At 55.0% G+C, this 110,500-nt stretch overlaps 2 protein-coding genes, 1 long non-coding RNA gene and 2 pseudogenes across 6 annotated transcripts; 3 read left to right on the top strand and 2 right to left on the bottom strand.

The window, feature by feature from the left end:
- Window positions 1–28,887: 28,887 nt before the first annotated feature.
- On the bottom strand, window positions 28,888–30,285 carry LOC125364487 (annotated as a pseudogene). Its single transcript, XR_007213533.1, has 2 exons — window positions 29,577–30,285; window positions 28,888–29,374 (listed from the first exon to the last, which is right to left on the bottom strand). The product of XR_007213533.1 is annotated as a Y-box-binding protein 1-like (transcript).
- A 3,045-nt stretch (window positions 30,286–33,330) lies between these two features.
- LOC125364692 lies at window positions 33,331–35,187 on the top strand (annotated as a pseudogene).
- Window positions 35,188–50,187: 15,000 nt separating this feature from the next.
- Window positions 50,188–76,184, top strand: Cfap99 (cilia and flagella associated protein 99). The gene is made up of 15 exons (XM_048364161.1): window positions 50,188–50,298; window positions 57,887–58,031; window positions 59,102–59,196; window positions 59,443–59,555; window positions 60,576–60,753; window positions 64,017–64,097; window positions 64,290–64,382; window positions 64,746–64,817; window positions 64,927–65,015; window positions 67,655–67,859; window positions 73,289–73,430; window positions 73,658–73,809; window positions 73,923–74,128; window positions 75,740–75,902; window positions 76,071–76,184. The coding sequence occupies exons 1-15, from the start codon at window positions 50,188–50,190 to the stop codon at window positions 76,182–76,184; spliced, it is 1,959 nt and encodes a 652-aa protein (XP_048220118.1).
- A 4,405-nt stretch (window positions 76,185–80,589) lies between these two features.
- On the top strand, window positions 80,590–100,236 carry Rnf4 (ring finger protein 4). 3 transcript variants are annotated; one of them, XM_048364000.1, is made up of 8 exons: window positions 80,590–80,674; window positions 87,827–87,984; window positions 91,194–91,308; window positions 93,254–93,333; window positions 96,386–96,395; window positions 96,979–97,138; window positions 97,560–97,608; window positions 98,125–100,236. In XM_048364000.1, exons 2-8 carry the CDS (start codon window positions 87,976–87,978, stop codon window positions 98,272–98,274), a joined length of 573 nt encoding a protein of 190 aa, XP_048219957.1. In that variant the 5' UTR covers window positions 80,590–80,674; window positions 87,827–87,975; the 3' UTR covers window positions 98,275–100,236. The 3 variants fall into 3 exon arrangements, with proteins under 3 accessions (XP_048219957.1, XP_048219959.1, XP_048219958.1); XM_048364002.1 differs by lacking the exon at window positions 80,590–80,674 and adding an exon at window positions 81,380–81,783; XM_048364001.1 differs by lacking the exon at window positions 80,590–80,674 and adding an exon at window positions 81,804–81,828.
- A 2,234-nt stretch (window positions 100,237–102,470) lies between these two features.
- On the bottom strand, window positions 102,471–105,023 carry LOC125364438. Its single transcript, XR_007213522.1, has 2 exons — window positions 104,639–105,023; window positions 102,471–104,200 (listed from the first exon to the last, which is right to left on the bottom strand). It is a non-coding gene; the product is annotated as an uncharacterized LOC125364438 (long non-coding RNA).
- Window positions 105,024–110,500: the final 5,477 nt, after the last annotated feature.

Here is a 110,500-nt window from a genome sequence, read left to right as displayed (position 1 = left end):
GTTCCTATAGGAAAGATGTTTGTATTCACAACTGCCGAAGGCATGGTAAAGGCAGTCACTAACAGCTGTGAGCGGGAGATTTGCCTCTGTTGGAATGATCGACCGTGACACTCTCTGCTCTGGAGAACATCCTCACCCCCCTCAGACCGGTTCTCACCACGCCAGGAAGCGCAGTGCTCGGGGTGGCCACACGGGGGTTCCTCCCACCAAACGCACTGCTCCCAGCCAAATCCAGGCTCCCCGCCCTGCCACCTGCAACCCCACCCCCCACCCCCTCCCGGGCCTCTGCATACATTCAGCCAGGCCACCTGCCACACGCCCGTGGGTGCCTCTAACCTGGGGGTGGGGGGGGGCGGATCTTAGGTCTGAGATTCCGAAAGCCGAGCTGCACACGCGTCCTCCCTGCGTGCACACAGCACACAAGCAGCTGCAGACTCCCCGCTCAGGCTTAGCCTGGGGTCCTGTTTGTGGCCCTAAGTAGAAGAGTTTCCCTGTCTCCCCGCCCCTCCCCCCCCCCGCAGGCATGCCCTGCACTCCGCTCTCACCCCAGCTCTCTTCTCTGCTCCCTTCTATGTGGCCCTGTCCCAGAGATGATGCAAAGCCATCGTCACCTCCTCAGCCAGAGAGAACCCCAAATGCAGCGGAGCAGACCTGCATGGGGTGGGGCGCTCTGGGAGCCCCAAGCCTGCAGCCAGCTATGCGGGTGTGTGCAGAACCCCGCAGCGTTGTGCCTGCTGGCCAGGGTGGACACCACGCCTTCCCACGCCTCCCCAGGCGGCCCAGGGGCCACTCAGCCTGGCCCATGCGTCCTGGGTGCAGTCCGGGCTTCGCCCCAGCACAAGGCCCCTGGGCGCGTCGGGCTGGCTCAGGACCACAGTGTGGCCCTCGGGGACTTGGCCACACTCATGAGGGCCTTGCGCCTCCGTCGTCAAAGCTGGGAGCCACAGACGCGTGTCTGCCTCTCCTGTCCGGAGTGAGGCCCAGTCCCCGCTCTCCCGCTCTGAGGCCTGAGCTCAGCTGTAGACTCACTGATGAACATGGAGCCCAGCTCTTTGCTTTTCAGATGGAGCCCCAAAATCCAGTCCAGCCTCCCCGCCCCCTGCTGTGTCCTCCCAGTGCTTCTGATTGGAGGCGGAGGGGCGGTCACCCCGCAGCACCTGGTCACGGGCGGAGGGGCGGTCACCCCGCAGCACCTGGTCACGGGCGGAGGGGCGGTCACCCCGCAGCACCTGGTCACGGGCGGAGGGGCGGTCACCCCCGCAGCACCTGGTCACGGGCGGAGGGGCGGTCACCCCCCAGCACCTGGTCACGGGCGGAGGGGCGGTCACCCCGCAGCACCTGGCCACGGGCAGAGGGGTAGCCGCCAGCACCTCCTTTTGCGATTTCTGGCTCCAGGAAGAACCCTGGTTCCTTTTCACAGTAAGGCTAACCTTACTGCCTGTTAACACACCCATGCTGACTATCACATGGGGGTGAGGCTCACGCCCCCCCCCCCCGTGCCTGACTCCAGGCCCACCAGGTAGGGAAAGGGCTGTGGGGGGCAGTCCCACAGCTGATGTCTGTCTGACCCAGTGCCCCCCTCAGAGCTGGGCTAAAGCTCAGCCTAAAGGCAGCACACAAGCCCTGTGCCTGCTCCACAGCCCCACTGCTGCTCACTGATGATCAGGACGCCATCTGGTCCAGCAACCAGCCCAGGTGTTGGATTGAGGGCACTGGGAAATAAAGGATGCCTCCAGGAAGTGAAATCTCTGCTTGAGAAGGAAGGCACAGCAAGGGGGTAGAGACAAACGCCGGTTTGACCTGGCTTTGATCGCAGTAAACTAAAGCCCTTAAAACCAGACCTGTAGACCTGTGGACAAACGGCAAAGAGCTACATCACAGCTCTTGGGTTCTCTTCCCCTCTCCACCCCCCACACAACAAGAAGAAGAAATGAAGAGTATTCAGGAAAAAAGTTATGAAAATACAAAAGGCCCATGCTATTTTAAACTTTCAGTTATACACCGAGCTAGCTTTCAGCCCCCGCAGAACTGGTATTTCAGACAGAATTCAACGTTCTTGTGTGTCTCTTGCAGTGCCCCGGGGTGGGAGCAGGTAGGAGCCAGAACTAGGTCTTTTCCTATGTCAGTCATAACCCCAAGACCTCCGACACTGTGTGAGAGGAAGCCTCCCGGCAGGGGTCCCTGGAAATGAATTCCTGCAGCTGACAAGAATCAATCTGTTCTGATTACAGAATCCAGAAGAGAAATTGGGGGAACCAAATTTCCATTTCTAAGTATGCAGGTAGGAAACGAGCAATTACCTTCACCATACAGAGCTAAACGGGCGAGCCAACCCAGCTCACACCATCAGCCCCCAACAGGATTGTCCCAGTAACCAACGGCTGCAGCTAACAGGTCCTGGGGCTTGAACCTGGAGGCCAGGCACTGCCCCTGGGTGTTTCTGCTCAAGGCTAGCGCTGCACCGCTTGAGCCACCGCTCACCTTCCAGCTATTGGGTGGTTAATTGGAGGTAAGTGTTTCACAGACTTTCCTGTCTGAGCTGGCTCGGAACCAGAATTCTGAACCCTCAACCTCCTGAGTAGCTGGGATTATAGGAGTGAGCCACCGGTGCCTGACCAAATTAACACTAGATTTTTTTCTTTTTTTTTTTTTTTTTTTTGGCCAGCCCTGGGGCTTGGACTCAGGGCCTGAGCACTGTCCCTGGCTTCTTTTTTGCTCAAGGCTAGCACTCTGCCACTTGAGCCACAGCGCCACTTCTGGCCGTTTTCTGTCTATGGGGTGCTGGGGAATCGAACCCAGAGCCTCATGTATATGAGGCAGGCACTCTTGCCAGTAGGCCATATCCCCAGCCCAACACTAGATTTTTAACATAAGATTTAATTTCTTTTTAATATCCCTAAGTAAAATGTCCACAACACATAGGAACCACGTGGTGCTAAGTAGGGGTAACCTTGTTAAAATGTGTACAATACACAGTGTAAAACAAGAAATTAGACTAGCCAACAGAAACACATTTTAAATCATGCTATGTCAACATCGTCTCAAGATTAATTCACATCAGCACAAGTTTTAAAAGAAGGCAAAAATGGAGCCACGAAGAAAGCATTTCTTTAGAAGACCAAACTGAACAAACAGGGTCTTTGATAAAGGTAATTCGGAAGCAGCTCTGAGCCCAGAAACACAAGGCAGATGGACGACACAGACCTGCCTGCACAGCTGCTGGACTGTCCGTTTATTCCAAGCCCTGGCGCCGGCTGCCGGCGCGGCGGGAGGCTACACGCTGTCCGCAGGCCTGGCGGGGGCCGCGGGGGGTAACACTGGTTTCCTGGCGGCAGGCCACGCTGACTCGGGACTCTGCACACACAGCGCCACCGGCCTGGACGGGTCCCGACCACCATGGGCCACCTCAGAGGGACTGGACCCCCAGGTCCAAGGCAGAGCGCTGCTCCCCACAGCCTTGTGGGGCTGTCCTGTGCTACGCACGCAGGGAAGCGTGGTCTGGGCTGCTCAATGGAGGCCCTTGGATGGCCTTTCGGGGGAAAGGGTGTCAGCGCCGGGCCTGGGCCCTCTACCCCAAGCCCTGACTGCTGCAGCTGAGGACCCTGAAGGACACCTTGCTTCTCGGGGCAGCAGCACCACCGGCCTGGCCAGGTGGGTGAGACAGGTGGGCGGCACAGGCAGTCAAATGGGTGGCACAGCAGGCCGGAGAAGACATCCTCCACCTCAGGGGTATGCCGGGGGATGGCGTGAAGCCTGGAGGCTCATGGGGAGCACACACACCCCTCAGCAGCTATCCGAAGACATGAGCTGGATTCCAAACACCCGTTCCCGAGCCAGACCACCCCACAGGGTCGGTCCTGTGGAAATCACCCCGCCACTCAGAGATGGGGGTCCTGATCTCAGCAGCTATTCAAGGACGGTGGCCAGACATGGACTTGGGCAGGACACACTGGTGAGACGGGGGGGGGGGGGGGGGGTCAGGGGCCCAAGGCCCCCACTGGGTGCCAGCCAATCCTGGGCCTGACCTCGGAAGCAGTCAAGGAAGGCCGGGTGGCATGTGACTTTGCTGCTCCCACAGCCCCGTGATCCACGGCCCCGTGACCCACAGCCCCGTGTGGCAGCTGCCGGGCCACCAAACCCAGCCACCGAGGGACAACAAACAGGGCCCAGGGGCCAAAACACCCCCCACCCTCACAGCTGGCCCAGGCCCTCCTGCGGGTCCATCTGAGGCCTGATAGCCACATCCCCAAACTGGGCCTCAGGACCCCCCAGGGCTGCCAAGACCACTGACTCAGAAGTACCTCAGCCGCCCCTCAAAGGACCTGGAGCTTCAAGCAGGCGCTCACGCCTGCAGTCACTGGGAGACAGCCCTGCTGCCCCTCTGGCCCCTTGATGGGCAGGTGGATGGTCCCTGCCCTTCCACCCTCATTCTTCATCCTGCTCCTGGGACTGGAGACCTGGAGAGGCCATGCCAGGCATCAGGCGGCCTGGCAGAGATGCGGGCTCCCTCCTGGCGGCTGCCCATCCGGGCCTTTGTGGAGGCCGCCTACCAGCCATGGCTTCTGCCGGGCCCCTCCTTGCCTACCCTGGGTATGCAGGTGCCAGCTGCCTATGGCCTCTGGGCCCGAGTGGAGAGCCGTGCACTGCACCCGCCACCATCCCCACGATCTCCTCAACTCTGCCACTCACCCCAATCGAGGAGCCACCGAGTGCCAGCTGTTTCCTCCTCGAGCACAGGAGGGCACCCAGAGCCTGGTGAGAGCCTGGCCACCACTTAGACCCAATTCACCGGTGACAGCAACGTCACCTAGCTCAGGGAAGCCCGCAGATGCCCCGCCTCAAACCCACACAGTGTCTGCCCTGTTCTTGCAGGGGCTCTCAGTAGAAACTGTAGAACTGCTGGGAACAACGGCCGTGGGTCAGGGAGAGACGGTCCGGGACAGCCTGAGCTCTGGCTGTTCCTCCCAGGAACATCCCGGACAGCCTTGACCTTGTTCCTCTGTCCCTGGAAGCTCTGCCAGCTCCGCTCGGCTACGGTATTAAATGGGGCCACATAGTAGAGACTCCATCTGCCTGGGACAGCTTTCTGGAGTCACAGAGGACCACAAGTTCAAGACCACCCCTGGGCTACATAGTGAGGCCTTGCCTCAAATAAAAGGAAGCAGAGGTCAGCAAAGCAGCCCAGAGCCGCCATCACCGGCCTGGGCTCGGCAACTCAAGGCCAAGGCTCCTCCGTGTGTGGTTTCGGACCCAAGGCCCCTCTGAGCACCACCAGGAAGTAAGGCTGGGATGCCCACAGCCCACACCCATAGCAGGTCAGCCTGCATGGACACCACACGCCAATTCTGAGCGCTCAGGGAACACTGCAGGCCAGGCAATGGGCACCGAGCCAGGCCCCACTCGCCCCGCCCCAGCACCTGAGGACAGCCAGCCACCCGGACTGCAGCTGCCGGCAGCCGGACCCGGGCCCAGCCAGTCCACCTCACTGGTGCCTGGACAGGCAGACCAGCAGGAGCCCGCCTGCCCCCAGGACGCGGCCTGCCCCTCTCAAGGCTCTTCTCAAAGCAGCACACATTGCCAGGACAGGCTGAGGACTTCATGCCGTTCCCATTACTAAGTGTGTTGCTCCTATGGCAGGACAGGAATGAGCCCTCCTCACAGTGTGGTTAAGAAACCAAGGCCCTGCAGGAAGGGTGTGCATTTAAAAAAAAAAAAAAGGTAAAAGAAGAAAGGGAGGAAAGGAGGGAGGTTGAGAGGGAAGGAGGGAAGGGAGGAAAGGAGGGAAGGAGGAAAGGAGGGAAGGAGGGAAGGGAGGGAGGGAGGGAGGGAGGGAGGGAGGGAGGGAGGGAGAAATTAGCCCTTTACGGGGTTGGAGGCGTGTCTCCGTTGGCAGAGCACTAGCTAATGAGTGAGCACCTGGTACCAAGTTCGAGTCCTGGTCTCAGACCTAAAGAAAGAGGGTCTGTGGGACCCGGGTGGGCAGAGGCCCCAGGTGCCCCCGGCTCCGCTCCCTGCTCAGTCACACACTCCACCTCGGACCATTCTCTGCGACGTGGCCTAGGAGCACTCGGGTCCTGCCACGAGCCACCAACTCCAACCCGTGTGCCCAGCAGCCGTGCGGGAGGCCGCTGGTGAGGGCCTTCCTGACCACACTGCCCTCCCCACCTGGCACGGCCAGGACCCCCGGCTCCTCCTCACCCCCTCCCCCCAGCCTTACCCGCTCCCTCCCCCACCTCCGCAGCCACCACGCCACCAGGGGACAGCGAGGGAGGCAGGGCCGAGCCCAGAGCAGCCAGCAGGTGGTGCATCAGGGCTGCCCCAGGGAGGACTCGCCCACCGCCCGAGTCCCTAGACTTCCGGCCCGAAAGAGCAGAGGAAGGGTAGGCGGCAGGCAGGGCAGGGGACACCCCGGGGCTGGGCGGGCAAGGGTGAGGAGACCCGTGGGGCACGGCACCCAGGAGTGGCTAGGAAGACAGAGGTGGAGGCAGCGCCCTGCAGGGCTGGGGCACAGACCCGCTGGCCAGGGCGCAGAGGCCAGAGCAGGAAGGAGCTGAGGAGGACGTGTGTGACCTGACCCCTCCACCCTGCTGCAGGGACCAGGGGCCCGGGCGCCGAGCGGGCCCCTCCCCGCTCCCCGTGCTGTCTGGAACCTGAGCCCTGAGCCCTGAGTCCAACCCGGACACGGGCACGCACAGAAGATGCAGCTCACATCTGAAAGCGCAACGCTTGCTTAGGATGAAACGTTAGAGTCACAAACCTTACTCACAGACTCACACATAAACCCGAGAAATCATACGTCTCACCAGTTATTTTAGGAGGACGATCATAATTTATTTTTAAAGGTTTTTTCTATTATTATAGAGGTGATTTACAGAAGGGTTACAGTTACATAAGTCAGGTGAAGCGTGCATTTCTTTCTGGACAATGTCACCCCTCCCCTCGCTCTCTCCCCTCGCTAAGTTTTCGTTGTTGCCCAAAATGATGTTTGCCAAGAACACACTGGTGCCGACCTGCAGGAGCGCTCCCTGACAGCTGCCCACAGCTCCGCGGCCTCCCCCAGGGCCTGGTGAATGAATGAGTGCTGGACAGCTGTAGGTTTTAGGGCCAGTTTAGACACTGCAATCAAAACAACCCTGCACCTGCGGTCTTGCCGAGACGCGCCTTCTTGCAGCCCCGGCGCCCGCCCCCCCCCCCCCCCCGTCGCCCTCCCCCCCGGGGTCTCTCACCGTAGAGATCTGGCTCAGCCAGCTAGAGGAGCAGCAAGGGCCCGGAAGAGCCAGCTCCCACTTGAGGTCAGCAGTGCTGGGAGAGCTGGGCGGCTCCAGAGCCAGTGCTCGGGCTGCAGAGGGTCCAGCTGCCAGCTAAGCCCCACTCCTGGGGTGCGGTAAAGAATGCCCTGGGAACCGGGACGTCACCTCTTGTGTGCAGACTCTGCCCAGGAGAGAGAAGCTGCAGAGAAGGCGGTCCCCAGCCCTGGGACCGCAAGTGTCTCCTTTTCTGCCGGGACACCCCTTAGAGGGGAGCGGTGGGGCGTGGGCCTCCGGGACACCCACATGCAACTCTACAACAAAGGGTTTCTTTTCCTTTTCCTTTTCTCTTCCTTTCCTTTTGGAGAAAGCGTGTTTCTATGTGGCCTCAGGCAGTCTTCCTGCCTCTGCCTCCAGAGGAGCCAGGACAATGGGTTTCCAAAAGGAAGATGAATTTTCAAATACAGCTCCCACTGGCAAGCCAAGAACACTGAGAATGTGTACCACGTGGTGCAGTGACATCAGGACCCCAAGGGCCTGCTGGGGGTCCGGTGACCGCAGAGAGCGCTCTGGGGCAGCGACAGGTCGAGAGGAAAGTGCTGCATCGCCAAACAGAACAAACCTGACAGCCGGGTGAGCACACTGCAGACAGTCTCACTGCTGATCTCCAACAGGCTTACAGAGCCTTTTAAAAGGCTCTGTAAGCTACTGAGCAGCAAATCTGCTAGGATAACCATCGATTCGGTCCCGGCAGTGCCAGCCGTGACCCAGGGTGCCACCCACCCTCGTGAGCCCACCCTGCCGGGCTGACAGCACCCAGCACGCAGGGAGGAGCCGAGATGACTTCCCAGGGCACAGGACGGAGCTTGCTTCTTTAATCACTGACACGTAAAAAGAGCAGCAGAGGCCCAGATCTGGCTGAGTGAACCCCACACGGGGTGACAGCAGCCAGCCCTGGCCAAGAGCTAGGGTGGGGGAGGAGATCGGTCCCATACCTGGAGGCCAGCAGAGATGGCCCAGTGTGGGTCCGGGGGATGCCTGGGGCACCGATGGAGAAGAGAGGAGGTCAGGCAATGAGATGATGGGGAGCCAGGAGAACACCAAGCAGCTCCTAAACCTAGGCCTGGCTGGCTGCCGCCTGGCCCTCCGACCGCAGGCAGAGGTGGCCCTCAGGCTGCAACCTTTCATGCCACGTACTGTTCAAATAAAGAAAGAAAATGAAATGCAGAGGCCCTTGACTTAGAATGAAGCCACCGCTCATGGCTGTCTTGGCAGAACAAGGGCACTGGCCTTGTGCCGTTCGAGGAGAGGACAGAAACCACGTACAGAAAGTGCAGGAAGAGCCTAAGAGCCTTTGTTTTCAGTATTGGGAGTTTGAAACTGGATCCTTGCATTACCAGACAAACACTTTTACCACAGATCCAGCTTCCAGACCTGGTTTCTTCTGTGTGTGCGTGTGTGTGTGTGTGTGTGTGTGTGTGTACATGTACACGCACAGGCGTATGCACAACACATACCACATCGGTACTGGGGCTTGAATTCAGGATCTGGGCACCATCCCTTTGCTTTTGTGATCAAGGCTGGCACTCTACCACTTGAGGCACAGCTCCACTTTTAGCTTTTAATGGTTAATTGGAGATAAAAGTCACAAGGACTCTCCTGTCCGGGCTGGCTTTGAACTGTGATCCCCAGATCTCAGCCTCCTGAATAGCTAGGAATATAGGCGTGAGCCACTAGCACTCATCTCTGCTGGATCTTTTCTTTTCTTTTTTCTTCTTTATTGTCAAAGTGAAGTACAGAAGGGTTATAGTTTCATATGTAAGGCAGTGAGGACATTTCTTACCCAACTTGTTACCTCCTCCCTTATCCCCCTGCCCCCCCACAATGAGTCGTACCGTTGGTTTACACCAAATGGTTTTGTAAGTATTGCTTTTGGAATGGTTTGTCTTTTGATCCTTTGTCCTTTGATTTTGGTATTCCCTTTCCCTTCCCTAGTTCTAATACACATACATACAGTATCCAGGGTACTAAGATCAGATACAGTGATAGCAGGGATAAAACCACAGGAAGGAAATACGAGAGAGAAAAAAAAGGGTACAATTTCACATGCATGTTGAAAATAATTAGAACGATGATATACCACTCTCCATAACGAGGAGTTTATTTGGCTTAGCATCATCTTGTGTGTTCATATGGACATAGTTATGGAGCTATTGTGATCTTCTGCTACGACTATCCTAGAGATGTACTAATTATTCCCTATGAGGGAAACCATAGAGTCCATGTTTCACCTCACTTAGTATAATTTTTTCCAAGTCCTTCCATTTCCATACGAATGGGGTAATGACATTCTTTCTGATAGAGGCATAAAATTCCATTGTGTATATGTACCACATTTTCCTGATCCATTCTTCTACTGAGGAGCATCTGGGTTGGTTCCATATTTATTTGGTTCCAAAAATTGTGCTGCGATGAACACAGTGGTTATGGTGGCTTTGGTGTGGTCTTGCTTATAATTTTGGGGGGAGATGCCCAAAAGTGGGGCTGCTGGGTTGCAGGGGAGCTCTATGTTTAGCCTTCTGAGGAACCTCCATACTGCTTTCCAGAGTGGTTGGACAAGTTTACATTCCCACCAACAATGTAGTAGGGTTCCCTTTTGGTCACATCCCCTCCAACATTTGTTCTAGTTTTCCTGATAATGGACATTCTTACTGGGGTGAGATGGAATCTCAATGTTGTTTTGGTTTGCATTTCTTTTATGGCCAGTGACATAGAGCACTTCTTCATGTGTCTCTTGGCGGTTCTCATTTCCTCTTCAGAGAAGTCTCTTTTTAGGTCTTTAGCCCATTTGTTGAGGGGGAAGTTGGTTTTCTGAGGATTTGTTTTGGAGGAATTTAGTTTTTGAGTTCTGCCTGTATTTTAGTTATGAGGCCTTTGTCCAATGTATGGCCAGTGAAGATCTTCTCCCAATCTGTGGGCTTTCTGTTTATCTTGCAAGCTATGTCCCTTGGTTGTGCAGAAGCTCTGCAGTTTGATGCAGTCCCATTTGTCCAACCTTTCTTTGATTTGTTGCATTTCTGGGCCTTTATTAAGGAAGTTTCATCCTGTGCCAAGGAGCCCAGGTGTTTCTCCTATTCCTCTTGTAGTGTTTTCAGGGTTTCTGACTTTACTTCTAGGTCTTTGATCCATTGGAACTGATTTTGGTGCAGGGTGATATATAAGGATCTAGTTTTAGTTTGTTACAGGTGTTAAACCAGTTTTGCCAGCACAATTTGTTGAAGAGGCTGTCTTCCATCTATTTTTTAGCTCCTTTATCAAAGATTAAGTAGCCATAGTTCTGCAGGTTCATTTTGGGGTCTTCAGTTCTGTTCCAATGGCCCTCAGGCCTGTTCTTGTGCCAAGCTGTTTTTATTACTATAGCTTTGTAATACAGCTTGAAGTTTGGTATTGAAATTCCTCCAGCACTGTTCTTTCTACTTAGGATTGTTTTTGTTCTTTGGGTCTTTTATTGTTCCATATGAATTTCTGGATTGCTTCCTCTACTTCATTAAAGAATGGTGTTGGGATATTGATGGGTAATGCATTGAGTTTGTAGATTCTGCTGGCTATTTTTAAGACAGAACAGGCGTGGACACGCTCCATTAGCGAGGGTATCAGGAACACATCACTGTGTCCGGCTCTTTACCAAGAATGCCTAGATCCCCAGCCCAACCATCTTACCTCACGGGTAGCTAGGATTACCAGTCTGAGCCCTGGCTCTGTGCTTGATTTGAATGCATTCTTAGAGGAGAAAATAGAGTAGGATATTCTGGAGGCTCAACATATGGCAGCAGAGTGAAATGGGTGTCTGCCCAGGAGGAACTGCGGGAAATGAATTCAGAGCAGATGCTCAAGTCAGGGATGGAAAAAAAGAAAAAAACAAAAACCAAGAAAACAGAAAATGGAGTAAAATGACTGCCTCACCAGCAGGGGTAAATAGTGAAACCTTCCCATGCTGCTCTGGGTGTGGACGCACACCCCTGCAATCCCAGCGCCCAGAGGGCTGTGCGTGTGAGGCCAGCCTGGGCTACACGGTGAAATATTACTAGAAGTAAACAGAGGAGGGCTGGGAACGTAGCCTAGTGGTAGAGTGCTCGCCTCGTAGACATGAAGCCCTGGGTTCGATTCCCCAGCAACACATATATAGACAATGGCCAGAGGGGCGCTGTGGCTCAAGTGGCAGAGTGCTAGCCTTGATCAGAAAGAAGCCAGGGACAGTGCTCAGGCCCTGAGTCCAAGGCCCAGGACTGGCAAAAAAAAACCAAAAGACCAAACCATGAATAACTTGACTGTGGTGCCCACCCCACCTCTCCCACCCTCTAGCTCCCGGGAGGCACCTTCCTCCTCCGCCATCTGTAGCTGGGACCACTGCTTACCCCACCCCCACCTGCAGCTGGCTGCTACCCAGCTACCTGGTGAAGGTCTAGGCATGGGCTGAGTGTGGATAGCCCAAGAGCCAGACCCTTCTACAGCCCAAAGGGCAAAGGGTCTGCGAGCAGATCCCAGCCCATGGCTACAGAGGAGCCCCGCTGGCGGACTCTGGTGAGAAGACAGCCAAGAGCAGGAGAGGAGAGGGCACAGCAAGCCCCAGCCCGGACGAGCAATGCAGAGGAAGGCTTTGCCTCCGTGCAGGATGCTCTCCACAGCCAGACTCGGGTGTGGGCAGCACTCCCTGTCTACCACGCTGCCCCGCAGGCCGGCAGGGTCACCCCGACGGTGAGGTCTGACCCCCAGCCTGGCAGGGTCACCCTGACAGCCAGACCTGACCCATGGCCAGTGGCACCCAGCGTGCTTGGGGACATAGAGACGTGACAGTAGCAGTCACAATGCCTAGAGAACGCGACAGAATAAAAGCCAGGAGGAGATTCACATGTACAGAGCCAACTGATGTTTTATAAAAGGACCAAAGAAATCAACCAAAGCAAATCCTTCTCAATGAACGGGGCTGGGGTGAGGGAGAGTCATGATTAAACTAGTAGACATCCAAGATCCTTGAACCTCGCTGCACATCATACACAGAAAAATAAGCTATAAAAATCTTACCATTCTTGAGCTTGGCAAGGATTTCTTAAATAGCTCACATACACACAATAAAACTCATGAACTAGGAAAGAGGAAATAATCTTTGCGATCTCATCTGCATTCATGTTTGTTTTTCCAAAGATACTGCTCAGAAATGGAAAGTCTAGCCACAGACCAGGTATTTGCGGAATGTGTTCAACACACAGACTGCAACAAGGAGACAAGTGAACTTTCCAGCGGGCCTGGGGATGGGGTGGAGGCGGCGCTGGGAAAGAGCTTCGCGTTTGGAAAGAGCCTCGCGTTTTCAGGCGTGTTCGGAGGCACAAAGTGGCAGCTCCCGTGGCTTGGAGAGTTTGCCCCTGCAGTTCTCACGGGAGGCCTGAAGGCGCGTACGCACACAGGCTTGCATTTCAATGCTCACCGCAGCCCACGAGAGGCAGCCCAGGCATGGTGGCACACATCTGTAATCCCAGCTACACGGGAGGTGGTAGGAGGGTGGTTGTCTGATGCTCACCCTGGACAAAATTCCCAACCCTACCTGAAAAACACAAAGCTAAAGCAAAAAGGGCTCCGGGCGGGGGGGAGGGGGGAACACCTGTGGAGTAGATGCGGAGGCCCTGAGTTCAAATCCCAGTACCTCCGAGGAAAGCAGGAGTCAGTCTCCCTACACTCAGGCAGAGGTCCACCCCAGGCCTGCTGTGTCGGCCACCCCCCCTCCCCACACCACCGGCATCCCTGGAGCACGGGAGCTCCCACAGCCCGGCCTGCCCACGGCGCCCCGTGTCTGCGCCAGCCCCGTCAGCCCCGCTCCCCAGGCCAGCCCAGCGTGTCTGCCCTCGGGCCTTCGCCCTCTAGCTCCCGTACCGCCAGCCTCACTCAGGCCCTGCCCACATGCCTGACGCAGGCCTTGGGCCCTTCCGCAGTAGGGAGGAAGGAGAGCCATCAATTCAGAGCACCCAGGGTTAAGCATGGGGGGGGTGGACCCTACCCGTGAACTGCACACTCCCCAACCCAGTCCTTGTCCCCAAGGCTTCTTCTGGAGACGCGCTCAGCAGCAGCCCAGAGCCCCTGTCCACAGCCCCCGTGTCCCAGACCTCTCTGGCCAGCCCCAAGTCAGCCGGGCACCTTCAGGAATGCTGCCCTGGGGCCCCCAGGGGTCCAGGCAGAGCCAAACCACAGCACACCTGACAGAAGACCACCGCGTCCTGGCTGGCACGGGGGGGGGGGGGGCATTCCCAGCAGGCACCTCCCTCTACAGGAACTCCCATCACACCCTCCAGCCTCCAAGAACAAATTATGCTGAAGCCTTTAGTAATGGCTATGTGCGTTAAACACAGGACTTACAATTACTTCTTGTAAAAGGTACGAAAACAGGGGCTGGGAATATGGCCTAGTGGCAAGAGTGCTTGTCTTGTATACGTGAAGCCCTAGTTCGATTCCCCAGCACCACATATATAGTAAAGGCCAGAAGGGGCGCTGTGGCTCAAGTGGCAGAGTGCTAGCCCTGAGCAAAAAGAAGCCAGGGACAGTGCTCAGGCCCTGAGTCCAAGCCCCAGGACTGGCAAAACAAAAGCTATGAAAAAGCTCGACTCAACAGTAGAGAGGAAAGTGACACCCAGTGCCGAAGCACCATAACCATGGTGCCCTTCTGCCCTGAGGCTGGGGGCCAAGCACCTCATTCTTAACCCCAGGGGGTCATGGGTAAGGGGATAAGTGAGGCCCAGCAGCCACTGCCTGAAAAAAGACTGGCAACAAGCCGTCCATTCTCTCTGGTCTTCTCAGTCTGGGTGAATCCCCCAGGACGTGGTCCATTTCTACAGAGAGCCCAAAGAAGTCAGAATGAAGGTCAAGCACGTAATCGAACCCGTGGCTTCACATGAGGGGCCTTATTGCAGCGTACGTGCTAGCATACGATGCTGGAGCCGTAGGGGTCGTTCCCGTAGCCCGGTTGCTTTCGTTTACATTCAGGCACGGAGCCAGTCCTGGACTTCATCCTCCTATCAATCCCTCAAGTGCTGGGTTTACAGGCGTGTATCAGCATGCCCAGGCTGCTCTTGTTTTTATAAATAGGGTCCCACTGACTTTTCGCCTACTCTGGCTTCAAAGCTCAATCCTCTCATCACTGCCTTCAGAGTATTACACATCCCTCTCGTGCTACAGGTATGAGCTACCACGCCCAGCCCTGCACTTACAGATCTTTAAATAGAACGCAACTGTGCATTCAGTTCCTCACCTGCTCTCTACACTGTGTGCAGTGCTTGGCTAAGCAGCCAGCCGTGTTTCAGTGACCTTTTCAACTGCACCACGAACGTGGCTGTCGAAGGTAAAGCCGCGCCAGCCGCCCAGCAATGCGAACAGACTGTGTGAAACAACCCGTCTGTGTCCCCTGACACCCGCTGAACTGTTTCCTAGTGGGGGACACTCAATCCTGTCCTTTCTGACACCCCGGTGACAAATGTGAGGCCCCAAGAGGCTGGAAGCGCCGACCCAGCGCTCCGCACCTGGCCGGCCGTTAGGATGTTGAACGTGCGGGCCTTGGGCCCGCCAGAGCAGCATCTTCCCGTCAGGGAGGAAGGAGAGCCGGCATTTCAGAGCATCCCGACTGCAAACTCCCAGGGTTAAGTAAGCATCAGGGCAAGCCCCAGGGGGTGGACGCTGCGGGCAGCCAGGGTCCTGGGAGGGGGCGGAGCCCTTACGGGGAGGAGGGGCCTGCGGAGGGGCGTGCAGGACGGCAGGGCTGTGCCCTCTTAGGGGCAGGTGGGAGGGCAACATGCTTCCTCTCCCTGCCGCCTGCGGCCTGCACGCTGAGGTGAGGTTTGCCCTCCCACGCCGGGCAGCCCCACCACAGGACAGAAGCCACTGGACCTCCAGAACCGGCAAGTTAACTTCCTCCTCATCAATCCATCACCTCAGCTGACTGGATACATTGTACACAGGCAGGGAAAGGAGACAAGCAGGCTGCCTTCTTGTCCAACTAATGTATGCTAATAACAAGAAGTAAGGGGATAATCTCAGCTACTTTGCTGCTGTGGCAGCAAACTAGCAAGATCCAAACCAGAAAACAGCAATCCTGCTAGGACCTAAACAGAGCCTCAAGGAAAGGGGCTCCAGCCCAGGCTGGAAGGAGAGAGGCAGGCATGGGCTGAAGGGGGAGCCAGCAATGAGAGCCTGCTGCGGAAGGTAAGGCCCAGAGGGGGTGGGGACCCGCACTCTGCCTCCTCCACCCCCCCCACTGGCCGAACCTGGGGAAGCGGACAGCACGGGAGCCTGAGCCACACTTGGCTTGGGCGTGCAGGGCTGGGGCACAGGACCAAGAGAGGTCAGGGCCTCACTTCCTAATCACCTGTGGCTGCTAGGGGCGAACCCTTAGCACAGTTGCTTTACTGTGTTTGCAACAGACTGTTCTGGTCTTTCCACTGCGGCTAGACTCCTAATTTTCAGTGTTTGTGTGGCTGGTATTTCCAAGCCTGCCTTGCAGCTAGATATGGCCTTGAGATTAGGTTCTAACCAGCGAGAGACATGGAGGAAGGGGTATTGTAGCATGCAGACGGGACGGCCTGCCCTCAGGACCGGCCAGGGGATGGAGGAGACAGTTAAGCAGGGTGGGGCCTGGGGGTCTGCACTTCGTTTCCTAGCACACACCACACACCCAGCCCTAATGGGCACCGTGGCCTTCAGCCATGTTTCCCTCTGCACTTCTCTTTTCTAAGTGATTTGCATTAGCTTTTATACATTTCTAAAATCGATAAATTTTCCAGTTTAGCATTACCAATATTTTCCCCTCTACGGTCGTCTCTGGCCACAGGGAACGTGTTTAGTGCCGGTATTACGGTGTCTCACGTTGTGGCCGACTTTCCTGTGCTCCACGTGGCCTCCTCACTCCAGGAAAGAGAGGTTGCCAGCACGTCTCTCCATCCATGGTACAGGAGACGCTGGACCACAGAGAATATACTTGCCTTTAAGGAGCCCTGTGGTGGCGTGATCTGCTTTCCACTTAGAAAAGCACTGAGTTAGGACAGTGCACGCACACACACGCACACACACGCACACGCACACTCGCCTCATGACAGGATCGGCCGAATGGACTCTGGCCCTGGGCCCTTGTGAGCAGAAACGGCAGGATCCAGAGACAGGACCGGGCCGTGGATGCGGGGTCCCACTGCGCCCACCGCCACTGGGCCCCAGCCTGCCAGGGTCACCCACGCCGCCCGCCTGGGAAGGACCAGGCCTGCCTGCCACCTGCCGCCGATGCTCCACGCGTGGAGCCCAGCCGAGTCGACTCCCTAGACGCCCCAGCGCCGAGTCCCCGTCCTCCTAAGAGGGGGGGCCGGCCAGTCAGCCACCCGCCGCGCCCTGGGGAGCGCGGGCGGCGGTGGCACGGGCACGGGGCCCCTCGCGGCCCTCTGGGAAGGAAGTCACGATGGGCACTGTCAGCGGTCTCAAGCTCACAAGGGGGTTTCCACAGGTCGCCTACTGTTGCTGCCGCGCTGGGGACCAAACCCAGGTCCTCGTGCGCACGAGGCAAGCGCTCCACCACTGAGCTTCACCCGCAGCCCTTTCTGCCATGTGGCCCAGGCTGGCCGCCGGCCCCGGCTCCAGCCACCTTCCTGCCCTCCTGAAGGAGGCTCCCCAGTGTCTAGCCTGCCCCAGGAACACTGCATGTGGTGTCTTTTCTTATTCCAGGGCAGAGCCAGCACCGAGTATGACTTGCCTATGGTGATTTTCCACCCCACCTAAACCCCTAACGCTTTCTTCTCCCTTCCTCTTCTCCCCAGACTCTGACTCTCAGCTCGGCAGCTGCTGGCTTTCTACCCAGGCACTGTTTTGTTAAACCAGCTTAGCCTCCATCTTGAGCTCCTCCAGCCTCAGCCTCCCCAGTGCTGGGGTTACAGGTGTGTGCCACCATGCCTGGTTCAGACACTCTGCACAGGAGCACCTATCTTCCCGCCTACTGACCTGGCCCCGACATAGCACGCTGCCTTCAGTGGAGGGTCTGAGGTGAGCAAGGACCCCCAATAGTCACACGGTGTAGGTTCCCAGAGTCCAGTCTTGTCTGGAGGAGGCCAGGTGGACCCCTGGGTTGCTGAGATAGGACAGAGTGGAGCTCCTGTCGGGCCAGCGGAGGATACTGTAAGAGGTCCACCTCCAGGAGGGCTCCGTGCAGATCCCCACCCCCTCCGCCTAGGACCTGATGCATGGCAGGAGAGAAGCGCTGAACCATGGCCAGCCAGGACATGCCTTATCTAGGGCAGGGGCGGGAGGTGTGGCCAGCTGGATTTGGATGTGACCTGAGAGAAGGGGGAGGTAACTGCCTCAAGGTGTGCCAGTTACCAGTTACCTAGGTAACGTAGGTACTGGGCTGAGACTTAAGTGGGGGAGATCCTTACAAGGACAGGAAAACAGGTAGAAAGAGGTAGAAAGGCTCTGCTAGCCACTCACTGGCCAGACCAAGTCACGTGACTGGGGAGACCCTAAAGGCCTGTGAATTCCCAGCAAGGCGGTTCCCAGCAAGGCGGCAGGCCAGCGCGGCCCATCCCATCCTGTGGGAGCACGCCGGGACTCACCTCCCGCACACAAATCCACAGTGCTGTGTCGTGGCTACCATCCAAGGCAGGATCTGCTCAGATCGGGCCTGCCGTTCCTGCCAGCACCCATGGCCTGCAGTGGGCCCCTCCACACAGCACCCAGCAGGAGGCAGGACACAGCCCATGCTCTCCGCCAGCCTCTGCACGGGTACCGTGATTCCCCGCACAGCCTGGGAATACATTTAGACATCAAGGCACATACAAAACTGGCAATTATGACTACATTAGACATGGATCCCATCAAGAGAGGCAGATTAAAAGCTTACATGACATCAATTTCTCAATTAGCTCCTCAAGATCACTCTAAATAATGTCAAACCCAAACACAACTACCTCATGGGGGAAAACAATCCTCCAGGCAAAGAGAAAGGTCACCACGTGTCAATGGGGACAGCAGAGTCCCCCAGATCTGCTTGAAAGCTTTTCCCAGAAGTTTACTCCTTCTCTTATCCCTCTATCCCACAAGAATGTAAGAGGCACCCCAGCACTCCGGGAACTCTCTTTAGTCTGGCCTTGCCAAGGCAACCACAAGCAGTGTGGAGCGCACCCACTGGCCCCGCCCGTTCGCACCCCGGAGGTGTGTGGCTGTTGCGCCGCCTCCTGGGAGTGAGGCCCTGAAGAGCCCCGCCTGCCTCAGTCCCTGGGGGGGGGTGTGTTTGCACCGCCTCCCGGAAGAGGGATCCCGGTTAGCCCCGCCTGCCTTCTGGGTCTGGAACTGGAAAGGCAGATCTAGCTGGCGGCGCCTCCCAGCCTTAAGACCGTGTGCAGCCAGGTGGCGGCCGGTGGTAACCTGGGGGCGGTCCTGCTAGTAATGATGTAGACTTAGGCCGCCCTTAGGGAGGTCCCATGGCCTTCCGCCCTTGACTGACAGCTCGGACCGCCAATCGTATCCCCTGGCTAGGTACCTTACACCCCTCCTCTTCCTGCCACCACTGCCCATATTTAAGATCAGGTTTGCGCCAATACACGGAGAGCGGTCTTGAACTTCTCCCGAGTCATCTGTCTAACCTCCGGCGAAAGGTTGGGTTGGGCTGCGTGCGGGCGACTCGTTACCTATTCTGGGCTTACCCTCGGCAGTGCGCGCTTCCTCGCCTCTCCCACTGGTCAGGAGAGCACCTGGGGTGCAGGGACCCCTGCAGCTGGCGCCCGAACGTGGGGCACAGGACACAGGACACAGGAAATAGGCAAGCACGGGACACCGGAACTATGGGTGAGCCCGGTGAAGCGAGTTTCCATAGGTAAGAGTCTCCCCGGGAAGAATGGGGCAAACTCCAAGTCAGCAAAATACCGGACAGGACATGTCAGACTCCCGGGCCTAAAGGATCTGGGACACGCGCCACCCCTGTGCGGCTGGCGGGGGCTGCTAGCTGGACAGCTCGGGGCCCCGTAGAGCAGAAAGTGAAAAGGAGGAAGTTGGACTTGGGAGGGGAGCTCCCTCAGGAGGCCTTTCCAGTCCTCTCTGCCCTTGAGGCTTGTTTTTCTCCAGGCCCCCTGAAGGAAAGCGTCTGGGCCCAGGAGGGATCTGCAGGGGGGCGAGAGCGCCCTGGAGGGGAGGGAAGCGGCCTTCCCGCTGCCCAGGAGGAGAGGGGCTCGGCACCTCACTCCGATGGGCCCATGGACGGGCCTTGGCCTGATCCCCTGGATCCTGGGCCAGGCACCTCGGTCCCAGGACACGTGGCGGACGAGCGGGGCGGGGGCGGGCGGCCTCCGCGGCCTCGTCGCCCCTCCACCAGAGGTTCCCCACCATCTTGCGTGGGCCTGGGAGAGGAAAGCCCTCTTGGGGTCTACCTGACCCTCTCCCTCATGGCCGGTTTCTCCCCGGGCCCTCCAGGTGGTAAAGGGACATCTGGGGACAGTAAAGGCGCTTTTGAGACTGGGAAGCTGAGGAATGTATTAGACGGAGGTGAGACTCCAGCCTCCTGTCTGCAGTCTGCAACTGTGACCTTGATTGCTTAAATCTTGTTTGCTGAAAAAGCTTTTTTGTTTTCTAACTGACCACGTGGTTCTAGAATATGGGCAAAATAATATTATTTTGCCACTGGAATTCCAGGAAACTTACATGGCCGATTCAAAAAAAAGAGAGAAAGGTTTTTTCTAAGTGTGCTCAAAGCTTGTGCACAACTGTCTATCTGCATGTCTGTCCGTCTGTCTGTCTGTTGGTAAAACATGTAAAAACTGGCATCATGGTTTTAAAATTATTTGCTTTCGCTCCTGCTTCACCACAGGTCTGACAAGTAGGGGGATTTCAGGGTTTTTTTAAAACAGCGACAAGGTCTTAATGCATGGTTTTTCTCCCTGCTTTCCGCCATCTGTGCTACTAACCAAATTCCTCTTTGGAGAGAATGTTTTTGTGCATTCCCCTTAAGTATCTTCTGAGGTTACTGAGCACTCGTCTCGGTTGAGAGAAAGGCTGCTCCTCCCTGGAACCACAGGAAACCTGTCTGCGAGTGTCAGCGGTGGACAACTGTTGGGCACCGGCTATAGCTTTAAGGGGGCGGTCCTGACTGGCCGCCCCTTCTCCCACCCTGGGGCTGCGTGGCTGTTAGCCACTCCTACTCCCTTCCGGGTCCGGAACCGGAAGAGGTAGCTAACCAGCCCCACCTCCCGTCTCGAAGCACGTGTGTGTCAAAATGGCGCCAGCCGGGGCTGGGGATATAGCCTAGTGGCAAGAGTGCCTGCCTCGGATACACGAGGCCCTAGGTTCGATTCCCCAGCACCACATATACAGAAAACGGCCAGAAGCGGCGCTGTGGCTCAAGTGGCAGAGTGCTAGCCTTGAGCGGGAAGAAGCCAGGGACAGTGCTCAGGCCCTGAGTCCAAGGCCCAGGACTGGCCAAAAAAAAAAAAAAAAAAAATGGCGCCAGCCGGAGCCCAGGGGGCGGTCCTGTGGGATGTGACGTTAGCCCATGGAGGAGGTCCTAGGATGCCGCCCTTGGATGGACAGCTCATTAGCCTATCGCTAGTACCTAGTTAGCCACTCCAAGTCCCTCCCCTTCCCACCGTCATTACTGCTATAAATGTAATTGTCTTTCCCTTTATTAAACGGATGTTCACCTAACGGCTCCCCGAAAGACGCCTGTGTCCTGAGTCTTGCTTTAAACTTAAGGGGGGCTCGGGGCGGGCGGTTTCGCGGCTCTACTTCATCTCCGCTCTGCCGTCCTGCGATACGCTCCCTGCTCCTCCTGCCAGCGGGAGAAGCGCTCAGAGCCAAGTGTCCCCAACAGACGACAATGGCGACAGCCAGCCTCCCTTCCTTCCAGTGCCCAGCCCTGCTTGCTGCTTGCTTTCTAGACTCTACTTTAGTGTCTTTTATGGTGCAATGTTTCGCAGTGGTGATACTGCCTACAGCTTTGCCAAAAAACTGAAATGAAGTATTGCACTGTTGTTTCCCTTTTTGCCCTTCCCCTGCTGCTGAGCTTGGGGATTCCCATTGGGGAGGCGGGGATAAACATTGAGGGTTTTTTTTGCACCTTGCTTCAATGTTTATGATAAAATGTTTGCTAACCACATGCATTAAGTCACTAGCACCTTGGCTGCCATGGACCTCCAGAACCACCAAGGCCTGGACCTGCTTCTACCTCACCGCCAGAGATGGGGGATGGCGCTGCCTGCCCACCTTGAGCAGTTTGGAGACGGACTAAACTCCAACCTTCCCTGGACTGAGCCAGATGGGTGGCTCCCTTACCCTCTCCCCCTCGTGGGAGAGACCCCCCCCATGACCCTTGTGTTCATATTTGCCTCTGTGTTTGCATGTGCCTCTGTGCTTATATTGCCTCTGTATTTACACCTGACCATGCTAGGGCAAATAGGCTTCCCCTAGTTCTTAAGCAATGAGCCAGAGCTGTCCAGTCAACGGTGGTCTGGCAGCATTATGCTGCTTTTAGCCATTTGGGAACCCTAGGAGGTTGGTCATGGCCCCTTCCAGGATGTGCAGTCTACCGGTGTACAGGCGTGAGGCAGAAATAGCAGGGCCTCCTCTTCTGCGCAGACCCCTCTCCCACCGCCCCCCGGAGTTCCTTTGCTGGTGCTGGCAAGCCTCTCAGGTAGGATGGCCCGAAGAGCAAGGATGGTCAGCCAAAGACGGGTAGGATTCCTCAAGGGGGGAACAACCTAAGACAGGCGCATTCTCCAGTAGGACATCCACCTGCTTATTAAAAACAAAAAAGGGGGAGATGTGGGGCGCACCAACTGGCCCTGCCCGTTCGCACCCCGGAGGTGTGTGGTTGTTGAGCCTCGGGAGTGAGGCCCTGAAGAGCCCCGCCTGCCTCAGTCCCTGGGGGCATGTTTGTTGGCATCACCTCCTGGAAGAGGGATCCCAGCTAGCCCCGCCTGCCTTCTGGGTCCGGAACCGGAAAGGCGGCTCTAACTGGCCGCGCCTCCCAGCCTTAAGACCACGTGCAGCCAGATGGCGGCCGGCAGTAACCTGGGGGCGGTCCTGCTGGTAGTGACGTAGACTTAGGCCGCCCTTAGGGAGGTCCCATGGCCTTCCGCCCTTGACTGACAGCTCCGACCACCAATCATAGCCCCTGGCTAGGTACCTTACACCCCTCTTCTTCCTGCCGCCATTGCCCATATTTAAGATCAGGTTTGTGCCAATACACGGAGAGCGGTCTTGAACTTCTCTCGAGTTGTCTGACTGTCTAACCTCCGGCGAAAGGTTGGGTTGGGCTGTGCGCGGGCACTCGTTACCTATTCTGGGCTTAGCCTCGGCGAGGCGCGCTTTCTCCCTTCTCCCGCTGGTCAGGAGAGCGCCTGGGGTGCAGGGACCCCTGCAAGCAGGACATGATATTCAGTAAATACAGGAGCTTTCTTCACGGCAACGTAAGTTTATATTAAGTGAGTAGTCACAATAGCATATACTTTGAGGGACAAATAATGTCTATCACAGCACAGCCAGGACAGACACACATGTTTCTCGTCAGCTCCCTGAGCCCCACCTGCCTTGTCCTGTGGTCACTCAGAGGACAATTGCTGTGGGCAGGCGGGGGGGGGAGGGGGGCACACGAGGCGCTATCAGCAATGTAATGTCAGTGGACTTGCCTCTGAAGATCAGTGACCAGAGTGTGGTCACAGACCATCACTCCAACCTTTATCCACACCGTGATCAACCGTCCTTGTAAAAAACGAATTTCAGACGGTGATGAAGCAAACGAAGTACACAGAAAAGACCTCAGGAACTGATGATGCAAATGCTGATGTGTTCCAAATTCAAAAGGCCGGATTAGAATACCCATCAGGGTGAAACAGTCACATCACTGGCAGCACACACCCCACACTGTTTGTTAAAAACCTAAGTGGTGTGACATCACACAAATGGGTACAGAGAAGAGCTGTGTTCATCTGTGAGAAATGGACAAGCAGTTGTTGGTGTGTGCGTGTGTGTGCGTGTGTGTGTGTGTGTGTGTGTGTGCATGTGCGCTCCGGTGCAGGGGGCTTGCACTTAGGACCTGAGCTCAAGGCTGGTGCTTCACCGCTTGCGCCACAGGTCTACTTCTCAGTTTGTTGGTAAGTAGTTGGGGGGGGGGGGGGGGGAGTCTCACAGACCTTCCTGCCCAGGCTGCTAGTGTCACAAGCAGCTGCTCTCTGTAGGCCTCCTTGTGACAGACAGGCTGAAGAGGCGGGGCCTCGCGCAGGAGGAGCTGGGAGAGGGCAAGGTGCCACAGCGGCCGTGGGAGACAAAGGAAAGCCCTCCCGGAGCACTGGCGTGTCTCCGATCGGATTGCTGACGTAGCGGAGCACTGGCGTGTCTCCGATCGGATTGCTGACGTAGCACGAGACACTGAAAAGGCACGGAAGGCTTTTGTGGATTTTCACCAGAAAGCAGACATCACACGCTGCCCAGTTGGGCGCTTTCGTCTGTGGGGCCCACGAGGGGGACGGTGGTGACTGGGGGGACTTGAGGCCCGTTCTTCCGATGGAAAACCTTGAGCTGACGCACCACGCATTACTGTCTCCCCCGGGTACAGGGAGAACACACGCATGCAGGTCCGTGGACACTCACCTTCAACCTTCTAAGCAGTCATGCTGAGGTTAGCACCACTAACGATGAAGCGGGGGCACTGAGGGTGGGGTACGCTCAGTCTCCAACCCATTCTTGAACCTCATCCTGCTGCACTGCACGCAGGAGTCTCTAACTTCCCAGAAAGTTTTGTTGCATTTTCTAAGTCTCCGCAAACCCAGGTATCCAGTCTTCCCTGCGACAGGATTAGGGGACCTCGAGGGCTTCTTGGTGTTCTTTGTGCTTTGCATACCCTGTAAATGATCTCCAGTGGAAGTAGACCGGCACCCATCAGCAAGCATGGACTGGATGGAGTCTGCTCGGCCCAGATCTGCGGGGCTCCTCCCTGGAGGCCCCCGGGAGCTCAGCAGACCCCAGCACATTCATGCAGCAGCTCTGGGCTCCAGAGGCGGTCATCCTTACCCCAGGAGGCTGCCACGGCAGGGCCTACGTCTGGCATGATCAGGACAGGGCTGGGATGCTGCCGGCGCCCCAGCCGGTCCGGGCTTGGGGGCCGCAGGGAGGAAGTATGGAGACAGGACTCTCGGGGCGCTTGGAGCCAGCATTTCTCAGCCTAGCAGCATTTCTTCCTGGACAGCCAGCCAGAGCAAGTGTGTCCAGCCAGCAACACGGCAGGAGCCCGAGTGACCAAGAGAGGGGCCGGGTCCCCCGCAGGGCCCCACTCCTCCCCCGCGGCCCAGTCCCGGGCGGCCCATCATCCCTCCTCGCAAACTTGATTTGGAGGAAACATCAGAGCAAAGCTCCCCACGCCCCAGGCCAGGGCCCCGCGGCGGGAGAGCAGCCTCGCGCCGCCCCAAGACCTGCGCTTGGCCCGAGGCTCCGTGGGGGCTGGTGAAGGGTCACCCACACTCCAGGCACCCCGAAGCACACCACCCCCTGCATGAGAGGACAGGAAGCTGAGGGGGAGGGGCTGCGCAGGCTCCTGGGTCCCCGCACCCAAGGCCTCAGCTCATCCACCACACCGCGCGTGAGCCCCTGCTCGGCCAGGGGTTCATGGCCCGGAGTCCAACACGGATGACGCGGCTGTGTCTGCAGAATGTGATCAGCCTCAGAAAGTTAATTATGCCTTCCCCACGGCTGAGACAAAGTCTAAAAACACCAAGACCACAGCACTCGCCAACACCTGCAGAGCAAACCACGCCCCGGTCCACGTCCTCAGGAGTCACGGTCAACGTCTCAGGCCGGGGTGCAGCATGGCTGACCTCCAAGAGCCCATCCCTTCGCACGCGCGTCCCCCCACACACGCAGACCCCCACGCGCCTCCCCCCACGCACGCAGACCCCCACGCGCCTCCCCGCACGCAGACCCCCACGTGCCTCCCCCCACGCGCCTCCCCCCACGCACGCAGACCCCCACACACGCAGACCCCCACGCGCCTCCCCTCACGGGCAGGCTTTGTGTGCACCACATCAGGCATGTGGAAGGAACGCTTTTTGCCCAGTCCACAGGGTGCCGACTGCGACACCGGCCCTCCCATGCCTCCCACCGGGCATCAGAGCAGCTCCCGCACTTTTCAAGAAGCCCCAGGGAACACGGGAGGCAGAGGGGGCAACACCGAGAAGAAGCGTCCCACAGGAGGAGACCCTAAAGGAATGTGCTTGTGCAGAGTGCACCGGGGACCAGAGGGCCCCCCACACACACACGGAGGGCGGTGCCTCCCTGTGGGCGCCTCTGTGCACGGTGCACCACCCATCCGGCCACCTGACCACCTGCAGTGCCACCCCCGTTCCTGGTCAGGCCTGCCTCGAGACCGCTAGTGGGCCTTCATCTCATGTCCAGCCCCGCCGCCCCCTCGTCTTCCAAAGCACCTTGCAGGTCAACCTCCCCTCAGACCTGGCTGCAGGGAGCTGGGACCAGGGCCGGGCACTGTCCCTGTGGGTGCAGCCCCGCCCTGGGGCCCTGCTTGGCCTGGCAGCCCGCAGCCCCACAGCCCCGGGGACATCTGCCCACAGCTCACGGCGCGAGGCCTGAGCACGGAGTCAGACTCTGGCCAGGTGAGCGGGCCCGTGTTCACGGTGATGACCACAACATGCTGTTACTTCTACGGCGCCGAACCCTTGCTTGCTGGGGTGTGGCTCCGCTCCACGCCGCTCCGCTCTCCTGGCGCCTCAAGTGGACGGAAGACACCCGCGCTGTCCGCGCCCAGGCCTCTCCTCGGTGGGAGCTACGGGTTCTCTCCTCTCCCCTCACACGTTCGGCCTGTGTTCATCCGCCATCCGCGTGCTGAATTTGCAGGCTGGAGTCAGGCACATGTTTTTTTCCTACTTAAAAATCTGCTTTTGCGGCACCTGGATTTGAACTCAAGTCCTTAGGCTTGGCCAAGGCAAATTCTCTCCTGACTTAAGGCATACCTTCCGCCCTAGTTCAGTAATTCTTTTAGCTAAGTTCTCATACTTCTACCCAGACCACCACCCTCCTCGCTCTGCATCCCACGTAGCTGGGGTTGCAGAAGTCTTCCACCCCGGCCACCATCTCTCTCCTGCCTCTCAACCTCCCAAGCAGCTGGCCTTACAGACCCGAGCCACCACGCCCCGCAAGCATCAGACGCGTCTTTAACCTCATCCCAAGCCAGCCTGCATTCGCCCAGCAGTCCAGTCCACTCTCCCACCCACCCTGTGTTTCAGGCCCCTCATTTCAGTCCAGTTCTCTTCATTCTCTTCCCTTGGCACAGCCCCCGCCCACACGCCCGTCCTCGGCTTGGCCTCCCACCATGGCCGCTTGCCTCCCACTCCTTCTGCCTGACTTTAATTTTCTTTTTGAGTACATTTCCCAGTACTTCTTTGGCGAGGACTTGGGGGCGGTTGCTTTTTTGTCTCCTAAAGCTGTCTTTCATTTCACTGCACACTGGAGCTGGGTTCAGCCCCGGGCTGCTGCCTGCAGTCCTCGAGAGCTCTTGCTCCCCAGACCCTTGGGCCTGAAGTCTTCAGCAGGCCTCGCTGTCATCCTGGAGACCTCGGCCTTTCCCCCAGCCACTTAGATGTTTGGGTGGTAGTTCAAATGCGGGTACTGACGGGGCAGAGGGTTGTTAGGACGGAAGGCTTGGTCCACGGGCAGCGCTGGTGGGAGCTTGTGGAGGCTGCCAGGGGGCTGTGCTCTCGAAGGGACTATGGGAGCCTCTGTCTGGCTTCCTCCTTGGTGACAGAAGGTCCAGCCACCATCTGCCACCCTCATCAGAGGCATCCCAGTGAGGGACCCCTGATCTTGGACCTGAACTTCTAAAACTGAGACACATAATCTCGTTTGCTTTATAAAGTTAGGTGCTTCAGGCATCTCATTATCGTGACAAAAAGTTGACTCTTCTATGCAGTGTCACTGCTTGGAATGGTGGCTCATGTCTGTCATCCCAAAGACAGTAAGTGGTAACTGTAAACAGGAGGATTGAGGTTCAAGCCCACCGGGAAAAAAGCAAGACACTATCCTGAAAATAGCACACAAGGAAGACGCTGTAGGAGTGGCTCAGTGCCTGCCTAACAAGCATGAAGCCCTGGGTTCAAACCTTAATGCAAGGAAAGGAGAGGGGAGAAAAGAAGAGAAAAAAAAGAAAGGAAAGGAAAAGAAAGGCATTTCCACTCGGTCTCCAAGAGAGGCCCCACAGTGCTGTCCAGTCAGCTTCTGTGAACCTGTGAGGCCCAGAGAGACCACCCTAACCAGCCGATGGGCAAGTGCTGACACCTGCCCCGGGGGACAGACATGCAGACCACGAGCGAATGAGCCGTCGGCATTCAGTCCTGGGTGGTTGCAGCTATATATACATTATGTGTATCACACTTTATTTATCCACTCATCTGCTGCTGGGCACCTCAGCTGATCCCACTGTTTGCCTGTTGTGAACAATTCTGCAGTAGACATAAGGATGCACGTCTTTCTGGCATATCACTTACTCTCCTTCAGATCTACATCCACTAGTGGAATGGCAAGGTCAGAAGGGAAGCCTATGAGTCTTTTGAAGTCTCTCCGTACTGATTTCTATAGGGGCTGCACTAGTTTACATTCACACCAACAGTGTTCCTTTCCGACTACCCTACTTTCCCACCAGCATGAAGGGTTGTCTCTCTTCTTGATGGCTGCCATTCTGACTGAGGTGAGATGGAATCTTAGTACTGTTCTGACTTGCACTTCCTTTGTGACTAAAGAGGTGGACAGTTTCTCCACATATCAGCCATTCATATTTCTTCTTCTGAAAACTGTATAATTGAATTTGCTTGCCCATTTATTAGTCAGATTATCTGTTCTTTTGCTATTTATAAAGTTTTTTTTTTTAGCTCTTTATATACTCTGAATACTAATCCTTTATCTGCTGAGTAACAGGAAAGATTTTCTCCCATTCTATGGGCTGCCTCTTGGTTCTAGTAATTATTTGTTTTGCTGTATAGAAACTTTCTGATTTGATATAGTCTCATTTGTCACTTCTTGCTCTTGTTTTCTGGGCAGCTAGAGTCCTATTCAGAAAATAGTTACCTGTGGTAATTACCTGTAGGTCTTGCTCTGAGTTCTTTGGTCCAAGGTGAGAGCTAGAGGCCCAGTTTCAGTCTCCTGCAGGTGGTATCCAATCTACCCAACACCATTTGTTGTGTTTTTTTTTAAGACCTTTATTAACAGGTGCTTGCAGTTTGTTGACTTTTTTGAAAAAAAATCAAGTTGTAAACCTTTATTACAAATTTAAAATGAAGTTCTTAAAAATCTCAACTTGACCAGATATGAAACAATTTAAAAACCTTTAAAGATGTATTGAGGGCTGGGGATATAGCCTAGTGGCAAGAGTGCCTGCCTCGGATACACGAGGCCCTAGGTTCGATTCCCCAGCACCACATATACAGAAAACGGCCAGAAGCGGCGCTGTGGCTCAAGTGGCAGAGTGCTAGCCTTGAGCGGGAAGAAGCCAGGGACAGTGCTCAGGCCCTGCGTCCAAGGCCCAGGACTGGCCAAAAAAAAAAAAAAAAAAAAAAAAGATGTATTGAGAAAAACCAGGCTTTTAAAAAAACAAAAACGTTTGCCATTACCAAAAAGAAACTTCTTTAGATAAAAATAATAAAAACCCCATGCTGCATAGATAATGCAGATAGTTCTAGTTATCTGGTCAACGGGCAAAAAGCAAGGTCTTAAGGTCTTCAGCTCCAATCTTTTGTTCACTTCTTATTGCTGAAATTTCATATTCATTTCTTCTTGTTGGATGACTAAACCGGATGATGGTAAAGATGGTAAGCCGGCATTTACTCAGCCCCGCCCTGCTCAGCGTCGGGAGCGGACGAATTCTCAGCTGGTGGATCGGCTGCTTTTGTCTCTTTGCCATCTTGTGGTTCAGGGTTCTCTGGGCGTCTGCGTCGGTACCGACGTTGAGGTGGCTGCTGACCTTGGGTCTCATCTCCTTGATTTTCCTTATCTTCTTCATTACCCTCCTCTCTAGGCTATCTTTGGCGAGGAGGGCCTCCGCGGAATCGTGGTCTATAACTCCGATACATATTCTTTTTTTTTTGGCCAGTCCTGGGGCTTGGACTCAGGGCCTGAGCACTGTCCCTGGCTTCTTTTTTGCTCAAGGCTAGCACTCTGCCTCTTGAGCCACAGCGCCCCTTCTGGCCATTTTCTGTATATGTGGTGCTGGGGAATCGAACCCAGGGCCTCATGTATATGAGGCAGGCACTCTTGCCACTAGGCCATATCCCCAGCCCCTCCGATATTCTGTCTCACTGGTCTACCTTGTTCTCCTGCACCCTGGTTGTCAGCACCCTCCATCACTTCTTCCTGCACAGGAGGGTTGGAATACTGTGGTCGACGCCCATAGGGTCTCCGCATGTAGTAAGGTGGGAACCTTCGTCTGCGGTAGGGCCGGCATTGTTGGGCCTGGGCTTCCGGAGCACTCTCTGATCCCTCATTCTTTTCCCCACTCTCACTGTTGTGGTAATTCTGCTGGTAATTGCGTGGAGGACCCCTACGACGTGGATAGCGTCTATAAAGGTTACGGTCTGCTGCATATTTACTGCCTTGAACTGGAACGCCACCAGGACCGGTAACATTTGCTGCCTCCGCACCTTTTTCTCCTTCAACAACATCAAACTCCACAGTCTCTCCATCTCCGACACTGCTTAGGTACTTCCTGGGGTTATTCTTCTTTATGGCAGTCTGGTGTACAAATACATCTTCCTTGGTGTCATTCCTGTTGATGAAACCATATCCGTTCCTTACATTGAACCATTTTACCGTTCCCAAAACCTTTGTTGACATGACCTTCTTGTCCCCGCCGGCAGGTGCTGCCCATGTGAGGCCGCCTGGGCGCCGCTCCCTGCGCCGCTGCCCGTGGTGCCGGGCTTGGTGTCGGCAGCGCTGGGGGGGGGGGGCAGAGGGGGGGCGGCTGCTGGGTCTCGGCCCCGCTGCTCATAGTTGCGGTGATGGTGATTGGAGCTGGCTGCGGCAGCTGCGGCTCCCCCCGGGGCGTGATGGTAACTAGGCCGGCGGCGGAGGCGGAGCTGCTCAGGGCTCTCTGCGGCCCACTCTCCGCTCCCGTACCGATCCAACTACCAACATCATTTGTTGATGAGAGACTCTCTCTTCTCCAGGGGATGTTTTCAGGTTTTTTGTTATTGTTGTTGTTTTACTCATTTGTCACAGCTTGAGTGGCTATAGCTATATTCCTGGGTCTTCTAAGCTATTGCACTGGTCTTTGGGTCTGTTTTGTGCCAGTACATTGTTACTATGGCTCTCTAGGATGATCTGAAGTCTGGTATTGTAATACCTGTTAGCATTTCCCCCGCCTTAGTTCCTCAGCTCCTCCCATTAGCCTCCAGATCCACCCACCCCTAAACTCCCTACCCTAGACCTATAATGAGCCACTCCCAATCACCATTAAGACCTACCTACTTCCCCTTTAGCCCCAGAGAAGCTGCCCCCTGGATAAGGTGCAGATGCCATGTAGCTCCCTCTCCCATGGGAACTACGGCCCCACTAATAAACCTCTATATGAACCTTCTTCTCCTGTCTGTGACTATCTCCGCATGGTCCCCCAGGATGACCGGGACATATCCTTTCATGGGTGCCAAACCCGGAATAGGTTCCCCGGTGAATTTGCTCCCCCATTTCTGGGGGGTCCAAGCTGCCTCCGGGACCTATTCTGCTGTCCTAAGCCTACCCAGAGGACCACCAAGGTAACTTCTCCTGACCGAGCGCTCTACTTCCATCCACCACGATCTACCCATGGTCCCTGGGATGGCTGGGATATCCTTTCAATACCTCCAGCCGTGTTCTTATAACTCAAGCCTGCTTTCACTATTCAGAGACCTTTATGCTTCCATATGAATTTTTGGATTGATTTTTCTATTTCTGTGAAGAATGACATTGAGACTTCAATGGGTATTACTCTGGATCTGTAGAATGCTTTTTGCAATATAGCCCTTTTCAAGATAGTAATTCTGCCAACCCATGAGTGTGGGAGGTCTTTCCATCTTCTGATAGCTTCTACAGTTTCCTTCTTGAGGTTTTATAGTTATCACTGTAAAGGTCCTTCTCTTCCTTGGTTAATTTCTAAGTATTTCATTGTTTTTGAGGCTACTGTGATCGGAATTATTTTTCCTGATTTCTTTTTTTTTTTTTTTTGGTCAGTCCTGGGGCTTGGACTCAGGGCCTGAGCACTGTCCCTGGCTTCTTCTTGCTCAGGGCTAGCACTCTGCCACTTGAGCCACAGCGCCACTTCTGGCCATTTTCTGTATATGTGGTGCTGGGGAATCGAATCCAGGGCCTCATGTATACGAGGCAGGCACTCTTGCCACTAGGCCATATCCCCAGCCCCCTGATTTCTTTCTTAACCTGTTCATTATTGGGATATAGAAAAGCTATTGAATTTTTAGTATTGATTTTATATCCTGTTAGGTTTCCAAAGATGTTTATCAGATTCTAGAAGTTTGTTGGTTGAGTCTGTAGGGCAGTCAAGTACAGAATCATATCATCCGCAAACATGGATAATTTTGACTTCTTCCTTCCTTATTTGAATCCCTTTTATTTCTTTCTCCTGCCTTATGACTCTGAGTAGAAATTCCAGTGCCGTATTGAGTACTAAGAGTAGAGAGAATGGGGGCTGGGGATATAGCCTAGTGGCAAGAGTGCCTGCCTCGGATACACGAGGCCCTAGGTTCGATTCTCCAGCACCACATATACAGAAAAAACGGCCAGAAGCGGCGCTGTGGCTCACGTGGCAGAGTGCTAGCCTTGAGTGGGAAGAAGCCAGGGACAGTGCTCAGGCCCTGAGTCCAAGGCCCAGGACTGACCAAAAAAAAAAAAAGAGAGAGATTAGCTACTCTTGTCTTATTCCTGGACTTTAAGAAAATGTTTTCATTTTCCCTCACTGAACTTTGATCAGGGTTCTGTGGTTTGTCTTGTGGTTGTTGTTAAGGTAAGGTCTCACTGTGTGTTCCAGGCTGGCCTAGAACATGTGCTCCTCCCCCGTCCCCCCCAACCTGCCTGCCCCGGGGCCAGGCTTACAAACGTGTGCCACCACCTGCAGCCCTCCTCTGTGAAGGCTGGGGATGTTCTATCCTATCGTGGGATGTTTTATTGACCCCCGCATGTGCTGGAAGACATGTGGGCTGTTTGCCCCTTCGGGCTATTAATCATAGTGCTATTGTGAACTTGGGCATACAACTTTTTAAAGCGCCTGACATTTATGTAGTGACAATAGTTTTAGGATTCCTTTTTAGTCCCAGTATCCCTAAAAAAATAATTTAAGACTTTTTCAAAAACTAAAAAGCCGGGCTGGGAATATGGCCTAGTGGCAAGAGAGCTTGCCTCGTATACATGAAGCCCTGGGTTCAATTCCCCAGCAACACATATAAAGAAAACAGCCAGAAGTGGTGCTGTGGCTCAAGTGGCAGAGTGCTAGCCTTGAGCAAAAAGAAGCCAGGGACAGTGCTCAGGCCCTGAGTCCAAGGCCCAGGACTGGCAAAATAAATAAATAAATAAATAAAAATAAATTAAAAAAAAAACAAACTAAAAAGCCCTTCTCCCCGGCGGTTAGTGCTGAGACTGAGGTGTGTGCTCTGGGCTCGGAACACACATGGGTTATTAAAAAATCCAAAAAAAAATCTAAAAAGATTCTTTAAAAAAAAAAAAAAAAAGAAATTACAAAAAATCCGCGTCTCCCCCGCCGGAGACTTTTACTTTTTCTTTCCTTCCTCCTCTTTTATAAAATAACCCGGTAAAGCAGCCAAGAGCAACCTGCCTGTGGGCCCACAGCACCTCCAAAACCCAGAGACCAAGGCCTCCCCCCCACCACCTGCCCCCGGCACCGCCAGCCTCTCTCCCAGCCGCAGTGGCCACTCCGCTGTCTCTTCCAGTCGATCTCTGTCCCTCTGCACCGGCTCTGGCCCTGCCCCCAGCACTTGCTCTCCCTCCTGGAAAGGTCGTGGCCTGTGGCCCTGCGGGCAGCCGTGCCCAGATGAACCCCAGCGCCCCCGGCTACCCCACGGCCTCGCTCTATGTGGGGGATCCACACCCCGACGTGGACGTGACCGAGGCGATGCTCTGCGAGAAGCTCAGCCGGGCCGGGCCCAACCTCTCCATCTGGGGGGCCACGCGCGTGTGACCTTCCAGCCGCCGGCGGGTGCGGAGCCTGCTTTGGACACCATGGATTTTGATGTTATAAAGGGCGAGCCAGTACGCATCATGTGGTCTCAGCGTGATCCATCACTTCGTAGAAGTGGAGTGGGCAACATATTCATTAAAAATTTGGACAAATCCATTGATGAGAAAGCCCTGTGTGACACATTTTCTGCTTTTGGCAACATCCTTTCATGTGAGGTAGTTTGTGAGGAAATGGTTCCAAGGGCTATGGATTTGTACATTTTTGAGACACAGGAAGCAGCTGAAAGAGCTATTGAAAAAATGAATGGGATGCTTCTAAATGATCACAAAGTATTTGTTGGATGATTTAAGTCTCATAAAGAACGAGAAGCAGAACTTAGAGCTAGGGCGAAAGAATTCACCAATGTTTACATCAAGAACTTTGGAGAAGACATGGATGATGAGCGCCTTAAGGAACTCTTTGGCAAGTTTGGACCTGCCTTAAGTGTGAAAGTAATGACTGATGAAAGTGGGAAATCCAAAGGCTTTGGATTTGTAAGCTTTGAAAGGCATGAAGATGCACAGAAAGCTGTGGATGAGATGAATGGAAAGGAGCTCAATGGAAAACAGATTTATGTTGGTTGAGCTCAGAAAAAAAGTGGAATGACAGGCAGAACTGAAGCGCAAATTTGAGCAGATGAAGCAAGATAGGATCACCAGATACCAGGGTGTTAACCTTTATGTGAAAAGTCCTGATGATGGTATTGATGATGAACGTCTCCGGAAAGAGTCTTCTCCATCTGGTACCATCACTAGTGCAAAGGTTATGATGGAAGGTGGTCGAAGCAAAGAGGTTGGATGTTTCTCCTCTCCAGAAGAAGCCACTAAAGCAGTTACAGAAATGAACGGTAGAATTGTGGCCACTCTATGTAGCTTCAGCTCTGTGCAAAGAAGCGTGCCAAGCTCACCTCACTAACCAGTGTATGCAGAGAACGGCTAGTGCACGAGCTGTGCCCAACCCTGTAATCAACCCCTGCCAGCCAGCACCTCCTTCAGGTTACTTCATGGCAGCTATCCCACAGACTCAGGACCGTGCTGTGTCCTATCCTCCTAGCCAAACCGCTCAACCAAGACCAAGTCCTTGCTGACTGCCTGGGGCGCCAGACCTCATCCATTCCAAAACCTGCCCGGTGCCATCCGCCCAGCCGCTCCTCGACCACCATTTAGTACTACGAGACCAGCTTCTTCACAGGTTCTGCGAGTCATGTCCACACAGCATGTTGCTAACACATCAACACAAACAATGGGTCCATGTCCTGCAGCTGCGGCTGCAGTAGCCACTCCTGCTGTCCGCACCGTTCCCCAGTATAGATACGCTGCAGGAATCGCTTAATGTGCAGCCACAAGTTACCATGCAACAGCCTGCTGTTCAGGTACAAGGTCAGGAATCTTTGACTGCTTCCATGTTGGCATCTGCCCCCCCGTCAAGAGCAAAAGCAAATGTTGGGTGAAAGGCGCTTTCCACCTATCCAAGCCATGCACCCTGTTCTTGCTGGTAAAATCACTGGCATGTTGTTGGAGATAGATAACTCAGAATTACTTCATGTGCCTGAGTCTCCGGAGCCTCTCTGTCCTAAGGCTGATGGAGCTGTACTACAAGCCCACCAAGCTAAAGAGGCTGCCCGGAAAGCAGTCAACAGTGCCACTGGTGTTCCAACTGCTTAAAAAGTGATCAGGGACCAGGACAAGAAACTCGTGCTTCACCGGAGAAAAAGATCTAAAAACATCGGGAAACTTAGATATTATGAAAAACATGGCAAAATATAAAATAAATTTAAAAAGAAAAAGTAGTGCCTGCGAGTCATTATCCCCAAATTGGGTGTTCACGCCCAGTCTCTCTGGGAAACCACTGTTCCACCCTGCCTGGCATGGGGGGGGGGCACTCTGCACAGCCGGCCCACGGCAGAGACTCAGCCAGGCAAAACTGTGAGGGTCTCAGCTTCTGGCCAGGAAGAAGCCCCCCGCCCCGGCACCCCTGCCTCTACCAGCACAGAAACAGTACCAACGGAAGAAATGCACATACCGGAGGAAGGAAAAACCACTCCATCCATCTTATCCAGTGACTTCACACCAATTACCAGAATAGAAAGCATTCTAGTCAATTCTGCCTCATCTATTCAGACCAGTCAAGGAAAAGGATCCATTCACTTTGGTCTTTCTCCTTCAGGCACTTGATTTGTCTCTAAGTTCCTGTGTGACCCAACTGTGAACAGCAGAAAAGCAATTGTTCTGCCCCATGGAGCCCACGCAAAAACTTCCTCTAAGAGACGAGGCGAAGGACTAAGTGCTGGGAGTCTAGCTCTGAAGTCTCCAGCACGTTAACACACCCTTCTCTGAGACTTCATAGATAAGACAGGCTGTATCCCATAGTCTAGATGATAACACAGAGCCCACAACATCACCTGTAGACCAATACAAACTCAGCCCCCTCCACTCCCCCCCCCCCCCCACTTCACAGCCCATGGTAGAGACGGTGCATCCAAGCTGCTGTTTTCGGGCTGGGCACGTGGCTTAGTTAGTGGTGGAGTGCTTGCCTAGCATGCATGAAGCCCTGGGTTCAATTCCTCAGCACCACATACACAGAAAAAGCCAGAAGTGGCGCTGTGGCTCAAGTGGTAGAGTGCTCCCCTTGAGCAAGAGAAGCTCAGGGAGAGTGCTCAGGCCCTGAGCTCAGCTCTCAGGACTGGCAAAAAAACAACAACAACCCACCAAGCTGCCGCTTTCACCTGGTGCCTCTGCCCCTGGCTGCTGCCAGCAGTAATGGAGGGTTGGGGGGAGGCCAACCGGCCAACAAGCAGAATGTGGGCTGTGGGCACACAGAGCTTGAGAGGTTTGGGGACCAGGCCTGACGGGGTGGACCCCACTGCTGCCCACGCTGACCCCCAGCAACGGGGAAGCGGGTGTCTGGGCAGCGCTCTAGCAGAGAGAGGGGTCGCCCCAGGGAGGGAGTGGAGGAGGGCAGCAGCGTCCCCACGGAGACTTCGCCCTTTGTAACTGGCAGGTGACCTGTGTCAGGGTCTGTTCTCAGCAACCCAGCACCTAACAGGCCTCCGAGAGCAAAAGGGCGACGAGGGCTGCGAAGGCCCCTTTCCCCCACAAGGGATCTGGGAGAAGCAGCTGGAGGCACAGTTGGACTCTGGGTCTCCATGACACCCCGATACTGAACTGAGGAACCAAACGTTGACCACACCCAGCAGCTCTGCGGCACCGGCTGCCACCAGGAGCCTCCGTTCCTAACAACTCCACTCGGAGGCTCACATCACCTCCACCTGACAGCCAGGGACCTGACGCAGGAGCCTGGGAGGAGCGCGGAAGCCAGCCCCTCCCGCCCCGGCCGCAGCCCCGGCGCTCCGCCGCAGTCTACGAGTCCACTCCCCCGCGGATGCCATCGACTATCATGCCCTCTGCGGGGCACAGCGTGGAGCCCGGGGCCGTCACTCCCACAGGCAGAACCACGGCAGCCACGGAGGGCACTGAGGGGTGCGTCCTGCACGTCCCGTAGCAAGCACAGATGCTATTCTGGGAACTTCCAGTGGCTCAGAGCAGGCACTCAAACCTCCCCGAGTCATCCATCTCTCGCCTAGAGGTAGAAAACAATGACCTAAAACCTCCCTGTGTGCCCAGCCCAGCTCCCCAGCCGGGGTGACTGCCTACTGGACACAGCTGAGTCCAAATGTCAATTACTGCAGGCTTATGACTGCCATTAACAAAACCCTTACCGCACACTTCCAGTAAGCACGCCCCGCGGGCCGGGGAACTGACCTCGTCCCACAGAAGCCCATCCCGGCCCTTCCTGTGGCGCCACCTCTCTCTGATCTTGAAGATGTGCTTGGGGGAGCTGCCTGTGCACCCCGCACTTCCCAACCACCCAGAAACCACAGCCAAGTCTGGAGAGAGAGAGAGAGAGAGAGAGAGAGAGAGAGAGAGAGAGAGAGAGAGAGAGAGAGAGAGAGAGCAGCTTCCCACTGAGCACCCTGCCCTGAGACCAGAGACAACAGCTACAAAGCCACCCTCCCGGACCGTGTCTGAAGCAAGGCTCTGGGGCGAGCCAGAAGCAGAGGCCAGGAGGAAGGGGCCCAACCCTGTGAGCTCAGGGAGCCCCGGGACACGGGTAAGAGTGTGCAGAACTGGCCAGCCTGCCTGGCGCAGCAGCCCTGTCGGGCCCTCCTGAGGCCAGCTCTGTGCCGGGCATTTGCTAGGAGGGGGAGCCGGCCCTGGTGAGGCCTGCGAGGGACCTGGACGCTGGCTTTCCCAGGGTCCTGCCCAGGAGGCCCTGCCCCGCAGCGACAGCCGGGGTCGGCTGGACACGCGGCACTGACCAGCTGAAGGACAGCCAGTTAGCTATTCGGCAAGGAAGTGACAAGACCCAAGTCCCAAACGCCACAACACGGGCCACGCGCACGGGGCACCGGCAGAGTGCTGCGGGGCAGCAGTGTGTTCCCGTGGGGGCAGCACGGGCGTCAACAGGGCGTCGAGGACGCTGGGCACTCTCCTGCTCAGACGCCAGGCAGCTGGCCCCATCTCCCCCACCTCCACTGGCCCGCCCCACGACGGCCCACGGCCAGGGCCCGCTGGCACCCAGGTTGTGCTTGTACAGGTGGCTTTCATCTGTGTTATCACCCACGTCCCTCGGTACTCTCGGAACCCTCGAAAGGGAGCACGGGGGCCGCGTAGACACAAACCTCCTAGGCCATGCCCAAGCCCTGCCCCACCTGCCACTGTAGCCCAGCGGTCAGGGACAACCACTCACGAGCAGCTCTCTGTGGCAGCTAGGGCGGGATGGGCCACGGGCCTTGAAGGGCCTCTCGGGTCTAGATCCCACTTTCCCCGGGTCGCAGCTCGCTGGCAGGAGGTCCCGTGCTTATCGTTCCCCAGACTCTCCAGAGCTCATGGACTCTCCTAGAAAGCACATGCCCAGCAAGCGTCATCTTCCCTTGCAAAGGCCATTTCCACCCTCGTCTGAACCTAGAATATTCATGTATGAGGCAAACACTCTACCACGAGGCCACATTCCCAGCCCTAGAATATTCCTATAGCATCTACACATCACTCAGAAAAATGAGGTGACAAGGAATTCCCTTGCAAAGGAAGGGACCAGAAACGTGAATAGGTTAAAGGTTTGTGAGTACAGATGAGAGGCCCCCTTTGTGGGGTGCGTGCTGAGGGTGGCCATCAGCCCAGCCACCCAGCCAGCCTCACCCCCCACAGGCCAACTCCTCCTCAATCGCAGGGCCGTCAGCGGTCTTGCTCTGGCCTAGGTCTGAGTCCAGGGTCCCCACCCCCAGGCCAGCCTTCCTTCTTCCCTCCTGGTGACCAGAGATGTCCCTTCAGAGCTACAGGTAGAGCATTAGACCAAGCAAGACACACAGTACCGAGGCATATGTCTCAAGTAAAGACTCCAATTCCAAAGGCCTTTCAAAGCATCCGCTCTCGGCAAGGCTGGTCACGAGGGAAGAGGAGAACATCAGCAGAAAGGACAGGCCCACAGGTGCCCACACGCGTCTTTCCCAGGCCAGCTGATCCCCTAGCACCGCCCTCACAGGCCAGCTGATCCCCTAGCACCGCCCTCCCAGGCCAGCATATCCCCCCCAGCACCGCCCTCCCAGGCCCGCAGATCCCCTTAGCACCGCCCTCCCAGGCCGGCAGATCCCCCTAGCACCGCCCTCCCAGGCCAGCAGATCCCCCCTAGCACCGCCCTCCCAGGCCCGCAGATCCCCTTAGCACCGCCCTCCCAGGCCGGCAGATCCCCCCAGCACCGCCCTCCCAGGCCGGCAGATCCCCCCAGCACCGCCCTCCCAGGCCGGCAGATCCCCCCAGCACCGCCCTCCCAGGCCGGCAGATCCCCCCCCAGCACCGCCCTCCCAGGCCGGCAGATCCCCCCAGCACCGCCCTCCCAGGCCGGCAGACCCCCCTAGCACCGCCCTCCCAGGCCGGCAGATCCCCCCCCAGCACCGCCCTCCCAGGCCCGCATATCCCCCCCAGCACCGCCCTCCCAGGCCGGCATATCCCCCCCAGCACCGCCCTCCCAGGCAGGCAGATCCCCCCCAGCACCGCCCTCCCAGGCCGGCAGATCCCCCTAGCACCGCCCTCCCAGGCCGGTAGATCCCCCCCCAGCACCGCCCTCCCAGGCCAGCAGATCCCCCCCCAGCACCGCCCTCCCAGGCCAGCAGATCCCCCTAGCACCGCCCTCCCAGGCCAGCAGATCCTCTAGCACCGCCCTCCCAGGCCAGCAGATCCCCCTAGCACCGCCCTCCCAGGCCCGCAGATCCCCTTAGCACCGCCCTCCCAGGCCAGCAGATCCCCTTAGCACCGCCCTCCCAGGCAGGCAGATCCCCCCCCAGCACCGCCCTCTCAGGCCAGCAGATCCCCCCCCAGCACCGCCCTCCCAGGCCAGCAGATCCCCCTAGCACCGCCCTCCCAGGCCAGCAGATCCTCTAGCACCGCCCTCCCAGGCTGGCAGATCCCCCTAGCACCGCCCTCCCAGGCCGGCAGATCCCCCTAGCACCGCCCTCCCAGGCCGGCAGATCCCCCTAGCACCGCCCTCCCAGGCCGGCAGATCCCCCTAGCACTGCCCTCCCAGGCCAGCAGATCCCCCTAGCACCGCCCTCCCAGGCCAGCAGATCCTCTAGCACCGCCCTCCCAGGCCGGCAGATCCCCCTAGCACCGCCCTCCCAGGCCGGCAGATCCCCCTAGCACCGCCCTCCCAGGCCGGCAGATCCCCCTAGCACTGCCCTCCCAGGCCGGCAGATCCCCCTAGCACTGCCCTCCCAGGAGGCCTTCAGAGCCAGCAACGCGCTCACAATCCTGAACAGCTTCATCAGGAAAAATCACATTGATGCTGAAAAGGTTGATCTTAGGGAAATGAGTGGAAATACTTTCTGCAAATGTCATTTTAGTGTTAAACTATTGTATTATTCATCGCATACACTTTTACCCAACTTTAGTAGCTATTAATGGTCACATACCAGAAATCGTGTTACATAAAAATATTTTAAGCATTTTCAATCACTTTTTAGAACTACAGGAGTAATGAATAAAATGTTTACTTCAGAATATTCTCCATTGTGCTGTAACAAACAAGGTCAGTGTTCAGAGAATAAAAGCAGTTTGGGTTGTATATCTAAAATATGAACGTTAGGAATGTGGCGTAATGGTAGAGTGCTTGCCTGGTATGCATGAAGCCCTGGGTTCGATTCCTCAGTACTACATTAACAGGAAAAGCTAAAAGTGGCAATTTGGTAGAGTGCTAGCCTTGAGAACAGAAAGGCTCAGGGACAGTGCCCAGGCCCTTAGTTCAAGACCCAGGACTGGCAAAAAAAAAATGAAATACAAATACGTGTGGAAAAGAAATACACACACACCTTTGCTCACACTTAACACTTCAACTCTTTCATGCCAGGAACCTTCCCATTATCGACTTTACCTCCCTTCTGCCCAAACACACTCCATTCCACAGGATGGAAAAGCAGAAAATTCAGTTCAGGATCTGAGGCAAACATCCGAGCCTCGGTTCAGAAAATGAAAGGCTACTGCAGTGACATAACATAGCCCAGCACTTCAAACAATCAGGGCATACTTAACTCCAGAGATGGGTTCCAAGCAAGAGCCGGCCCGAGTTTAGGCTGAGTGCTGGGCAGCTGGCTCTCTGAGATGGCCATGGCCAGAGGCAGAGATCTGAGACCAAGATGTGGCTCAAATCCAGAGGTCAGGGACAAATACCTGCTGGCTGCTGAGAAATGACAAGGAGGAAAAGGACCGGGCCTGGACGGAACTGCATTCCTCCTTTCCTTTGAAGCACCAGCTTGGGAGAGAATGGAAAGGCAGCTGACTGCTGGAAGAGAGCCTAAGGACTCTCTCCTCTCTCTCCTTCCTTCCTCTCCCCCCATCCTCCCCCCACCCTAAGCCTCAAGCTCTCCCTTGACTTTTATTGCAGAACACAACCTCAAGGGCAGTAACAACACCCAGTTTGAAAGTCTCTTCTCCATGAACAGAAACAGGCTGGTTTGCACGGAGCTACGGTGCGCACTTTCCCTCCCTGCACGGCCACTTGTCATTGAAAAGGGCTGCTGTCCACTCCCAACGCCTTTTCCTAACCGGCGACTAAAGTCACTCCAAGGAAAGCCACGCCACGGATTCTCTGCAGGGGCCCCCCAAAGCCCCCACGGGCAGGACGGGGCGCCTCGAGTGGACTGCAGCGGGGCGAAGGCAGGGCACCCAGGGCGTGGCCAAGGGCAATGTAGGCCCGCACGCCACACCCGGCGTGCGTGCATGAGTGCGGGAAGTGTCGGGGTGGTCTCAGTCCCCCCAAAACAGCAGCTGCAGCAGAGAGTGCGGGACCCCGGCGACCCGGCGCCCGCCCGCACCCACCCGCCAGCGCACGTCACCTCCGGGCGGGCCGGCCCGGGGCTGAGCGAGGGGCGGGCCCCGGCCCCGGGAGCTCCCCGCCACGTTCCGGAGCCCCGGGGAGAACGCCGGGCCCCAGGCGCTGGAAACTCCGGCCGGGCCCCGGGCCCCGGGCCCCGTGCGCGTCTCCCCGGAGCGCGCACGCCCGAGCCGCGGCGGGCTGACTGACAGCCGGCTCTGGGAACCACTCGGGCGCAGGGAGGGGAGGCGGGGGACCCTGGGCAGTGAAGTGCTCGGCCGGGCGGGCGGCCGCTCGGGTCGGCGAGCCGCGGGGACGCCTCGGGCGGGCGGGCGGACGCGGCGACCCCACCCGAGCCGTGGCCCCGGGCCGGGCCCCCGCGCGGGGCGCCCCGGATCCTCGCGGCTGCCCGCCCGGCCCTGGGTGGCCCGCTCCGGCCGTGACGGGGCGAGCCCGGGGCGGGCGGCGGGGACGCCGCGCCCGCAGTGCGACTGGCGCAGCCGCCGCGGCGCGGACCGGGACCCGCGACGCTGGGAGGCAGCCGCACCCCCGGCCCGGCCGAGCCTGGGGGCTCCGGGCGCGCCCTCCCGGCCAGCCCGCGGGCGGGGACGAGACCGGCGCCGGGAAGCGGCCCGGAGACCAGTTCGGAGGTCGGGTGGGAGCCGCGGAAGGAAGCACGGACCCGGACGGGGGCGAGGGGACCCTCTGGACCCGGGAAGGAAAGGGAAGGGAAGGGCCCGAGGGGAACCTGGGCTCCGACGCGGGGCGCCCTCGGGACCACGGGGCTGAGCGGGGAGAGGCCGGGCGTCCCTATCTGGGGGCTCGGAATCACCGGGCAGGGGGGCTGGGAGAGGAATGGGGAGGGAAAGTGGGGTCTGCCCGGGCGCCCGCGCCAGGAGCCCGCGGGGTCCGGAGCCGAATGAGAAGGGAGCGGCCGTCCAGGCGCGGGCCCCGGGCCGAAAGCCGAGCACGGCCCGGTCCGCGCCACGGCCCGGGCGGCGGGGTCGGCGGGACGGGGGGACGCCGGGGCGAGGGGAGGGGGTCGGGCCGGAGAGGGAGGGGCGCACGGGGCGACGACGCGGAGGGGAGCGGTCCTGCCGGGCGGGCGGGCGGGCGGGCGGCCGGGGGGAGAAGCCGCGCGCGCTCGGGGGCGTCCGGCGCGGCGCGGGGCGGCGCGGGGTCGCTCACCTTGGGTTTGTACAGCCACTTTCGGAACCTGTTCATCATCGCCGCGCCCGCCCGAGCCGGGCCGGGCTCCGGACGGCCCCCGCCCGCCGCAGCGCTCAGCTCGGGCCCGGCCGCGACGCGGGGAGGGCGCGGAGGCAGGGCCGGGGCCGGGCCGGGCCGGGGCCGGGGGCGGCTGGGCGCGTCGGAGCCCCGGGCGCCGAGCGCCGCGGGCCGCTGGCGGGCGGGCGCGCGGGGCAGGTGCGCAGCCCGGAGGATGCTCGGCGAGCTGCGCGCCGGGCGGGCCCGGGCGGCGGGCGGGCGGTCGGGCTCCGGGACGGACGCGGGCACGGGGGCGCGCGGCGCCTCGCCGCTCACTGGCACCCCGCGCCTGCTCCGGTCACCGCCGCCCCGCGCCGCACATGCGCCGAGGGCGCGCGAGCCCCCAGCCCGCCGCGAGCCGCGGGCGGGGCCCGCCTGGGAGGCCGCCAATCGCCGCGCCGCGCCGCGCCCCGCCCGCCCCCGCGCGCCCCCGCAGGGCCGCGCGAGCCGGACTACACATCCCGGCGCGCACCGCGGCCGCCCCCGGCGGCGCGGCGTTGCTAGGCGACGACGCCCCAACGCCGCCCCGCCGGCCGGGAGGGAGCGCTCGCCGGGACCCGGCGCGACCCCTGCGCGACCCCTCGGCGACCCCCGCCCCCGCGGACGCGGGCGGGCGTCCTCTCCGCGCCTCGTCCCCGCGGCTCGCGAGCGTCCGGCCGTCGCTGACCCCGGGCGGGCTCCTCCCCGGTCCCCTGACTGAGGTGAGCGGCGGGCTCTTTTGAAGGGCATCTTCCTAATTCCGACCCGTCGGACACAAATGGCGCTCCACCCAAATCCAGGCTCCGCGGGTGCGCCGCCCCCCGCCCCCCGGCCGCGGTGGGCCCGGGTCCGCGTCCCCGGGCTGGGCTGGGTATCCGGCCCCGAGCCTCCCTCCACCTCTGAGCGGCTAAGCCCAACACCCGCCCGGGCGAAGCTTCCTCGTGCCGTGGTCTAGCTCCACGTTCGTCTCTGCGCGCCTGGCTGGCTGATTTCCCCGCTCCCCTCCCGCCACCGCCTAGAGCAAAGCTTTCCGAAGGTGCCGCCTGTCCCCAACTCCTTCCCAGTCCTATTTCCAGCCATCCACCGCTCTGAAGGTCTTTATCGCGTCACCTGAGCCTTGATGCGGCTACCTCCAGCAGCAGGACTCTCCTCCAGTGCCAGCGGCAGGCAGGTGATTCCACCGGACTGCCTGGCTGACTTGGCTGGAAGGCACTCTCTTCTCCTCCCGCCCCCAGGCTCCTTCCCCGCCTCCTTCCCTGGGTCCCTCTGCCCACACCTTAGCAGCCCAGGGACTCGGCCATCCTCAGAAGCCATTCTTTCCCCCATCCTGAGTGATTGCCTACACCCACCTGGTTTTCTCTAGTGCATCCAGACTTAGGTCTCCAGTCTAAACCCTGGGAGTCGACACCTGCTTATCCGTTCTTCGCCAGTTGGATGTGAAATTGAATGTGTCCCAAACTACTCTCAGTCTTCCCTCATAAAATCTGCTCCTCCTAAAGCCGGCGGTCCCTTGGGGAGAGAACTAAGAGTAAGCATTTGGGGTCACTGCCCAGTGAATTTATGGCTTTTCTCTGTGGGCCTGTCCTTGTCCAGCTCCGAGGTCTGGGGCTGTTGCTGCCCACAGACTCCCTTCCTGTGCTTCTCATCGTTTGGAATTGTGCTCAGGATAAAGACTGAGGTCAAGGAAGTGGGGAAGCAGGTGGGAGTAGGTACAACTGCACACACTAAGATAAAATCCCATCATCGTAGTTTGTTCACCTCTCCATAAGAGAAGTCCTTGGAGAGGCAGTTCTGGGTACAACAGCGCCACAGTCATCAGGAATCAGCATTTGCAGCTGCCGTCATGTTTCATCTTGATCCAGGATGGCTGCCCCAGTTGGTATTTTCACCTCCTGAGCCCAGGCACCAAGTGGAAAAGAGAAAAGAGAAAAGGCTTCAGGCAGAATTTGCAGCAGTCTCACAGCCCTTGGACACAGGACCCCTTCCTGCTCCCAGGTGCATCATCTTGCGGTTGGTCAGCAGTAGGCCAACCTTTACTCTTGTGAAAGGGAAAGTGGAGGTTGAGAAGCAAACAGAAAACTCTGGCCCTTGGAGCTAGGCTTTCAGCAGAAGCCGCCAGCCACCTTTGGGCAGCAGTGCTGAAGATTAAGAGAACGGCTTTAATCTTGGAAACATCTTTTAATTAACATACAATTGGGTTCCTGTGCAAATGATGCCTCAGTAGTGGTAGAGAGTGTGGAACTGGTTTGTATCTAAGAAAATTAGGCCTCCTCACATACAGTTTCTGTCCAGAAGGCACTGATAAGAAAAGAGGTGGTCCGGCCTGTTTTCAAGTAACCTTCAATATGACACAGTCAAGTCCTGATTCTGGAGTTAAGAATCAATATGAGAAACAAAATCAGTAAGCGTAGGGAATAAATCCTACTTCCTGTGTAGATGGTTTCTCATCATCAAAATAAAGCTGAGGGGCTAGAGATGGGGCTCAGGGGGCAGAGCACTTCCCTAGCATGTGTGAGGCCCCAGGTTCCATCTCCAGCACCACAAAGTAAATAAACAAAATTTAAAAATAAAGCTGAGGACTTGGAATATGGCCTAGTGGTAGAGTCTTGCCTTACATACATGAAGTCCTGGGTTCAGTTCCTCAACACCACATACATAGAAAAAGCCAAAAGTGGTGCTGTGGCTCAAGTGGCAGAGTGCTAGCCTTGAACAAAAACAAGCCAGGGACAGTGCTCAGGCCCTGAGTTCAAGCCCCAGGATTGGCAAAATAAGTAAAATAAAACTAAAGCTGAAACAGGCACTGTTGACTTGTGCCTGTAATCCTAACTACGCAGGAGAATGAGATCTGAGGACCACAGTTCACGCCAACACAGGCAAGAAAGACCTTGAGACTCTTACCTCTCATTAACCATCAAAAAGCTAGAAATGGAGCTGTGGCTCATGTGACAGAGTGGCAGCCTTGAGATAAAAAGCCAAACAGGCATTTGAGGCACTGAGTTCAAGCCCCAGTACCAGCACAAAACATTTTAAGGGGTTTGGGAGTTTAACTTAGTGTAAGTGCCAGACCCTGAGTTCAGTCCTCAGCTCTGCAAATAATAATAATAATGTTTTTAACCTGAAGTCGTAGTGCCAAGTGGAATAAATTAGCCTCAGACAAGTATCACATATTTTCTCTGATATGTAGAAACTAGAAGAAAAAGAGAAGCCAGGCATTAGTGGCTTACACCTGTAATCCTAGCTACTCAAGAGACTGAGATCTGTAGTTCAAAGCTAGTCCAGGCGGGAAAGGCTGTTAGACTCTTATTTCCAATTAACAAGCAAAATAAAGCTAGAAATAGAGCTTATATAGCTCAAGTAGTAGAGCGATACCTTGAGAGAAGAATCTGGGAGAGTGCCCAAGCCCTGAGTTCAAGCCCTAGTACTGAGAGAGGAAGAAAAGCCGCTGTGGCGGTTTGAGTGGGTTTAGGGAACTCAGTCCTCCTGGTGCTTTTGCGCTCCGTATTCACGGGCCTTCCTGGGTCCTGGGGAGATGCCAGCTCTGCGGTGGCGGGGCCAGGATTCCCAGGTGGGAAGCTGTGTCCTGCCTCGGCGCTCGCGGTGGTGCGTGGGCCCTTCGGCCGTGCCAGGGCAGGCACACCGAAGCAACACAGGCCGAGTGTGGCTGGTGGGAGGGGCCAGGGCTGGGGGCCCTGGGGTGGCCTGAGCCAGCTCCCCCCTCCCACCCCCCCACTGAAGCAGGGAGGGGCACAGAAGGCTCGGCCCTTCTTGTCTAAGTCTACTGCAAATTTGCCTTTGCCCACGGGTAGCACTGCAATGAGGCATTGCTGGGCACAGACTGCAGACCACAGGAAGGGAGTCTGTCCAGAGCCTCCCCCAGACCTGCCCTTAGCCCCCAGGCATCCCATAGTGTCGCTGTTGGTCCTCGGGGCAGGAATAAGTAGGACTGGGGGCCGGGAGAGATTCTGCTCTCCGGAGTACAGACCCCGTCTGTAAAGCGTACAGCGCGCAGAGTACAGTGCCGTCTTTGGCCTGAAATTCCTGGAGTGTCTGGGATTGCTTCCCACTGAGGAGAGGGCTGAACCAGAACAAAGGCTCCCAGAGCAGCGCCAGCTCATGAGGACACAGGCCCGGCCTGGTCAGTGGCACTGGGGCCCGGGAAGGGGTGGGGCTGGCAGGGCAGGAGGTAGGACTAGGACTGCAAACCAGTTCCGCCCCCCTCCCCCAAGCCCACCCCAGCATGGCTCCCCTGGCCCCCCTATGGGCCCTCAGCAAGGGCTGCCTGCCACAGGCCACCTTGCACCTGCCCACCCCACAGGGCTGAGACACAGAGAGGCCGAGCCACAGGGCCTTCAGTGCCCAGCAGAGCCTGGATGAGCTGGCAGGAGGGAAGAATGGGCAACCCCCCCCCCAGCCTGCCCAGGAGCGGGGGCAAGGGTCTCTCTCGCCCATTGGGAGAGTCACGTGCGGGGTGCGCGGACACCGCCCTCAGTCACACCAACGCTGCCCACATGGCCCAAGAAGGCCAAAGGAGAGCTCAGCCGAGTCCAGGCCTGCCCACATCCCTGCCCCACCCACTCCAGGCAGAGGCTGACACCCTACCACACACACACACACATACCGTTCCCCTCAAGGCCCCAGCCAGGCAGAAGAGATGTGTGAGAGAGAGAGAGGGAGAGGGAGGGAGGGAGGCAGGGAGGGAGAGAGCACACCGGCCTCTGGTCCCCCCCTCCACAGCCCGCCCGCCCTCCTGTGACAGCCTGCGTCCCCTGGGCTGGCCGGGGCTGGAGGCTGAGCTGACCCCCAAGCTGCCTAGCCTCCCAAGGACAGGGCGCAACCTCAGAGAGAGCAGCGAGCGGCCCCTGGGCACAGCGCCTCAGGCCTGTCCAGGCCCTGCTCCAAGTCCCTCACCAGCGGGGGAGCCAAGGGTGGGCAGCGGGCCCCCGAAGGCACTCACGAGGGCTCTCCTCCCAGGAGATGGGCTAGATGTGACCCGAGTGAGGGGAGAAGGCGAGGAGCCAGGTGGACATGGGCGTGGTCTTTCTCCCACCACCCAGCCTCCTAACAACGCACAGGTGCTCAGGGCTGGGGCGGAGCCCGACGCCAGGCTCACACTGAAACCCTAGCTACCCAGGAGAATGAGATCGCAGAGTTACAGTTTGAAATCAGCCCAGGCAGGAAAGTCCATGAGACTCTCACCTCTGACCAACAAAAAGTCAGAATTGGAGCATGGTTCAAGTGGTAGAGTGCTAGCCTTGAGTACAAAAGCTCAGGGACAGCACCCAGCCCCTCAGCGCAGGCCCCAAGACTGGCACCAAAAAGTGGGGGGAAGGGGGAGCTGCTTCAGGGACAGGCCCAGAGCCAGGCTGGAGGCTGTCTATCGAGGAGGTCCATACAAACCTCCCGTCTGCCCGTGGGCTACGCCTGGCATCTGCGGATCTCTTTGATAGACTGAGTCTAGCATCATCCAAATCCGGGAGACACTGTCTCTCCCCTACCCACTCACCACCAGCCCTTCCCCAGCCAGAGGCTCCACGGTGAGGCACTCCACCCATCCCAGATGCGGCCACAGTGCTGGTCACCGTGAGCCAGGCAGGATGCTCTCCAGGCCCTGTCCTTAGCACCAGAATGCCAGGTCTTTCTCTTGGCCTCAGCCGAGGCTGGTGCTGACTACTGTCTGTGCAGCCCCGAGGGCCAGCCCAGGTCAGCCCCGGGTCACAGTGCAGGGCCCGGTGAGGGTGGGGACACTGGCCCTTGGTGGTGCGGGTGTCCTGGCCTCTTTCTGTATCTGCTGGCTGGAGTCTGCAGGAGCCAGAGGCTCCTCTTGGTGAAGACCCAGCGAGCCCTCCTCCTGCCCTTGATGTCCTTGTCCTGGGGCCCCTGCCACCCTGGGGTCACCTGCATCTCCTCCGCACCACACTCCAGCTCGCCTGCTCTGGACCTGCTTTCCAAGACATGCAGGGTCCCCAGGGCCGGAGGGGGGTCCCTAGAGCCGGAGGGGGTCCCAGGGCTGGAGGGGTCCCCAGGGCTGGAGAAGGGGTTTCCAGGGCTGGAGACAGGGGTTCCCAGAGCTGGAGGGGGTCCCCAGGGATGGAGAGGGGTCCCAGGGCTGGAAGGGAGATCCCAAGGCTAGAGAGGTGGTCCCCAGGGCTGGCAGATGTCCCTCTGGAATTTCATGCCCAGGCAGCAGCGGATGCAGGCACCCACTGAGGAACTTCGTGACCCCTTGTCATGCTAAACACTCCTGGCTCCTGGAAGACTGTCCTTAGGGCCAGGCCTTTGCTTGCTTTATTTCTCTTCCCTGCCTCTCTGGAGCTCCTGCTCATGAGACTTGGACCTTTGGGAACAGCTTTCTAATTCTGTAGAGCCACCGTGGGACCTGGTCTGGCCGAGTCACTGCTCTGGGAACCTTCAACATGGGCTCCCCAGCTTAGAGGGCCTGGGTCAGCGAGAGGTGACTGCACTGTCCACAGAGCACCAGCGCCCAGCTCTGCCAGCTCGAGGGGGGCGGGGGGAGGCCTGAGTGGCTGCTCAGGCATGGAATGAGGGAATGGGAGGGAGGGGCAGGGAGCCCAGGCTGGCCCTGGGGCCCCCTCCAGCTGCCCTGAGCAGTCTGACTGGAGCCGGTGCTCGCTTGCCGCGTGGCACACGAGGCCTTTGCCAACTCAGAGGGCAGTTGGGGGCCCCCTGTGATGGGAGTGCTAGTCCTTGGGTCCTGGCCTCCGGTCGAGTAGTTTCACCAAGGTCTCCCCCGGAGGAGTTGGGGTTAGCCCGTCTTCTCTGGCATGTTTCCAGAATTTCAGGGCCGAGACGAGGCCTGACCACTGAGCAGCGTCGGTCCTCTCACCTTAGTCCCCTCACCCCTAAAGTGGAGGTGTTGGGGGGGGATGCCATCCTCACCTGTGCTGCCTGTCAAGTGGTAGCCCCGCCCACTGGCTGGGGGACGCTGGGAGATTGCCAAGAGCCCATGCGGTGCGGGTGCAGCAGCCAGTTCTGCCAGGCCGGCAGCCCGGGTGTGGTGGAGAAGGTGACCCGCAATGATGTGTTTTTAGGGTCCTGCCCGGGACGATGACTTACTACGGGAAGTGCATCGCTGCTGTCATTGAGCAACTGGACAAGTTCGACCCAGAGAAGGACAGCCCCGAGCAGTTCCTGGCGGCGGCGCCCACCGCCCTGCAGGTAGGGCCCGGGTGGCTGCGTGGGCTCCTGACTGGCGGAGCCGAGGCCCCTCGGTGCCCCTGCTCGCCTCCGTGACAGGAGCTGCCCCTGGTCCCCGGGCTGTGTGGGCTTTGAAGGGAAGGGAAGCTGCAGGGCCTCCCCCCCCCCACCTCCACCATGGCCTGCAAGCTCCCGCCCCTTCTCACGCAGCACCCCAGCTGGGAGTCCCACAGGCTTCGCCCGTGCGACCCTGCAGAGGTGACTGAGTCCCTCAGGGCTCACGGCCACCCCTTGTGGCTGACCCCTGACCTGTCCAGAGACCCAGCTTAGCCAGCCCAGCTCTGTCTACCTCCCTTGCTTGGGGCGGTGGGGGGGGGGGGGGAGAGGGGACCCACACCTGCCTGCACCAGCTGCCTGCTGCTCTTTCCACAGTGGCCCAGGCTGCGCAGGCTGGGCCTGTTCACTGCAAAAGCTCCCTCTGGTGTGCTGCCCCTCCTCAGTTGGTCCTCTCCCCAGGACCAGAGGATGTACTAGAGTATGCCAGAAAGGCTTCTACTGCCCCCAGAGCGGGAGCTGCACCCTCCACAGTCTCTCCCCTTCTCCCCATGCTGTCTGTGTCCATCTGCTCAGGCCACACTGGTGTCTTGGTACTTCTACAACGTTCCATGTTCAAGCCCTTGACACTTGACCCCCACCTAGGACACTGGCCCTGATGCTCCCTGGACTATGCAGGTCACACCCCCGATGCCACGCCCACACCGCGCCCACACCACCCACACAGCATCCACACCCCCACACACCGTGCCCACACCACCCACTTCACGCCCACACCGCGCCCACACAGCATGGAGACAGGAAGAGGGGTCTGCACGCAGCATGAAACGGAAGTAGCCACTGCCAAACGTCATTTCAGAGTGTTTTAAATAGCCCACCGATTATTCATGGCAAAGGTTCTATTTGTTATTGGTGAATCACAACGTTGTGACCATGGAGAGTCACCCGTGCCCAGCACCCCAAAACTGCCGGGCAAACTGGACGCAATGCATCAAGTTGACATACCCAGGAGCGCTGCCCTGCGCGATTGAGATCAATGCAGAGGCGGGGCCTGCTCAGAGACGCTGGTCCTTCTGGGCTCTTCAGAAGTCCCTCTGACGCCAGCAAAGAGCCGGACACTGGCTATTGACCCAGTTTGGGTGACTCATTTATCTCTAGCTGTCAGAAACACACCGAATTTGTTAGGTCAAGGCCTGAGAGTCCACTGCTAGGAAATTACACAACATGATCTGTTGGGCAGAGCAGACAGCAGGCCCTGGGGGCCCCGGGGGACCATTAGATGGTGTGCCCCTAAAACACAGTGCAGCCCTTCCAGTGAGTATGACCTTGTTTGGACATATGCACCATACAGAGGTCAAGCCGCGGAGCTCGAGATCAGCGAATCCCAAATGTCACATAGTCCCAGACCCAGTGACGATGTCCTCACAAGAGGAGGGTCATCGGGAGAAAGTGCACAGAGATGAGAGCACACTGTGCCAGGTCCAGAACTGGAAAGAAGACCACGCTGTGACCGAGGCCGACAGGACGGAAGGCCTGTCATCTGAGGGCCAGGACAAAGGCACCGGCTAGGAGGCGGGCAGGGGCCCAGACTCCCAGGGTAGTCAGCTCAGGTCTGTGGGGCAGGGGGCAGGCGCACAGCAGGAAGGGGCTCAACTCAGCATGGCCTGGCCCCCAAGGGCGGGGGGGGGGGACGAAGGCAGGGGTTAGTGGAGCTGGAGAAATGGAAGAGGAGGGGGGCTTGTAAACGCGCTTAAGGGAGAACAGGCCAACAAGAGGGGACCACGCGTCCCAACCCTCAGAGCAGGCAGGGAGGTAGAGCTGGCCCCGTCCTATCACTTCTCCGAAGGGAAACCGAGGCTCAGGAAACAGCTTCTCTTGTCACGTTTAGTAAAATACCCGACACATCCACACACACACGTGGCATTCAGTGCCAGTCTGCTCCCCCCTGGGCTCCTCTGGACTGACCAGGCCTGGCTGGCAGCTGGACATACATGCATGTTTTAGAGGTGGAAAGGCATACCACGGGACACACGGGAAGACACAAAGTGGTGGTGGCCCGAACGCGGTGTGCCCGTCAAAACCTGGCCATGCCTTCGCTCCTTGGTGCCTGCAGCCTTGTTGGGAGAGGCTGGCGGGAGGCTGTTAGCCGAGCCTGGAGAATGGCTGTGTGGGTGCCGAGAGCATGTCCTGCTCTCCCCAGGGGCGCATTCATTATTGGCAGCCTGCTTCACTTTCCTGCCATGCGGGGGGCAGACTGAGACTCTGACCAAAATGCCCAACAGGTGCTGGCTCCAAGAACTGGGAGATAAACAGACCTCCGTCCTTTATAAACTACCCAGTCTCAGGCCTCAAACACAAAATAGACATGAAATCTGGAAGAAAACAAAAGCTTTTATAAGCAAGTAGTTCTGTACACGACTTCCTCCGCCTCCACTGACAAGGGATGATGGGGACTGGTCCTGTCCATCCGTAGATGTTCTAGGCTGTGCCATCTCCTGCGGCCCAGCTCGGCTGCACTTGCCGTGACCACCCCCCGTGCTGGTGGGCTCCCCCAAAGGGATCCTGAGACAGATCTTACTATGTGTGCCAGGCTGGCCTTGAACCTCCCACACTCCTCCCTCCACCTCCCACGTGCGGGGGTGACAGAGGTACCTCTGCAAACCGCTATGGGGCCCCGCTGCCACTGGACCAGTGCACCCAAGGCCGAGTCTCAGACAACACGGAATCTCTGTGGAGTCCCCACCGGTCCTGTGAGGCCTGCGGCTGCCACTGTCCCGGTGTTCTCACCAACCTAGGGTGCAAACGTGTGGTGGTGGTGGTGGTCACAGGGTTTGAACTCACGGTCTGGACGCCGTCAGTGAGCTCTTTTGCTCAAGGCTAGACTCTACCACTTGAGCCACAGCGCCACTTCTGGCTTCTTCTACATGGTTAGAGATGAGTCTCACTAACTTCCCTGCCCAGGTGCGCTTTGAACCATGATCCTCAGATCTCAGTCCCCTGAATAGCTTGGATTACAGGTGTGAGCCACCGGCACCTGGCTGGCCAGGCCTGGGGCTTGAACACAGGGCTTGGGCACTAGAGCTTCTCTTGCTCAAGGCTAGCACTCTACCACTTAAGCCACAGAGCCACTTCCCGCTTTTTCTACTTATGTCGTGCTGAGGAATCGAACCCAGGGCCACATGCATGCTAAGCAAGCAAGCACTCTACCATGAAGCCACATTGCCAGCCCCATACAAACATTTTTATCTTTGCCAATGAAGTAACTGGGGTGGAGTGTTCACACTTTCTTGAGTTCCAGGTCATCTGGCATCTATCAGGAAACTGGGCTCCTCTGTAACAAACTCCAGAAGTCACATGGCTTAAATGAGAGACATCTTTGTCCATATTTGAAGCAGTCTGTCCACAAAGCAGTTCAGGGCAGATTTGGTAGCTCAGTGGTGTCATTTAAAACTCATTCCTCAGTGAGCACAGGTGGCTCACGCCTGTAATCCTAGCTACTCAGGAGGCTGAGATCTGAGGGTCACGGTTCGAAGCCAGCCGGAGCAAAAAAGTCCCCATGAGACTCTTATCTCCAATGAACCACTCAAAACCCGGCACTGGCACCTGAGCAAAAGAGTTCAGGGACAGTGCCCAGGCCCGGAGTTCAAACCTCACAACTGACAAAACAAAAATCAAGGGCTGGGGATACGGCCTAGTGGTAGAGTGTTTGCCTCCTATACATGAAGCCCTGGGTTCGATTCCCCAGCACCACATATATAGAAAAGGCCAGAAGGGGCGCTGTGGCTCAAGAGTGCTAGCCTTAAGCAAAAAGAAGCCAGGGACAGTGCTCAGGCCCTGAGTCCAAGCCTCACGACTAGCAAAAAAAAGTAAATCCAACAAAAACCCTCATTCCTCTTTTCTATCCACTCAGCCATCCTTACAATGTGCCTTTGCCTCATAGCCTCAAAGTGGTTGCCTTACTTCAGGTACTGTTTTCACATACCAGATCGGGATGGTGCGGGGGGGGAGGGGGGAACGGGACAGTTTAAGGCTGTGCTACTTGACTCTGCCTTCCTTCCTTTTGAGGTGCTTTCTTAGGAACCACCCCAGCAATTTGCTATCACTTCTCAGAATGACTGTGTGGCCTTACCAGCAGGGGGCACATCCCCATCCCCCACGGGACAGCCCTGGGGGTAGGGGGTGGCCATCCAGCAGATGTGGGTCAGATGGGTTCCAGGTCCAGTGCCATGGTCAGCCAGCTCCCAGGTTCTCTACCAGCCTTGACCCTGGCTGGCTCCATCCTCATTTGCTTCATCTTCTCCGAGGAGTCTCAGGCCTGAAGCCTGAGGCGGCCTCTGGTGTAGGTGCGGGCTGGCGTTGCCAGACCCCGGCCCAGCCGCCAGGCCTGTGGGGAGGCCCTGGGAAGATGGTGGGGAGCTCAGACGCCTGAAGGCTTTCTTCACCCGAGGAAGTCAGTGAGGTGGAGCAGAAAGGGCGCGTGTCAGCGTATGCCTGTCACCTTTTCCACCCGGGACAGAGCGGGGCATAGCAGTTCTGGTGTCCTGTGGTCACCCGATGCGCCTGGCTCTGTGGGCCTAGGACACAGCTGCCAGCTGCCATCCTAATCACGCAGGTGAGCATTTTCCTTAGAGCTTAGAGCTCTGGGCAAAGGGGTGGGAAGCAAACGCAGCCCACTAAGGACGTCTCCCCAGGGGAGGCCGGGGTTCTAGATGCTTGAGCCCCAGCCTCGGCCCCAGCCAGCAGCCCCGGGATGCCACCAGCCAGCACTGCCAGCATGCGGGGGGGGGGGCCTCCTCCTGGGAACCCACGTGGCTCTCTAGCAGGGAACGAGTCGACAGACGACCAGTCATACGAGTGGGAACGGCTGCGTGACAGCAGGGGTGACCAGGCGTGCCCACCAGCACGGGAAGGGGGCGACTGTGCTAGAGAGCACCACGGGCACACATCTTACCCATGTGGGGGCTGCCGGGGGGAGGGGGGGCGCCAGTATATCCAAAAGGACGCCAGCACGTCCAGGGGGCGGCAGCACATTCAGGGGGCACTAGCACGTCCAGGAAATGGAAGGTTGCTCATGTGACTGGACCAAAGCCAGGGTTGTGGGACTCAGAGCTGGGCCAGCCCAGTCAGGACTTCACTGGTCATTGTGAGACCTCCTATTCTGGGAGGTTCTGGGAATAGCTGACATGAGATGACTTCCCACATTGAAGCCTCCCTCAGAGCCAGGTGCTGGGGGCTCAGGCCTGTCATCCTAGCTACTCAGGAGGCTGAGATCTGAGGATCGTGGTTCAAAGCTAGCCAGGGCAGAACAGCCCATGAGATTCCAGTCTCCAGTTAAACACCAGAAAACCGGGGGTGGCACTGTGGCTCAAAGTGAGAGAATGCTAGTCTTGAGCAAAAAAGCCTGGGCCCTGACTCCAAGCCCCATAAATAAAATAAAATAAAATAAAAATCCTCTGGGTGGAGTTGAAGACAGACCAAGGAGAGTGAGGAGAGCACCCAGCAGCGCTGAGTCCTCAGGCCAACTAGACGGGGGGTAGCAGAGGTGTGGCCTAAGCACAACCAGAAACGGGTTGTGTCTATGAACTGGGCAGCCAGACGAGTCTCTCAGACTCTCCTGCCTGGGCTGATTTCCAGCTGTGATCTATGATCTGTGATCTTGTGATCTCAGCCTCTTGTGTTGCTAGGATGCCAGGCCTGAGCCTCGGGCCCCCACCCCATGTCAGAGGAACAGTGAGGACGTGGCTTAGTGACAGGGCAGCCTGCCTAGTGTGCACCAGGCCCTGGCTCCGTGCACAGACTGCGAAAGGGAGTTTTTAAACAACCAGTTCTCTAAGAGGAACATCCTTCAGTGAATGCCTGAGCACGCCAATGGTCTGAGGGTTTCTGTTGCAGCCGATGGTCTGAGAGTCTCTGTTGCAGCCGATGGTCTGAGAGTCTCTGTTGCAGCCGATGCTCTGAGAGTCTCTGTTGCAGCCGTTCCTTTGGCGGAGGTGGTTTGACCCGGGCAGGATGCGTTCCAGGGGTGGCCGGCCGGGAAGCCGGCACACAGGCCACGTGCCGAGGAATGGCCAGGACGGGCAAAGGTGCCTTCCCTGCACTGTGGTCCACGCACCATCTCCTAGAAACTTCTCCAGAAGCTTCTTTCTAATGGCCGTATTGTACTCACTCACCCGTGGCACGGGGAGACCATTTGACCCACGGACGCCTGCTGCTGGGCGTTCAGGCTCTTCCAGCCCACACTGGCACTCGGAGAGCTCCAGCCTTCCATAGGCGCCCAGGCATGTAATCACGGGACTAAAAGGTCTGGAAAACAAGACTCTGAGAGCCTATTTGCAAATTGCTCTCATAGAGGCTTGGCCGCACCTGTCTCCGCCGGATTCTCATGGTTGGGCTGCCTGTGGCAGGTCTCCCATTTTCTCTCTCCTGACCGAATTAAGGCCTTGCTGCTTGTTAAAATGATTAACAGATGTCACACACGGGTCATGTAGTCCCTGGAAGATCTGTGTGTTGGAAGTGTGGTGCAGTGTTTAGAGGTGGGGCTCTGGAAGTGACTGGATCGCTCTCTCTCTCTCTGATTCCTGACCACCATAATATGAGCCCTTCTGCCATGTTTCAGGCTCTTGCTGATTCTCCTTGTTCGTGCATCATTCTTTGGATTAACTTTTTGTTCATTCATTTGATTTGAATGAATAAAAAGTTTTCATGGGCTGGAAATGTGGCCTAGTGGTAGAGTGCTTGACCTTGCCTTGCATGCATGAAGCCCTGGGTTCCATTCCTTAGTACCACATACACAGAGAAAGCCAGGAGTAGTACTGCGGCTCAGAGTGGTAGAGTGCTAGCTTGAGCAAAAGAAGCTCAGGGACTAGCAATAAAACAAAAAAAAGTGTTTTCATTTGACAACTGTTTTATATGTGTTCACTTTTTAAATTATTGTGACAAAATATGAATGACGTAAGACTTACCTTTATGCCATTTTTTTTCTTCTTCTTTGCTCTGAGCCAGTGCTGGGGCTTTAACTCAGGGCCTTGTACTCTTACTCGGCATTCTACTGATAGCTGGTGCCCTTCACTAGAACCATTCCTCTAGTTGTGGCTTTTTTACTGGCTCATTGGAGATAAGAGTCTTGAAGATTTGTCTGGCTAGGCTGATTTTGGCCTTGATCTTCAAATCTCAGCCTCATGAGTAGCTAGGTTTACAGTCAGGGGCCAGTTCAGGAATATTAAGAATATTCAGTGCTGTGTGACTATCACGGCTGTTCATCTCCACATTTCCACGTTCCCAAACTGAAGCTCTGTCACCTCTGAAGCCTGAGCCTCTGTGCCCTCCCTACTTCCAGGCTCCATACATTTGCATGTAAGCCAGAATATGTATATAATACATGTTCTTATCACCGTCCTCTCTTCATCTCCACTTACTTCACCCTCGGGCCCACCCTGCCCCCCACTAGCCCAGCTGTGGGGTCCTCTGTGGCTGTTGGCCGGGAGGGTGGGATGGCTGTGTGGGGCAGCTGGGCCTCGCCCTGGCCCTTGCTCCTCTCCTGCTGTTTCTCTTTCAGGACCTCAGTGCCCAGAAGCGGTCCTTCATCTTGGAAGTTCTATCTGGCTGCCTTGAGTACCGGAAGTTACTGACTGTTGTGGTAGATGCCTTCTATGTGCGGGATGGCCGGTTCTACCTGTGGGCTGACTACAACCTGTTCCAGGGTGGGTGTCCCTGGCGCTCACAGAGCACGACACGCAGCCAGCTGCAGACCCCGGACAGGACGGCCCGATCGGGCTGCAGATGGCAGCGCCTCTTGCCTCCCCTGGCTTTACCCTCAGTGATGGGGCTGGGAGCATTTCCTCACCCCGGGTGGGAAGCTGAGCTCCAGGCAAGCACATGTTGGTGCCCAGGAGGCCAGCTTGCTAGGGGTGGGGTGGGGTTACCTCTTCTGGAGGCTGTTTCTCCCCTGCCCCCGGCCCTGCCCCCAATGGGTAGCTCCAGACTGGACCACTTGGGGAGACCACAGAGCCACCCAGAGTGAGGCGTGGGTTATCTAGACCCAGGACCCGCCCTTGGACTTGCCGCCCGGCCCTAGGGGTAAAGGGGGCTGCAGGGGCTGCGGGGAGGTTGACCCGAGCAGCTAATGTCAGGTCCAGGCTGAGCCTCACTGCCCGGCTCAGGACCGGAGGAGTACCCACAGCCCCTCAGAGACACCCGGAGAGCTCCTGGCCGGGGCCTGTGGCCATCTAACCTCTCGGCGTTCACCAGCCAGTCAGAAATTACTTCACTTTTACCCAAGAGCCCTTGGGGTTTCTGAAAGCCGATCAAATGAGATAATGCGTGGGAGAAAACCCAGAGCTGCCCTGAGTCAGGGGTTTTTCTGTTGGTTTGTTTGTCTGTGCCAGTGCCAGGGCTTGCAGTCAGGGCCTTAAACTCTCACTTGGCCTTTTTACTCAAGCTGGCACTCTACCACTCCAACTACAGCCCCACATTGCTTGTTTTGTTGTTGTTGTTGTTTTGGGGTTTTTTTTATGGTTAACTGGAGACTGGAGTCTTTTGGGGTTTTCTTCCCCCAGCTAGCTTCGAACATTGATCCTCAGATCTCAGCTCCCGAGTAGCTGGGTGGCTAGGATTGTAGGAGTGAGCCACCAGCGCCCAGCCTCCAGGCAGGAGGTTTTGCTGGTCCGCTACACCCTAAAGGCCTTTAGCCGCGGGCAGAGTTCCCCCAAGGCTACATGGCAGAGCTCGCTCCCTGCTGGACGGAAGCCTCCACCCCTCCCTCTCCCCTCAGTGATCTGCTACCTGGCCACCTTCCAGCTGGAGGAGCTCGGCTTTCAGCTCTTCTGCAACATCATCAAATCCCAGCCCGTGAGCAAAATGTGCAAGGTGAGTCCTCCCTGCCCTCCGCCCTGTACCGCCGCCCCGACCCGGCAGCCTTCTCTGAAGCGGCAGGTGTGCCTTCCAGGCACTGGGCGTGGGGTGGGGCCACGGGGTCCTAGCGGGGAAGCAATGGCCACCTCGGCTGGCACAGGTGGGCAGGGGTGCCACGGGGGGAGGGACAGCCCTGAGTGTCATGCCCTGCCTGACGCCCCTGAGGGCGCTGGGGCCAGGCTTCCTTCCCCGTCCCCTCAGTTCCTCAGGTTCTTCTTCAACCCTTTAAACCTGTGCTCGTGGATCAAGGACGAATGGAGCCTCGTGTACGAGACCGCCCACGTGAAGGAGAACTGGATCGACCCCCTGATGAGGTGGGCCGGGCGGGGGCAGGCGACCTCATGAGCTCTGGGAGGTCAGAGCACACTCTGTGTCAGGCTGGGGGGCTCCCAGAGGCTCCCTAAGATGAGACAGCAGCATGTGCTCCAGGGTACTGCCGGGGATCCCTAGCCCCCCTCTCAGAGGACCTGGGATACCTCCTCTCCCTGGGGACAGATGGATGGACGACCTCTGACAGTCACGTGACGGCAGCTGGGGGGGTGCTTTGTGGGGTTCCCGGAGCAGCTTCTTTGTCCTCCGTCTCAGTGGGCCCCCGAGGCTGGCAAACAGGAAAGCCTCCAGCGGCCCGAGGGGACAAACAGACCCTGTCCACGCCATCTGCCACGGGCTTCTCCTGCAAGCTCTGGAACCAGACCCACCACAACCCCGCTGCCCTAAAGACGGGGCCCCGGCCCGGGCCTGCAGCGGCCTCCTGAGAGCTTCCGGCTCTGCGCGCACGCCGGCCTCCCTTCCTCCACGCGCCCTGGGCCTCCGTGCACCGCCCGAGCAGCAGGGGACACGGGGCAGGCCGGTGGCGGGGCGAGAAGATCTGCCGAGCCGCCGCCCGGGCTCCTGCTGCAGCGCCTCCCGCGGGAGGCTGTGCGGGAGGCTGTGCGGGAGGCTAACGGGGCTCTGCAGGGACGCGGCCCTTCCCCACCACCTGTCACCAACAGTGCAGCTCCAGAACATTCCTTGCCCACCACCAGCTCCCAGCTCCTTTGTTGGTGCCATCTGCTTTGCCTAGATCAGCTCCATGCCCCAGCAGCGCTTGTCCTCAGAGTGCCCCAGATTCCTGCAGTGGGGACGTCCTGGCCTTTGAGCGAGCCCTGCCAGGCCTCTGGGCTTCAGTTCACTCACCTGTGTGTGTGGGGGGGGGGGTCCTGAGGACATGCTATTAGACTGTACCCACAAGAGGTGGCTAGTGGAGAGTGGCCATCCGTCCATCCATCACCACCTGGCCCTCGGAGAGACCCCACTGAGTGACCTTCCGGGCCTTCTCCACCTTCACTTTCAAGATGGCAGCCAGAGGTGCAGGAGCTAGTCAACCAGCTGGAGGGAGAGTCAGCCACTACCTTACCTCCCTCCAAGACCAAGATCAAGGTCACAATCCCCAAGGAGTTCAACCTGACTGTGCCCAAGCCCCGTGCTATTCCAATGCCCGAGCTCATCCCTGCCATGGCCAAGACCAATCAGGTAAGCAGGGAACCGGCTCGAGCTCAGGCTTGCGGCACCAGAATGTCCTAGCGGGGAGAGTGAACCGAGGGGCTGTGCGGGGCGGACCCAGGGGACCCGGGGGGCACGTCCAGGCCAGGAGCATCTGGTGACTGACTGCCCACCTCAGAAAGGCCACCTGGTTATTCTGGGTTGTACTAGTAGGCACTGTATGAAGCTGCAGGCCACAGGCTCAGATTTGTATGGGAATGGAGCCTAGAGTCTGTGTTTAGTCCAGGTGTGACATCCCCACCCCCACCCCATTCCCATTAGATCCGGCCAATCCCAGCGCACGTGCCCTTCAGGCTGTGGACAAGAACAGTGTCTGTGTGAGCCCCAGCCATGAGTGTAGCCCTTTAAGGCCCTGCCCATCTGTCAGGAGCCTCTCCGTCTTCTTTTGCCTTGCTGCGTTGTCAGTCAAGATACTGTGCACAGCAAATGATAGAAAAATGTGCTCAAACTAACTTAGACAATGGACCATGATAGCTTCATGATTATAGCTTCTTGATTAAAGAAGGGTAGGCCCCAGGAATAGTTTGATTAGGGTTCCAGCTCTTTTTTTTCTGTGACTTTCTCTATCCTTGACTCCTCTACAAGTAGGCTTCACCTTTGGGCTAGATTCTTCATTGCGGTAAAAACTCGAAGCCCTGAGCCCTTAGTCTAGAAAAGCATGAGAGAACATATTGGGCCAAGAATTCTGGGGGAAAAAGTCTAATTGGCCCAGCCCCAGTCTGCAATGTCCTGACTGGTCCTGGCCCCAGCTCTGTCACTCAGCTTCCCAAAGCCAATCCGTGACCCCACCAGAACAAGGACTATGTCTAGGAGCAGGAGAGGATGGTGCCGGAGATCCCAGGGGGGTCCACCCTGGCACCAGCACCCTTTCAGCCCAGAAACTTCATGAACCACCACATCTATGGTGTCTCTCACTTTCCTTCTCATTGACCCCCAGCTCCTTCTCTTCATATCATTCAATAGTTAGTATTTACTACTTAGTAAATCTGCCAACTATCTATCTCCTGTACCAGACACTGTCTTTCTTATTTGTCCCATATTCCTAATGCTGCTGGAGTAGTCCTGACTCAGAACAGATCCTTAGTAAATACTTGTTGGATTGACCAATGGTAAGATAGATGGATGAATGGGTAGATGGACAGATGGGTGTGTGGGGTGGGTGGGTGCATGGGTAGGAAGGTACATGGCTGGGTGGTCGAGTAGATATGAGTGGGTAGACGGATGGATCAGTAGATGTAGATATGGGGATGGATGGATGGATGGATGGGTGGGTGGGTGGGTGACAGGTGGGTGGGTGGGTAGATTGATGGGTGGATGGATGGGAGGATGGATGGATGGATGGGTGGATAGGTGGGTGATGAGTAGATGGTTGGGTGGGTTGATGGATGGGTTGGTGGGTGGATGGATGTGAGGATGGATGAATGGATGGATAGGTGGTCATCGGTAGAGTTGGGTGGGTAGGTGGATGGAAGGGTGGGTGGATGGATGGGTGGGTGAGTGGGTGGATAGATGGATGGATAGGTGGGTGACGGGTAGGTGGTTGGGTGGGTTGGTGGATGGATGGATGGATGGGTGGGTGGGTGGGTGGGTGGGTGGATGGATGGGAGGATGGATGGAAGGATGGATGGATGATAGATGTGAGGATAGATGAATGAATAGGTAGGTGATGGGTAGGTGGTTGGGTGGGTTGGTGGATGGATGGATGGATGGATGAATAGGTAGATGATGGGTAGGTGGTTGGGTGGGTGGATGGATGGGTGGATGGATGGATGAATAGGTAGGTGACAGGTGGTTGGGTGGGTTGGTGGATGGATGGATGGGTGGAAGGATGGGTGGATGATGGATGAGAGGATGGATGGATGGATAGGTAGGTGATGGGTAGGTGGTTGGGTGGGTTGGTGAATGGATGGATGGGTGGATGGATGGGTGGGTGGGTCGGTGGATGGATGGGAGGATGGATGAATGGATGGATAGGTGGTCATCGGTAGAGTTGGGTGGGTAGGTGGATGGAAGGGTGGGTGGATGGATGGGTGGGTGAGTGGGTGGATAGATGGATGGATAGGTGGGTGACGGGTAGGTGGTTGGGTGGGTTGGTGGATGGATGGATGGATGGGTGGGTGGGTGGGTGGGTGGGTGGATGGATGGGAGGATGGATGGAAGGATGGATGGATGATAGATGTGAGGATAGATGAATGAATAGGTAGGTGATGGGTAGGTGGTTGGGTGGGTTGGTGGATGGATGGATGGATGGATGAATAGGTAGATGATGGGTAGGTGGTTGGGTGGGTGGATGGATGGGTGGATGGATGGATGAATAGGTAGGTGACAGGTGGTTGGGTGGGTTGGTGGATGGATGGATGGGTGGAAGGATGGGTGGATGATGGATGAGAGGATGGATGGATGGATAGGTAGGTGATGGGTAGGTGGTTGGGTGGGTTGGTGAATGGATGGATGGGTGGATGGATGGGTGGGTGGGTCGGTGGATGGATGGGAGGATGGATGGAAGGATGGATGGATGATGGAGGATGGATGGAAGGATGGATGGATAGGTAGGTGACGGGTAGGTGGTTGGGTGGGTTGGTGAATGGATGGATGGGTGGATGGATGGGTGGGTGGGTCGGTGGATGGATGGAAGGATGGATGGAAGGATGGATGGATGATGGATGGGAGGATGGATGGAAGGATGGATGGATAGGTAGGTGACGGGTAGGTGGTTGGGTGGGTCGGTGGATGGATGGGAGGATGGATGGAAGGATGGGTGGATGATGGAGGATGGATGGAAGGATGGATGGATGATGGAGGATGGATGGAAGGATGGATGAATAGGTAGGTGAAGGGCAGGTGGTTGGGTGGGTGGGTGGATGGGTGGATGGATGGATGGAAGGATGGATGAATAGGTAGGTGATGGGTAGGTGGTTGGGTGGGTGGGTGGATGGATGGATGGACAGATGGATGAATAGGTAAGTGACGGACAGGTGGCTGGGTGAGTGGGTGGATGGAAGTAATGCAAATAAAGGCGATTCTGTAGTGTAGCCAGGGAAAGCCTCCCGGGAAGAGTTATGACCGCGTGTGGCAGTGGAGCTGGCCATCTCATCCAGGATGCTGGCATGCCCTCCGTGGCACTGGACTCACACCTCCCTCTGCCCACCCCTCCTGTGCCCACGCTCAGCTCCCGACTGCAAGGCATCCGCAGGCCTGACTCCCGTCGTCGCTTCCTCCACCACCCCCTCCAGGTCCCTCAGAGCACCTACCAGGAGCCTAAGGAGCGGCAGCTGCTGCAGATGGTCAAGAGATACAACCGCAGGAAGGCGGAGGTGGCCGCCCCCGACCCCTGCCTCCCTAGGAGTCCCGGCGGGATCTGTGGACGGAAGGGAGGGAGGCATGAGAGAAAGATGGGGCGCATGCAGGGAGGGGTGGGGCGGGTGGGGCCAGCATGCGCTTCCCTTCCCCATGGCCCACGTTCACGGGTGGAAGCCAGTAGGACGAGCTTGGCGGTGTCCTGGCAGGAGCGGCTGCTGAGGGCAAACATGAAGGAGCTGCGGTGCGCCATGCCCAGGCCCCTCAAGGAGCTGCCAGCACAGGTGAGGCCCAGGTTCCAGGTCGAGGCCACCAGGCTGCTGGGGTCCGAGTCACGCCCCCCCCCCCCCCGGGCCTTCGCCGTCCCCTCAGCGGCCGAGCCTGCCTGGAGACTGGCCACTCCGAACACCGGTGGGGGGGGGGGTGGCGGCACCATCAGCCCGCTCTCTCCTCCCCGCCCCCCCCCCCCCCCGCGAGTCGCCCCCACGCACTGGGGAGCCCGGGGCTAGCCCTGAGGCCGGCCGCGGGAGGATGCGGAGCCCCGAGGGAGTCCGGAGGGAAAGGGCGGAGTGAGGCTTCGGGGAGTGGCTGGCTTCCCCGGGCGGAGCCGGGCGTGGGTGCCCCGGTGGGCACAGTGCGGGAGCCCCTCCGCCTGACCTCTGCAGGACCCCGAGACACAGCCGCGCTTTCCATCCGCGCCCCGCATCCGGAGGACCCCGCAGCTGACCTTGTACAGGGTGAGTGAGGCGCCCTGCCCACCGGGGCCGCAAGGCAAAGCGCCTCGGCCGGCGGGAGGGCGGGACCCTCGCTCCCCCCACCCCCTGCGAGCTTTCCCTCCTCCCGCAGCCCGAGAACACCCCCGTGAAGCTGAACACGGCCACCATCCTGCGGGAGGGCGCCTTATACCAGCGGCGGGTGGAGCAGGAGCTGCAGCGGTGAGTGCGGGCGGGAGGGCGGGCGTCCGCCCCCTCGGGCCGCCGGGTGACTGTGGGAGGGCGTCCCCCCCCCCAGGGAGAAACCCACACTCAGCTTCTCCCACGTTCCTACGCAAAGCCGCGGCTCTGACAGCAAGGCGGTGCGTGTGTGCGCGTGTGTGCACCTGTGCGCGTGTTTCTCCGATCAGTACACGGGCAGTGTACAGCCCAGGCCACCGGCCGGGTGTCCTCCGATTCACCATCCGCCTGGAGACCCCGGCAGAGCCCCCAGGTGGAGGGTGCCATTCCCGAGCCCTGTCCCCGAAGTGCCAGTAGCCATCCCAGTTGCTTCTATCTGCACAACAGATGGGCAGACCAGAAGCCATGGTTCCCGTGAGCCTGTCCCTGCCAGAGGCTCGGCGAACTCAGGGACAGACACACTGACCATAGATAAAAAGAGGCACTGGGCCAGAAGGCAGCGTCAGGAGCCACCAGCATCCTGCACCTGCCGAGCTGCCCAGACCCTCGGCCGCGTTCCCGCATCCCCGTGGCGGCTGTGAAGGCTGTGCGTGTACGCATGACCGTACTGCAGCGTGGGATTGCTGCTCAAACCTCACTTCTCCTGTTTCCTGGGGGTTGAGAGAGGGCCTAGGGCAGCAGGTGGAATGCGTAATACCATAATACCCATAATCCCAGGGTCAACTCCCAGTGTTCAAACTCTGACCCCTTACAGGAAAAGGACCTACAACTGCAACTGCCACATTCCTGAACCCCCACTCTGTAGCTAGCCAGCCGTTAGCCTGTTTTCCCATCAGACACAGATGTGACCTGCAAGCTTCCATTCTGTCTAGTCAGTTCCCAAAGCAGGAATGTCTCAGGTCTAATGTGCCTCCCCCTCCCAGACACCTGACACAAAGACACCAAGGCCATACTGGCCTTGTCACAGGCCCCTCATCTTTGAGACAAAGCCAGGGCCTGGCCTGGCAAGAGCAAGACCCTGAATTCCATCCCTTGTGCCACCAGTAGATGGATGGATGGAAGGATGGGTGGATGGATGGGTGGATGGGTAGATGGATGGATGGGTAGGTAGATGGGTGGATGGATGGGTGGGTGGATGGGCGGGTGGATGAATGGATGGATGAATGGGTGGGTGGATGGATGGATGGATGGATGGGTGGATGGATGGATGGGTGGATGGATGGATGGATGGGTTGATGGGTGGGTGGGTAGATGGATGGGTGGGTGGGTGGATGGATGGGTGGGTGGGTGGATGGATGGATGGGTGGATGGATGGGTGGGTGGGTGGGTGGATGGACAGATGGATGGGTGGATGGACAGATGGACGGATGGACAGATGGATGGACGGACAGAAAGACAGAGATTCCCATACTGTGTAACCTGTTAGTTCATTCCCTTACTCATAGCATTCCCCTCCCCTTCATTAGCACCCACACCTTCCCACCTTTGGAAAGACATTGAAGTCAGCACTGTGTGGCTTGCCACCTCCAGAGGTAATCCCAGGCTACCAGATGCCTCCCCTCAGACACCTGACATACCAGATGGAGCAGGCATCCCCCAAGAGGACCTCAGGGATGCCACATGCGAGGTTTAAAACCACGGTGGTGGCTTTCTTGCTTAGAATCATCTCTGAGTCCAGCACCTGTGGCTCACTCAGCACTGGTCCTGTGACCCTGGAGGGGAGAAAAGGGGAGCCGAGGAGGAGAAGAAAGCATACGTCTCCCTGCAAGAACTACCTAGCCCCCAGGCCCCGCCCCGCACGGGGGTCAGGGCTCGCAGGCACACCCAACTCGGATTGAGTGGTCTGCAGAACTTTCTGCCCAGAGGCTCACAGAACTCAGGAACACATGTATTCACTTAATTGTACCCCTTCATCGTAAAGATGACTGCAAAGTGCACCGCGGAAGAGATGCATGGGGCGAGGTAGGGGAGAAGGGTCCAGATGCACCGGTCCCCAGGGCGGTCCACCTGCGCAGATCCCAAAGCTCATACCAGCCCTGTGGCTTTGGGTTGCTATGGAGACCTCACCACAGAGACACAGTTATGGGAATGACTGGCATTTGATCCACTCAGCCCTCAGCTTCTGTCCCCTCCTGGAAGCGGGGGTGAGGGGGAAAGTCCCATCTGGAAGCTACCTAGCTAGGGGCGGCCACCCGGAAGCCAACCCCTCAGCGTAGAAAACAAGGCACTGATGCCGTGCATGCTCCCAGGATGGCAAGGGCAGGAGAGGAAGTCCAAGTGTGTGCTTCACCGCGGCACAGGGCCCTGTCCAGGCTGGGCCTAGGGAGGGCGGGGCGGTGGGCGCACTGCGTCAGCTCAGGGCCACACTTGACAGGACGTGGGGGAGGGGACCTGGCTTCCTGCTGTCCTCCTGGGGGGGGGAGGGGGAGGGGGGCCTGGCGCTCACCCCGCCAGCCACTTCCCCCTCCTGTGTCTGCGAGTTGGGCCGTAGGTGAATGGACATGGACGGACAGCTGGTGGGTAGATAGATGCTCAGAAGGAGTGAGTGGCTGGCGGGACGGGGAGTGAAGCCTATGTGGGTGAGCACCACGCCCCCCCCCCACCAAGGGGAGTCTGTGGCCTCCTGGTACCCCTGACCCGGAGGAGGACCCCCCAATGGTGCTTCCGCCCGCTCTCCCCAGGATTGATAAGCTGATAGACGGGTGCGGGGACTTCTCGGAGTTCCTCAAGTGGCAGAAGAAGATGCAGGCAAAGGACCAGGAGGAGCAGCGGGCTGCGGGCGAGTGCCGGCGGCTGCAGGGCAAGCTCAGCCACGAGGAGGCCATCCTGGCCAGACAGAACCTCATCCAGGAGAACAAGCAGAAGGCCAGCCAGAAGAAGGAGGAGGTGACGTCATGGCGGGAGGGGCGGGGCTGGGAGCCCGCAGAGGCGGGACTTCCACCTGGGAGGCCAGGGCCAGGGCCTGCCCCTGTGGCCATTGCTTCCTGGCCGACCCTGGCCCTTCTCCTCCCAACGCCATAGGAGGACTATGGTCTCTGTCCTCGCCTCAGCAAGTGTTGGGGTTTTGGCTAATTGGTTGGACGGTGGTATTGGGGTTTGAACTCAAGTTCTAGTCTAAGGTATGCTGTTTGGGTGCTAGTTATTTTTCGTTAGTCTTACCCCCTGAGGCAGGGTTGCTATCCACCTATTTCAGAATCTCCATCATAGCTCGGACACCAGGCTGTGGATCTCACAAACTGTTTTGCCCCTGCTAGCCTCCAACTGCCACTCTCCCAGTTTCAGCCTTTAGGTGGCTAGGACCCATCTTGACCCACTGACTCTTTGATAGGTAGGTGCTGGTTTTGATAGCACTTGTTTGAGATTGTTAGTAGCAATTTTTCCTCCTCTCATACTTTGAATCAGTCATTTCTTTTAACTGCATCTGAAACTACTTGATTATAGTTTTTCAATCAACTAATTTTATCCTTTTAAAATAATTTGGTGAGCTATGTAGATAAGCAGCGCTACAGTTCTAGTAAGTAAACCTTTTTTTTTTTTTTGGTGCCAGCTCTAGAACTTGAACTTGAGGCCTGGGCGCTGTCCCTGAGCATTTGAGCTCGAGGCTAGTGCTCTACCACGTGAGCCACAGCTCCACTTCTGGCTTTGTGCTGGTTCATTTGAGATGAGAGTCACATGGACTTTCCTGCCCAGGCTGCTTAGAAACATGATCCTCAGGCCTCAGCCTCCCGAGTAGCGAGGATTATAGGCGTGAGCGAGCGGTGCTGGCTGTAACACTCTTCTTCTGTCCACCATCACAGAGAGTTATGCAGAGTGGCTATGCCAGTATCAACACCAAGCCCACTAGCCAGTCACAACCTTTCACAGGTGGTTGTCATGGGAACCATTCCCATGAAATGAACCATTGAGTTCATTTTACCAAAATGTTTGCTCTGATTTCATTTGGCATCTCTTGCGGTACTTTTCTTCTGGCTCTAGTCACAAAAGTCATCCTACAGTATGCCGTGTGTGTGTGTGTGTGTGCGTGTGCACACGTGTTCAAACTCAAGGGCCTCACACATACACACTAAGCTTTTCATTTTTTTGTTTTTTTTTGGCCAGTCCTGGGCTTGGACTCAGGGCCTGAGCACTGTCCCTGGCTTCTTTTTGCTCAAGGCTAGCACTCTGCCACTTGAGCCACAGCGCCACTTCTGGCCATTTTCTGTATATGTAGTGCTGGGGAATTGAACCCAGGGCCTCATGTATACGAGGCAAGCACTCTTGCCCCTAGGCCATTTCCCCAGCCCCCACACTAAGCTTTTCTACTGAGCTGCACCGCAGTGCTCTTTGACTTGTGACTGTGTCCCGCAGTAGCTCTTGCCGGGCTCGGGCCCAGGAGCAGCCCCGGGCTGAGTGGCATCTTGTCCTGGGGACACGGTGGACCCCCAGAAGCTGACTCCGCCCTACGTTCGTCACCTCGGGCTCCTCAGCCACTTCGGGAGGGCCGCAGGTGCGAGGTTTCCGTCGGGAGCGAGGCCAGCTCCTGACGCTGAGCTCCGGGCGCCTGGCTGCTCTGCCGTTTGCTTCCCTGGTGATGCCAGCCTCGGGCTGGTGGCTCGTCGGACACTGTGCTTGCCCGGCACTCCTAGCCTGTGCCCCTCCTCCCGACCCCTTTCCCTGCCTCGGCTGTCTTCTGACACTGTGCTCCTACTGAGGGCAACCTCCCTTTCCCAGCCCGAGCCATCCTGGGTACAGGCCCAATGTCACAGAGGATGTGGCAAGACTGTCTTTGTTCTTCCAACCAGGAAGCTAACACCAAAAAAAAAGTAATAATAATAAAAACCAAACAAGGAAGCCAGGGTTTGCCTAGGTAACAGCTGATGAGGGTGATGGAGGCAGAGCCCACAGTCCATACGTCTTGTTCCTGGAGTTCTAGGCAGAGGGGCCTGGCTGCGTGGAGTCCTAGCAGACCCGCACAGCCACTCACCCCAAAACCCAACTGGAGAAGTAAAGGTGACAAGCAGGGCAGCACAACTATATGGGAAGCAGGAGGTTGGGGGAGAGAGCTTCCTTACGCCTACTTTGAGGAGCTGGTTTTACAGGACAAGCTCGTCCTGGTGTGCACGGGAGGTGGGGGGTCTGAGGTAGGAAGATTACAGTTCAAGGCCAGTCTGGGCAACCTAGCAAGATCATGTCTCAAAATTAAGAAAAAAGAAAAGAAAAATAAAATTAGCCAGACACTGGTGGCTGTAATCCTAGCTTCTCAGGAGGCTGAGATCTGAGAATCAGAGTTCAAAGCCAGCCTGGGCAAGAAAGGCCATGAAATTCTTATCTCCAATTAACCATCAGAAACCAGAAGGTGGCCCGGAGGGGCAGAGGACCAGCCTTGAGCACAAGAGCTCTGGAACAGTGTCCAGGCCCTGAGTTCAAGCCCCAACGACTGACATAAATAAATAAATAAATAAATAAATAAATAAATAAATAAGATTATTAAGGAAGAGCAGTTGCCTAGCTTGGACAAGGCCTCAATACTGCAAAGAAGGGAGGAGAAGCCAAGACCAGGGCTGGGGCCTTCCATAGCTGGGACTGCGCCACAATCCAGGCGACTTTTATCTTAGGGTGCGGGGGGGGGGTGTCTTGTAGGCAGGGGTGGGGGGCTTTCACAGTGTTCCTTGTCACCAGGAGCTTGCCCATTAGACTTGTAGCTTCTGGAGAGGAGAGAAAGGCAAAGCGGGATGAGTTCCTTCAGGCTGCACCACTGCAGCCGGGGGTGGGAAAAGCTGCTGCTTGTGAGGCCCCGGAAAGTCTTCTCTCTTCAGCCTCCAGGGGCAATTGCAAAGCTTAAGTGACGAACGGACCTGCAGCCATCACTGAGCAGGAGCCCGGCCCAGGTAGCCAGGCAGGACGACATGATTAGGGTGACAGAGGAGGCCGAGGCGCCAAGCTTTATCTTGACTTTAGTTACCTACCAGACCTGGTCTGTAGGCCCAAGGGAAAAGCTGAGCATTTCTGGCAAAGGCTCCCAGACTCTGCCTTGACAAAGCTCAGCTTTGCTCACTCCCAGCATGAAGTTCATGGCTCTTTCCTCGCCGCCGTGGACCCTGGCCCTCTCTCCTGGTTCCGGAGAGCATGGCCACGCTGCGATCCCTGGAGCTCAGCTCAGGAACGGGCCAAGGGTGCAAGGCCACACATCTTTCTTTCCTTGCTAGATCGTCCAGATACTTTTCTTTCTTCGCTCATTCTTCTTCGTGTGTGCTGGGGGTAGTGGGTCTCGAACTCAGAACCTTGGCACTGTCCCTTCACATTTTCATTCAAGGATGGTGCTCTGCCACTTGAATCATAGCCCTGCTTCCTCTCTGCTTACTTGAGATATGATCCATATGTATTTTGGTAGTCACTTTGTCACCTCATATTTCCTTCCATACAAGGCATTCCTTTATTTTTACTTTTTGTTTTGGTCATGGGGCTTGACCTCCAGGCCTGGGTGCTGTCCTTGAGCTCTTCAGCTCAAGGCTAGCACTCTGCTTTCCATTTTCCAGTGGTTAATCAGAGATAAGAGTCTCACAGACTTTCCTGCCCAGGCTGGCTTTGAACCATGATCCTCAGATCTCAGCCTCCTGAGTAGCAAGGCGTGAGCCACCAGTGCCCTGCTACAAGCGTTCCTTTAACTGATGAAATTTTAAAACAAGCCTGGCACTGGTGCTTCATGCCTGTCATTCCAGCTGTTCAGGAGGCTGAGATCTGAGGATCGAAGTTCAAAGCCAACTTGGGGAGGAAAGTCTATAAAATTCTTATCTCCAGTTAATGACCAAAAAGCCAGAAGTGGAGCTATGGCCCAAGTGGTAAAGAACTAGCTTTGAGTTAAAAAGCTCAGTGACAGCACCCAGGCCTGGAGTTCAAGCCCCAGAACTGGCAACAGATAAGATAAAAAGTAGGGCTGGGGTGTAGCTGAGTGGTGGAGTTTGTGCTTTACCTGAAGGAGCCCATAGGGTTTAACCCCCAGCGCTCCCCAAAGACAAAACTAACTAAACAATAGTTTCAGAAGTTTAGCTTACAGTAAGTACATGCTTGTAACCCCAACACTCAGGAGGCTGAGGCCAGCCTGCCGTGTGTGTGTGTGTGTGTGTGTGTGTGTGTGTGTGTGTGTGTAACAGAATGGAGAATGTGGCTTAGTGATAAAGTGCCTGAGTAGCTTGCATGAGGCCCTGAGTTCAATTCCTTAGTACCATATCAGCAAAAACTAAATTATTAAAAATAAAAGGAAAACAAAAACAAAGCCAGGTGTGGTGATCATGCCTCCAATCTTACTTACTCAGAGGGCAGAGATAGGAGGTTCAAGGACTTGGAGCAAAAGACCCTATAGAGAAGCAAAAATAAGGATGAGGACAAGGCTTGAGTTGTAGAGTAACTGGCCTTATAAGCTTGGGGCCCTAAGTTCAAATCCTAGTACTGCCAAAATATATAGCAATGTCTGTCTGTCTTTCTACCTATCGTTCTGGACATCAAACCATAAACCACAGCTGTACTTCTGAGCGATACTCCAGCCCCTCAAAAGTAATTTCTTTTTTTCCCCAGTCCAGGGGCTTGGACTCAGGGCCTGAGCACTGTCCCTGGCTTCTTTTTGTTTAAGGCTAGCACTCTACCACCTGAGCCACAGCGCCACTTCTGGTCTTTTCTATGTATGTGGTGCTGGGGAATTGAACCCAGGGCTTCATGTATATGAGGCAAGCACTCTTGCCACTAGGCCATATTCCCAGCCCCAAAGTAATTTCTTTCTTTTTCTTTCTTTTTTTTTTTTTTGGCCAGTCCTGGGCCTTGGACTCAGGGCCTGAGCACTGTCCCTGGCTTCTTTTTGCTCAAGGCTAGCACTCTGCCACTTGAGCCACAGCGCCGCTTCTGGCCGTTTTCTGTATATGTGGTGCTGGGGAATTGAACCCAGGGCCTCATGTATACGAGGCAAGCACTCTTGGCACTAGGCCATATCCCCAGCCCCAAAAGTAATTTCTTAAATAGTCTATTTGGGGACAGTTTTAAGATTTACAAAAAAGCTGAAAAGATGGTACAGAGTTCCTGCTTCCTCCATACCCATTCCCCCCATCTAGAACGTTTTACCTTATTGTGTACTTAGGACTCTAGGGCTCCCATAACAAATGATCACATACTGCATGGCTTGAAAGAACAAAAACCATGGTAAGAGGAAGGGAGGTGGACATGAGTTGGAACTTCCCGTGGGTCCCTGCCCGTGGGGTGACTGGAGGCAGCACTGGGCCAGGACTGGAGGGCGGAAGGCAGGTGGGACCCTGCCGGCTCTCATGAAGGCAGGTCCTCTGTCTGTGCAGATGGCGGAGCTGATGCTGCAGTGTGCTAGGAGGCGTCTGCAGGAAGACAGGAGCATGAAGGAGCTGGTGGAGCAGGTGATCGAGGCGCAGAAGAACGTCAGGGTGGCTCAGATGAAGCTGCTGAAGAGCCGGAGGCAGATAGGTACGGCAGGGGGCCTCCCGGCTGTGCCTCCCTGCTGGGGCCCTTGGCTGGCGAGCTACTGTGGTCACTGAGGGCCCATGTCCTTGGAGGGCGGCTGGTGGCCAGCAGGTCCTCCCTAGTGGCCTCCATGGGCCGAGGTCTGAGCTCGGAGCTCGTGGTGGACGTGCCCTGCCCAGTGCCTGCCAAACCACACTGTGGCCCTGTCCGCACCCTGCTTGGTCCTCAAGTCCAGGAGGTGATAGAGGAAAGCCGGGAGCTGCTGCAGCGCACCGCAGAAGAGGCCAGGGAGGAGCAGAGGCAGCGCTGCGAGCTCATCTACCAGCTGCGGGCTCTGGAGACACAGCCAGTGCGCAAGGGCAAGCTGGTGGACCTCACCCAGGTGAGGAGGCCAGGGGCGGAGCCCCGAGGGTGGGGCGGGGCCCACCGAGGCCTAAGGCTGGGGCACTCAGCGCTCATGGAGCCGGACCCCAGCCTCCCTCCGCCCCCTGCCAGATCCCGGGGTACGGCCTAGAGGGAGAGATGTCGGTCGTGGAGCTTCGGGAGCGACTAGCTCTGCTCAAAGACACCCAGAGGCGCCAGGAGGAGGAGAAGCGGGATCAGATCATAGAGAGCAAGCGTGCTAAGAGCCAGGAGCTGCAGAACACGGTGGAGCAGATCTCCCTGTGCCGAGCGGCCATGGGGAGAACAGCAGCCTTAAGGTGGGTACCTGGCCCCCCTGGGGAAGGCCGCTCTGGAGAGTGGGGAGGAGCAAGCTCCCCCTGGCTGGGGCTCCTGGCAGCACCCCACGCTGGGAGCAGGTTGATGGCTGCGACTGCGCTCTCTTCTTACATTATGAGCTGATGTTCAAGCATTCCAGAAATGGTGGGAAGCTACGTGATGGCTTTCACACCTATGACCTAGTTGCAGTCTTATCACACCTGGGTCACAGATGTGCTTCATGAGCTGCGAGCCCTCTGTCTGCAGAGCCATTTGGAAGTAGCTTCAGGCACCCGCAGCTTTACTCCTGAACACTAGCACGACTCCTCTAAAAAAAGCCTGTCCTACATAGCTACAGCACCATGACACAGCTAGGAGAGATCATGAACAGCCACAGTTCCGTCTGTACATTCTGTACATGTTCACATTTCTCCAGGCATCTCAAGACTGTGAAAACATTTTTTTTCTCCTTGCCAGTCCTGGGGATTGAACTCAGGGCCTGGACTCTGTCCCTGAGCCTCTCTGTGCTCAAAGCTAGAGCTCTGCTTGGGCCACAGCACCACTTCTGGCCTTTTCTGTTTATGTGGTACTGAGGAATCGAACCCAGGGCTTCATGTGTGTACTGCTAAGCCACATTCTCAGCCCCAACTATGAAAATTCTGTGTGTGTAAGGGCTCAGGTGCTGTCCATGAGCTTTTTATTAACTTGAGGTTAGCACTTTACCACTTGAGCCACAGCTCCACTCCCTGCTTCTTCAAGTTTACTGGAGATAAGAGTTTCACAGAGCTTCCTGCCTAGGCTGACTTTGAACCCTGATCGGCAATCTCAGCCTCCTGAGTAGCTAAGATCACAGGTGTGAGCCACCAGTGCCCAGATTGCTTGTTACACATTTTTCCTTTTTTAAACCAGGATCTAGGTCACATAAAATGCACCCACCCACACACACACGTGTATACACACTTTCTAGCTTGTTTTGGAGGTAGACATTGTGGGGACTTTTCCACCTCCGCGTGGCAACCCAGTCAGGCCCTGGTAGGTATCCTGCCATGCCACCCAGCGTCTTGCTGGGCCTTTGGACCCTGGCCTGATCACCTCAAGAGGCACAGCTGTCCCAGGACTGGTAGAGTGCCTGAGTGCAACGGGAGAGGGGCGGATGACAAGCTGGAGAGGAGGAGGACTCTAGCTCCCCGTGCTCCCCGCCGCTGTCCAGGGAGGGCCTGCTGCCACAGCCGGCCTCCACCGGGACGCACGTCTTGGGAGCTCCTCCTCTCCACAGCCGCTGCCCCGGCCCAGCAGACCTCCAGGGTTAGGTGCCTCCTAGCCCAGGACCCAGCTCCAGCTCCGGGCAGCCAGGCCCCTCCAGCACAAGCAAAACATGGTCCTCAGTGTGCCTCGACAGCCGGCCTGGGGGCAGACAGGAGAGCACTGCCACTGATACCCGGCAGTGGGCCCTGAGTTCAAGGCCCAGGACTGGCGCCAAAGCTCACTAAAGCAAAACTAGGGACGGGGCGGGGGTCCTGGCCGGCGCGGCAGCCCGCCTTGGCCCGGTGGCCCGGCCGGGGTCGCCGGGTCGGGTGGGCGCGCGGTCCTAACCCCAGGCCGTGGCGGCGCAGGTGGGAGGAGAGGAAGGCGCAGGCCTCGGCCGCGGGGCCGCCCCGCCAGGACGAGCGGGTGCTGGAGCTGCAGCGCCGGGTCGAGGAGCGGGCGGCCGAGCGCCGGAGGCTCACCGCGCAGCCGCCCGGGTCCGCGCCGCGAGCGGCCCGGCCCCATCCCCGGGTGAGCGGCGGGGCGGGCGAGGGGCCCGGAGGCCGGGCGCGCGGAGCGGGGGGGGGGGGGGGAGCCCCGGGGGACGACCGGGGAAGGCGGGGCTTGGGGGAGGCCCGGAGAGGAGCCGAGACGCGGTCCCGGAGCCGCGGGGTCCCTTCCCCGCCCGTCCGCCCGCAGGCGCAGCGGGAGGCGAAGCACTGGGACGAGGAGCTGCGGAGCCGCGAGCACCGGCTGCGGGCCCGGCTGCAGAGCGCCGCCCTCCCGGCGGCGCGGGGCCTGGGGGCCGCCTGAGCCCCCGACACCCGCCCCCCCGCCCCTCCCCGCGGGAACCCGCACCCCCCGGCCCCCCAGGGCCCCCGCCCTGACCCCGCGCTGGGCAGCCCCCGCCCCGCCGCCCCGCGGGGCTGCCTTGGAGGAGGCCCGGCCGCGACCGCTCCGGAGCAGCGACTGCGAAGCCAGTGCGCGCGCTCCCCGGCCGCCGCGGCGAGGGTGAGCGGGGCGGAGCGCTGCCAGACCTCGGCCGGCCAGGCCGCACCTGCGAGCCGCTCCCCCGCCTCCCTCCAAGGCCGGCGGCCTGGCCGCACGGCTCCCCGGTCGTGCCCGGTTCTGCCCGTGACCTGCGAGGTGGCAGGTGGCGTGCCCGCAGAGCCCAGGCGCGGAGCCAGCCCGGGGCGGGGCGGGGGGGCTGGCGGGGGCCCGCTCCGATCTGTCGTACCGGGCCGGAGGAAGTGTAGCCCGGAGGACGGCCCGGTGTCAGGAGCCCTCCTGGACGGCGAAGGAGGGGCTGGACACCCGGGGAGAGCGAAGACCCGCCCCCACGCCCTCCCACCCGCCCACTGAGGGGGTGGGTGGGTATCTGACCACAGACATCAGCCTCCCAGCCTTCAGAGTTCTATCGCAATTCCAGAACTTTCCCCACAGATCCGACTGCATTTAAGGAAATAAAAAGAATACTTCTAATAGCCTGCGTTGTGCGTGATTTAAGCCCATTTTACTTGATATGGAAGGAATATGGTTGATAATGATGGGTCCAAAGAAAGTCCCTCAAAGGGACTGGCTCCATAACTGGCCGCGTGAGCAGTATCCCCAAGCTGGGAGCAGCTCCAGAGCCTCGGGGGTGGTGTCCCGAATCACTGGCCCAGGTTGAACACCTCCTTTCCAGTCAGCTTCTGCAGTGGGTGCCCTCTGCACAGCTTTCACCGGACATCCCAATAGGCCCTCGACCCCCATAGCAGCTAACAAACTTCCCTTCCTCATCCCGTCCTCCTGGACCCAGTGGCTGTTCAGAGCCAGCTCAGGAGCCCCTGGGGTTTTCTCTGCTCTACAGAAACCTGACTGGGAGCAGGACTGGATTACGTATGCCATAAAGACACGGCCCACACTGACCACATGTATAATAGATTGGTGGTATTATTTCCCATCAATAGCTGGAGTCTTAGCTGGCACCGGTGGCTCATGCCTATAATCCTCAGGAAGCTGAGATCTGATAATCAGTGTCCAGAGCCAGCTGGGCAGACAAAATGTCAAGATTCTTATCTCCAGTTAATCAGCAAAAATGTAGAAAATGGTGGAGTGTCAGCTTGGAGCAGAAGACGCTCATCATGTGTGAGGCCGAGCTCCACCCTCAGTAACTGGAAAACAAAATAAAGGAACAAAAAGTAGCCAAGAGCTGGAGTCTTATCAGCTCTGGTAGCACACACCTGCAGTCCTAGCACTTTGGGGTTTGAGGCCAGACTGGGCCACGTAGTCCCAGTCTCAGTTTAAAAAAAAAAAAAAAGTGTAATCTATGTCCCCAGCCTCTGCCCCTGGCCTGGCATCGAGCCTTTCTTTGGTTAAGAGGGTGCAGAGAAGGGCTGGGGATATAGCCTAGTGGCAAGAGTACCTGCCTCGGATACACGAGGCCCTAGGTTCGATTCCCCAGCACCACATATACAGAAAAAACGGCCAGAAGCGGCGCTGTGGCTCAAGTGGCAGAGTGCTAGCCTTGAGCGGGAAGAAGCCAGGGACAGTGCTCAGGCCCTGAGTCCAAGGCCCAGGACTGGCCAAAAAAAAAAAAAAAGAGGGTGCAGAGAAGTGGCCTTGGGCCCATTCAGAGCATGGGCCTCACGGGACCCTGGATCTCCCACTTGTTTTCATGGAAGTTTGCCACCATGGGCGACCAGGGAGGCCCATGGGGATGACATCATGTGGAGGTGACCCAATTGTCCCCAAGAGGCCCTTCCAGACCCCCCACCAACCAGCAGGCCCCAGGAAGGGAGGCTGCTAGACCCAAACCTCCCTCCCCTATGCTGACTTGTTGGCCCTAGAGTAACAATAAATAGCCAGAAGATAAGCCCTTCAGCAAAGGGCTTCCCATCAGGGACCCCTTGGGAATTAGTAGCCCAGCCAGGGCTGTGTCCTTTCTACATCTTTCTAGGGTAGACCTCCTTGGGAGTTGAGCTTCTAACCGCAGGTTTTCCACAGACTCTCAGGGACAATGTCTGAGACCTACTCGGGAAGAGCAAAGAGCTCTTGGCAAATTCTTACATTTTAGACCCAGAGGTTCAGCAGCTGCTCCGAGGCCCAGGAATTTGCATTTACCTGATTACCACGGGGCCAGTCCTCTCTCTGGGCTGGGGACATTGAAGGCCCAAGGAGGTTCTGCTCCTGAGAGCAAGGGTTCAGTGTCAGGTGAGGTTCAGAGAAGATTTGAACACATCTTTTGGACATAATCGTGGTATTTGTGGTGATTCTATTTCTAAATGCCCTGTCTTCTTATACCACAATTACAAAGAGACCAGCACTGAGGAGGCTGAGGGAGGAGGAGATCATCTAGAGCTACCCTGGACTACAGAGACTCAAATCACTAATAGAATATCCTAACTTTTCCTTAGGCTGTGAAATGCCAAGTACTAACCTATACATTTAGTTACTTTGATTAATCATATTTGGTCTCTTTCATGAACTGAATTTTTCTTAAATACTATTTTATGATTTTTGTGTTGGTATTATGAGAAAAAGGAGAGTCAGGACAGGTGCTGGTGGCTCCTGTCATCTTAGCTTTTTAGGAGGGTCACATCTGAGAACCAAGGTTCAAAGTCAGCCAGGGCAGGAAAGGCTGTGGTAGTGTGGCTCAAATGGGAGAGTGTTATCCTTCAGCAAAAAGGACCTCAGAGGCAGTGCCCCAGGCCCATATGAGCCCCAGGACCAGCAGGAAAAAAAAGTCATTATGCATTTCTAACGGTATCAGGGCTTGAACTCACGTTCTGTTAAAGCGTTCCCACTCAAGGCTCAAAGCTCTGTTACTTGAGCCACACTTTTTTTTTTTTTTTTGCTAGTTAACTGGAAATAGTCTCTCAGATTTGCCTGCCCAGGGTGGCTTTGAACTTCAATCCTCAGATCTGAGCCATCTGAGTAGCTAGAATTATAGGTGTGAACCACCAGCTGCCAGCATAAATACTATTTTTCTTTTAAGTGAAAGTGAAATTTGATAGGAAAGGAATACACTTCCAGTGTACTAAAACTGAGTTACCTATAGAGTGGAAACTACTTTCAAAACATTTTGCGTGGTATTTATACACATGTAAGTTTCTTTCCTTTTTTTTTTTTTTAGCATTTCAATTGTTTGCTTCCACCAAGTGTTTAATTATCACTGGTATATTAAATGTCTACATGGGACTTAAGCAAACTGTCTCAACACACACACACACCAAAAACAATTAGGTTGGAGACATGCCAAATTCTCATCATCATTTAAGATATCAGGCTGCTCAGAAACATTAATGCTTGGTTTCAAGTGGCTTCGACATTTCCATACGGGCCTAAATCTTCCAGGTTAAAGACTCCTAAGGAACCCACGTCCGTGGAATGTGGGGAACCGAGGTGTTCCCAGGTCAAGCTCCCCGCCCCGCCTGCTTGCTCCATCCACGTCCAAATCCAGCGGGGAGACCGAGGCTCGGAGCGCACCGATCGTCACGGTGTGCGTGCGTGAGGAGGCCCTCCGACCCACCTTCTTCCACGGAGGTGGGCACCGTTACTCTCCCCCCCCCCCCCCAGGGCCGGGGAGCTGCCGCTCTCGCAATCCGGAGGGAGGGAGCCGGGTCGCGCATTTCCGGGACGCTCGAGTGGCACGGCTACCCCGGGGCCCGAGCGCTCCCAGGAGCCGGCCGGGAGCGGCGCGCCCACGCGGGGCCGGGCCCGAGGCGCGCGTATCCGGGCCCGGGTTCCGGCCGGGAGGCCTCCCGGGCCGCGGCCGCGGGCCGGACGCCCACCCCGGGAAGGGGCGGGGAGCCCGGTGCACACCTGGTCTACTCTCTACGACGCTGAGGCCCGACGGGGCAGCCGCGCGCCGTCGGCCAGTCCGGGACTCGGAGGCTGGTGAGCGGGGAGCAGGTAGACTCGGGCCCGCGGGCTCGGAGCCCGAGAGGGGCCGGCCGCCAGGCGCCCGGGACGGGACGCCCCGAACTCCCGTCCCCCGCGTCTCGAGGGCGGAGGAGCGCGGCGGCCGCTCTCGCGAGAGGTAGGGGACTCGGCGAGAGTGTGTGGGCGGGACCGGAAGGAGGCTCATTTCAAAACGGTAATCGATGGATCCCTTGCCCAATAAGATTGAGAGTTGGGCGGGCGGCCGCGGGAGCGGGGGCGGCGCGGGCCAATGGGGACGCGCGCGGGGCGGGGCGGGGCGCAGGCCCGCAGAGCGGAAGTGGGTTGCTGCGAGGCGGAGGAATCGTGCTGGAGCGGGTCTCGCCGCGCTCGCCTGGTTCCAGTGCATCGGCGGCGGTCTCCGCGGGACCGGGCGGCCCCAGGTAAGGCCGGGCTTCTAGGGAGGAAGGGCGCCTCGGGCGAGGGCCGGGGGACGCGAGGCGCGGGCGGCTTCGCGCCCGGAGCGGGGCCTGGGCGTCCGCTCGGCCCCGCTCCTGGGGCCGCGCCTCCCCGGGGCCTCGGGCCAGCTCCGCTCGCGCAGCCGCGTCTTCCGCGCCGAGGCCCGAACTCGGCCTGGGCCTCGGAAGTCGGGAGGCCTCGACCGGCGATCCGGCTCACCGCCACGGGCTGGGCCGCGAGCCTTCTGACGCGGGAGCCGGGGAAGGGAAACTGAGGCCGGGGGAGGGGCGAGGGCCGGGCTCCTCCAAGGTCACCCGCCGAGTGGAGCGGCGCGGTCGTGGCGGGACCCACCGCTTTGTGTTCCCCGCCGTCTCCTTTGTGTGTGCAGCTCGCGGCTCCGCTCCGCCGCGGTGAGGCCGGCGAGCTCGCCCGGTGCCCGGCCTGTGGGGCAGGCCCCTCCGGGCCGGGAGGGTGAGCGGACGCGGTGGGGTCTGGCCCTGGGGACCGAGTCGGGGGGGGAGGGCTCGGCCTCGGGCAGCACCTCCCGGCCAAGCGCCGCTCGGTGGGGCGGGGGAGAGGCCGGCGGCTCAGCCTGCGCGCCCCCAGCGCCCCCTCGCCCGCACTCCGGGACGCGAATGCAAATGACTCAGGTTCTACAGGCCGGCGGCCAGTTTCCAGTGAACCCCCCCCCCCTCCTTTTGTTCCTTGCCAGATGGAGGGGAGAGTCCGGACTTGGGACGGGAGGTTTTTGTGAGGACTTCAGCCTTTGTCTTTTCGCTGTCTGTCGGTGTGCTCCTGGACGTTCCGACATTCACTTCTGTTCTTATTCCGCCCCAAATCCTTGAGCCACACCCAGGGTCCCAACCTGTCTGTCACCTTAGGCTGTTCGTGTTGCTCAAGTGGTTGGGGAGACTAGTTGCCGGGGTGAGATGGTCCGGTCTCTGCCAAGGTCGCTAGTGGGCGGGAAGGCTGAGTCAAGTTTGTGATAGAGCTGAAGGAATTCTTTGTTTCTACTTTTGTTTCTGTTTTGAGGTCTGTGGAGAGAAGGAAAGAAAGTCCTTGCAGTTGAAATGTAGAAGATACAAGAAGTGTGGTAAGGTGGAGGAAGAAGCAATCAGACCTGAAAGAAAGGTCTTTGGTTATGCCTTCGCATTAAGAAGTTTAGATTTAGTCTATGGCCAAGTGGAATTTATCTCCTCACACCTTTGAGGTGCTTTTGTGTGTGCGTGTGTGTGCGCGCGCGTGCGTGTGTACGTGCACGCGCGTCCATCTGTCCACGGCCAGCTCCCTTAATTTTTCCTTTTTATTTTTTTTTCCTCCCTCTGCTCAGCTCAAGTGCTCTATCGCTTTTGTCACAGCTCCACTTCGGCCTTTTCTGGGTAATTGGAGATAAGAGTCTCATGGACTTTGTCTGCCTGGGCTGGCTTTTGAACTATTATCCTCAAATTTTAGCTTCTGTGTACCTAGGATTATAGGTATGAGCCTCCGATGGGTCTAATCTACACCTTTTATTGTCCTCAAATTAGTGTATTATTCTTGACCTTATTTTCACCCAATAGGGGTCTGATGATAAGTGTTTTCAAGAGCACTAGCCTCTGCTAGTCTTCTGCCCCTTGAAGCCACGCCTCCACTTCCGGTTTGGCTAGTTAATTAGGGATAAGAATGTCAGATTTGGCTGGGAATGTGGCTTAGCGGTAGAGTGCTTGCCTAACATGCGTGAAGCCCGATTCCTTAGCAACACATAAACAGAAAAAGCCAGAAGTGGGGCGGTGGCTTAAGTGGTAGAGTCTAGCCTTGAGCAAAAGAAGCCAGGGACAGTGCTCACGCCCTGTGTTCAAGCCCTAGCATTGGAAAAAACAAACAAACAAAAAAACCACAAGACTGTCTGGCCCTACTGGCTTTGAATTTTGATTCCGGTATTATCTCCGGTTCTTGAGAAGTTAGTGAGCCATTGGAGCCCACCTCTAATTTCCTTAGTTCTAGTCTCTAAATCCTGAAAGTAGAGATGTTCTCTTTCAAGATTATCTCTCAAAATAATTTTGTTTGCCTCCCCCACTGAGTTTTGTGCTTATTGGTGTTCTACCTTGAGCCACACTTTCAGCCAGATCTTCTGTTTTTAAGTTTCTTTTTTGTTTTCTGATAGTAGACATTTTCCTTTACAGTAAAGGCTCCATCCATCTCTCTCACCTCTGAAATTCTTTTTCCCCCTTCAAAATATACAGCCATTTTTTCCTGTTACATGCAATCCCTCCCCCCCCTTATCTTTCCCCTGAAATTTAGATTCATGGGAAAAAAAGTCCTTATTCACCTGTTTTGTCTAGTGCTGTTAAGGGACAAGGGGTCCATGATTTACAGTTTATGTTTACTAGGAAATATTGCAGTAAAAATCAGGACTGGTCTGAATAAAAAAGTGACCTTTGAGTTTGGCCTTGACGTATGAGAGGGGTGGGATTGGTAGGACCTTTCGTGGCACTGCAGGAGGGAAGAGTGTGGAGTGGGTGGCCGAGTTTCCTACAGTTGGTTCTGTGTGGAATGCTTGAAGGCACAAATTTGTTCCAGTGGGATTGATAGGACACAGAACAATTGGAACATACTGGGAAGTGGGGTTTCCTGGGCAGTTTGTTCTGTAACCAATACTAAGTAACAACAGAAAATTTAAGCTCAGATGAACCAGTTCACAAACTTGGTTCATTCACTTGGGCTGTCCAGTACCTGCTCACTGGACTCTTGAAAGCCACGCCCACGCATGTTTGGTATCTCCACAGCCATGCTCACCTTCCAAGGACCACAGCAAGTGAGTAGTTGTCATAGTTATTTATGTTTCTTACAGGAGAAAGGGTACGTTGTAGTTACTCGTGTGTATGAGATTGATCCAATATTTGAGTATTTTCCCCCTTAATTCCATTACTTCTAAAGTCCTGAGAGGTTTCGCACGGTGAGATGGCTTTGTAAGAAATGCTTGGCTATAACTGCAGATGAAGGCACCGGGGTGCAAGTTGGGAAGGAGAGGGTAGCTGTGAAAACATGGGGCCATATTCTAGGCAACACCTGGGATCCTGGCAGATCCTTCAGAGCACTTGCTGCTTTGCGTATTCCTAGATCTCCTGGGGCCTTTGAGTTACCTCTTGCTCTTCTATGCCTTTTTGCCTTCTTTAGGGATGCTGTTGTAGTCATGTTTGGTTTTCTTTGTTTTCCCTGTTGACTTCCTTTGCTTCCTAGATTGTGTGGACAGATCCTAGGAGAGAGTCTGCTTTAGGGCTTGTCTTTCAGGTCACAAGTGTGAGCAGCCGGGTCTCATTGTCATGATCCCAGATGATTGAGAGGCTAGATAGTGTTTTGTTGAAAGCATGACTTATATGTGCTTGTGCTGTTTGTGGTGGGGTTGTGCTGTCAGAGAAGCCTCTTCTCACTCCCCCAAGTATAGTTGAAGGGTTCCTGTGGATGACTGCTGCTGGTATGGGTTAAAGAACCAGCTCTAGATGCTTCTGAGCACCACTCCACACATTGCCCACCATCCCAGTCTTGGGTTCAGGCTAAGCTTCCTAGTACACCTTCCCTGGCAGGTGTTGTGCTTGCTTGCCAGGGGCCCAGGGCCTGCCCTCTGAGTGTGTGGCCCTTAGTCTTAGGATAGAGACCTTGGGTCCTGCAGGAGGGTGTCCTCCAGTACTTGAGGGAGATTTGCCTTTTGCTTTTGCCTAAGGAGGAGCGGGTTCTTAGGCCTTCCTCTTTATATTACCCTTTGTCCTGGCTCCAAGAAATTGCTTGTATCAGGCTCTCAAGAGGCTACTTACCTTCATAGTCCTTTCAGCTTGTAAGGATTTTAGATGCGGCCTGTTTGCTTATGGAGGTTTCAGCAAGCTTTGTAAGATAATGAAAGGCCCAGCTTCTCAGCACATAACATGCTTTATTTTCTCTGTACACATATAGTGTGCCATTTTTGAGTTCAAGTTCATCTAGTCCCTGCAAAAACTTCAGGGTAGGGCAAGCACCTGCGGCTCATGTTTGTAATCCAGGCTACACTGGAGGCTGAGATCTGAGGATCACAGTTGAAAGCCAGCCAGGGCAGGAAAGTTGGTGAGGATATTCTGTGTACTAGTTATTGCCAATTAACACCAAAAAAAAAAAAAAAAGCTAGAAGTGTAACTGTGGCTTAAGTGCTAGAGCACTAGCCTTGAGCATAAATGCTTAGGTATAGTACCCAGGACCACCCCCCCCTCCCCATAACAAAAGCCCAAAAAACTTGAGGATGGGGTTGCCAATGTACTCAGTGGCATAGCACTTCTCTATTAAGGTTCACTATCTAGGGTTCGATCCTCAGTACCAAAGTCCCTCCCCCCCCCCCACTTCAGGTTCAAGCCTCCCCATGCTGCCTTTCGGAGAAAAGTCATGGTGTGCCCTGCCTTGGCATGGCACCGGTGCCATTTTCTTCAGCCTTCTCTGAATCCTGTAAAATGGAACAGTTGTGATTAGCTGTATCTTGCCAAGTCTTTTCTGGAAATAGAGCCTTGCTGAGAGCCAGAAACATTCACTCCAGTTCCTCCTGGGATTGAAGGTTTGCTTTACTTTCATTAGTATTATTCATACTTATAAGCACTATGGCTATTTTAATATGGTGTGTGTTTATTACTTACTAATAATCTCTTCAGTTAGAATATATTGTGAGCTGGTATTTGTTTTATAGAATCAGGCAGACACACAGTTTGCACCTTATATTTGTGGGTTCAGTGCCAGTTCAGCCAAGAGCTGGAAATACTCGGGGTGGGGTGGGGTGAATGGGGATAGGACAGAACATGAGTGTCTGTGCTGAATACCTACAGACTTTTCTCCTTGTCATTGTTTATTTATTTATTTATTCATTCATTCATTCATTTATTTATTTATTTTGCCAGTCCTGGGCCTTGGACTCAGGGCCTGAGCACTGTCCCTGGCTTCTTTTTGCTCAAGGCTGGCACTCTACCACTTGAGCCACAGGGCCACTTCTGGCCATTTTCTGTATATGTGGGGTTGGGGAATTGAACCCAGGGCTTCATGCGTACAAGGCAAGCACTCTTGCCACTAGGCCACATTTCCAGCCCTTGTCATTGTTTCTTAAGGAATACAGCAGAGCATCTATTATATAGAATTTGCATTATACTAGTAACCCAGTAATCTAGTAGAGGGTATGTAAGCACTACCATTTTATCTAAGGTACTTGAACGTAGGTAGATCTTGGTATCTGCAGGGGTTAGTTTCTGGATCAGTAACTGTGCTTGAGTAGGTACCCATCTATGGTTATGGAACTAATCAGCTGTGGGAATTGCCCTTGGTCGGCACTTTGATTCAGCCTCGCTGTTCCACAATAGCTCAAGGGTAAGGTGTTTTTCCTGTTAAAGAAGAAAACACTGAGGCACGCAGGACTCGTGGTCAGCTGTAGCTGCCGATCCTTCTGTCCTGAACAAGCAAGAAGCTTATATTCTTGAGTACTAAGCTACTGTTACTGATGTGACACTGGTGTTAACAGTCCATTTAAGAAGCTTTGAAATGAAACTTTATGGACAGAGATTGAACCTAGGGCCTCACACATGCTAGGCTATACCACTGAGCCACACACATCCCTTTTGAGACAAAATCTTGTTTTGTAGTCCATGTTGGCCTCCAAGTTGGGGTCCAGATAGGGTATCTTTAGGGTATCCTTCACTTGCCCACCCTGACCTCAGAAGGGCTGCTTCATAATTGCCACAAGGCGTGGCCTCTCTGCCTGTGCATCTCCTGGGAAAATGCACCAGGAGGCCCGTGTGCTTGGTAATATGGGTGCAATCAGAGCTAGGGAGTTCAGTCTCTTGATTTATCAGACCTGCCTTGGTGGGGTTTGAGGGCTCTTGGTTCCTGTTATGGGCTGTGCTAAGTCAAAAGCTTCTCATTCAGCATCTCCTTAGTCTTCCATGTGTCTTTTGTACCCTGCTCCTCCTTTTTTTCTGACTCGTGCCTTTTTTGCTCTTGGTAATGTGGCAGGATGTGTACAGCTGTTCTAACCCACGCTCCCTGTCTCCCACTTGCTTGCCATGGTATTTGGCATACATGTTAACATTCCTATAGAGTTTGAGCGGATAAACGTTGTAAGGGTCCGTCATAGCTTGATTGGAAAAATAAACATGAGCTTTTAACAGAAATAGAATGGCTCTTACTTGTAATTCCAGCTGCTTACAAGACAGAGATTGGGAGGATTGAAGTTTCAGAACAGCCTGGGCAAAAGGTTAATGAGACCCCATCTCAACAAACAAGCCAGGAATTGTGGCTCACATTTGTAACTTCAGCAACAGGAATCCTAGGTAGGAGAATGGGGGTCATGCTGCCCCTGACAAAAATGTATTTACCTATTGAGGTAGATAATTGTGTAGGAGGAAGAAAAACACAACTTTACAGAAGTATACCCAAATCTACTTCATAGAATCCAGAAAGTATGGTGGATTTGGGATGTGGTTTCAATGTAAGTCTCCCATGGATGATGGGATCCTCTCTGTGGTTGCTTCAGAACAGGCGGCTATGTCTCCTCAGCCTCTTTTTCTTTGAAGTGTAACAGTTACTCAAGGAGTTGGACTCTGCTCAACCCTGGACGCTTTGTCTTTCCCTGGAAGTTACCACAGTACTTCTTTTGGGGCTGCAGCAGCCAGAAAGGATGTCAGGATGGTCTGGGGCTTTGCCTAGTAGGGTTCAGCCCTAGAACCAGAACAGATGATGATTGTGAAATTAAGGACAGAAATTAGGTAAAGTGTTCACTGCCTCAGTGACAGAACTGGTAAAGATAGTTGGCCTAAAAGCAGCCACCAATTGAGAAAGCGTTCAAGCTCAACATTATCTAAATTCAAACCGAGCTCTTTTTTTTTATTTTTGCCAGTCCTGAGCCTTGAACTCAGGGCCTGAGCACTGTCCCTGGTTTCTTTTTTGCTCAAGGCTAGCACTCTGCCACTTGAGCCACAGCACCACTTCTGGTTGTTTTCTATATATGTGGTGCTGAGGAATCAAACCTAGGGTTTCATGTATATGAGGCAAGCACTCTTGCCACTAGGCCATATTCCCAGCCCCCCTAAACCGAGCTTTGTTTTTAAGAGCACAAATGGCAGCATTTTTATCAAATTGATACCTTTTTTTCCCCCCAGGAGTTGAAGATACTGGAAATACATCTGGCTCTAACTTTTCTCTAAGCTAGAGGATGAGTCACCAGTGGACACAAGAGGTTGGAAACATCTGACTTGACTGCAAACCCTGGTGTAACTTCTATTTCTATAAGTTGGAGCCAAAGACCACAATGAGTACGGTAAGTTTTGTCAGCTTGTGAAATTTGTTTTCAGGGCTAAGTAAAAATTACAAACAGCGCATTATAAACACAGTGTTGCCATTTGAGCTAAGACAGGAGGATCAACTGGTCTGTGCTATGTAACAAGATTACATTCAGTGACCAAAGTTGATCTGTCATTGCTGCTTACACTTTCATCACACTTAAAGGGCAGCTCTAGTTCGGTGTAACACAGATGTGGACTAGAGTTTGTTGAACTCCCAAAGAGTGCTTGAAGGTTGCTGGCCTTGTTGACTCTGTACTTGCATATGTAACCTTCAAGGTTACACGTGTGACCTAAACTCGGACAAGTTTTCTGAGTTGCACTGAGTTCCTTAACAGGAAAACTAAAATATAAAAGGCATCCTCATCTTGGGCTGGGAATATGGCCTAGTGGTAAAGTGCTTGCCTTGTGAAGCCCTGGGTTCAATTCCTCAGCACCACATATCTAGAAAAAGCTGGAAATGGTAGAGTGCTGCTAGCCTCGAGCAAAAAGCAGCCAGGGACAGTGCTCAGGCCCTGAGTTCAAGCCCCAGGACTGGTAAAAAACAAAACAAAACCAAAACAAAGCATCCTCATCTCTTCCCATGCTCCAGAGGTGGGCAAATAGTGTTATAAAAGTGAAAGAGGTAGAGCTGGCTGAGGTGTAACAGACAGCTTCCAGGGCGAATGGTATGGAGGCTCTGTAGGTTCTGACTGTTTTGGGTCTTTAGCCTCTTCCATTTCTTCCTGACCATTCCCTGTACACTTCCGTCTGCCTACCTCCTTAAAGGGTAGGAGCCTTCCTACCTCAATCCTTTATCTGCAGATTGCACCCCTAGCTTGCCTATAGGGAGCTTTACTTCTAAAGCTCAGCTCTGTCTAACCAGGATCCGAACAAGCAGAGCAATATGGCCTCTATGAGATTGTGTGGGAAAGTTGGTTATAATTCTTAAGTTTTATGGTGTAATTCCCGTGATTATGGTTAGATAGGCTATTCTCACTGAAAGCTATGGATCTTTATCAGCACAATTGGTAAAGAAGAGAATCCTGACCTTAACAGGATAGAGAGGGTAAGAGTTTTTGCAAATACCCCGTGCTGTATCTAGCCTACCTGAGATGACAGTCTTTATCCTTGCCTCTAGGGAGCAGAGGTAGATGAGGAGGCCCACTGTTCTCAAGATGGAGGTTGTATTGTAACCTTTAAATAGTTTTGGAAAACTTTGAAGGAATTGGCCAAGGGAAAAGACAGCATATCAGGCTGTAAATAAAAGCTTATTAAAAGGCCTGGAGAAAGCCCATGAGACTCCTGTCTCTAACCAAAGTGGGTGAAAAGTCATGAAGACACCCTGATGGAACATCCAGAAGTCATCAGCCTCATGGAAATGGTCATGATTCAGGGTCTGTGGCTGGCTTTTTTAGTTGTTGGTCATGGGGCTTGAACTCAGAGCCTGGACACTGATCCTGAGCTCTTTGCTTAAGGGTAGCACTCGACCACTTTGAGCCATAGGGCCACCTTCCCGAATTTTGAAGCCCAGGCTGGCTTTGAATCCTGATCCTCAGATGAACCACCAGCGCCTGGCTTCTGTGGCTGAATTCTTTAGAAGAGACTGGAGAACATGTAGGTAGTTGGGTAGATGTGTTGTGCCAAGTAGTTGTGCTAAGAAATAATTGACCCTGTTCAAGAGAGTGAATCGCACTTTATTAATATTCCAGGTGATTTGAAGCCATACTTCCTAAAGAAAGACTAGCATTCTATAGTGAGTAGAAACTGGAAGGAAGAAAGAGCTGGGGGTATAGGTCAGGTTCCCCCCCCTCCGCCCCCCCCCCACAAAAAAGCTTTAGCTTAAGGGTTGGGAATGTAGCTCTGGTAGAGTGCCTAGCTCGCATAAGGCCATGTGTTCAGTGCCAGCAGTGTCACAGATAGCAGAGGAATGCTGCTCAGTAAGGCTGAGTGTGTTCAGGCTCATAGATAAATTGCTTAAAGGGAGATATTTGCAGCCTTCATCTAGTCAGAGCACCCACTGCCACGGCCAAATCCTGGCCCAGACCGAGGCGTCTGTAAAGGATACATCACACACTTTTGACAAAGTGAGAGTTTGATACAAGATTTTTACTAGAATCTCACTGTGTTGTGGATTTCCTTCTTTAAGCATTTGTAAGTGTTCACTAGTCTCAAATCTCAAGACTTTTTAAAAATTTATTAATTAAAATATTTTGACAAGGTGTTGTGCAAAAGGGGTACAGTTACATAATAGGGCAGTGTGTACGTTTCCTGTGATATCTTACACCCTGTTTTTCTTTCCCTTCCCTAGATCAGGTAGACATATATACAATACCCAGTGTACCAAAAACATATACAGTAGCCACGTGGCCTACACCAAAGCAAATTCACCTAGGACTTTAAATATAACATCAACAATAGGGTTTGCTTATCCTTCTCTTACATGAACATACATACATAGCTTTTGAGGTATTGTGATTCACTGAGAGGTCTATTTTTGACCTTTATATGTTGAGTAGTTGTTTGGTTCAAGACTTTTTAGAAGATTTTTTTGTGATAGTGAGGATGGAACCAGGGTCCAGGGTCTTGCATATTATGCTAGGAACATGTTCTACCATGGAGTTGACATCTGTGTCCCCTGACCCCCTCCTTTTTTTTTTTTTTTTTTAATATATTTTGAGAGTGTCTTGCTTGGTTGCTTGGGCTATCCTTGAATTTCAATCTCCTGGCCAATCCTTCCAAATGCTAGGCTAGGAATGAACTGATACAGCTGGCTGGCTTGAATCTCAAAAGCTTTCCTTTTTTGTTTTTGGTCAGTGGTGGGGCTTGAACTCTGGGCCTGGGTGCTGTCTCTGAGCTCTTCACCTTAAACAGGCTAGTGTATCATTTTGAGCCACAGTGCCACTTCCGGTTGTATAGTGGTTGATTGGAGATGAGAGTCTCATGGACTTTCCTGCTGGGGCTGGCTTTGAACCTTGATCTTCAGTAGCTAGGATTATAGGTGTGTAACATTAGGCCTAACAATTCTCAATTTTATTCTTTCTTTTTCCTCCAAAGGACTGCAACTTGCAGTTGGTTCACTGACCTCTTACTCTTTTTTTTTTTTTAACTTAAGATGTTAGTTGAACGATTCCTGTGTTGACTCTGATTTTACTGATACACTATAATTCTGGAGCTCTTGTAACTTTCTTTTCCCTTTGATACTCAGAGAAAGCGTCGTGGTGGAACAGTAAGTTCTAGACAAGCCCAGAAGCGGACTCGGGAAGCAGCTGCCACCCCTGAGGTTTCCTTGGAAGCGGAACCCATAGAACTTGTGGAAACTGGTGAGACTGACAGGGACGTGGCACAGTAGGGGGGAGTGCAAGGGCCTTGACGGTGCTTAATCACCTTCCCTCGCCAGCTGCATGGCCCATCCGCCTGGATGTCTTCCCTGTAGTAGGGTATGAAGATAGTGCCTGCAGTGCAGAGCTGAGTTTGTGCTGTCAAACCCTTGGCAGTGGGTGTGGCAGGTGAGGCGACACATTAGCTGTCGTTGCTCCTGCCACTGTCTTCAGAAGCCCTACAGCTTGCGTTGAGCAGCACCATAGCACCTTCATGGGTTTCAAAGTACCTAGTCAGCTAGGATAACTTTAACCCTCTGGTAAAATTTCAAATTGTATTTCCAATATCCTTAGAAGTGCTGATGAAGTGCTTTGCTTTTCTCTTCTGGCATTAAGGCAAAAAAAATCTCTCAAGAAGGCAAATTTGTCAACAGTTGCCAGCGTTCAATTTGGTTTAGGCAAAAGCCAGATTAGGCTTTCTTTCCCCTTTCACCTGCCCAGGAACATGAGCAAGCAACTTGAATAAGTCACTTTGATCTGCATATGGCAAAAGTTGTTTTGGGGCTAGATGTAGTTAAGTGGTTGCTACCAATCGGCTCGCCTGTTCTGGTGTGATCCCTGCACCACTTTAAGGAACGGTGTGTGCGACAGAGAGCAGGACCGTGGGCATCTTAGAACCTAGGCTCAGCTTGTGGAGTGTGTGTCTCCCAGGCAACAGCATCCTTGGTGTGGTCACTGAGCTTCATGTCACACAGCCTGTTTCTAAAAGCCCTCACTCCTCACTTGGAAGTGAGGGCTCTTGCTCTCCATCTTCAGAGGTAATAGCATTCTCAGTTTGTGTTTTTTGGAAGTCTTGAAGGCTTGGAAGGCTGCCCACTGGAGTGCTGCTTTTTTAAGAGCCATGGATTGTATCCATGGGCAAAAGTACAGCTCAGTAAATTATGGTATTTCAGCAGGCAACTATTCTTCATGAAGGAGGAGCCCATTTGAATCAGACATAGTGGTACATGTTCTTTGGCGGTGCTATTTGGTGGAGCCAGGCAGGGTGGGTTTTTTTGTTTGTTTTGTCCTTTAAAACAGTCCTGGGGACTCAGGGCCTGAGCACTGTCCCTGGCTTCTTTTTGCTCAAGGCTAGCACTCTACCACTTGAGCCACAGCGCCACTTCGGGCTTTTTCTATATATGTGGTGCTGGGGAATTGAACCCAGAGCTTTATGTATGCCAGGCAAGCACTCTACCACTAGGCCATATTCCCAGCCACCAGGAAGATTTTTGAGCTCAAAGCCAGCCTAGGCAAAATTAGTAAGATTCCCCAAAACAAGAAATACAAACAAAAACATTTGGGTATAGCTTGTCTAGCATGATTGGGGGCTATGTTCAATCCTCAATTCTAAAATTAAAAAGGTTAAAATGACTGTAGATATCTGATAATTTTTATTTCTGTGCAACTTTTTAGTACACATGAGTATATTAAATGCCTTACAAGTCACTTTCCCCAAATAATAGACTACTGTGTTCCTAACAATCTAAACATCTTTGTAATGGCAAGAGCACTCTGTCCTTCCCTCTTAGCTGTCGAGTATAACTAACATTAACTGTTTGGTACATGTCTATACTGGCCCAACCTGTTTGGCAGGTTGGGATTCTAGGGGACCAATACACTTCCTCTTGTTCTTTTTGCAAGTTAGAAGACACTTAAGGAACCCAAGGGTAAGGTATTCTCCCCAGTTCTCTCTTAACTCATGAAATGGTGACCGTGAGCATGGCCCACACCCCTGGCCTGTGTGTAAAAAATGATACTCAGGAAAACGTTGGAAGGGATGTTACTCCTGTTTAGGGCCTTTGCATTTTGTATATTGGGAATATTTTAGTTTGATACTGGTATATACTATGTAATCATATAAATCAAACTTATTTTCCTAAAACTTGTTGCAATGCTTTATTTTAAGCTGGAGATGAAATTGTGGACCTCACCTGTGAATCTTTAGAACCAGTGGTTGTCGACCTGACGCACAATGACTCTGTGGTGGTAAGCATTTGAGTGTGGGTCCCTGACCAGCACCAGCATCTGAAGACTTGGTTACAGGTTTCCAGTCAGGGTTATAGCTTGTGTCCCGAGGAACCTCCTATTGGATGACTAGAGCCCACAAAGAGAAATGTTTCAGGAACATTGTGGTCTTGATGCCTGTAGAGTACATATTTGTGATCTTGATCTTCCTACCACTGGGCACAAACATCATTTGTGGAGCATCTCACTGATTCCACAGCTTACACCACCTAACTCCATGATCATGGGGGATGTTGTTTAGCATTACTCAATTGTCTGTAAAATGGTGGTAAGCTGCCAATGTCAGTGGTATATTGTGAAAAGTTAAAAAATCCCTTATTCAATTACAAAGTACCTAGCATACTTGGGTGTATTGGTGTATTTCCAGATGAAGGAAACTGGTAGTATTTGCTCTCTTGTTTGGTGCCTCTTCATGGCTTTTAGCTCATGAGCTTTTTTGCTAAAGTCTAGCACTTTAACACTTGAGCCAAAATCTCACAGATTTTGCTGCCTGGGCTGGCTTTGAACTGTGGTCCTCTGATAGCAGCCCTTGTGTAGCTATGATTATAGGCATGAGCTACCTGTGCCCAGTGCCCTTGGGAAATCCTAAGTGCGAAGCCGTTGGCAGTGTACATGGCCCCAGGGGAAGCAGGTGCTGTGCCTTGCCACCTGCTGCCTTGGCTGTGTCCTGACTCCAGGGAAGTGGAGTCTAGGTGGCTGTGTCCCTTTGTGTTAGCAGCACTTGTTCCTCCGGTGCGGCATGTGTCCTCTAGCCTGTAGGGAGGCCTGCATGGTCTGTGGGAAGTAGAAGTTAGGTTCGATGGTATGGAGCCACTCACCTGTGTTGAGTCTGGAAACCTGGTTATCCCCAGGGGTTACTGGCATCTGTAGAGAAGGTCTGACTCCTGAGGGTTCCACTTGAGCAATTTCTGTTTTTGTTTTTATCAGTCCTGGGGCTTGAACTAGGGGCCTGGATGCTGTCCCTGAGCTCTTTTTGCTCAAGGCTCAGGCTCTACCACTTGGAGCCACAGTGCCACTTAGGGGTTTCTTGTGGTTAGAGTTACGAGTCTCACAGAGTTGCCAACCCCGGCTGGCTTCATACCATGATCCTCAGATCTCAGCCTCCCAAGGCGTTAGGATTTCAGGATTGAGTCACTGACACCTGGCTCACACAGGTGGTTTCTTTTTTTTCTTTCTTTCTTTCTTTTTTTTTGCCAGTCCTGGGCCTTGGACTCAGGGCCTGAGCACTGTCCCTGGCTTCTTTTTGCTCAAGGCTAGCACTCTGCCACTTGAGCTGCAGCACCACTTCTGGCCATTTTCTGTATATGTGGTGCTGGGGAATCGAACCGAGGGCTTCATGTATACGAGGCAAGCACTCTTGCCACTAGGCCATATCCCCAGCCCCCCACAGGTGGTTTCTGATACAGTCTGCATTATTGTGGTTTGTTGAGTGGAAGCTAGGGCATCTTGGACAGGGCTGGGTATGTCTGGCAGGTGTTGCCAAGTAGGACTGCAAGTTTCTGAGTCTATATTGAATGTTCAGCGGCTTGGGACTTTCATGAGTGGCTGACATTAGCCTATCAGAAGAAGGACAGACCACAAAAAGAGTTTAGACTGGGCTTAGAACTGTAGAGTAGGGTTATACTGTGAAGCTTCAATTATCTGTGGTGGTACACATGTGTAATCCCAGTACTTGGGAGGTTGAGGCAGGAGGATCTTGAGGCCAATGTGGATGGCATAGTAAGATTCTACCTTAAAGACAAAGAGGAAGCAGGGCATGCAGTCCTAAGTTCCAGCTGTTGTACTATCACCAAAGTGGGAGGGGAAGGAGAAGATAGAACAGATGAGGATGGGGAGAGGCCTTTGCAGATACAGCATCTGGTCTTGATTAAGTAGGATCCACCATGCTGAGCCAGATACACTAGTGTACCTTTGTTACCTCAGTATCTAGAGTCAGGAGGATCACAAGTTCAAGGCGAGCCTGGGCCACATCGTGAAACTGCCTCAAATACCCCCCCCCCAAGAAAAAGGAAAAATTAAAAAAGGAAGCTCTTAGGCTCTTGTTGCCATTGAGCAAACTGAGATGAGGTGAATTCAGGGGACACTGGCTCCCACGTAGCCAGTGGTTTCCCTGAAGGTGGGCTGTGGCTTTCTGAGATGAGCAGTAGCAGGTTTGGATGTTAGTGGCCGCTGCTGAGGCCTGCTTCATGGTTTTTGAGTTGAGTGGAGTTGCTGAGGCATCTGTGGAGTTGCGGGACTTTGCTGATCATTCTTTACTTGTTGATTATCCTGATCCAACTCTGGACTTACTGGCAGCATCCACTCATTTTGTAGAAATAACCTCACGTCTGGAATTAAGCTTCTCCAAACTCAGTTAACTACAGAAGCCTGGTAATGCAGGAGTCACAGATGAATTAACATCCATAGTGACTTTTAAACTAGCTTCAGGAAAGTGAGATGGACAAATATTCCATAACCGAGATGGTTTTAGCCAGTTATTCCAGCTACTGAACCCATAGGTGAAATGTAGTGATTTTGTCTAGGCGCAGCCCTCCATCTCTACCCAGATCCAAGGGCAGCTTTCACAACATTCCTGAACACTCCTTTTTTTTTTTTTTTTTGCTGTTCCTGGGGCTTGAACTCAGAGCCTGGGCTCTATCCCTGGGCCTCTTTATGCTCAAGGCTAGCACTCAAACCCTTGAGCCACAGCACCACTTCTGGCCTTTTCTGTTTATATGGTACCAAGGAATCAAACCCAGGCCTCTATGCATGCTAGGCAAGTGCTCTACCTCTAAGAAGCCAAATTCGCAGCCCCTGAGCACTCTTAAAGACTATAAATTGAAAGCAAAAAAAATCATATGTTGGTATGGAGAACTAAGTTGATTTCATGTCCAGTTTAATCCTCTCTAGATTGGATGGGCCAGGGATCAACAAGAGAATTCTGCAGAGGATTAAAGAACTAGAAGTAAGAAATGTGTCTATTACTTAAGTCAAGCTGGTTTGTTTTTCTTGTTTTTTTTTCCCTTTGTAAAAGGTCGTTGATGGTGAGTGCCCCATCTTCATTCATCTCTGGGTTCAAGAGAGCCGGCCTGAGGGGGGGCCTAGCACCTTGGGTCCTGCCAGTCCATCCTCGAGTCCAAGCTCTCCGGGCAAGAGGGTGCCTGTGGCCAGACCCGCCTAGCCAACTTCCTGGGCCCTTTGGAAGAAACTTGCCCCTGTTGAGCTGCACTCTGACGCTAAGGCCAACCAGCTCAGGCACCAGCTTGGAGCAGCCGTGGATGCCTCCTCCTGTGAAGACAAGCTTGCATCTTCTGGAGCTGGGCAGGACCTCTGGGCCAGAGCAGGGAGGAGGGTGGGGGTGGGGAGGGTGGGCATTTTCTCTCCAGGGGAAGAGAGATTCTTTTTTTTTTTTTTTTTTTCTCAAAATTTTATTATCAAACTGATGTACAGAGAGGTTACAGTATCATACGTTGGGCATTGGATACATTTCTTGTACTGTTTGTTGCCTTGTCCCTCATGCCCCCCTTCCTCCCCCCGGGAAGAGAGATTCTTAAAGATACTATGGTAGGGTGGTAAGGATGGCAAGAGTGGGGAGCTTTCACCCTGAAAATGTGACTTTCACCTTAGAAAGGAGGAGGCCAAGGAGGAATGCAAGAAGACTGCGCCAAGACCACGCTGACAGCTGTGTGGTGAGCAGTGATGATGAGGAACTATCCAGGGACAGGGATGTGTTTGTCACCACTCACACTCCCAGAAGTGCCAGGGACGAGGGAACCACAGGACCCAGGTACCAATGTACATTTACTCTGTTACTATATTGGGTAGGACGTCAGGGCACAGAAAAGTGTGCAGCAAATATGTGAGCTCTTGGCTCTAGAAGGCTGTCTAAGGCCGGGCCTGTTTATTTCTATCTATGCTGGGGTGTGCAATCATTGATGGGTTGGAATGCTGGGGGCGGGGGAGGGCTGGGTGCCTCAGGCTGTCTGCATCTTCTCTTGTTCTTGTCTCCTCTCCTTTCTCATGGCCATCCACCCTATCCCCTTGAGACTATTGCTGGCTGTCTCCTGGATACCTGTGCTAAGGTAGTCAGAGGATGCCAGAGGAGCGGGGCCTTGTGGAAGTTAAGGGGCTTAGATGAAGACCGCTTACAGGGTGGAATCAAATGTTTCAATTTACTGAGAAACTGAAGTAAAACACTGTGATTTTAGGCCCTCTGGTACTGTCAGTTGTCCAATCTGCATGGATGGATACTCCGAGGTAAGTAACCTTTTTGGTTCTAGCCTACTTCACTAAACGAAAAAATAAAAAATGCAGATGAGGCAAGCTCTCTACCTAAGGTGGGATTTTTAGGTCTACTCTACCCGTGCCTGAATTGATACGTGGCTTATTGTAAATCTGCATGTGAGAGAAATGCGCGCCTGTTTCACTTGGGCCCTGTAGACTTGGGTTCCAGCCCTTGTGTGCTTAGCTTCCTTGGTGTGTGTAGCAGCTTTTTATGTCTCCTGTAACGATCCTGGTCAGAAGTGGCTGGTGTTTACTGAGCCCTGAATAACCCTTTTGCACTGCCACTGTGGGGAGACTCCCTTCGGCCACTTGTTCTGCAGACCACAGTGGTTCGTTTGACAGACTGGTTGGGCAGACCACTCCTGCTCTCCCAGCTGTAGTCCTGTTCCCTTTCTACTCACTCACTGGTCATCTCAGCAATGGTTGGGGTAGCAGCCTCTAATGAGGGAAGAAACTTGAAGGCTGTTTCTTCTTTTTAATGTCTTCTAGATTGTGCAGAACGGTCGTCTGATTGTTTCTACAGAATGTGGCCATGTCTTCTGTAGCCAGTGCCTCCGTGATTCCCTTAAGAATGCTAATACTTGCCCAACTTGTAGGAAAAAGATTAGCCACAAACGGTACCACCCCATTTATATATGAAATGGTCAGAGCTGCTCAGGAGAGAGCAACGGACAGACAGACAGCCACTTGGGCTCTCCACATGGTATCTGCCTCCAATCTCCTGAGCTCAAAAGGACTCAAAACCAACCACGGATTTGAAAACTGCTCTTTGGTTTCCAACACCCTTAGATCTTTCTGTTATCCTGTCTGATGCTTTGGAGCTGGATCCAGGGCCCTCCCAGCCCACTGTGCATCTTGATCCACTCCTCTCGAGTGGGGGAAAAGGAGACAGGCATGATTGAGGTGAGCTTTGTGACTCCAGCCTCTTTCTAAGGAGCCTGCGCATTTGCCAAGAAGTTTCCCCTCGCGGGAACGCTTGTCCCAACTCTCCTGAATGTGGGACCTTTCCAGACATCTGCCAGTCGACCAGTCTGCTAACAATGACGCAGCCAGACATGGGCCATCAGGCCCAAAGTCTAACCACTGGACATTTTTCTTTCTTCCCTTGAGAGTCAGAGGTGACCTGTCATTCTGCCTGCACCCTACTGTTGATGCAGTGTTTTCTGCAAACCAAGAGAACCTCTGCAGGGCAACCTGTTTCCTAAGAACAAGAAAGTGCAATAAAGCCCGCTCTTCACCTGCTCTTGGGCAGCCCAGGAGAAGTAGCACTGCTCATGTCCTCAGCCCAGTGTTGCCTGTGGAGCAGTGCCCGTCTCGCCCCATCTCTGTTCACCAACTGTTCTCAGGAACCTTAACCATGTTCCAAAGTTACTCACCTGGCACAGGACATGCAAGGCCAATAGGGCAGTCATGTTTGGATGTCCCCTCTTCTGATAAAAATACGTCCTGTGTGGGCCAGATGCCCTGCTGTCCTCATTTCCCACTGCCTAATACCTGCCTGTCTGTAGGTAGCAGGAGTTGGTGGCAGTCATTGTGGCCTTCTCAGCCGCTCACTGTCCGTACATTTCCCCAAGTCACTGGTGCCCAGTAACAGACGTCAGCCCCCTGACCTGACAGATCCCTGGGCTTTCTCACCTCCCTCCCTCTCTCCTGGTTGACACTTCAGAAGCTGCTCTTCTGGCCAATTGGGTTTTGATCTGTTGGGTTCTAGACTGCGCCATATATTTTGGTCAAAGTATGGTGGTTCTTTCTCCCCACCAGGCCACATAACCCTCTGTTCCACTCTACAGGCGTGGGAAACTTGGGTTCTCTAAGGCATCAAGGCAATTGCATTGTCTCCAAGAGCACCGGGCATGGGGTAGCGTACAGGGCAGAGGACTTAAGGGCCAGCTACCCTCACTCCACGCTTCTCCTTCAGAGGGCAAGCCAGACCAACAGCCTTTTGGTGTGTGACATTGTTAAGGTGGGAAAGGGACCACTTGGGGCTTTGTTAGCAATAACCGACCTTCAGTTTACCTTTCTGAAGGAGCAGGGACTCAGCACAACATTCACTTTAAATGGCTGAAGGAGTATCCCTCCTCTGGGGGAAAAAAAATTCTTTCCATGCTCACTTTTTAGCTGTTTGACCTGTTTCCACTTAGTTTGAGTGAGAGTAGTGAGGGGGGCACCACTCCTGCCGTGATGGCGCAGGTCTGCCTTGGGCTTGGACACCATGCCTCTCAGTTCCCTCTGGGCTTCATGAAGTGCTCTTGCTGGGTCCTCACGATCCCCAGACTCCAGCAGCCAAGGCGACTCTGCAGCCAGGTGACCTTTCAATACGGCAACATTTTGCTTTATGTTTAATCTTCTAAAACACCCTACGTGGTTGATTCTAGAAGTTGTATTCATCCTAAATTAAGTTGGGGAAATGGTGTTTAATTCTATTAATCAGAAAGTGCAAACTAGGGAAAGGTTGGTATGAAAAAATTCTTTTTCCTTTCCTCAATCAGTGTACATAGTTCAACTCTTTGTTACATTTAACTATGCCCATGGACATCAGTCTGTTTTGGACTGCTCTGCTAGTGTTAAAGATGGAAATAAACCATTAATTTGAACCAAAAATGCATCCACTTGATTTTGGACCCAGAGTCTTAGGTTTCGCCAAGCTGTGTAATTCACATCTGCCTCTTGTTGGTGGGGTCTACCTAGCGGTGGAACACTGCTAGTGCAGAAGTTAGCATGTATGACGCTGGATGTTAAAGCAGAGACCTAGGTCAGGCCAGGAGCCCCCGAAAACCAGATGTTCCGAGGGGCAAGAGGGTGAGGGGCTGGTGTGCCGCGTGGGCTTCCTACTTGGGGCTTCCTCTGGCCACACTGTCCAGCTGCAGTTCTAAGGGTAGGGTTCCAGGTGTGAGCCACGGGCGCCTGACAAACGCGAATCTTTTTGAGCACTAACATACTGGGGAACTCCACACCTGACTTACATTAAAGTGCAAGTGTGGCCGGGTGCTGGTGGCTCACACTTGGATCCTAGCGTCACAGGAGGCTGAGATCTGAGGATCGTGGTTCAAAGCCACCCTGGGCAGGAAAGTCCATGAGACTCTTACCTCCAGTTACTCACCAGAAAACAGGAAGCGGCACTGTGGCTCGAGTGACAGAGTGCTAACCTTGAGCTGAAGAGCTCAGGGACAGCTCAGGCCAAGAGTTCAAGCCCCATGACAAACAAAAAAACAAGTGTGCCCAAACTACTATATAAAATTATCTTCAGGCAATGGGTATGTTGTATATATAGAACCAATTTCTTCCCAGGCTCAAGAGGGAGCCTTCTTAGCAAAGGCTCCAGTGAAGTGTTTAGGGTATGGCTTAGAGTATGCCTGCCTACTGCATGTAAGGGCCTAGGTTCCATCTGCAGCACAGCAAGAACAAAAGACTCATTAATCACTTGGCCCATTTTTAGTCATTAGTGAAGTTTAAACCATCCCACATTGAGATGCCTCATTATGCCCATCCTGGTGGTGATTATCAAAAAGTAACAAGTGTTGGTGGGGATGTGTAGAAATTGGAAATCTGCATTCGTTGTGGGAAGAGAAATTAGTGAATATGCCCTGGAAAAGTTTAGTGCTTCAGTGCTATAAGGGTAGACAGAGATAAATGATAACTCCTTGAAAGCAGGCAATTGCAACAAATGTTCAGAGTATTTGCATTGGCCAAACACTTGACACCACTTGTAGATGAAAAAACAAACAAATATTGGACATAAATAGGCAAATTCTCAGAGAAAAAGTGTAATAGAGAGGTTCACAGGTTCTGGAGTAGAAGAAAATATTAATGGATACAGAGCTATTATTTGAGATGATGGAAAAGCTCTCAAAACGAATAGTGGTAATAGTTTGTACTATAGCCTGTGCCTTTACTGAAGTGGATCTGTGGCATATGTGGAAGAGCATTAGCCTTGAGCATTAAAGCTCAAGGACAGCACCATGCCCTGAGTTCAAGTTCTAGGATACACAGTTTTACTAAGTATGTTTCACCACAGTTTGTGTGTTTGGGGGTGGGTGGGTGGGGCTTGAGCTCCACTTGGGCGCCGTCCCTGAGCTCTTCAGCTCAAGGCTAGTAGTGCTCTACCACTTGAGTCACAGCACCACTTTCATTCTCTGGTGGTTAATTGGCTTTGTCTCCTGTCATGGGGCTTGAACTCAGGGCCTGGATACTGTCCCTGAGCTTCTTTTGCTCAAGGCTAGCACTCATCACTTGAGCTGCAGTGCCACTTTCAACTTTTTCTGCTATGTGACACTGAGGGATCAAACCCAGCCTTCAGGCATGCTAGGCAGGCACTTTACTAGTAAGCTACGTTCCCAGCCTCTAGGCTGGGTTTGAACCCCTAGTCTCAGTTCTCAGCCTCCTGGGAAGCTAGGATTATAGGCGTGAACCACCGGCACACTTTTTTTTTTGCCAGTCTCTGAACTTGGACTCCGGGCCTGAGCACTGTTTCTAGCTTCGTTTTGCTCAAGGCGAGCACGCTACCACATGAGCCACAGAGTCACTTTCAGCTTATTCTGTTTGTGGTGCTGAGGAATCGAACCCAGGGATTCATGCATGCATGCTAGGCAAGCACTCTTCCACTAAGCCACATTCCCAGCCCCTACCACAATTTTTTTTTTTTTTTTCAGGGGTCCAGTACTGGGCCTTGAGCTCAGGGCCTGAGCCCTTGGCTCCTTGGCTTCTTTTTGCTCAAGGCTAGCACTCTGCTACTTGAGCCACAGCGCCACTTCTGGCCATTTTCCATATATGTGGTGCTGGGGAATCGAACCCAGGGTTTCATGTATAGGAGGCAAGCACTCTGCCACTAGGCCATATTCCCAGCCCTACCACAACATTTTAATGTGTAAAACTAAGCAAAAACTTGGAAAATTGTGTGAAATAAATAGGAATAAGTCACGTTTAACAAAGGGTTTTTGGGTCTCAGAGCTCATGCCTATAATCCTAACTATTCAGGAGACAGATCTGAGAATCATGGTTTGAAGCTGGTTGGGGCAGAAAACAGGAGCTGTGGCTCAAATGGTGAGAGGAAGTCAAGTAAGGTCCAGAGTTTCAGCTGGCTGTCACAAGAGCTCGGGGCTCACACCTACCACCCTAGCTACTCGGGAGGCTGAGCTGAGGACCATTTATGTCAGCTGGACAAGGAAAGACCTTGAAATGCCATCTCCAAGATAACCAGGAACAGATAGGGTTGGAAGTTGTAGAGTTCAAGCACCACAACCATCAACAAAAAATAGTTTAGAAACTTCACATTGGCAGCTTACTGGCCTGCCTGCTTCATCTGGGCAAGCACTAAGAGCTGCCTGATTCTTTGGGATCCTCAAGTATTTATATGTCGATGTCACATCTTGCAGTTTCGGTAGAGAATTTTGGTGCCTTGTATGATAGTACCTCTGCTGCCATCATTTTGCTTGGGGCAAGGAATTGGCATGAGCCGGCAGTGTTTTATTTTTGCAGACCTAATAAAGCTACCAATTAGAAGAGTAAAGAGTTGCAGATAGTGATTATGTAATGTCCACTTGAGTCACATAGCCACTTACAGCTTTTTGCTGGTTAATTGGTGATAAAAGTATCATGGGGTTTTCTGTCCACGCTGACACTGAATCTCAGCCCTCAGAACTCAGCCTACTGAGTAGCTAGGATTACAGCAGTAAGCCACCAGTTCCTGACTTATTTGCCCTCTTTCAGAGTCAGTCATTTCATCTATGACTTAACCACCTTCCAGACTTAGTATCTCCTGATGCCACTACCTTGGCGATTATACTCCAGTTTATGGATTTTCAAGGATACAAGCAGGTGGGAGACTGAAAGCCAGGGCTTTTGTCAGTGCAGCTTCTTCCCTCAAGTTCCAATCTCACTGGTCTCCTGGCCTCTGTCCTTGCTCTTCTGCCATCATTTTGTACACAGTAGCCACAGTTGTCGGTTCATTTTGCTATTAACTTATCCAGAGCCCTGCATGAGTCTCCGGAGGAGTGTGATTAAAACCCAGCTTCATGGGGCCTGTAGAGTACACTTGCTTACAGTGGCTTTGAAGCATCCTGGGTCATGTGGGTCTTCTGCTCAGAGCCTTGCATTGATTGTTCAGAGTCCTTTGTTCTGAGAGTGTCATAGTCTCCAGTCATGTCCTTAGAGGGCTTCTATTCCCAGTCTCTGGAGAAATTCAATTGTGTCATCCAGTACTTTGTTGGTACCCAAACGTCACCTGAGGTGGAATCTGGGCCTTGCCCCTTGACTGTTGGGAGTGACTTTGGGCAAATACTTTAACGTCTATGAATCTCAGTTTCTCACCCGTGACAGGGATCATAGCACATACCTGCAGAATGGTGGTGTGGATAGTGAGATACTACAGCAGGCGAAGTGACTCCTGCACAACTGCTGGACAAATGGTCATCATTGTGTCATTGGTTCAGCAGATAGTGGAATGCTGTGTGCCCAGCCCCTTGATTGGCTGGAGTTGGGATTCAGGGCCTCCCATGTCCTCTGCTCCTTAATGCTGCTAAGTACTCTTGGATGACGCTCATGAATCCCAATGGAGGAAAAGGACATACTGTGGAGGATGAAGAAGGTGTCAAAATCTTCCCTTGTGGGGAGCTGGGTGGAGAAGTGCCCAAGACACTGCCCACTTGTTAGGTGCTGGAGGAGGAGGTCGAGGCAGGCTCTCTACTGCAGTGGCAGGGCAATCCAAGACCTTATGGTAGGGTAAGGGATCTCAATTCTGCTGATATTGTGGAGCCTCTGAAGCTCTTTATGGAGAGGGTTAATTGATTACACTAGTTGTGGGTGAATATGAGGTCAGGATTAGCAGTGAGGGCAGGATCTGAATCTAGAGGGTGTAAGTTGGAGACCCACCCTACATCCTAAGACCATGCTCGTCCACAGGGCTCCCGCAGCCTGTGGGGCCAAAATGGGGGCAGGTCTCGTGTTGTGTCCCAGTGCAGGGGCCAGACAGGGTCCCTCTGCCCTGGGTCCGTGAGCCGGGCTGTACCTGGGGCTTGTTGGATCGATCGGCAGGGCACCCTGGAGAGTCGCGCAGTGGCCCGGTTCCCGGACTTGGCAGGGCCGGCATCGCCTGGGCAGGCGGGTGAGCGCCAGGTGGGGAGAGGCGACCGCTCCGGGGGAGCGCTGGGGCCTAGGAGAAGACGGGCTGGAGCGAGCGGCGGGCACTGCCGGCCCGCAGCCCGGGTCTCGGCGGCGCGGGCCACCGGCTAGGCCCAAGGTCACACGGCGGCAGGCGGAGCAGGGCGCGCACCACCCGGGCTGGGCCCAAGGCCGCGGTCCGCCCGGCGCCGGGGCCGCCCGCGGTGCCCCTGGGCGGGCCGCTCCCTCCCGCAGCCCCTCGGAGCGGGGACCGCGCGACCCCGCCAGGCGCCGGCCGCGGCCCCGGCCCTGGCGCCGACTACAGCGCCCACAAGGCCGCGCGGCGCGCTGGGCGGCGGCGGCGGCGGCGCGCGCGTCGTGACGTCACGTCAGCGCCCCGCCCCCGCCGCGCGCCCCGGGCTGCACGGCCCTACGGGACTCGTGGTTCCGCCCCGGGCGCCCCGGCGGTGGCGCGGGCGGCGCGGACTTCAGCTCCCGGCACGCCCCGCGCGGCTGCGTCCTGGGCGGCGGGCGGGGGGCGAGGCCGGACGAGGGGCGGCGGCGCCCGGGAGGGCGGGGTGCGGCGGGGGAGGGCGCCCGCGCCCGCGCCCCTCCCCCCGCCGCCGCTTCCCCCCTCCCCCGACGTAAACTGGGATCCTTTTCCCCTTGTGTCCGCCATATTGGAGTCTAACTCTGGTCAGCGGCGGCTCCGGGCCCGGTGCACTCGCCGTCGCGCTCGCCAGCGGCCGCCGCGCAGCTCCCCCCAGCCCCACCCTCGCCGCCCGGGAGGCGACCCTGCGCCGCGCCCCCCGCCCGGCCGGCCCTCGCCGCCCTCCCGCCGCCGCCGCCGCCGCCGCCCGCGGCCCCCGGCCCGCCCGCCCGCGCCCCTTCCCCGCCCGCCATGAGCCCGGCCGACGCCAAGCGCGGGGCCAAGCGTCGGAAGAACAAGCGCGGCGGCGGCGGCGGCGGCTCGGGCGGCGGCGCGAGCGGCGGCAAGGCCGGGCCGGCGGCGGCGGCGGCGGCGCTGCGCGGCGCTCAGGCCCCGGGCTCGGGCAGCGCGGCCGGCCTGCTGGGCGGCGCGGCGGCGGCGGCGGCGGCTCACGGGGCCCTGGGCGCGGGCGCGGGCGGCGCCGCGGGCGGCTACTTCGAGGTAAGCGCGGCGGGCGGGGGTCGGGCCGGGCCGGGCCGCCGGGCGGGCGGGACCAGCCGCCGCCCCCTCGCGAGCGGCGGGCGCCGGCGGATAACGGGCCGGCGCGGGCTGCCGGGCCCGCTCTGACAGCTCCTCCCCGGGCGCGGGCGCGAGCGCGGTGCGGAGGGCGGCGCCGGCCGGGGGTCGCGGCTCCTGCGCGGGCCGGCTCGCCCACCGAGGGCCGGGCCGGGCCGGGGGTGTCGCCGCGCGCCCCACCGCCGCGGGGCCCCCGAAGTTGTGGGGTGCGGCTGCGGGGTGGCGGTCTCGGGGCCGCCCGGCAGGCCCCCGCGGGCCGCCCGGCCTCCCAGACCCCCCCTGCGGGACGGGCGGGGCCGCGTGGGCCCCGGCGGCCGCGCACCGGCCGGCCTCGGGCGTGCGGGCGCGGGAGCGGTGGGCCGCGGCCCGGCTCGCCCCGCTCGCCCCGCGGCCGTGATTGGAGCCTGTGCGGTGGCGCGGTCATCTTCCCCGATGCATTTCCCCCACAAGTTGTGCGAGTTTGTTGTAGTAGTTGTTGTCTTAACACGTTAGCACGCTTAACTTCTGACAAAGAAAGCCGTCCACGGTGAAGCCCCAAAGCCTCGGGGACACTTGCGTGGCAAATCACGAGACAGAAAGTAGGGATTGCTTTATGCCTGACTCCAAATACCGTCTGACAACAGCGTGGAGTGAGATGAGATAAGCCAGCGATCCCGACACACACATGGGCTTGCCTTTCTGGCTCTTGGAGGAAAATAGAAAGGCCTGTCTGTGTGTCAGTTTAAACTCCTCGGGGGGCTCTCTGCAACGCTAGTACCCTGGTGAAAACTTTCTTTTTTCTGATACATTTATTTATATGGTTACATTGGTTCAGGATCCTGGGTCATGGCCTGCGCTTCAGTTTCCAGAAGCTTGCCTTTGTCTACCACCCTGGACAGCGAATCTGCGATGAGGTTCTTGCATTTGAGTCGTTTTCAGGGCAGTGTTTGCTGATTCTGGGAAGGGCGGCTTGGAGGTCTACCTGGAAAACTTCTTACAGAAGTGTTGATTGCGTTTACTGTAACTGTATAAAATATACCCATTTCTTTGAACTCAATAAAGAATGGTTGGAAGCCTATTAGATAGAATCCTTCTCTCCTCTTGTACCATTTGAAGTTTGATTTGCATTTCCACTGCAAAACTGGCCCAAATCATCATCGGGCTCAGCTAACCGTTTGTGTAGTATTATTTTTGGTAGGACTATTCATTGTTAGTCTATTAGGCATCAAGCCTTTTGACTATAACCTACTGGAAAAAAATAGAAGCTTTAAAGAGTGGTATTCCAATATTTCTTTATTTTTTTCTGTTCACTCAGTTTTATTGCATTTCACTGTGTACTGTTGAGTTTTGACCTGCACCTGGAGCAACATTAACTCGTGCTGTATTTTAGCTTTTTTCTTTTTTAAATGCGGATACACTGGGTCTTGAACTCATGGCCTTGCACTCTTGCTTCGCTTTTTCATTCAAGACCAACATTCTACTGCTTGAACCACACCTCCAATTCCACTATTCTTGAGCTGTCCTTGAGTTTAAAATTTTCTTCACAGGTGGTATTTTAATTCTGAATCAAAGTAGGTTCATGGTGATAGGTTGAAATGTCCTTGACACTTAAGGCAAAAGGTTTTAATGTCATTCCAAAGGCTCTGGATTGTTTCTCCACAGATGGGGAGTCTTCCATATCTTGTGGTTACCAAACACACACTCAAAAAGACTCTCCTGATCTTGTGTTTCTCGAAAGGCTGGGTCCTGGGGAGCATCCTCCTACTTCACAGAAGGAAGCAGAGAGGAAAGGTACCGTAGGAGGACTCTTCATCTTTCTCGGGGCAGTGTCATGGTGCCTCCTTCCTGTGTGCTGGGCCTATCATTGTGGGTTCCGTGAACCAGAACCAACTTCATCAAGGTGGTACCTGAGCCAGAGAGGGCTTGTGAACACATGGGTAGTTTCCACAGAGAAACGAGGGATCTGGAGATTTAGGAAAACATAGCTTACAAAATTGACCTCTGGGGAACATGGATTTCTTAGGCTGTATTCCTTGTTCAGGACATGAAACCTGTGCTGCCTCACAGGGCACCCAGCTTCCAGAGTTGTTGAAGAAATAAAGGTAGAGAAAGTGCACCAACAGCGCCCGGTGGCACACAGTAAGCATGCGGTTGTGGTTATTCTTCAGGAGGCAGGACTGGACTTTTTTGGGGATTCTGCTGCAGGTAGTACTCGTTAAGTTTTTTGTATTTGAGAAATAGAGAAGCCACATATGGCTGAAAATGTGAACTTGAGTCTTGGATAAGGCCTTGTGTGGTGTCTGCCCGACAGTGAGTGAGCAGTTGATACATGAAGCACATGGTGCGTACATTTTAAGTAGTTCACATTTCTGCTTTAAAACAGAATTTTCATAAAATGTTCATGATGTGTTAAGTATAAAACATTTACAAAATAGTGTTTGTAGCACAGACCTATTTTGTAAAATATATCGTGTGTACATTTGCATACACACAAATACCTTGTGGTAGACATTTGAGGCTTTAAAATTTTTTTCTTTTTGTACCTGCATCAGTCTTTAAGGTGTTTTTCTACAGTGAGCACTGCTTATGGAGCAGAAAGGACACTTTACAACTGTTAGAATATTTTTTGTCTTCAAATTTAATTTAGATTTTTCCTACCTTTTGTCAGTTAAACATATAGTTATGAGGCACAGAATAAAAGTAATTTACATAATCAGGATTCTATTTTCTGCACAAGTGTCCAGAATTAAGCCATATACATATTACTTACAAAATCCAGAAGTGTCACTAGCAGCTGGAATATCAAATTACGAATTATCTGTGATCTATGCTCCTAGAGTGCTAGAGTGGGAATTTAGGGCTGTTTTTGTAATGTTAGTGATTTGTAAGAGGATGTCATTTAGTACGTTTTCAAACATCAAAATTTGAAGATGTGCCTGTCTCAGTGTATGGGGCGTTTGTAGCCATGTGAGTCTTCAGTTGCTGATAGGCGATGGAGGCGGAGTCTGGTTAGAATTGTGTCTCCTGAGGTTATGTGAGGTCGTGGCTGTAAGGCCAGCCCTGGTGTGGGAACCCTTAATTGTCTCCCATAGGTTGTAGAAACTATTACTATGATGAAATGAGTGTCATTCTTAATTCTGTAGTTCACATATGTTTTAGTGACCTGAGGTTATGGGTTGCATAAAAATGTACAACTTGATTGCTTTAAGATGACTGTTTCACTTAGAACAACTTTAGAAATGGTTCAGCTGCAGAGACTTCTCAGTGATTGTGTTTTGATATATGTGCGTAGTCTCGTCTGAAGATACACCAAGATAGAGTGAGTTCCCACTGCCTCAGAATGTCTGCCCTAGTTATCCCACTGCTGTGCTGTTCTGTAACCTTTCAATACGTCGCACTTGTGTGTGAGTTTCAGGTAAAAGGATCTTTTTGTGCTAGGGCTTTTCCACTCATTGTTGTGTTTGAATTGAATCTGGGCTGATAGAGCCCAGTATATCTATAGTATATCTAATCTCATATTGATGGGCTCATTCTTATTCGGGTTGTTGTAAGGATGGTACGAATTTTGCTGCGAGGTATTTTTCTGTATGTCTTTGGGTGGGCATGGACATTGAGTGAGTGTGTAGTTGGGTATGGAATTGCTGAGTTTGTGTATGGCATGACTTGAGAAGATCCAGTGCTGTTTGTTGTGTGCTCATTTTCAGAAGTTAACATAGAGCAAAATTCATATAATTTTTTTGGCTTTACCCAATGAGCCTGCCTGCCTTCCTGCATTTTAAAATTAACTTACATTAATTACATGAGGAGATTTCTTTTTTTTTTTTTTAATTTAATCTTATTGTCAAGGTGATGTACAGAGGGGTTACAGTTACATACGTAAAGTAGTGAGTACATTCGTTGTCATACTTGTTACCCCCTCCCTCATTTTTCTCCCACCTTCCCTCCCCTCCGTGGGACTTCATTATTACACTTCCATACATGTTTACACTGTATTACAATCAACCTCATCCTCTCTAGCGGTCTCCTTGAAAAAAATAAGAAAAAAGTACCACCACCACCACCAACAGGGTTTTGCTTTGTTGTTCAGGCTGGTCCATACTCCTAGGTTTAAGTCAGTCTCTCAGTTTAGCCTCCTCCGTACTCGGGACTATAGGCTAGTTGTTTGATTTGGGGGAGCAGCATTGAGGATTAAACCCAGAGCCTATAAGTTGTAGGCAACTGTTGTACCACTGAGTTTTTATACCTGTAGCTCTGAATTTTAACACAAGTGATAGGCTCATAGAATCACTGTGACAGGCTACAGAACAGTTTTGTTATCCATGATAGCTCCCAAATGCTATTCTTGTGCAGTCATATTCTCTACTGCTAAACTCTTGGCAACCACTGCTCTCTATAATACAGCATGGAACTTTTTGAAGCTGGTCTATTTGACGTAACATAATCACTGAGATTCATCGAGATTACATGTTTCAATACTTTGTTCCTTTCACATTAACTGAGTAATATTCCATTGGTGGATATTGACATTGTTTCTTGAGTTTGTTAATTATGAAGCTGTATAAATGT

Source organism: Perognathus longimembris, chromosome 16 (assembly GCF_023159225.1).
Source record: "Perognathus longimembris pacificus isolate PPM17 chromosome 16, ASM2315922v1, whole genome shotgun sequence".
Classification (NCBI taxonomy): domain Eukaryota; kingdom Metazoa; phylum Chordata; class Mammalia; order Rodentia; family Heteromyidae; genus Perognathus; species Perognathus longimembris.
The sequence above is the reverse complement of the archived record's forward strand: the minus strand, read 5'-3'. Positions and strand labels throughout refer to the sequence as shown.

Excerpts from the sequence above, each read along its gene's own strand:
- Cfap99 (XM_048364161.1), top strand. The coding sequence starts at position 50,188 with ATGACTTACTACGGGAAGTGCATCGCTGCTGTCATTGAGCAACTGGAC. Across the intron at positions 50,299-57,886 it reads CGGCGCCCACCGCCCTGCAG|GACCTCAGTGCCCAGAAGCG; the intron begins GTAGGGCCCGGG and ends TTTCTCTTTCAG. Across the intron at positions 65,016-67,654 it reads GTGGAGCAGGAGCTGCAGCG|GATTGATAAGCTGATAGACG; the intron begins GTGAGTGCGGGC and ends CGCTCTCCCCAG.
- Rnf4 (XM_048364000.1), top strand. Across the intron at positions 91,309-93,253 it reads CATAGAACTTGTGGAAACTG|CTGGAGATGAAATTGTGGAC; the intron begins GTGAGACTGACA and ends CTTTATTTTAAG. Across the intron at positions 97,609-98,124 it reads GCATGGATGGATACTCCGAG|ATTGTGCAGAACGGTCGTCT; the intron begins GTAAGTAACCTT and ends AATGTCTTCTAG.